At 36.8% G+C, this 144,179-nt stretch overlaps 4 protein-coding genes and 2 long non-coding RNA genes across 9 annotated transcripts; 4 read left to right on the plus strand and 2 right to left on the minus strand.

Moving 5' to 3' along the window:
* The first annotated feature begins 35,812 nt into the window (after nucleotides 1-35,812).
* LOC121984043 lies at nucleotides 35,813-46,028 on the plus strand. The gene is made up of 4 exons (XR_006112759.1): nucleotides 35,813-36,053; nucleotides 38,011-38,184; nucleotides 43,692-44,124; nucleotides 45,534-46,028. It is a non-coding gene; the product is annotated as an uncharacterized LOC121984043 (long non-coding RNA).
* A 1,148-nt stretch (nucleotides 46,029-47,176) lies between these two features.
* On the plus strand, nucleotides 47,177-81,430 carry LOC121983995 (ubiquitin C-terminal hydrolase 13-like). Of its 4 annotated transcripts, none has more exons than XM_042536734.1 (32): nucleotides 47,177-47,354; nucleotides 47,640-47,706; nucleotides 47,912-48,059; nucleotides 48,179-48,336; nucleotides 50,997-51,262; nucleotides 51,334-51,552; nucleotides 51,638-51,746; nucleotides 51,820-51,935; nucleotides 52,669-52,767; nucleotides 56,938-57,047; nucleotides 58,535-58,609; nucleotides 59,550-59,628; nucleotides 59,722-59,868; nucleotides 59,939-60,019; nucleotides 60,103-60,222; nucleotides 60,868-60,990; nucleotides 62,520-62,597; nucleotides 62,763-62,851; nucleotides 63,134-63,242; nucleotides 74,719-74,787; nucleotides 74,867-74,977; nucleotides 77,373-77,428; nucleotides 77,514-77,694; nucleotides 77,785-77,886; nucleotides 77,967-78,038; nucleotides 78,192-78,257; nucleotides 78,659-78,724; nucleotides 78,853-78,939; nucleotides 80,105-80,221; nucleotides 80,509-80,583; nucleotides 80,651-80,737; nucleotides 80,857-81,430. In XM_042536734.1, the coding sequence occupies exons 1-32, from the start codon at nucleotides 47,325-47,327 to the stop codon at nucleotides 80,896-80,898; spliced, it is 3,354 nt and encodes a 1,117-aa protein (XP_042392668.1). In that variant the 5' UTR covers nucleotides 47,177-47,324; the 3' UTR covers nucleotides 80,899-81,430. The 4 variants fall into 4 exon arrangements, with proteins under 4 accessions (XP_042392668.1, XP_042392669.1, XP_042392670.1 ...); XM_042536735.1 differs by having other exon boundaries at nucleotides 77,514-77,691; XM_042536736.1 differs by having other exon boundaries at nucleotides 47,643-47,706.
* Nucleotides 81,431-82,545: 1,115 nt separating this feature from the next.
* On the plus strand, nucleotides 82,546-86,800 carry LOC121984025 (probable E3 ubiquitin-protein ligase BAH1-like 1). The gene is made up of 7 exons (XM_042536780.1): nucleotides 82,546-82,785; nucleotides 83,035-83,283; nucleotides 84,301-84,545; nucleotides 84,645-84,893; nucleotides 85,412-85,549; nucleotides 85,985-86,043; nucleotides 86,371-86,800. Exons 2-7 carry the CDS (start codon nucleotides 83,067-83,069, stop codon nucleotides 86,474-86,476), a joined length of 1,014 nt encoding a protein of 337 aa, XP_042392714.1. The 5' UTR covers nucleotides 82,546-82,785; nucleotides 83,035-83,066; the 3' UTR covers nucleotides 86,477-86,800.
* An 868-nt stretch (nucleotides 86,801-87,668) lies between these two features.
* On the minus strand, nucleotides 87,669-93,093 carry LOC121986469 (protein downstream neighbor of son homolog). Its single transcript, XM_042540440.1, has 10 exons — nucleotides 92,932-93,093; nucleotides 92,208-92,231; nucleotides 91,761-91,942; nucleotides 91,547-91,642; nucleotides 89,133-89,254; nucleotides 88,838-88,939; nucleotides 88,645-88,757; nucleotides 88,461-88,548; nucleotides 88,172-88,371; nucleotides 87,669-88,078 (listed from the first exon to the last, which is right to left on the minus strand). The coding sequence occupies exons 1-10, from the start codon at nucleotides 93,090-93,092 to the stop codon at nucleotides 87,892-87,894; spliced, it is 1,275 nt and encodes a 424-aa protein (XP_042396374.1). The 5' UTR covers nucleotide 93,093; the 3' UTR covers nucleotides 87,669-87,891.
* A 129-nt stretch (nucleotides 93,094-93,222) lies between these two features.
* LOC121984046 lies at nucleotides 93,223-95,073 on the minus strand. The gene is made up of 5 exons (XR_006112762.1): nucleotides 94,857-95,073; nucleotides 93,859-93,932; nucleotides 93,671-93,786; nucleotides 93,495-93,583; nucleotides 93,223-93,382 (listed from the first exon to the last, which is right to left on the minus strand). It is a non-coding gene; the product is annotated as an uncharacterized LOC121984046 (long non-coding RNA).
* Nucleotides 95,074-99,605: 4,532 nt separating this feature from the next.
* LOC121984014 (fasciclin-like arabinogalactan protein 16) lies at nucleotides 99,606-101,821 on the plus strand. Its single transcript, XM_042536766.1, has 2 exons — nucleotides 99,606-101,053; nucleotides 101,511-101,821. The coding sequence occupies exons 1-2, from the start codon at nucleotides 99,685-99,687 to the stop codon at nucleotides 101,582-101,584; spliced, it is 1,443 nt and encodes a 480-aa protein (XP_042392700.1). The 5' UTR covers nucleotides 99,606-99,684; the 3' UTR covers nucleotides 101,585-101,821.
* Nucleotides 101,822-144,179: the final 42,358 nt, after the last annotated feature.

Consider the following 144,179-nt stretch of genomic DNA (forward strand, 5'->3'; position numbering starts at 1 on the left):
ATTGTTCAATTAATTTATATTGTAGATAACATGGTGTGTGGTGTCACACACAGAAGATCATGTTATCGGTTCCTTATAAATTATAAATAGTAGCTCACGACCAAGATGGAAAGGAACAAACCATTGGAAGGTCGTAGTGTAATTAGGTATTAGTTTATCTTAACTGTATAATTACACTAGTACACTTAGAGTGTATTGAGTATGATCATTTAAGGTCGTTTCTTTTATACTGACTTTATAAAGGAACAAAGACCTCAGTTATTATGGAAGTGTGTGCTCTTAATCCTTATATAATAACAAGCACATATATTTGATATTTATTTCTTTAATTTATCAATGGGCGAGATTTAGTTCGATAAATCAATAAGCCTAATAAGTTGGGAAATGATATCACTTATAGTATGTGTTGTTGATTATAGAAGGAAACTGTGTCCTAGTGATCTAGGTTGAGAATGTCCCCAAGAGGAACTCATAAGGATTGTCATGTTAAACCCTGCAGGTGGACTTAGTCCGACATGACGATGAAGTTGAGTGGTACTACTCTTGGAGCTAGATATTAATTAAGTGAGTTGTCAGTAACTTACTTAATTAGTGGACATTCGACATCTTAAACACAGGGAGACTAACACACTCATAATAAGAAGGAGTCCAAAATGTAATTTGGGATTGGTGCGGTAGTTCAATAATAGTTCTCTAGTGGAATAAATTATTATTGATAAAATTAAGTTGTGTGTTCGGGGCGAACACGGGATGCTTAATTTTATCGGGAGACCAAAACCAATTCCTCCTCTCGGTCCCTATCGTAGCCTCTTAGTTATAGAGTACTATACCCACCTATACCCACCTTCTTACCCATCCCATAGGGCCGGCCAAGTTAGCTTGGAGACCAAGCTAGGGCCGGCCAAAGTGTGGTTCATGGGTGCTTCAAGGTGGCCAACCCTAGCTTGGGTTCAAGCTTGGTGTGGCCGGCTCAAATTAAAATAAAAGGATTTTTATTTTAAAATTTTTCTTATGTGGATAATGTGATTTAAAAGAGAGTTTAAAAATTTAAATATTTCCTTTTATAAGATTCTACAAAAGATTAAGAGAAGAGCTAAATCTCTTTCCTTATTTGTAGATTAAAAGGTTGATTTTAATTTTGGTAAAAACTTTCCTTTTTAATCATGTTCATGATTTAAAAGAAAGTTTAAAAATTAAAAAATTCTCTTTTATTAGTTTCTACAAAAGATTAAGAAAAGATTTGATATCTTTCCTTATTTGTAGATTGAAAAGAGATTTTAATTTTTAGAGATAACTTTCCTTTTTGAAAATTATCCACATGTTTAAAAGAAAGATTTTAATTTATAAAATTTCCTTTTTATTAACCAATCATGAAGGGATAAAAATTATTGGAAAATTTTTATAAATTTCCGAAAGCAAATAAGGAAGTTTTAATTTGTGTTTAAAATTTTATTTGCTTGGAGATTTGTATATAACCGGCCATTGTAAATTGAGAAGAGAAAAATTATTTTTAATTAAATAAATTTTCCTTTTCATGGCAAAATAATTAAGGGAGTTTTTATTTAAATTTCCTTATTTGCCAAGACCAAGGATTATAAAAGAGGGGGTAGAGGTGCCTTCATGGGTGAACGACTCTATTATTTTTCTCCCTCTTTTCTTCATTGGTGTGGCCGGCCCTTCCCCTTCTCTTCTCTCCATCCTTGTGGCCGAACCTCTCTTCCTCCTTGGAGATCAAGTGGTGGCCGGATTTTAGCTTGGAGAAGAAGGAGAGAAAGCTTACATCCTTTGGAGCTTGGTTGGTGGAAAAAGATCTTCATCTTTTGGAAGCATTGTGCTTGGCTGAAACTTGAAGAAAGGAGAAGAAGGTGCTTTGGTGGTTTCTCATCTCGGAAGATCGTTGCCCACACAACGTCCGAGGTTAGAAGAGGAATACGGTAGAAGATCAAGAGGTCTTTTTAAAAGGTATAACTAGTATTTTTTCTTTCCGCATCATACTAGTTATTTTATGAAATAATACTAAATACAAGAGGCATACGATTCTAGTATTTCGAATTTATTTTCGATGTTGTGTTCTTTTTGTTTTTTCTTTTCCTTGTGATTTGATTGTTCTTTTCGGTTGACCTAAAGTTATTTAAGGAAATTAAATATTAACTTTCCTTTAAAGGCTTTGTCTAGTCGGTGGTGGTTGTTCTCATATCCAAGAAGGTCATGTGCCTCGCCACGTCAGTATTGGGAGCCAATTTTGGAAACTAATATTTAATGAAATTAATAACCTATGTAATTTGGATCAAACGTGTTAAGTTCCGCAGGAGATCCAAGTCAAAACCTAAAAGAACAAATAGATTAAACTTTGGATCAAACGTGTTAAGTTCCGCAGGCGATCCAAGTTTAATTTAAAAGAACACATGGTAGCTAGGAAAAGGTTCAGACCTTTGTACAAAATTTTTGTACAGTGGAACCATTAGGTTTTCCGAGTAGCAACCAACAGTTCTCAACTCTCCAACGTTCTCGTAGTCCGAGAGTATCCGGATATATTTCTAGAGGAGCTACCAGGTTTGCCTCTCAGAAGGCAAGTGGAGTTTGTTATTGAGTTGATTCTGGGAACCGCGTTGACATCGAAAGCTCCTTAGCGTATGGCACCAAAAGAGTTGAACGAACTGAAGGTTCAAATCTAGGAGCTTTTAGACAGGAGATTTATACGCCCTAGTGCTTCTCCGTGGGGTTCTTCGGTATTATTTGTCAAGAAAAATGATGGTAGTCTGAGGTTGTGCATAGATTATAGACAGCTGAATGCAGTGACCGTCAGAAATAAGTACTCCTTACCAAGGATCGAGGATTTGTTTGATCATCTCAAAGGTACCTCGCTGTATTCTAAGATTGATCTGCGGTCCGGATATCATCAGCTAAGAGTCAAAGAATCTGATATTTAGAAGATGGCATTCCGTACCAGATACGGCCATTATGAGTTTTAGGTAATGTCATTTGGGCTTACCAATGCTCCAGCGGTGTTTATGGATTTGATGAACCGCGTCTTCTTGGAGTATCTTGATCAGTTTGTTATCATTTTCATCGATGACATATTGGTCTACTCGCGTTCCGAGGAGGAACATGCGCAGCATCTTCGCACAGTCTTGGAGACTCTTTGATGACATCAGATGTACGCGAAGTTCAGCAAGTGTGCTTTCTGGCTATCCTCAGTTGGTTTTCTGGGGCATGTGGTATCTAGCAGAGGTATTTCAGTAGACCCTCAGAAGATCGAGGCTGTAACCAGTTGGGAGCAGTCGAAATCAGTACAGGAGATCCGCAGTTTCCTGGGACTAGCTGGATATTACAGACGGTTCGTCGAGGGTTTCTCCCAGATTGATATGCCGCTGACACGCCTGACCAGGAAAGGCATGAAGTTCACTTGGACTGAGGACTGAGACACCAGCTTTCAGGAGTTGAAGCGGAGATTAGTGTCGGCTCCAGTTTTGGTTTTACCCTCCGGAGAGGACGGATTCGTGCTCTACACCGATGCATCTCTTCAGGGTTGGGGCGTTGTTCTGATGCAACATGATAGGGTAGTCTCCTATGCTTCTCGTCAGTTGAAGGAGCATGAGAAGAACTACCCAGTTTATGATATGGAGTTAGCCGCTATTATATTTGCTATGAAGATTTGGCGACATCATCTGTACAACATTACATTTGAGATTCTTACGGATCATAAGAGTCTAAAATATATTTTCACCCAGAAAAACTTAATCTCCGACAGAAGAGATGGATGGAGTTCCTGAAGGATTATGATTGTACCATTAGCTATCACCCGGGGAAAGCTAATGTGGTTGCCAATGCACTCAGTAGGAAGTCCAGAGGGACTTTGGCTTGCCACCGAGCTTCAGTCACAAACTTGATTCAGGGTTTCTCCGAGTTAGGCCTTGAGGAGCAGGGACAGGCAGAGCAGGGTATTCTTGTTACCATGGTTGCTCAGTTGTCTATCAGGACGAGGATCTGAGAGGCCCACGCCGGTGATCAGCATTTTCAGTTCATTAGCAGCCAAATAGCTTCCGGACAGCAGACCGAGTTTACACGAGATGAGGACGGTATTATATACTTTCGAGGCAGATTATGCATACCTCAGTCTCACCTGGTCTTACAGGAGCTACTTCAGGAGGCTCATCACTCTCGATTTGCGATCCACCCAGGAGGGACCCGCATGTATCGAGATTTGAGGCATTCCTACTGATGGAACGGTATGAAGAAAGACATCGCAGAATTCGTAGCTAGATGTCTTGTCTGTCAGCAGGTGAAGGCTGAGCACTAGAGACTTGCCGGATTACTTCAGCGGATTCCTATTCCTGAGTGGAAATGGGAACACATTACCATGGACTTGGTGGTGGATTTCCCTAGGACATGTCGAGGCCATGATGCGATTTGGGTAATCATTGATCGATTAATCAAATCGGCGCACTTCTTAGCGATCCGGAAGACTGATTCCCTGGATCGATTGACAGATCTGTATTGCCAAGAGATCATCAGATTACATGGTGTTCCTTTGAGTATTATTTCGGATAGAGACCCCCGGTTCACGTCTTGATTCTGGCAGAGTCTGCAGTGGGCCTTGGGCACTCAACTCCATTTCAATACAACTTTCCATCCGCAGACAGATGGACAGTCAGAGCAGACCATTCAGACTCTAGAGAACTTGCTGAGGTCTTGCGTATTGGATTTTGGAGGCAGTTGTGAGGACCATTTGCCATTGGTAGAGTTCGCATACAACGATAGCTTTCATTCGGCTATTGAGATGGCACCGTTTGAAGCGTTGTATGGTAGGCCTTGTCGGACACCCATCCTCTAGGATGAGGTTGGGGAGGCCCAATTGTTGGGACCACATAGAGCTCATCATGAGGTCGAGTTGGTCCATACTATCAGACGGAGGATGTTAGAGGCGCAGGACCACCAGAAGAGTTATGCTGATCGGAGATGCAGACCCTTGGAGTTCTTTACAAGCGACCATTGTATTTCTGCTAGTTTCACCCACGAAAGAGGTGAAGAGATTTGACTTCAGAGGTAAGCTAGCTCCGCGCTATATTGGCCCTTTCTAGATCTTGGAGAGGATTGGAGCGGTAGCTTATCGTCTGGCACTACCATCGTCCCTGGCAAGCGTCCACGACGTATTCCACGTATCTATGCTGAGGAGATACATATCCGACCCGACACATGTGATGACAGATATCTCAGTTCCCATTCAGCCTGACGTCACTTATAAGGAAGTTCCGGTATGGATTCTGGACCGGAAGGAGCGTCAGCTGCCGAACAAGACTATTCGACTGGTTAAAGTCGGATGACAGCATCATTCGGACGAGGAGGCTACTTGGGAGCTCGAGGATACAATCCGAGCTCTATACCCCCACCTTTTCACTTGAGGTATGTGGGTTAATTTACCGTTCAGCATTTGTATTCTTTATCTGTTGTTAGTACTTGCTGATGGTAGATAACGAAATTTGGGGACCAACTTTTTATTAGTGGGGGAGAATGTAAAATACTGAAACTGGGCAGATAACTATTACGGAATTTTTTGAAATTTTTAGAAACTTTTCTGGAATTTTTTGGAGACCGTATGGACGAGTTTACGGGGATAAAATTGGGCCCCGGGAAAGCCTATTTAGGCTACCCCATTTAAGCTAGGAAATGTTTATTTTTTTAATTCCTTTTTCTTTTTTTATTTTCTTTCTTCCCTGTGCTCGTACCCTAACCTCCCCGCGTCTTCTCCTCTCACACCCTAACCGCTGCTGCCTGCGACGCTCCTCCCCTCGCGATTAAACCCCTCAGCCAAGGGTTTCTCTTCCTCTTCGTGGCCGAAACCGATCACTTTCCTCGCCTCTGTCCAATCCTCTTACTCTCTTCTCCTCTGTCCCTGCCCAAACGCCGGCGAGCGCGAGCCATCGTCGGCCGAGCCGCCCTCCCGATCCCTTCGTCTCCTCCACCTGACGGCGCCGCCCATTCCCCTAGACGAGCCCTTGCCGATCTTCCCCTCTTCCTCTGCAGAGCATTGCCGCCGCATGGGATAGCGCTGACCACTTCCACACCGTCAGCCCTACTCCCGATCCCGTAACGTTGTGCCCTAGTTCTCAATCTCGTCGGTTAGGTTCTCATCGCCTTGATTGCCCTGATCCGCTGGGTATCGCCACTCTCCATTGTTGTTGAACCATGCTGGCGATTCCTTGGATTTCCTTACCAGAGCGGTGAGTCCTTGGATTCCTGATCTCCACCACTTGATTTTCTTTTTGATCTGTTTGATTCTAGCAGTGAGATTCTGCTCTGCAGGAATCGTGTACTGTGGATCAACAATCAAGGTTGTGAGGTAGGGGTATTTTGTTGTTATGGTGCTGGAATTGTGATCGTGAGGTGAAGTAAGACTTGTTGTGGGGTTGTTCTTGGTTCTGACAGCAACAACCATCTTGTTCCAGCTTCAACAGTGGCTAGGTATTGCGGTAAGGTGTAGGGGAATTTGATACAAATAGGTTAGGTCTTGAATTAGGGTCATGTTATGTGCTGATTAGGGTTTTACCCCAATTTAGGGTTAGAGATTTTATTTAGCTATTTATAAGAATTGTAGCTAAATAAAATATATTTATATTGGTAACACAGGACTTTGACGCGAGACGAGCATCTCGACGTCGGATTTGGATCGGATTGGACCTTTCTATTGGAGGCGGGTACCTTGACTTATCTTTTGATATGGTCATTTGATATGCATAGTAGATTTTAACAAAGAGTAATAGTTATGTTTATATCTGCATCGGTATGTCATTATCTATTACCTGAGCATGCTTTGATTGTTACCTATTTAACATTCATGTTTATACCCTTCAGATTACTTATGATCATAGAGGTAATGACATACCATGTCTTCTGATATACCGGACTAGGTTTTTATCATACCTTACCTGTGTACCTTAGATCTTCGGATTTGATCCATTGATGCTAGGGTACACATTTTATATATATGGATAGGTTCAGGATATTGTCATGCTTAGTGTCATGCATCATCTCGCATGATTGCATGCTGTACGATAGTCAGCTCCATTATTGTTGAGCACATCGCCAGTTACATGGATCTGCACACACAACCACTCATGGGTTAGTGGTTCTTATCAGGCAGGGTGTGTTGTAGCAGGTTGCTCTGTCAAGGGTTCCGTTGGTCCACTCATGGGTAGTGTGATGCAGCGTTGTAGCAGGACAGGGATCCCTCCTCTGGACTTACTCAGGGAGATGAAAGCATTGAGCTCCCCCACTTATGATTTGGGGTAGGAGGATAGGTGTACTCCGACAGCATCCCATCCACTCGGTCACTCATCAGGAGCAGTGATGGTAGAGTGCACAGTTGTCACAGCCCTACCCACTCGGTCTCACCATCGTGTGTGAGACGACTGACTGGAGAGTAGGGATGTAAACGAGACGAACCGAGCCGAACAGTATTAGGCTCGAGCTCGGCTCGTTTAAGTTATATTCGGGCTCGAGCTCGGCTCGAGCTCGAATCGAGCTTTTATCACAAGGCTCGGGCTCGGCTCGTTTTAGAATTATCAAGCTCGCGAACAGTTCGAGCTCGGCTCGTTATTAGCTCGATTATCAAAGTTAACGAGCCTAACTCGTTAAGCGAGCTCGGGCTTGTTTAGAGCTCGTTTTTTGCTTTTTGGCTCATTTTAAAGCCCATTTTAAGGCTCGGTTTAGAGCTCATTTTTTTGCTCGGTTTAAGGTTGTTTTAAGGCTCATTTTTTTGGCTCGCAAACCTATAAACGAATATGTTTGCGAGCTCACGAGCTGAATATCCTTAAGCTCGAGCCCGACTCAATAAAACTGTCGAGCTCGAAATCGAGCTCGAGCTAGGCTCGATAAGATAAATGAACGAACTTGAACGAGCTTTTTACCGAATCGAGCTCCGAATGTTCACGAACAGTTTGGTTCATTTACATCCCTACTGGAGAGTAGGGGTGACCAAGACATGTCATTGGCATCATACGCATTGATGCATTTATTGCTTGTGTTTGCTGCACTTGTATGCTGCATATTGGATGGATGTATTTGTTTGACATGCATATAGGATTCTTATACCTCTCGGTTGATTATCCATACACTAGGTTCTGGTTAGTACAGTTTTCTCCTGTATATTTCAGTTGCATTTATCATTCTTATATCAAGAGACTGTACGCATGATTAGTGCTAGTTGTTATTTTCTTACTATGCATGTCAATATTACCCGCTAAGGAATTGACTCACCCCGTGGTTATTATTATATTTCAGGTTGAGGTTGTCCGGAGAATTTCAGTCGCTAGTCTCTTGCAGATCGCGAGGATGTGTTTTATCTTTTGGTTTCTTATTGTATTTTTTAGACTTGTTCTAGCTTTGACACTTGGATATTGTATTATCTTTATTGTCGATGAGTTTTATTTGGATGTGTTTTTGCTACATGCCTGCTTGGATGGCAGAAGAGGCGAGTTCGTTGTGATTTATGTTTTATGGGTATAGTGGAGTAGGATATCGGTTTTGAGCTTTATGGGTGTAGTTGAGTAGGATTTTTGACTTGATTTTCTTATCGTTGCATTTGTTTAGTTTTACTATTAAACTGCGTGGTGATTGCTTGTTTATATATATATATATTTATATAGATAGATATATATATATATATATATCTATATATATATATATATATATATATATATATATATATATATTGTTCCGGCCGTGTTGGCCGAGGTATTTGGATGGATATAAAAAGTTTCAGATTGGCACCCATATAGGGGAGATGCTGCCGAAATTTCTTCTGGCAGGGACTCCCCCAGGGCGTGACACCTGATGTCTGATCCTTCGGACTCGTCAATTCCTGCACACTCGGTAAAGCAATTATATCACAAAAATATCTAACTTAACTCACTTGTCATTCATTAAAACCTAAGTTGGACCATTAGTGCAAGCAGCGCCAATAATGGTGACAAAATGAATAATGTTCAGAATAACCAATCTGTATAAATACATTGACAAAAAAAAATCGGGGTTTCACTCTAAACCATGAGCAGGGGCGCCTCCCCACCCCGTACGCCGGCACCCCCTAGCGAACTTAGTGCAAAGTTCAATCCGCGAAAACTATGGATCTGATTAATAATTCTTTAATCAAACTATCAAAGCTATGAAGGTGAAGACACTCAGACCATGTAAAAATTAAGAAGAGAAAAAACTAGTTGTATAATTGAAGCTAAAGAATATATTAGAAATATAGAGTATAAAGTCTTCTATAGCAAAGTTAAGAAACACTAAGAAACCCTAAATATAAAGGGAAAAAAGATTAAATTTCTATAAAACCTATAAACAAATAAATATATATAATATAACATCAACAAATTCAGAAAAAATTATCATCCCTAATTATTACACCTATATAAGGACCATGAAATCATAGATCCTTGTCCCCTCGGATGTGTCTAGTAGCTAGGGCATGAGGTGTTGTCACAATGAGATCTGGAGTTCGAATCTCGGCAAAGTTGAGGTAAATACCTCCCTTATGTGCTAGTTATTATTCCAAAGGCTAGTAGCCGCCCGTGATTTACCTTTTCCGTGTTGGCCTTGGGACGGGTTGGCGGAGGCGTTGGGGGCGAACGTATTCACCTTTTACCACAATGAAATCATAGATCCTTAGGTCATTTGTTCTAATGAATTTTTGAACCATGAAATTTTTGAATTTTTTTAACCAATTTCACGGTTCTCTTTGAGAATGTGCAAATACCACAATGTGAAAAATGGAAGACGACTAGATCTTTTAAGAGGTACTAGTGTTTGTTGAGCTGATCTCTCACTGTTATTTGGAATAAGCAACCAAATTAAGTTGGCTTCAAACTTCAAATAGACTTTGCCTATAAATGGCTAAGTTAGGTACGACATAAGGCTCAACTTGTTGTGAACTTTTCTTATCTACCCATTTCAAAAGGGAGAAAAAAAAGTATTTTACTCGTAAAAAAAATTGTTCTATAAGAATTTTAGTCTTAAAGTTATTATTACTTTCTAAAAATTCAAAAACCCTAAAATTTTACTTACAACAGCGACTAAATTTTCTCTAAGTTTACTTATATTTTCAATAATTTATTGAACTACATCTTCTAAATTTACTAAATATTTAAATTACATACCCTACCTTTTCAATTACTAAATTACACGGGGTGTTTTAAGATATCATAGTATAATTTAATAATTATTAAAAAAATAAAAATATGTCATTTAAATATTTAAAAAAATGTTGGGCACTCATCGGATTGAACCATATCATGAATAAAATTAATATTGATTTTGTTGGAAAAAGAATTATGAGAGAATAGGTGCAATGGAAGAAGAACATATATTTATAGGTTTATTGAATAATCATTAAATCTTAAATACATTGAATCTAAATTATTTTATTTTTTTAATCATGAACACTTATCCTTATCAATAATTATTACCTTATATATTTTATCTCTATCCATAATATTCTATTAATAATTGTCATCTCATCTATTCTATCTTTATCCACTAACTCCATGATATTCTATCTTTATCCACGAACTCTATAATATTTTATTTTTATTAATAAAATTAAGTTTAATTTCCAAAGCTCTCTCATAAACTTATTTTGTGACTTCAAGCAAATATCGTATCTGGATGAAGTCTTCAAATTTGAGTGACTTGGTAAAAATATCAGTAACTTGATCTTGAAACTTTATGTATTCTACTTGTACCTCTTTTCTTGCACTCTTTGATATAGTGATAGCACATATCTGTAGGACCGTTGCGGCCGGCTAAAAGGGAGGGTTGAATAGCCCTGTAAAAATAAAAACAAACCAACCCTTCTCGAACTCTTAAATTAACACTTGCATAAAATAAAAGCAATAAATAAAATCAGAAAAGTAAAAGGCACACCGAGATTTACTTGGTTACAACCGGAGAGGTTGTTAATCCAAGAAAGCGTAGCACTAGTGTCTCCTTCAGGCGGAGAAGCCTTTTGCAGCAATGAAGCGCACAACAGAAGCTAAACTACAGAAACGCGTACAAGTGTAGAAAGAATGCTTGAGTTCTGAATTCATTGAAAGCTTCTGGACCAAGGATATATTTATACCCTTGGTCGGGGCGCCTGGAAGGGTTCTGGGCGCCCTGGGGAGGATAAATTTTATCCCCCAACGTTTAGATCGAGATTTGACTCGATCTGGACAAAATTCACTCTCCGGGCGCCCCGGACCCTAAGTCAACTCCGGTTGACTTTTTTCGCCTCGGTCCGGGTCTTCAACTCCGGTTCCGCTCGCTTGGGTGATCTCTGCCATCCGGAAAAGGGCTCACCCGAATCCAAGTTCCGGTCTTCTCGAGCAGACTTCCCTCCGGCTTCTCGTCCCTCAGAATCGCCGCGTGTTTCCTTCTCATCCACCAACGTACTAATTTGCAGACTTCGTCCCTTGGTCGCACCCCGTGCCGACCTTCTCGCTACCTGCGTCTCTTGCTCCTCGAGCAGTCTTCCGCTCCGGCTTCTCGTCCCTCGGAACCACCGCGCGCTTCCTTCTCGTCCGCCGGTGTACTCTTCCGCAGCGCCTCGTCCCTCGGACGCACTGCGTGCCGTCCTTCTTGTTGGCTGCGTCTTCCGCTCGACTACCTATACTCCTAAGCTCCTGCACACTTAGACACAAGGTTAGAAACAAACAAGACCTAACTTAACTTGTTGATCACACCAAAATAAGCTTGGGGTTCCAACAATCTCCCCCTTTTTGGTGTGAGCAACCCAAGTTAAGCTAGGGTAAAAATAGACATAAAATAAACTTAACTAAATTTGCATTTCAGTGCAAAAAATAAAACAAGTTAAATTTTGGTCTACCTCCCGCTAGACTTATACTAATCCTTCTCCCCCTTTGATCACAAAAAAATGGGGTTTAAAGAAAAAATCTAAGGGTTAAAGACTTAGAAAATTTTGAGATCCTTAAATATTTGCAATAATTTTCACATAAACAGTCTCTAAAAAAAAATTTTAAGTAAAATTTTAATAAAATTTTCTAAGTGAAATTATAAGAAAAAAAATTCTAACATAGACAGTTTTGTAAAAATATTTTTTAAAAAAATTCTTAAAAACTTTAAGAAGAAATTTTCTATTTCATAACAACGTTTAACTTAAACAAAATATCTCCTCAGAATTTTTCTAAGTATTAAAGAGAATTTTCTAAGAGGAAAAATACTAAAAAAGTTTTTTTTAATTAAAAAAAAATATTTTTGACAAAAGATTTCCTTAAATCTTTGAAAAAATTTCTAAGTAATTACATTTCTAAGTCAATTTCACTTAAAAGTATTTTTCTAAGTATAAAAATATTTTGAGGGAAAAAAATATTTGAAAATTTTTGAAAGCATTAATTAATTCTAATTTTAATGCTTTGACAGAAAGTTAATTCAATATTTATTTCAATATTTTGACTTCTAGGTCGTGGCGAGGAACTAGGCCTTCTTGGTTATTGGAGCAATAACCACTTCCTTAGACAAAGCCTCATAAAGAAATTCATTGTTTAATTTTCTCACTGAAAGAGCTAATTTTTATTAATATTTAGACTAAGCAAGATTTAGGAACCCAATAAAGGTTCCAGCCTACTAGATTAACTAAAAAGTTTTTAGGGACATACTTTCTTGAAATGTTCTTAATTTATCCTGGGTGATATCTAAAGTACCAATTTAAATTATTAGATCTTCTAAAATTTGTTTTAGATGAACATGCATAATTTTTCAAGTTATCTATTTGAAGTTTCAAATTTTGATTTTCTAATTTCAATTTTTCACTTTCCAATTTTGATTTGTCTAATTCTTCTAAGGGACAAGATTTAGCCAAAATTATTTTTAAATCTTTGATTTCCTGTTCTAATTTACAGTAGTTTTTATTTAATAACTTAACGAACTTAAAAAGTTTATCGGGAGGAAGAGAACGTACCTGACTTACCTTGTCGAGTTTGTCATCCGTGTCTCCCCCTGAACTGCTGCTTTCTTCTGACGAAGCTCCCCCTTCATCGATGCTCATCTCAGAAGAGCCTGAATCGCAATCGTCGTCTTGATGACTAGCCATCAGTGCGAGTCCGGAGAATGCTTCGACTTCCGATTTGGACGACGTATCGTCCCACGTCGCCTTTAGGGCCTTTGCTTTTGGATATGCTTCTTACCCTTCTCCTTGTCCTTGTTCTTTAGCTTGGGGCAGTTGTCCTTGACGTGCCCTTTTTCATCGCAGTGGTAGCAGCGGATCGTTCTTTTCTTCTTTCCCTGTGGATGATTAGTAGATCTGGATTTACAAAGTTTCTTGAATCTTCTTACCATCATTATCATTTCCTCATCGTCGAGAGAAGATTCCGACTTAGGTTCGTCTCTCGAAGCTTTGAGGGTGACATTGTTCTTGGGCTCCTTCATTCCTGCACATCTTGACTCATGCACTTCAAATGTTGAAAAGAATTCTTCTAATGAAATCTTTTCTAAATCTTTAGAAATGTAGAATGCATCTACTAATGATGCCCATTTGGTATTTCTAGGAAAGGAATTTAAAGCGTACCTGAGAGAATCTCGGTTACTTACCTTTTCTCCGAGATTTGAAAGTCCAGTAATAATTTCTTTTATTCTCGAGTGCAGATGCGCGACTGACTCGTCTTCCCCAAGTCGCAGGCTGGTGAGCTGATTATGAAGCAGATCTCTTCTGGCGAGCTTGGCTTCGGACGTCCCTTCGTGCAGCTCAAGGAACTTCTCCCAAAGTTCCTTTGCCGAGTCGTAGTGCCCGATCCTGTTGACTTCTTGAGGTGGAAGAACGCTTAGCAGATGATATTCTGCTTTGTCGTTCGCCACGAATTCAGTCTGCTCCTTTTTTGTCCATTGACATTTTTCCTTACCTTCTGGAGCTACAAAGCCAGATTCCATTGTTAAAATTAATTCAAAGTCTGTTGTAAAAAATACCTGCATCAGATTCTTCCAGGTAGCAAAGTCCCCTTCGTATTTCGGCGGGTGGATGCTTGGTCCGGTCATCTCGTTGCTTCGTTCGGCGGTTAGTCCTCCTGAAGCGCATAGGCTCTGATACCACTTGTAGGACCATTACGGCCGGCTAGAAGGGGGGCTGAATAGCCCTGTAAAAATAAAAATAAACCAACCCTTCTCGAACTCTTAAACTAACACTTGCATAAAATAAAAGCAATAAATAAAATCAGAAAAGTAAAAGGCACACCAAGATTTACTTGGTTACAACCGGAGAGGTTGTTAATCCAAGAAAGCGTAGCACTAGTGTCTCCTTCAAGAAGAGAAGCCTTTTACAGCAATGAAGCGCACAACATAAGCTAAACTACAGAAACGCGTACAAGTGTAGAAAGAATGCTTGAGTTTTGAATTCATTGAAAGCTTCTAGACCAAGGCTATATAGCCTTGGTCGGGGCGCCTGGAAGGGTTCCGGGCGCCCTGAGGAAGATAAATTTTATCCCCTAACGTTCAGATCGAGATTTGACTCGATCTGGACAAAATTCACTCTCCAAGCGGCCGGAAAGGTTCCGGGCGCCCCGGACCCTAAGTTAACTCCAGTTGACTTTTTTCGCCTCGGTCCGGGTCTTCAACTTCGGTTCTGCTCGCTTGGGTGATCTTTGCCATCCGGAAAAGGGCACACCCGAACCCAGGTTCCGGTCTTCTCGAGCAGGCTTCCCTCCGGCTTCTCGTCCCTCGGAATCGCCGCGTGTTTCCTTCTCGTCCACCAGCGTACTCATCCGTAGACTTCATCGCTCGGTCGCACCCCGTGTCAACCTTCTCGCTAGCTGCGTCTCTTGCTCCTTGAGCAGTCTTCTGCTCCGGTTTCTCGTCCCTCGGAACCATCGCACGCTTCCTTCTCGTCCACCGGTGTACTCTTCCGCAGCGCGTCGTCCCTCGGACACACCGCATGTCATCCTTCTCGCTGGCTGCGTCTTCCGCTCGACTACCTGTGCTACACTTAGACACAAGGTTAGAAACAAACAAGACCTAACTTAACTTGTTGATCACACCAAAACAACCTTGGGGTTCCAATAATATCTAAGTGCTTGCTTCTATAATGGAAAATTGTATTCTTTGCCAGTATTATTGCAGAATTGTTATTAACTTGAACTTGGTTTCCTTTTCTTGTGATAAATTTAGCTCATTTAATCAATTTCTGAGCCAAATAGCATGACAAATACATGAGGTGACAACCACATACTCTGCTTTGTTTGGACCAAGGGGAGATAAAGGGGGGTAAATAGCTCACTCGCTTCGATGAAGATAATCTTGTAGTGGAATACTTAAAGCGAACAATTCTTCAATGCTAACACAAAGGATTTACTTGGTATCCACCTTCTTGAGGTGATTAATCCAAGGATCCACATAGTGCACACATCTACACTATGAAAACACTAATTCTTGGAAATAATCTAGAGACGAAGAAGCCTCTTACAAGCTCACAATATAAAATATACTAAGAAGAGCAAGAACAAATATGATGAAATCTTACACAAGATTACAATAATGAAATTTTAACTTGCTCTCTTCTTGTTGCTCGAATCTGCCTCTTAGTGGATGGAAATGTAACATCACTAAGTTCCAAGAACTCCCATGAACTGCATTGAGTATTGTGTTAAGAGAGTTGTCAAATGGTGTTCATGTCAACCCTTTTCTAGGGCTCTTCGGGCGCCTTAATCGCTTAAGCGATTACCACGTTAGCCGATTATCCAACAACCTGTAAAACGACTCATTTTTCAAACCCTAATCAATTGGTGAACCATCCCAATCGATTCAGAAAGCCTTAATAAATTACCCAATCGATTCCACAACTCTCTGTTCACTCACAAAAAGGTCTTAATCGATTAGCCTAATTGATTCCCTCTCTCGCGGGAAAAGCATTGTCTAATTGATTGCCCCAATCGATTGACAGTGGCTGAATCAATTAGGCTAATCGATTTAGTCTTGTTTTTCATGAATTCCTCTTCATGAATCTCCTAGACCTAATTGATTGATCCAATCAATTAGGCTAGGCCCAATCGATTGACCAATCGATTCAGGCTATTTCTGTATTCTCACAAGAACCTCCTAATCGATTAGCTTATGGTCAATCGATTGTCCAACCCTAACTTGCTTAATCTAAGTCTAGGATTCCCTTGCCCAATCTTCGGTTAACCGTGACCTGCTAGGACTTCTCCACCAAGTGTCCGGTCAATCTTTTGATCCACTTGGATTTTTCTCCTCGTGCCAAATGTCTGGTCCTTCATGACCCAATTGGACTTCTAATGTCTTGCTTCGCTCACCAAGACTTTTTCACTATCCAACTTCACTCATCGAGATTTTACAATTACCTGACTTCACTCACTAGGACTTTTCAACTCTCTGGCTTCACTCACTAGGACATTCCATCTACCCGACTTCACTCACCAGGACTTTTCACACCAAGTGACTGGTTCTCCATGACCCAATTAATTTTTCTTCTTCTGCCAACCATCTCATTGGTCTTGCACTTGTCTAACCTCTAGTTAGGACTTTTCCAGTCAAGTATCCAATCAACTTTGACCTATTTGACTACTCTCTCATATTAAACTGGTCAACCTTTGACAAGTGGAGAATTACACCAAATAATCTCCCAAATGGATAATTGTACTTACAATTTTCATATATTGTCAAACATCAAAACTCAAGTTTAAGTCAAACTGATCAACTTTGACCCAAGAATAATTGCATCAACAAATTTTCCCTTTTTGATGTTTAATAATATGTTTAAGTTAGGCTAACATATATTAGCTCAACTCTGACTTCATCTCATGCTCAAAGTATGGATGTGAGTTTCTAACTTATACCTCACATTTTCTTCCCCTTTGACAAATATCAAAAACTCTTCCCCTTAAGAGTCAATTTTATCAAAGTAACTCAATGAAAGTCTCATATCCTTCATTCTATCTTATGCTCACCCTTGAGCATATATTGTATGCTCATCCTAGAGCATTCATTTATTTCAATGAAAATTTCCAATCTTCCATTAATAAACATCTAAATCATACTTTTAAGGAGAAACTCCCACTCAAAACATGTTCCAAACTTCTATCATTGCACCAACAATAATATAGAATTCCTAAACCTTTAGGAAATCCAAAATTGAAGTTTTGAAGTTTAAAATTTAACTTTGAACATAAACCTCCTCCTAAACTTCAAGTTAGTGTTCCTTAACCATTCTGTTCTTGTTTTTATCAAGAAACTTCCCTTAAATACTTGTAAATGTATTTCAGAGGGTTATGGATGGTTAACTCGACTAAACATGGCCTAATAGACTAAAATCAGACCATTTTGGCCAAAATTAACATCCTTAATCTATTGATTTTAGCTACCAATCGATTACAACCTCTCCTAATCGATTAAAGTTGGGTTTCAATCGATTACTACAGTGCTAATCGATTAGTACCTTTTAATCGATCACTTGATCGATTCTGCAAGTTGTGCTCACGAAAATTCACTCCAATCGATTGCCCTAATCGATTGGGGTGTGCTAATCGATTGACCTAATCGATTATCATAATTGAATTTCAGATTTCGATTTCAGGTCGGATTTCAGAAATACATAAATAATTCTATAAAATTTTAAAAATCATAAAATATTGTGTAGACATTACTTATGTCATAAATATCAGGGAAAAATAATTTTATAAGAAAATACATTCCTTTTCCAAAGATTGACATATAATTGGAAACTATTGAAATTTTCAGTATTTCTCTCAAATTTGTGGCTAACTATTAAATGGTGATTGCTATCAACAAATAGTCTTCACCAAAGTTTTCTAAAATATTTTTGAAATTATTTTTCAAAATCAATTTCCAACCATGATCTTTGAGCTAAATGCACATGACTTGTATACCTGCTTTCCCCATAATTGGATCACACATAATCTATATGTTTTGATGAAACTAAAACTCAAATAGATACACTAAATCAATATCTTGAGTTTTATTCATCCTCTTAACATCTCACTTGTATCTGTAAGTCTCATGCGTCCGGCAAGAGGGGAGTGAATTGCTTGCAGAAATAATACAATCCCTTTCTCATTCTTTGGGCTTTAATTAGTAAGCACAATTAATTTAAATAAAAATAAACTAAATAATAATAAAGAAAAGGAGAGGAATTACTTGGTTATAGCCTAGGTGGTTGTTAATCCAAGGATTTGAAAGTGCTCCACTAGAGAAACTCCTTTGTTGAAAGCGGAGTAGCCTCTTATAGACATTGACATCTCAGAAAAAATACTAGGAAGTGTTTATAACACTTGTAGTTCAGTTGTTGTTGAATTCCTACTTCTAGAGATTTTTTTATAGCCCCTGGAAAAACTTTGTCTCTTTTATTATCTTTATGTGCTAGTAGTAGAATGTCATCTTGTTCTTTCCTTTCTTCCATATACTTTATTCTTGGGCGATCTACATTTTTTAGCATAATGTCCAAATTTGTCACAATTGTAACACTTGACTTGAGATTTATCGTACCTCGGGTTTGTGTGCCTTGTGTTCCCTCTTCCATGTCCTCATATTAAATTTCCTTCTCTTTCATTGTTGTTGTTGAAAATTCATCTTTGCTAATAATTAGCATGGCCTTGCCCATATCCACGACCTCTTCCATGTTGACTTCTATTGATACTAAAGCTTTTATCTTTCTTTGTAGATTGAAGAGTCATTTTTAGGAGTTGTTGAGTAATTTCTTTATTTATCTAGACCATTTTATTTTTTTAATCACAAACACTTATTCTTATCAACAATTGAAACATCATCTATTCTATCTCTATCCACTAACTTCATATTATTTTATCTTTATCCATTAACCTTATAACATTTTATTTCTATTAGTAAAATTAAGTTTAATTTCCAACACTTCCTCTTAAACTTGATTTTGCGACTCTAAGCAAATATCACATCTTGATTAAGTTTTCAAATTTGAGTGGTTTGATAAAATATCAACAACTTGATCTTGATATTTTATGTATTCCACTTGCACCTTTTTTTCTTGTAATACACGCTTTGATATCACTTTGTTGAAAAACAAGTATGGGAGAAGAATGTACTCTAAGTGAAAGAGGAGAATAAAAAATGTGAACTCAACTTACTTTCATTCATTAAAAAGTTACATATTTATTGACTTATTGGATAACCACTAAATTTCAAATACATTGAATCTAGATTATTTTATTTTTTTAATCACAAATACTCATTCTTATCAACAATTGGTACCTCATCTATTATATCTCTATCCATAATATTCTATCAATAATTATCACCTCATCTATTCTATCTCTATCTACTAACTTATATTCTATCTTTATCTATTAACTCTATAATATTTTATCTCTATCAATAAAATTAAGTTTAATTTCAAATATATTTATCAATTAGTAAATATATATATAAAGAATAAATAATTCATATAAAATATATATTTTTGAATATTTTTATTTAAATATATAAAAAAAATGACAATTTAATTTATTGAAAGTAAAAAAAAAACTAATATTAGGTATAACTTAAATTATGATAATAAGAATAATATTAGTTGAGTGTTTAGTTTGATAAAACACTTATAATCAGACTGAAGGTAAAAACATAAGTTTAGGTAACTTTGAGTTCAGTTAAAATATAGACTGTTGGATCGAGAAGCGTTAGAGGAGGAGGAGGAGGAGGAGTGAAGGGGGGGGGGGGGGGGGGGGGAATAGCGCTCGTGATTTTCACTTTGTATTCAGAAAACGTTCGAGTAATGCAGCGGAAATTTAAACAAAATACAGCAAAGACACCAAGATTTACTTGGTTCGGAACCTAGGGCGACTCCTATTCCAAGGCTCACACTCATTGAGTGTTTACTTTGGATAACAACTATAATCGCGCAAGTTTACAAATATGTAATACAAGTAAAGCAATAATTAACTTTATACCGACAACATAAATGAGAATTTTGAAGCTCCTGGTCGTCGGGGTGTTGCTACAGCAGTTTTGGATCGTCTCTTGAGCAGCGTGTTGAAAAAGGATTACTTTTGAAGTGTTGTTTCGAGCTACTGTCGAGTGCTTCTTAAAAGGGTTGTTGGAGGCGCCTCAAACCCCCTTGAGGGCGCCTCCAACCACCGAGTCAGCTGCGCGTGGATAAGCTGAGAAGAAGTCTTCGCCTATCCTCTTGAAGGCGCCTCCATAAGCCTTGAAGGCGCCTCCAATGCTGTCGGAGGCGCCTCAAGCCACCGTGAGAGTGCCTCCCGCTCCGCTGCGCGCAAACTATTCTCCTTTGCACGCGAGGCGCCTCAAGCTCCATGAGGGCGCCTTGGGTACTGTTCATCCGAGGCTAATCTCACTCATTTATCCTTGCAAAACATGTTAGTCCACAAACCAACCACATATCCTATAAAACAAACTTAGCACACACAATAAACATAATAATATGAAAGTTTGACAGTCATAGACTGTCCGGTTCTGATTTCGGATTTTTGACCGGAAACCCTAGGCCGAACCGACGCCTACTGTTCCCTACGCGGGGAACGCGTCCTCACTTACTCCACTCAGGAGAAGTTACCTTTTGCCAGTTCGGTCCTCCATACCGACTGGGTTTTTGCTCGGCCCTCAATGTTTTTGATCTTCATGCTAGACGTTCGGTTCACGACCTGTCTAGACTTTCCTGGTTCGCGACACTAGGATTTCAACCTAGGATTACCGCCCCTAGGATTTTTGCCCGAAGCTCCGACCCGACAAGACTTTCCGCCTAGGGTTACCACCCCCTAGGACCTAGGGTTATCACCCCCTAGGATTTTCAACTTTCCTAACCGCAGCTAGGACTTTTGCCTAAGAGACCTTAGGTCTTTCCTGCAAAGCTCATTCAATATATCAGATAACAAAACACCTTAACTTTGAACCCTTTTACATAATCAAAACATAGGTTCGATCGTCGGATGCTTCCTGCACCAACAATCTCCCCCTTTTTTATTATGGCAACATGGTTCAAAGTTAAGTAAAAATATGACAGTAAATGTAGAAATTTAAACATCGGCATAAATAAAATAATTTGAATTGAAAACCAAAATCTTATGCTCCCCCTAAATGAAATAATTTGAATTGAAAACCAAAACTTTATGCTCCCCCTTTCATTATGTTTAAATTCTTAATTCTAATTCTTAGCTTAACTTTGACTATTCTCTCCCCCTTTGACATAACTCGAAAAGAATAAGTAGAGTGAAAAAATAGAAAAATATTTTATTTAAATCTAAGCTCCCCCTGAAGGGTAGCACTTAGCTAAGTTTTTAGGTTTGAAAATAATTGTTTTTGAGAAAACTTAGTGAAGTACTTAGCTTAGTGAGGTTTTTCATAAAAGCATAGTTAAGTACTTATCTAAAAAATATTTGGCCGGAATAACACAACATTTTCAAAAAGTATTTTAACTTGATTTTTCAATGAAACTTAGCTAAAATTTTGAAGATAATCATTTTGTTAAGTATATAGCCTTAAAAAGACTTAGCTTTAAAAAGTCTTAGCTTTAAAATGTAAAACACTTAACTTCAAGTAAAGGTTTTGAAAAATACTCAACTTAAAACAGATTTTTTAAAATATTTCTAAAATAACTTTTAAAAGAATTTTTAAATGTTTTTTTAAAAAATATTTTAAAAATGATTTTTAAATACTTTTTTAAAAGAATTTTTAAATATTTTTTAAAATAATTTTAAATGATTTTTAAAAGATTTTTTTTAATGAAAAAGAATTTTAAAATTATTTTTAAAATAATTTATAAAAGATTTTTAAATAATTTTTTTTAAAAAAATTAAATGATTTTTAAAAGAATTTTTAAATGTTTTTTAAAAGAATTTTAAATTATTTTTAAAAGAATTTTTTTAAATGAAAAATAATCTTTAAATGATTTTAAAAATATTTTTAAAAATATTTTTAAATGATTTTTAAAATGATTTTTTAAAATGATTTTTAAAAGAATTTTTAAATGAATTTTTTAAAATATTTTTTAAAAGGATTTTTAAAATTATTTTTAAAAGAATTTTTAAATAATTTTTAAAAGATTTTTAATAGTTTTTTTAAAAAAGATTTTAAAAGATTTTTAAAAGGATTTTAAAAATAATTTTAAAAATATTTTTAAAAGGATTTTAAAAGATATTTAAAAGAATTTTTAAATGATTTTTTAAAATGTTTTTTTAAATATTTTTAAAAGAATTTTTTAATTTGTTTTTAAAAGATTTTTAAATGATTTTTAAAAGAAATTTTTAAATGCTTTTTTAAAAGAATTTTTTAAATGTTTTTTTTTCAAAATATTTTTAAATGTTTTTTAAAATAATTTTTAACAGAATTTCTAAATAGTTTTTAAAAGGATTTTAAAAGATTTTTAAGAGAATATTTAAATAAATTTTAAAAGAATTTTTAAATAGTTTTTTAAAAGGGATTTAAAAAGATTTTTAAGAGAATTTTTAAATATTTTTTTTAAGGATTTTAAAACTCAAATATTTTTAAAAGAATTTTTAAATATATTTTTTTAAAAAATAAAAGGTTATTCTAGATCTATCTTACCCAATTCTAGGTTATCAATCAGGGAATCTTATATAGTTTTGTGAGATGGTTATCTTTAAGTAAGATTATTTCTAAGGATTAATTTACATTTGAGTTAGACTTAGGTGTTCCAATTAGTCAATTAAATACACATTTCAAAAATTGGCTCCCAGACTGTGGCGAGGCACTTGACCTTCTTGGGTATGAGATCATCCACCACTTCTAGACAGAGTCTTTCAAAAAAATTATATATTTAATTTTCTTTTTGAAACCCCTAGGTTTAACTAAGCAAGTGTAAATTATGCCTAGGTCTTTACTTTATCCTAGTCTAAGCATGCATGATATAAAGAGAAAAGAAAGCACTCATCAAACAATTCTAGAGATAGTTTTTTTATTGACTCTCCCTGGATCATAGCCTCGATATGGTCTATCAAGGTAATGAACTTGATCCTTGGGGACCCAATAGTGTCCAAGTCCGACTTGATTAGTCAGGTTTGACTTGAGGACCCATGATTGGACTATTTTTCTATTATTTCTATTAAATAGGGATAAATATGATTTGTACTTTCTTTTAGTTTTAAATCCATGTCCGGATTTGTTGTAAACGGCTCGCTGCTTTCCAAGAATCAGATCAAGATTCTTGGAACTCAGGATGAATCGTTCCAACGTGTTCTTGAGTTCTTTAACTTGAGTTTTCAAATTAGAATTTTCTTCCTCAAATTGTTGGACTTGAGTTGAACTTCCAATTTGAATCGGCTCAGTCAAAGAACTCGAGTCAGTCGCTTCCTTAAGGGTTGTTACCTCCTTTTGGAGTGACTTGACTCGGACGTTGGATTTAGCCAGTTTCTTTAACAAATAAGGAACTAAGTTTTGTAAATTGTCTAATTGAGTCTCGACGAATAGAGAACTTATAGTGAGGTTAGGTCATTCGGAAATGGATACGGATCCATGGCTTCGTTCGGACTTAGTTTCTGCTTCGCTCTCAGATTCTGTATCAGACTCGATTTCGGCAACATATGCTTGCACTGGTAAAGCGAGGAAGCTTGTCGGTTCTTCTTCGTCGGACTCAGATTCATCTGATGACTCGGACCAAGTTGCCTTCAACACTTTCTTTCTTCGTTGCTTCTTATTTGGACAATCCGGCTTGTAGTGCCCCTTCTGGTTATAGTCATAGCAGGTGACTCCAGTCATGACTTTGGTGTTCGTTTGAGTCGTCTTTTCATTTTGTATATCTTTCGTACAAGCCTTACTAGTTCGGAAATCACCTCGTCGTCGTCTTCTGATTCTGATTTGTCTTTGGATTCGAGTTTGGTTTTGTGCCTTATTTTAGCTTCCCGAGTTCTACTTGTACCTGCAATCAAGACAATACCCTTCTCGGCTGGAGGTGCATTAGTCTGTTCATGCAATTCGAACTCAGAAAAAAGTTCATCTAGTTTAATTAAAGGTAAATCCTTGGAAACTTTGTAAGCATCAACCATGGATACCCACAAAGTGTTCCTTGGAAAAGCGTTAAGCGCGTACCTTATTACGTCGCGGTTTTTTATTCTCTGGCCGATTGTGTGAAGACCGTTTAGCAGGTCTTGGATGTGCGCATGAAGTTGGCTCGTAGTCTCTCCTTCCTGCATTTTTAAATTATACAATTTATTAAATAATAAATCATGCTTGCTTACCTTTGTGTCGGGAGTGTCCTCGTGCAGCTCGATTAATTTTTTACATAGTTGTTTCGCGCTTGAGAAGGGTCCAACTCTATTCAGTTCTTCTTTTGTTAACCCGCATTGTAGCATACAGGTTGCTTTGGCATCAGCTTCAACTTTCTTCATAATGCTAGCATCCTAGTTAATGCATGAGACTAGTTCTCCAGTGTCGTCACGTGGAAGCTCAAGACCGGTCTGAATAATGATCCACATCTTGACTTGCGTCTTGAGGTTATATTCCATCCAGTTCTTCTAATAGCCAAAGTCCTCGCCAGAAAAGAGTGATGGGCGGACAGTACTAAATCCTTCTTAAAGAGCCATAAAATCGACAACAAAAGAAAAAACAAGTTCCAGGACTTAATCCTGGATTAGCAGTGTGGTATAAAGATAAATTATGATCTCGAGTGGTGTTGCACCAACTTCGAGACAAATCCGACTACAAAAGAAAAGTAGATCAGAAGACGGTAAGAATACTGATTCCGATTGACTCCGAAAATTGAAAATCACCACGAAAGAATGCTTGACTGGTGGTTGCACCAAATCGAAGCTACCCCGCTCTGATACCAATTGTTGGATCGAGAAGTGCTAGAGGAGGGGGGTGAATAGCGCTCGTGGCTTTTACTTTTCGTATTCTGAAAACGTTCGAGTAATGCAACGAAAATTTAAACAAAACACAGCAAAGACACCAAGATTTACTTGGTTCGGAGCCTAGGGCGACTCCTACTCCAAGGCCCACGCTCGATGAGCGTTTACTTTGGGTAACAACTATAATCGCGCAAGTTTATAAATATGTAATACAAATAAAGCAATAATTAACTTTATACCGACAACAAAAATGAGAATTTTGAAGCTCCTGGTCGTCGAGGGGTTGCTACAGAAGTTTTGGATCGTCACTTGAGCATCATGCTGAAGAATGATTGCTTTTGAAGTGTTGTTTCGAGGTGCTGGTCAAGTGCTTCTTAAAAGGGTTATTGGAGGTGCCTCAAACCCCCTTGAGGGCGCCTCCAACCGCTGAGTCAGCCGCGCATGGATAAGCTGAGAAGAAGTCTTCGTCTATCCTCTTGAAGGTGCCTCCATAAGCCTTGAAGGTACCTCCAATGCTGTCTGAGGCGCCTCTGTTAGAACCCCAAGGTGTTTTGATGTGATCAAACAAGTTAAGTTAGGTCCTGCGTTTGTTTAACCCTTGTGTCTAAGTGTGCAGGAGCTTAGGAACACAGGAAGTCGAGCGGAAGATGCGGCTAACGAGAAAGATGGCACGGGGAGAGAGCCGATATGATCGTTGGGGGATAAAATTTTATCACCCCCAGGGCGCTCGGAACCCCTTCGGGGCGCCCCGACCAGTGCTATAAATATAGCACTGGTTTGCACAGATCATTCAACTCACTTGTAATTCATTTTTATCTGTGCTTTAGTTTCTTTTGTACTGTCAACGCTGTAAGAGGCTACTCCGCCTAGAGGAGAATCAGATAGAGCACCATCTTTGCCTTGGATTAGCAATCCTCTGATTGCAAACCAAGTAAACCCTCTGCGTCTGTTTTAGATTCTGTTTATTTAGTCTCTGTTTCTTTTTAATTACAAGTTCCTTAAATTAGTTGAATATCCGAGAAAGGTTTTGTGTTTATTTTTGTAGGGAAATTCACCCCTCCCCTTTTGCCGGCCTCCAAAGGGACCTACAAGTGGTATCAGAGCAAGGTGCTTCAGGAGGACTAATCGCCGGTCGAAGCAACAAGAATGGCCGGACCAAGCATCGTTGCACCAAAATTCGAGGGAGACTTCGCAGACTGGAAGCGACGAATGGAGGTATTCCTAAGAACTGATTTTGAAATTCGTTCTATTATGAAGTATGGTTTTGTAGCTCCGATAAATCAAGACGGAGAAGAAAAAGAAGAGAGCCACTGGACAAAGAAGGAGCAGAATGAGTCTGTAGCGAATAGTCGTGCGGAATATCACCTACTGAGCGTGTTGCCGCCTCAAGAAGTCAACCGCATCGGAAGCTATTCATCTGCTAAAGAACTCTGGGAGAAGTTCCTGGAACTCCACGAAGGCACGTCCGAAGTAAAGCTCGCTAGAAGAGACATCCTTCGGAATAAGCTGATGAACGTCCGTCTTGAAAAAGGTGAGAAGGTAGCCAATATACACGCAAAGGTAAAAGAACTTATTACTGGTCTTGAGAACCTCGGAGAAACAGTAATAAATCGGGACACCATACGCTACACACTCAACGCATTTCCTCGAACTCCGGAGTGGACATCAATCGTCGACGCCTACTATATTTCAAAAGACCTGGAGGTAAGTACTTTAGAAGAGTTGTTTTCTACTCTTGAGTTACATGAAACTAGGTGTGCAGCTACAACAAAAGACTCAAGTCAAATAATGGCGCTGAACGCAACCAAGAAGGATGAACCTGAGTCAGATTCAGAAGACGATCAGGAAGCGTACATGGTAAGAAATTTTAAAAAGTTTTTTAAATCTAATAAATTCAAAGAAATGCAGAGTAAAAAGAATCCAAGAACTAGAAGAAGAATGTGTTGCTACCAGTGTCAAAAGGAAGGACACCTAAAAGAAGATTTCCCAGAACTAAAGAAGGACAAAGTCAAGATTCCTAAGAAGCACAAGAACCTAAAAGCTACTTGGGACGACACTTCTTCATCTGAGTCCGAGATTCAAGAATATGTCGAGATAGCACTGATGGCAAGCTACGAAGGACAAAGTACATCAAAACCCAGCATCGATGAAGGGGGAGCGACCTCATATGGAAGTAGCGAAGCAAGGGGAGATTCAGGCTTCAAGTCTGATATGGTAAGTGAGGTATGCCTCTTACCCCCTGATGAACTTTACTTTGGTATTAAGGCAATGGCAAAATCCATGTATAAATTAGAAAATAAAAATACCAAATTAGAAAATGAAATTTTAGAAACAAAAATAATTTTGGCAAAATCATGTCTTTTAGAGGATTTTGAAAAATTGAAAATTGAAAATGAAAAACTAAAAGAAGAAATAGAAAGACTGAAAAAATCTAATGGTTCAAATATTTCTACTTTTAGAAATTATAGAGGTTTAAATTGGTATTATAGATTTCATCAAAGTCAAATTAGAAATATATCGAAAGTCTATGTACCTAGGAAATACTTGGTAAATCCTGTAGGCAGGAATCTCTATTGGGTTCCAAAAACATGTTTAATTTAAAATTAAAATTAGACTTAGCATTTTCAGCAAGGAAATTAAACAACTAATTTCTTTATGAGGTTTTATCTAAGGAAGTGATTGTTGCTCCAATAACCAAGAAGGTCTAGTGCCTCGCCACGACCTGGAACCCAAGTATCGAAATGAAAAGTTTAATTCACTAACTGAAAAAGCATTAATTTAAATTACTTAATGCTTTAAAAGAGTTATTCAATTTTGTGTTAGAAAATATTTAAATTTTTTTCCTTAGAAATTGTTTATGAAAATTGACTTAGAAATTTTTTCTTTATGAAAGTTAACTTAGAATTTTCTTTGCCTTAAGATTTAAAGGAGAAATTTTTTTTTTTGATAATATTGCCTTAGAATTTTTTTTATTGACTTAGAATTTATTTTAAAAAAAATTGACTTAAAATTATTTCTTATGAAAATTAACTTAGAAATTTTTTTCTGAAAATTAGAAAATTTTTTTGGAAATATTGAAATAAGTTTCAAACTTAAAATTTTAGAATTTTTTTTTTAAAACACTTATGACTGTTTTTTTTAAATGTTTTACTTAAAGTTTTTTTTAGAATTTATCTTAGACTTGGTTATAACCCCAATTTTTATGTGATCAAAAGGGGAGAAGTATGTTAAGTCTAGGGGGAGGTAATATAATTTTTCAATTGAAAAATATTTGGACTTATTTGAATATAAATTATTTTTATTGCATATATTTATCCTAACTTAACTTGTGTTGCTCACATCAAAAAGGCGGAGATTGTTGGAACCCCAAGGTGTTTTGATGTGATTAAACAAGTTAAGTTATGTCCTGCGTTTGTTTAACCCTTGTGTCTAAGTGTGCAGGAGCTTAGGAACACAGGAAGTCAAGCGGAATACGCGGCTAACGAGAAGGACGGCACGAGGATAGAGCCGACGGGCTTGGTGCGTCCGAGGGACAAGGTGACCGCGGAAGAGTACACCGGTGGACGAGAAGAACGTGCGCGGCGTTCGAGGGATGAGAAACCGGGAAGGAAGGCTGCTCGAGGAAAAGGCCGGAACTTGGGTTCGGGTGAGCCCTATTCCGGATGGCCGAGATCACCCAAGCTAGCGGAGCCGAAGCGAACAAGACCCGGACCGAGACGAGCTGAACTGGAGACGAAAAAGTCAATGCTGTTGACTTTGGGCTCCGGGGCGCCCGGAGCAGTCCGGAGCGCCCGGAGCAGTCCGGGACGCCCGGAGCCCTCCGGGGCGCCCGGAACCCTTCCGGGCGCCCGGACCTGGATTTTGACCAGGATCGCGTCAAACGCGATCTGATCATTGGGGGATAAAATTTTATCACCCTCAGGGCGCCCGGAACCCCTTTAGGGCGCCCCGACCAGTGCTATAAATATAGCATTGGTTTGCACAGATCATTCAACTCACTTGTAATTCATTTTTATCTGTGCTTTAGTTTCTTTTGTACTGTCAACGTTGTAAGAGGCTACTCCGCCTAGAGGAGAATCAGATAGAGCGTCATCTTTGCCTTGGATTAGCAATCCTCTGATTGCAAACCAAGTAAACCCTCTGCGTCTGTTTTAGATTCTGTTTATTTAGTCTCTATTTCTTTTTAATTACAAGTTCCTTAAATTAATTGAATATCCGAGAAATGTTTTGTGTTTATTTTTGTAGAGCAATTCACCCCTCCCCTCTTGCCGGCCTCCAAAGGGACCTACAACCTCAAGCCACCATGAGAGCGCCTTCAGCTCCGTTGCGCGCAAACTCTTCTCCTTTGCACCCGAGGCACCTCAAGCTCTATGAGGGCGCCTCGGGTACTATTCATCAGAGGCTAATCTTGCTCCTTTGTCCTTGCAAAATATGTTACTCCCCAAACTAACCACATATCTTGTAAAATAAAGTTAGCACTCACAATAAATATAATAATATGAAAGTTTGACAGTCACGGACTGTCCGGTTCTGACTTCGGATTTTCGACCAGAAACCCTAGGTCGAACTGACGCCTACTGTTTCCTACGCGGGGAACGCATCCTCACCTACTCCACTCAGGAGAAGTTACCTTTTGCTAGTTCGGTCCTCCAAATCGACTGGGCTTTTGCTCGGCGCTCAATGCTTTCGGTCTTCATGCTGGACATCCGGTCCACGATCCGTCCAGACTTCCACCTGGATTTCAACCTAAGGTTACCGCCCCCTAGGATTTTTGCCCGAAGCTTCGACCCGCCAAGACTTTCCGCCTAGGGTTACCACCCCCTAAACCTAGGGTTGTCGTCCCCTAGGGTTTTCAACGTGCCTAACCGCAACTAGGACTTTTGCCTAAGAGACCTTAGTCTTTCCTGCAAAACTCATTTAATATATCAGATAACAAAACACCTTAACTTTGAACCCTTTGACATAATCAAAATATAGGTTTAATCGTCGGATGCTTCCTGCACCAACATAAACAAATCGAAATTGTATAAAAACTTTATTAAAACTTTTATATGAATGGAATTGACAAATAAATATTAATATTATCTATTGAACAATATTCTTATTACTGACTAGGTTGAGACATAGAGTAGAAAAAATATTAAAAATTTTAATTTATTGCACATATCATGTTGATATATATTGATATTAACAATATATTAAAAATTTTGATATAGGGGTGGATAAAATATATTTTTTATATATATACTATACATACCATAGCAAGAACGTATAAATATCAATGTTATATAAAAAATTTTAGTATGATATTATATCATATTAAATTTTATATATATATATATATATATATATATATATATATAACTAATTCTCTTATAAATTATTTATTTTTCTAATTAGGGTACGAAACAATTAAATCAACTAGGCTAAGTGCCCATCAAGAAAATCATGCATCTTTATTGTAACTTATCTTCATTCTTATTTCTATTCACTTTTGCTATATCAATTTTTTTTATATGAATGATATGAAATTTATGTCATATCAAAAACGTGGTATACCGAAGTGTTGGTATACCAAACTTTTAATACGATATTGGTATATATTTTTTTATACCAAAATTTTTGATATGATATATAGTTTCATAAGAAAAAATTAATATACTTAACAAACCAGCCCTAGTTTAATGTTAGAGTCCATAATTAATTTTACAAGGTTATGATTATTTTTAATGGTTTTGTGTTTAAATTGACCATTGTTTTCATTTTTCCATAATGATTTAAAATATTTTCAAGCATAATTTTAGTTTTCTTGCGTAGTATCTTTTAGAGTAAACTTATCTTTGGTCACTTTTATCTAATTTAACTAATTCTATTATGTGAGATCTTATGTTGTACATAACTTATAGTGAAATTTGGATGTATCATTATACTACCAAAATGATGTCTTGAGACATATATGTTACATATGTAACTTGTTACTATTTTTAAAATAATTATTGTGATTTGAAATTTAAATTTTAAAAGTCTTTCTTTTGTACTTATTATATATTGTATTTTCTGAGCAATGGATTACATGATATATCAAATTTTTCATATGAAAATATATCAAAAATTTTAATATAAAGAAAATATAAATAGATATTCTATCAAAATTTTGATGTACCAAACTAATTTAACTGATTCTTTCCTCTAATCCGATGTTATGAATGACATAACTTTAAATGTATAATGGATTAAATTTAGATATATCCTTAACTGATTATACTGTCAAAATGATGTCTTGAGACATGTATGTTGCATATGTAACTTGTTATTTTAGAAAGTCTTTCTTTTGTGCTTATTATATATTGTACTTTCTGAGCAATGTATCACATGACTGAGTTTGCCTTCTTTCCTCAATTATGCCATTGAAAATTGAGTAAAGGTTGATTCAGTAAGTTATATTATATTTTTTAAAAGAAATTGTATCGAAAATTTTGATATAAAGAAAACATATATACATACCCTATCAAAATTTTAGTATACCAAACTAATTTAAGTGGTTCTATTCTCTTGTGGTCCTATGTTATGAAGGGCATACTTTAAATGTATAATGAAATTTAAATGTATCCTTAACTTATTATAACTTCAAAATGATGACTTGAGGCATGTAAGTTACATATTTAATTTGTTTCTTTTAAAAATAATTATTGTGATTTGAAATTTAAATTTAAGAAAGTCATGCTTATATATATTATGCTTTCTAAGCAATATATCCAATGACTAAGTTTGTAGTTTTTCCTCAATTATGACTATTGTTTTTCATATGAAATTATATATCCTATTAAAAATTTTGATATAAAAAATATATATATCGACATCCTATTAAAATTTTAATATACCTAATTTTTTATATGATATATACATTTCATATCATCATAAAAAAAAAATCAATATACCGAAATTTTGGAATAATATCGATTTGATATCGAAAGTTCAAGTTAGGCCAAACACACAAAGAGAGATAAGAATGAAGAGTTGTCATGATACAAATGTTTTTTTTAATGGTTAGATCGGTTGATTTAATTATTTAAAAATAAAGTTCAATACATGACTTTCAAACACCAATTAGAAAAATGGATAATTTTTAAGAAAATGTGTTTAGTATTTTGATATATATCAAAAGATAAAAAAAATATTAAATTCATATCGATATCAAAGAAAAATTTGATATAATATCATATTAAAATTTTTAATATACAGTTAATATTAATATACTTGACATATATATATATATATATATATATATATATATATATATATATATATATATATATATATATACTATATTCATTATTTGCCTACCGACAAGATGACTATGCTCGCTCATGCAGATTGTCGTTGATAATGTCATGAGTCAAAATTGGACCATGAGATTATATATCGGCTTACATTTATTGGTCAAAAAGTTATTGAACTAAATGCATGACATTGGTCGATCACAAAGATGAAGAGGTTCTTTCTACCAAAACTTATGTTCTCATAAGAGTTTTTAGTGAAAATGAAATTAATTTAATATATTTCGTTCAATGACTATATCTAACTGTGTTAGAATGTTGTAAATAATTATAATGTTAAATATCTCTTTCTTATATTATATTTTATAAGGTGTAAATTTGGTGAACCTTTGAGTCATGGATTCAAAAGCTTTTAAATGTTATAACTCTTAACTCAAGTTGAATCTTGGGATATAATATATCAAATTAAAATTTATTTAAAAATTTATACATGTGTTACCTGATAAAATCCGTAATGATCAGTCTTAGATAAAAAAAAACATTCTTCCATATGTTCCAAAATGTTTTAATTATTTTATTATTTTTTTAGGATTTATGATTAAAGTTATTTTTATCAGAGTTAAATTTTTGAGCTATTTGATTAGTTAATGTTAGATTAGTTTTTTTATTAATAATCGTCTTGCCTTTCTTTTATAAGATGATGAGTTTTTTCTATTTATATTATCTTTAAAAGATTTTTTTTACATTCATATTTAAATTAATAAAATCAATCATTTTCGTTACGTCAACTATCCAGTGTCAAAGAAAGGGATAGTATTTGAGTTTTAATCTATCTAATAAGAGAATAAATTTTTATAAATTATCCTTAAATTTCTATTAGGGATACTTGATCCTAGCGAGGAACAAACAAATTCATTGTACTATCTTTTCCCACTAGATGTAGATGGGATCGGCATTTAGAATTATACAAATCAATATAAATTTTATAAATGCCTAAAGCCAATTTAAACGAGAATTTTGAAACTCACAACATATCTCTTAGCAATGTCAAGTGTAGTTTCTTTAGAGTTAAATCAATATCACCATGCTATTTATAATATTCACGTGCCTCATTTACCATTGAGGCTTAGCAATAAATTGAAAATCAAATCTTCTTAATCCAAATCAAATAAATTTAAAAACAAATAAACTAACTAAATTGATCAAAATTTTAAAATAATAAAAAATTAAACTAATAAAATATCAGTTAATTTAATTTGCTGTCGGATTAGAACTTTCAAACAATTATACATTTTTATTAAATTAATTTAACCTTCTATTCGATTAATTTATAATTAGAAATTTATGATTTTCCAATTTAGAAATTTAAGGTCTGATTTACTCAATTTAACCAAATTAGAAATTTTAAAATCGAAATCGAATCGAAAAAAATATAAATAGTCGATAATTTTTTTTTAAAAAAAAAAAATTCTAAAATAATTAAATTGTTTTTTTTTATTTAATCGGTCCAGTCAGTTAATTCAATTTAACCAAACTTATACCAACCTATAATTGGAGGTTATTTGAACAGTGTCAAGGAAGAGGAAATAACATTATAGCATTATCAAATTTCTCTTAAAAAACTTGTTTGTATAATACAAATACAATGAAATTAAAGTTTAAGGATATGTCACTCACTAGACAAAGTATCAAGTTAGCAGCATTAGAATAATTTTCTAATACAAAATTATTAATTAAACTTTTATATTAAAACTTGAATAAATTTTTTCTTCTAATTAATAAAATTATTAAATTATTTCATCTTGAGTTATTGTTGATTGAACTGTAAATAAGATTTTATTAAATTTTTTTTTTAATGAATAGGTTAAAATTATACTAATAGATATAGTCAATAATTTTCTATAAGTTATTGAATATGAAAAGAATTTATTTTTTTATAAGGTTTAGTAAATTTGTTTTTAGTTTTGGATTACGAGAGAGAAAAACGGATATGAAGATCATCAACGACTATAACAGCTCATTTTCTAGATATAAAAAGAAAGAAACGATTAGATTTTAAAAAATAAGATATATGGTTAAAAAATCACAATAAATAAAATTAAAATAATATAAAATTTAAAATAAATGTATTCTTTTAAGAATATAAAATTAGAATTGAATATATTTTTTAATTGAATATAAAAGTATATTAAAATATAAAAAATTGAGGTTATGCCTTGTATGAAAGAAATTGACAAATAAATATTAATACAATTTATTACATAGTAAACATGGGTCATTAAGGATGTTAAAGTTTAATTAAACTGAATTAATTGACTGAATTTGAAAATCCAATTTTTTTATAAAAAAATATGGTTATTTTGATAAATCAGTTAGGTTTAAGTTCAATTTTAAAAATCCTAATTCCATTAAATCAAATAAATCAATATTTATAGTCAAACGGGTTAAATGTACCTGAGAACTTCTCCGTTAAATCTTTAACACGAGATACGACCTTGCCATGGCATGGTTAGGCCTTGTTTCTCACTGGACCTTTGAAAAATATATTATTATTGAAAATTTCTTAATTTAAATTTTATTAAATTAATCAATATTTTATCTTCAATTTTTATAGAAATATTTTATCGGTTCAATTAGTTAAAAAAATTAATTGGTTTAATTTTGAATAAATCTATTCGATCAGTTTAAGTTTAAACCAATTGATCATTAGGGTGAGGCATGTGGGTCCACGTCTTTTTTTTTTGGATAAGATGCATTCTGTGTAGTTGTTTAATTGCTTCGGTTTACCTTTTATGGTTTGTTTAGAGGGTAAAGTATCCTAAAATCCTCTTGCAAAGTTTTAACTTTACCGTCATTCTCTATATTAGAGAATATTTATTTTAATTTTTTAATCCATATCAATTCACCTAATACACTAGTTGTGCATAAATTTTGAGAAACTATTATAAAATATAGGTAAAAAAATTCAAAAGGAGATATCATTCATCCAAATTGAGGTATAATTCATCCTAAATTCAATATTATTTAAATTCAAATTTAGTACACTATTTATACACACAATTTTTAAGTTTATGGTAAAATATAAGTATAAAAAGTTTATAATGAAGTATAATTCCTTCTAATTTTTGCATAATTCTCGTGCACACATTTTTTAGGAACTTAAAATATAAGTACAAAAAATTCATAATGAGGAATAAATTAAGAAGGATGATTTTTAAAAATTTCAAAGTTTAGTATAGATCAATTTTCACAATCTAAAATCTAAATTTTAAATTCTTTGCACCCTCTCCTCGTAATGTGGCTACGCCATTGGTCATCATTGACCTGCATTCGGTATAATATCAAAATCTTATACCATATATAATACTCAAAACTTTAGTATAAAAAAAATCATACTGATAATTTAACAAATTCCCTATTAAAAAACAAGATTTAAGAGATATATTTTTAAAATGAAATTCCAAACTGTTTTAAATTTTAGTAAGTATAGATTGCAACCGAATTACTAATTGCATAAATAAAATAAAATATACAATAAATATTTTTTATAAAAAATAAATACGGAATAAAAATAGAATCTAATATTTGTAAAACAAACTGTTTAATTTTTTTAAAAAACATATAAAATGTCGTTTTAAATTTTAAAAAATTAGAAAGAAATTTATTAGGTAATTATAAATTTATTTTATTTTAATAAAATAAAAACTCTATTCTCCTAAATACCTAATCTTCTTCTCTTCGTCGTGCGACACCCGCCGCGTCCACATGGCTCTGGTCCGGCGTTACTTATTCGTGGTCTTCCGCCATGGACGACGACGCCTAATACCAGTCAATCCAAGACTACGCCCGCCCAACCGATCTTCCATGCAGGGCACAACCTCCTGGGATTAATCACATTGCGTCTCAAGTGACGGCGGCGAGGACATTTGGCACGCTCGATTGCGCTGCTGTGGCGATCCGACACCCGCGGGTATACTTATTTTCCTAATCGCCCAAATTTCTTCTATTTATTTCTTCCTCTTTTCTTTTGTGCTGCTTTTCCCCAGGCATTTCAAACATTTTGTAGGAAATATTCACGTGCCTCTTCTTTATGGCTCATATTATATTTGTTTAGGTTTTTAGATTTGATAAATTTTAGCACTAATTAGGATGTCTTCCTTAACAAAAATAAATTTGTTCATTTTATTCTTTGTGTTCCAAAATTTGATTAAACTTTTGCTAATCTTGTCATTTGTTTCATATATTACATAATGTTATGAGATGTTATTTCCCCATAGAAATATCAGGTTTCAGTTTGTTTGATTCAGTAATTTTCCTTTTATTTTGTTTCATGAAACATGTTGACAAAGTGCGTATATGAATAACCAGAGCATATGTAAATCTCAATCACCAAAATTTTTTTATGTTTAAAATTAAGTAATGAACTAATTATTTTATTGGATATCTTATTTTTAAGATTTTGTTTTCTATTTATTATATCATCATTCTCCTAGAAGAACTTAACACATCAAGTGAGGAAACTAAAATATCATGATCAGGTTTTGTATATCTAGTACATGATTTAAGATCTTGTGTTAGCTGGTGATAGTAGAAATTTACCACTTAAGTAAATTTTGTAAATTTGATATAGATGGACACTAGTAATATATCATATGATATCTGATATGATCATTCCCATGAGTTTTATAGTGTGTTGACATTTAGACATGCTTTGTCATGCTTCAACAAATTGAATACTAGTAATCTTTATTTTTTTTAATCTTATTTTTTATAATTGCTATTGCTTTATTTGTAAATGGAAATAAATTAAGTAGAAGAAGATTATATTAGTAAAAATTTGGATGAATTCATTCATCTTGACATGCATTGAAGTAAAAAATAAGTAAAAATCAATTTTATTTTATCCTTTTTAATTTAACTATCTAATCGAAATAATCTTTTTAAATGTAAAAATTGAAATGAAAAAAATATTAAATCACTAAAATTCAGTTGAATTTATCTTAGCTCGTTTTAATTAATAAAAGGTTTGGTTTGATATTGTACTAAAATTTTAATTTAAAGGACTATCTTATTGCTATATTCTTACTAAGGAATGTAATCAGGTGTAGTTCTTAACTTAGGATGCCTCCTTTTGCTACATGGTGCATTGCCAGTAATTTCGAACTATTGAAAGAGGTTGGATGCCAAAGACAAGGTCATTAGTTATACTTTCCTTTATTTATTGATAGTTGATAGAAACATTCTATGCTTTTGGAACTTCGTTTGAGATAATATATGTAATATGTCTTGAAAGTCTTACTAAGAGCTAGCAAAAGGTATACAAAAATATGAAATTTGTGTTTCTTGAGTGGGCTTGTATTCAAGCCAATTCTTGATCTTAATTTTTCTAAAGTCTATGAAAATACCTTTATTAGACATAGACATAACCATGAGGAAGGATATATGGGGTTGTGAAAAAATAATACTCTTGAGATTGCTAGGCACTTTTGAGTTTGAAGGACTAATTATAATTGCTTCAAATAAGGTATATCTTATTATCAAAGGAGACTACCAAGAACTATGAAGGGTCACATGACTTGATTTATCACACTCATGAATGTTATTTGAAAGGTTGAAGAGTATGACCAATCTTTTGTTCAACTAATCATATGTTGTAAAAGTAATCTTTCATTCATCACCAATTCTTCCATTCATTATCTTGCATTCAACTAATCCAGCTATCATGATTGTCATTTTCACAACCCATCCTATCTTGTACAAATTATCTTCCATTCATGTACTTGCTAAGTCATAGATTTTAGCACTAACATGACACAATAACTCATACTTTACCTAAAAACGTTTTTTTTGTTTCAAAACTCATACATAGTCCAATTTGTATCTTATTTGTTTTATTTTATATTGACATATGCTCTATATGGTTGTAGAAAAAAGATTTGGAACGAGAAGTGGTTGAATTTGATGTTTTTGAATGAATGCACAAAAGAAAGCAAGATAGTGAGTTTGTTGAACAAATCGGTGTCCGTGAAGAAAAGCTTATCGAGAAAGGTAGGAAAACCGAAGAAAATCTCAAGAAGATGGTTCGCAGGATAATTTAAGAGGTGAGATATATAGATCATTTATATACAGGAGGATCTAGTCCCCGAGAGTGTCGTGATACATGAAATATAAATTAAAGTAGTTGGATTTAAAAATTTATTAGTTTCTTACAATTTGATTAATAGTGAAATTTATTTGGATGATGTGAATATTTATTTATCTCAATATTAATTGTATGATATTTTTGGATTAGAAATTAGTTATTTTAAATATTTTTAATTTATTTGAAATGCGTTAGTGTTTCTTGTAAAGTAATATGTAAATAAGAATATATAAATAGAATATAATAAAAAATTAGCTATTGATTTATAAATAGAATTATAAATAGATTAAAATTATATTTGATATATTATTTGAGATAGATTAATGACATATTTAAAATAAAATTTGGACGTGAAATTTGTATTTGAAACTAATTTCTTTAGGTCAATTTAAAAATAGATTTATAAACGACTTTCTAATCTGTTTCTATATTAGAGACGAAATATGACTTTCAATAATGGATTTTAGAGACGGAATATTCCATCTCAAACTTTCTTTGGAGACAGAAAAATCACTTTCCGCATACGGAATACCAAACTATTCGTCTCTAAAACTCTATTTTCTTGTAGTGATGTCGATATACTGATTTTCATTATGGTATAAATTATATACAATTTACATTCAAATTCCAGTATCAGTATGGTACACGGAATACCAAACTATTAAATTACATACCGATATCATACCGAATTTTTTTGATATTTTTCCCACCTCTATTCGGAAGTCGGAACTAAGCTATCTAGCTTTCTACAAGAATATCAGTTCATGAATCTAACTTAAAAACAGTTTGGTTTACGTATCTTTGAGATCGCAACTAAGAAACTAAATGCATGCAAAGTTCTGATGCAACTAAGAAACAGTTTGCTATCTAGTTTTTGTTAGGGTCGATTTGTAGCGCGGGGGGGGGTGAATAGCTCGTCGCACTTCGTTTGCTTGATTCGGTGTTGTTGATATGCAGCGGAAAGACTTGAAACAAGACTCACAACGCTAACACGAGGATTTACTTGGTATCCACCTCAAGAAGAGGTGATTAATCCAAGGATCCGACCCTCACTCACTCATCCACTATGAAAACACTCATTTTCGATAACTACTGAAGGCAGAGAAGCCTTGTACAACACTCACAATACAACAAGAAGAAAAAGGGAAGCAAATACAAGTAAAATCTTACAAGATTTATAACATGAAACCGAAACCCTAGCTTCTTCTTCTTGCTTGAATACACCTCTTGACTTGCTTGGAAGTGTACCAACACTCCACTGTAAGCCTCCAAGATCTGGCGTGTGTCGGTGAGCTTGGTGGAGAAAGTTGCGTGAGGTTTTGGGATGAAGCTCGTGAAGAATTGATGAAGAAATCACTCGCCAACGACTTTAACCTGCGCAACCGTCACTTCCCAATCGATTGACCAATCGATTGGGGAGGCTTGAATCCATCGGTCTATCGATTCAGAGTACCTCTGTGCTCTACTTGAAAAAAGCCTGAATCGATTGCCCGATCGATTCAGCCTTTATCGCGTCGCGCGCAATTTCCAGCCGCCAATTGATCGACCGATCGTTTGCGGTGCCCAATCGATCGGCTGATCGATTGGCGGTGCCTAATCGATCAACTGATCGATTGGGAAGGCTTCTGTGCGCGCGATATAAGCTCCCAATCGATTAACCGATCGATTGGGCTGTTGTTTATCGCACTACTCTCCCAATCGATCGGCTGATCGATTGAGCTTCGGTTCAATCGATCGGTTGATCGATTTACCACCCTTGACTTGCTTAACTTAAGCTCAAGGGCCCCTAATTCCAACATCCGGTCAACCGTGACATGTTGAAATTCCTTATGCCTAGCATCTGGTCAACCTTGACCAGGACTTCTTCACCAAGTGTCCGGTCAATCCTTTACCCACTTGGACTTTTCTCCTCGTGCCAAGTGTCCGGTCAACCTTGACCCACTTGGACTTATCGTCTTGTGCCAAGTATCCGGTCCTCCATGACCCACTTGGATTTCCTTCCACCAGATGTCTGGTCACCCTTGACCCATTTGGATTTCCTTGTGCCAAGTATCCGGTCACTTCTTTGACCTACTTGGACTTCTCAACACCAGGTGTCTGGTCAACCTTGACCCACCTGGATTTCCACGTGCCTGACTTCACTCACCAGGTCTTTGCATCTACCTTGCTTCACTCACTAGGACTTTTCATCTGTCTGGCTTCACTCACCGGGACTTTCCATCTGCTTGGCTTCACTCACTAGGATTTTCCCACTGTCCGGCTTCACTCACCGGGACTTTCACCTGCCTAACTTCACTCACTAGGTCTTTCACCTGGCTTCACTCATCAGGATTTCCCAACTGCATACTTTCACTCACTAGGTCTTCACCTAGCTTCACTCACCAGGATTTCCAAATGCCGAGTTTCACTCACCGAGACTTCCCCTTGCCTAACCTCCAGATAGGACTTTCCCAGTCAAGTATCCGGTAACCCTTTGACTTACTTAACTCTTTTTCACATCTAACTGATTAGTCCTTGACCAAAGAGGAATTGTATCAACAATCTCCCCAATCAGATGATTGCATTTGCAATCTCCATGTATTATCAAACATCGAAACCCAAACATCAAGACTCAAGTTTAAGTCAACTCAAGCTTAGTCAACCAGGTCAACCTTGACCTACAGATATTGCACCAACAGTTTTGGTTGTGGATGAAAAATAAGCTAGTTTTACTAAAAAGTTCTAATTTAGGTATTTGGGTAGTGAGCTAATAATTGTGGTAAATTATCCTGTTCTTATCAATTCTTTATTTTGAAAGCCATAAAAAAATTTTAAAAAATGCCTTCGGGGCTACGATGCAGCGGAAGGCCACCAAGTTATCGTCTAGATACCCGCGGTTTGATCTCAACTATGACGCATTTACAAGGATTTTTTCTCTAAATGGGGTGCGTAACCACGAGATGCTGAGCTTTTGGGCTGCTCGTCAAAAGCGCTTCTCGATTTACCCTAGCGGCCAATGGAAAATTTTCGTGGGGCCGGGCCAGTCGTCCCAGGTTCGGTGTTATTTGGTTTATATATTTTTTTTATTTTAAAAAAATAGAAAAATTAAAATAACTTCTGTATATCAATGTCAAGGAGAAAGGAAAATATTTTTATTTCATTTCCTGACATGTACAGAGAAAATAGTATCACATATTATTGGATACCCTCACATGGGGCCCAAGAGAGAACTTAAATTTGCATTGAAATCCTTTTGAATGGAAACAACAATTTTGATGACTTGCAAAATAAGAGTGGGCAAAATTTCATTTAAATCGACTTAATCGATCGAATTGATCAAATTTAAAAGTTTAATTCGGTTATTTCAGGAATTTATTTTTAAAAATATCGATTATTTTAGATAATTCAAGTTTGATTTCAGTTTTTAAACTTCTATTCGGTTAAATTGAATAAACTGATATCCTCTTTTACAATCATCACTGATCCGGTGGTAAGGACGGGGCACCCACGTCAGTGGCGGTCAACGACACGTGGAAGTCAAAGGTCAATAGGGGCGGCCCCAAGGTCCTACCAAACAGACAGAACATCTGACCGGTCGGCCGGATGTCCTCCAGGCCAATCGGAATATAGCTCGACCACATGTCGAGCTTCCGACGCTTAGGGTAAAGGAGCTTATGGGCCGAGCGGACAGGCCGCTTGGTCGAAGCACAGATCACTGAGGTGCGATCCCATCTGAGCACAGGACCGAGGATCTTCCCGCTCGGTCCAATACATACACGTACCCGAGTGCTAGGAGCGCCGAGCGGCAAGACCGCCTGCCCTGGAACAGACAAGAGACGCAAAAGGACGAAAGGAATAGCTGGTAAACATCATCCTCGAGACGCTTGCCGCTGACAAGCAGCATGGTCGGCGGTCGGACCGGACAGAGTATCGTACGGTGGAAGTTTCCACCATCACGTCAGGGATATGCTCGGACGATTGCGGAAGGGTTTCAGACATGCTTTTCTGACACACTCATTTGGAGGTATGTTTGGGGAAACGTGCACGCATCGAGAAGCGTGCTCGCGCCTCCCCGGGGTCCTATATAAGGACCCCAAATTTCGACGGAGGTATGCAGAATTCTCATCACTGTAGCCATAGTTACTTTGCCTCCTTTCTTCTTCGTTGCCTGACTTGAGCGTCGGAGGGTCGTCGCCGGGAACCCCTTCCAGGCTCGGCTTCTTTGCAAGTTCGCCAGAGATCGACATCATCAGTCGAAGACAGCGGAGAGCGCCACGTCCCCAGTATCCGTCGACTCAACGCTCGAACAGGATCAATCACAATTGTTAGAGATTTGGATGAGTGATGATATCCAACTTGTGATTTTACACGATCTCCAATTGGTACCATATTCTCAAAGTTGTCACTAGAAATGATAAACAAACACACGTGTTCTCAAAATCATCTATTTAAAAGTTAAAATCAGATAGAAATATATTATTATTGAAAAGTTCGGTTAATTCAGTTGAAAACCAAATTATTTGATATTTTATTTGTTTGGTTTATTCGATTTTTATTGAAAAGTTTTGTCTTTTCGGTTAGTTTGAAATTTTTTTAATTTATTCAATTTCAATTAAATCAATTCAGTTTTGAATTGATTACTCAGCCTTACTCAGGGTTGTTTCTTTTCAAGATCTTGTTGGTTGGTGCCCTGCTAGTTCTTGAGGGTTTGATTTGTTAATCATTTGATTTGTTAATCGTGATGCAAATATAAGGATATTTAACTTGCTTGTAGGGGTCAAAAGTCTTTCTTGCTTAATTTTCTCTTATTTTCTTAGTTGATTATTCTTTCTTTTCTTTTCTTTTTTAAATTACTGTCAAAATTCATTTTGATGGATCCGAATGAAATTGTGCATGTCTTGTTCTTTATTACTGTGTACTTATGGGATGTTTTGTGAAATTTAAATTTGATTTATCTTTGAATCTAATATGAGATCCTATAATTCTACGAGGTTGAATTATTTTCAGTGATTTGATGTTTAAATTGACCATTGTTTTCATTTTGCCTTAATAATTTAAAATATTTTTAAACATAATTTATTTTTCCTTGTCGAGCATCTTTTTTTAGAGTTGACAAATTTTTGATCTATTTAATTTAATTGGTCGATTTGGTAGATTAATTTGGTTTAATTTAAACTTTTGTTCACCCCTACTTGAGACATGTACACTGCATCCGTAATTTGTTGTTATTTTCGAATAATTGTTGTGATTGGAGATTTATCTGAACAATGTATCCCATGATTAAGTTTGTTGTCTTTCCTGAATTATGCAATTGGGAATTGAGACAATCTCTTGTCTTGTGACTTAATTGTTGCTCTCACTTCTGGAAAGCATTGCCTGTTTATAAGTAAGGATCCAAAATCAATCTCCAATACATTTAGATCACCTTTGATACTTTTTCCTGGAGTTGTGTACAGATTTGTGTACTTAAAATATCACAAACAACAGGGAAGTTATTATGGAGTTGAAGGCTGCTGGTGCTTCATGGATTCAATTTGAAGAGCCAACCCTTGTTCTGGATCTTCAGTCCTATCAGTTAGAGGCATTCACAAAGGCTTACTCCGAACTATAATCATCTCTGTCAGGCTTGAGTGTGCTCATCGAGACTTTACTGATGTCCCTGCAGAAGCATATAAGTTAGTTTGTTCATATTGGTCGACACCACATTGCAACTTTCAGATTATTTTAAAATTTCCAGGATTGTCACTGCTTTGAAGGGTGTCTCGGGTTTTGGTTTTGACCTTGGACTTGATCAAGACTACAAGCTTCCCTGCTGGCAAATATCTTTTTCCAGGAGTTGTTGATGGAAGGAACATTTCGGCAAATGATCTTGCATCCTCTCTCAGCATATTTGAGACTTTTGAGGCCATTGTTGGCAAAGGTAATCATCCCTTGTGTTTTTTCCTGTATTATCATCTTTCTTTTTAATATGCAGATGATGGTATTTGATATTTGCTTACATACAAGCTTGTTGTCTCTACATCTTGCTCACTCATGCACACTGACCTTGTCAATGAGTCACAATTGGACAATGAGATTAAATCATAACTTGCATTTGTTGCTCAAAAAGTGACCGAAGTAAATGCATTGCCTATAAGTATTGGCCGGTCAGAAGGATGAGGCTCAAAAAGTGATTGAAGTAAATGCATTACCTAAAGTATTGACTTGTCAAAATGATGAGGTAGTTCTTTCTATCAAACTGATGTTAGCCTTTTGGAGAAAATGAAATTGATTCAATATATTTCGTTCAATAGCTATCCAAAGTTCTCCTATTTAGTTGTGTTAGAAAGTAGTAAATAAACATAATGCTAAGTACTTTTTTGTATTCTGGTTTCATAAGATGCCAATTTGGTGAGCTTTTGAGTCATTGGTATATACGGAAGTTTTGAGAGGTTATAATTCTTGACTTACATTGAATTGCGGAGCCTATAATTTATCTAATTGAAGCTCGTCCAAAGATTTATATTTGTTATCAGGTGAAATTCATAACGGCTCAGTCTTGGTCCCAAAAATGTCGTTTAAAGTTTTTTCAAAGGTTCTGAAAATTTTTAGTCCTTTTATTATCTTTTAGAGTTTATGATTAAGGTTGTTTTCATAAGACTGTTTTCAATGTTCATGTTCGAATCAACAGAATCAATAGTTTCCACTATGTCAGCCATCAGTCTCACAAAAATGTTTTGGTACCTGATTTTAGTGATGCATTCCACTAATTTCTAGTGCAATATGCTTGCCGTGTAACTTGTTCTCTTCCAGTTGCACTGGTATGTATGCACAATTTTTTTTTTTTTTGGGTGCGATCAGGCTTTCTTTTCAGCTAATGCCGCTGCAGTCTTCAAGGAAGTCATCTCCTAGGGTGACCAATGAAGAAGCTTAAAAAGCTGTGGGTAGCTTAAGCTATGGTTGATTTGTGGTTTGTCATACCTTAAGCATTCAGTGCAATGACTGTTTTGTGGTCTAAGATGCCGGATATTGAAGGGTATGTAGACAAAGCCCAGTCACAATTCTCAACTGGTGCTTTGTTTGGAATTCAATCGGGTATTCGAATTAGATGAGTAAGATTCTATTAGACCCACTTTGATACCCATGTTCAAAAATCTCTATACCCGATTATTAAATGGGATTCAAAAGAACTCGTCAATATTCTCTTCTATTCAGATTGGGTATTAGATCGTCATCTAATTTGAAGGAAATTATCATCTATAATTATTACACCTACACATTTATAAGGATCATTGAATCATGGATGCTGAGGTCATTTGTTTTAATGAATTTTTGAACTTGTGCCAACAGATCGACGCCCACATGTGCTACTCTAACTTAAACGACATCATTCACTCCATCATCGACATGGATGCCGATGTGATCATGATTGAGAACTCTCAGTCCGACGAGCAACTCCTATCAGTGTTCCGAGAGGGAGTCAAGTATGGAGCTGATACAGCTCAATTTTCTCCTGATAACATTGTTCTTGTTCTTGGTTAGAATTTTCTCCTAATAACGTTGTTATTGTCGATGAGCTTGTCTTAGAATTCTTTTTACTCTTTTTCTTGTGATTCCTGGTGGTGTATCGTGGGCTTTTCCTAGGCTGAGAGAACCCCAAACATAGTAGCTCAACCTATGATGCCGGCTTGATTCTTGTTTTTGAGCTCAAGTTTAGTTGCCTTTTTTGTTTTGACCAATTTCATGGTACCCTTTGAGAATATGCAAATACCACAATGTGAAAATAAAAGACAACTAAATCTTGTAAGAGGTACACTCGTCCTTGTTGAGCTGATCTCTCTCGGATGATATAAATTTCACTGTTATTTGAGCATATTTCTTGAAAGGGGTACTCAAACAAGTTATTATTCTCCTCGTGCCTTCGATTTTGTGTGAAAGTTATTTTAGTCTATACGACTTTTAGTTTTAAAGTTATTATTACTTTCTAATAATTAAAAAAAAAAAAAAACCCTCCTCTGTCCAACTGGTGGGCCCTGTGATAGAGAGCGAGAGGTAAGGTTAACGGAGAAAGACTGACAGGTATAACTAATTGGGTGTTTTAATATCAGTGTATAATTTAATAATTTTAAAAATAAAATATGTAATTTAAATATTAAAAACAAAAGTTAGATGTGAGGTTCCTCAATTGTGTTACAGTTTTACACTTCAAGTCGCGCAAATGCTATGTTTATTTGGAGGTATGAATTGGAAGAAAAAGGAGTCACCCTGTAAATATTTCTTTAGGAAAAGTGAATGGAAAAAAAAATAGAGTAAACTCGAAACAAGGTTGCTGTGCGTTGCTTAGCAGTGACTTCGCTCGCGACTAGGTCGCCTTGCCGAGTGCAGCTCGCTACCTCATGGCTAGGTAGTGACGTGCCGTGAGGTCACTCCGCACTCGTGAACTAAATGCAGCAAGGTCACGCCTTGCCCCCAAACTAGCGATGGCAAGGTCACGCCTCGCCTATAAACTCACAGCGGACAAGCCTATGGTCAGTTTACGGCTCTATTATTAAGGTAGTAAAAGATGAATACATTTATCTTTAGTGTTTTCATCAATTCGTCTAGATTAACACGAGAAAAATAAATTATGGATGACTATTAATCTTTGGAATAATAACTAACATATAAAAGAATCATTTATCTTAAATTTATCGAGTTATGGCTCCATTATCAAGATATTGCGAGATGAAGATGGAGATTTGATAACAAATGAAAAGTTAGTTTTGTTCGATTTGAATGGATAAGTAAACGAGTTAAATTTGATCGTGGATAAATTTATAAATTATTTATATATTTTTTTTTCAAAAGTAAACAGAGGAAAATACGTGTAATCCATCCTTATGTCATCCGCTCTTCGAAGTAAACCGGCATAAGGCTCATACAGACACGAGGGTCTTAGGCCCCACGTACATACTCGCGATCGCATTGACGTGTGATAAAAAAACCCTTAGCCCGTCACCGGTACCCACTTCCTGTTTTGGCCTCGTCGCTTGATCCCGGGGAAGGGCTCTCTTCTATCTCCTCCGATCAACTCCCTTCCTCCGACGGCGATCCTCCGCCTAGGATCAGATCCTCCCGTGCCACTTCAGTGACCACCCACCCATGACTATGATGACGCCGCCCCCTCTTGAAGTACGGTTCTCCCAACGCGCGTTCTGTCTTCATTCGTCACCCTAGTTATTGGTTAGTTAGCTCGAGATGGCGTGTGTAGTTTGGCCTCTCTGTGTCGCTTGTTCCTGTGCAATTCTCGTCGTTTCTAGGGTTTAGAGTGGACCGCTGCCTGCCCGTCAATCTGTTAGAATTTGAATCTCCATCGAACCCTTAATGAGTCTGCTAAGGCCTTTTTTTTGGATCGAAGCACGGTGATCGTTGGTGGATCTGAGCTCTAATTTGTGTGTTCATTTCTTGTTTTTCCAGCAGCAGGAGGACGAGGAGATACTGGTGCCACATCAGGAGTTGACGGAGGGACCCCAGCCGATGGAAGGTAACTGTTATTGATTTTTAGTCGAGGCTCTTGATTGTGAGGCATTCTATCTTTGGTTGCTGGAAATTAGTAATTTTGCGTGCTTCTGCTGATTTGAAGATAAAATTGCTTTCGGCGATGCTTCTTATTGTGTCTGGCTTACTGTTGGTTCACAATTTTGAAGTTTAATGCATTCTTATTTTTTATGTTTCCTTTTTGGTGCCAGTTTTATCAGCTGAGACAGCGAATGCTCTGGAAAGCCAACAGGTGGAGGATCCTCCCACGTTCAAATATAGGTGGACAATTGAAAACTTTTCCAGGTTGAATGCCAAGAAACTTTATTCTGACATTTTCTATGTCGGAGGGTATAAATGGTAAGCTTAACATTTAATGCCTTTCATGTCTGTCTATTCTAGATGCAAGATTTGACTTACTCAGTTAGGATACAGCAATTCAATGGCATTGAGTAGTTTTTCTTGATTTGATTGTGCAGGCGGGTGCTAATTTTTCCCAAGGGAAATAATGTAGACCACTTGTCTATGTACCTTGATGTTGCTGATTCAGCTACTTTGCCATATGGTTGGAGTAGATATGCACAGTTCGCACTTGCAATTGTCAATCAAGTTCATGGAAAGTACACAATAAGAAAAGGTATCTCATCTCTTGTGAATTTCCACTTTTGATCATTTCCATACATAGCTTTGCTGAAAAGTAGTCATATGAGAATCTGATATGTGAATCCAATTTCCAACAACTTCACTTTATCTGGATCCATGGGAGAAGCCAGTTATAGCTCAGTATGACTACTTACTCCGGTGGAATACTAGCCACAAAAGGAGCTTGAGTACTTTGGAGTGTCATTTATTCTGAAATGAGTAGACAAGTTGCGGGAAGCTGAGGTTTGACAGTTCGGAACAACTATTGAATGGCACCAATGGAAACCACCTCCAATTTAGTTGATAGTTACAGACACAAATTCTTACTTGATCTCTGGGGGAGTGGGGTTAGCTTTATTAGGATTGGAACACAATTATATATGCGGAAAGAATAACTTGATGCCAACTTAATCAAACTTTGTCTCATTTAATTTCCAAAACACAGGAATGATAAGCTCTTACTAGCCCTCTTCAATAACAGCTGTCTCACATTCAGGACATACTTCTTTTGTCACGCCACAACACACTAATTTCACAACCTATGGATTCCACGATAGCTCTTACTTTTAATCACAATATAACTCTCAAAATACAATTGTCTCAAACTCAATGCCAGAAACAGCATCTACAAAAGTGACCCAAGCATAGTGCCTCACCCACCAATAATCCATCTCCATGGCTAACATGCCCTATAATTGAAGATAGAGACATGTTTATTTTGTGAGCCTGGTTAGGAGTATCATCTCATAAGTTATAAAAATGTATCTCTACTTATGATCTGAATTTTTTATGGTCCTGGAAGCAGGGGGGAGCTCAATCCATCTCAAAATGACCAATCCCAAGTGGAAGATGCCACCATGTATTATAAATAGACAAATCTATGGACATACTCATATGAGACTAATTCTGATATGGTACCTCGCAGGCCATCATACATAATGATGATTTTTGTCCTTAAAATTTCCTTGTACAGTTTAAAGGATAACTAAGCCTGGGTGTCAAGGAAGTATACGACTATACAAAGAAAAAAGGAGCTGCAAAACAACTATTGACAATAACATGATGCAGAGACCACATTATTATGAGAATTTAATATATCATAACTTAGTTAATTTGTAGAACTAAGATCACGTATGACCAAACCAATTATATCGGCATTTAGAAACATTTTACTCCTTTGTAATATTAGTTCAACAATCTTCAAATTTTGCTGACATGAATTCTAGTATGGATGGCCAACAGAGATGTATTTTGTCTTTATATTTATGAGCAAGTGATTTGAGTTTGGCATCACTAGAATGCCATATGCTATTGTTTGTTAAAAAATTGCCTGAAGGCTAGTAATCAAGGTGTCTTGTGAAGTTATTTGGGATGATGTTTTATCACTATGAAATGGTTTATATCCCCTAATTAAACAAAATGAAACCATTAGAGAATGTTGGAAAAAGCATATTATTTACTTTTTAAGGAAAGATTGTTAATGGTTAATGGTTAATGTTTTAGACATCATCATCATCAAGCCATAATAGTTTCAACTATTGAGGGATGGCTACTTGGATGTTATTCCTCAATTGAACTCTTGCAAGACTATGTCACTAGAAATTTTTAAATATCCTAGACCACTTTCAATTACATAAACTAGAATTATCTTTCATATCAGTTACCCCTTCACACCTTTCATATACTTATCAAACTTTTCTAACTATTTGACCTTTTGGTCATCTTTAAACATTCATATCATCTTAACCCCTTTTCTTTTATTTTCTCACTTAGGAGCTGCACTTAATTTTTCAGGGGAGAAGTTTTTCTTTTTCTTTTATATTTTCTAGTAACACAACACATCCATCTTAGTATTTTCATCTCTTCAACGTTTATTTATTTATTTCTTTTTGTGCTTGTTTCTTAATGGCCCATCATTTAATCTAGGAAATATTGAGGGTCTTACAACGGTCTTATAATTTATTTTTTTTAAAAAAAATCTTTTAGTCTAAAACTCTTTTTACATAATCCGTGTCCAGTTTTTGCTTCTTTTTTTTTCCTTGGAAGAACATTCCAACTACTAAAATTAAACTTTGCCTATGAAATAAATTATTCCTATAATAAGTTAAGAACATCAAATAACTTTTTAAATGATCCCCTTACTATAAATCTACAACTGGGCAATGATCCCTTAACTTTTTTTTTTTGTTTGCGGAGGTGCCCAGTTGGCTAGAGAGTGACAAATTTGCTACAATGGGGCAGGAATTGAGCATGACCTGGGGAAAAACTCCTCTCACCCTCTAGCCACTTGGCGGTCGGCTATAAGTTGATCCCGTGATTTACTTCCCTTACCATAACCTGGGGACGGGCTCTGAGAGACACCTGGAGTGAGTGTAATCACCTTTGCTACAACAAACATTTTTTTTATTGATAAGCAGTATTAGTATGACTAACATCCTTGTGAAGGTTTCAAAGTGGTTGTTGTTCCCAAGTTTGGGAATTGCTACTTGTTACATGCATATGCAGTACTATATTTCTGGGAGAGAAAATGTCTTTGAGTTTCTGCATAAAAATATGGTTGAGAATCTGTTTTCTGTTATAAACATTGCTTTTTTAAAAATTAAAAACTTGAGTTTTTTTAGCATTGCTCTTGTCCTTTACCTTTCCTGATTACAGATACACAGCACCAATTTAATGGGCGAGAAAGTGATTGGGGTTTCACTTCGTTTATGTCTCTAAGTGAACTCTATGATCCAAGTAGAGGATATCTAGTCAATGATACATGTGTAATTGATGCTGAAGTTACTGTCCGTAAAGTCATAGATTACTGGAGTTATGATTCAAAAAAGGAAACAGGCTATGTTGGCCTTAAAAACCAAGGAGCTACTTGTTACATGAACTCTCTTCTGCAAACTCTGTATCATATTCCATACTTCAGAAAGGTAGGAGTGACAATTCATTTAGTTGCACGATCATTTTGTTCAGTGAATGATCCCATAAATCTCATTTTCAGGCTGTTTATCATATGCCAACAACAGAGAATGATATGCCATCAGGGAGCATTCCCTTGGCACTGCAGAGTCTGTTCTATAAGCTTCAGTACAGTGACAACAGTGTTGCTACAAAGGAATTGACAAAATCGTTTGGTTGGGACACATATGATTCCTTTATGCAACATGACGTGCAAGAACTTAATAGGGTTCTTTGTGAAAAATTAGAAGACAAAATGAAGGTTTGAAATTTGTGCTGAAATGATCTATGTTGTGTTGACATTGGTTTTCCCATTCATTAAATTGTTGTATTTGAAATTGACACAGGGAACTGTCGTTGAGGGCACAATCCAGCATTTGTTTGAAGGACATCACATGAACTATATTGAATGCATTAATGTGGATTACAAATCCACTAGAAAAGAATCATTTTATGGTATGGAACTGCTATGACTTTGCAGTTTTTGATATGTTTTGCAAGTAATGCTGCTTGGTTGTATTGTGTATAGATTTGCAGCTGGATGTAAAGGGTTGTCGGGATGTTTATTCTTCATTTGATAAATATGTCGAAGTAGAGCGGCTTGAAGGGGATAATAAATATCAAGCAGAAAACCATGGGTTACAGGTAGTTTTATTATATCTCTTCATTTATTCAAAGATTATTTAATTAGTTACTACATAATTTCTGATCCTCAATTAAATTCGCAAGCATATTTTGTAAGTTGAGTAAAATTTCTTTCGATAAGACTATTGAATTTGTTTTTTGGTCTTTTTGTGCTCTGTCATGATAATGACACAGAAGTTATTCTCTTTCATTATTAATTTTCTATAGAATTTCGAATTTTGAGATTATTTGATTTATTTTAAGAAAATACATACAGGGGATTGTTCCTGGAGATCTGAGTTCCCAGTCATTTTTTCAAATATCATCTTGTTATCTTGCTTTATGATCTTGTAGATGGCTAAATTATTTGACATTTCTTTCTTTATTTTTAGTTTTGTGTTTAATTAATCATAATATTGGATTTTGTTTCATGTAATGCATATTTATGAAAATGTTTATGACAAATGGATAATATCTGTGCTGCACAATTTTTAACTAGACTTGTATTTTGTAATGCAGACTACTCAATTCTGCTTTTACTGTCATTACCTTCATTTTTACCTTGCTGATAAGTATATAATGTATCAATTCTGTAAGATACGAGTGTTTGTTTTTTTTTAAATACACAATTTAAGGGGTTCCCATAAAGACAACCAATTAATTCATGTATACTATTTTCTTGTAATTTAAATATATATCTTCGTGGTGCTATTATGGTTGAGAATTTCCTTTCACCTCTAAAATTTTCTTGCAGGATGCTAAGAAAGGTGTTCTTTTCATTGACTTCCCCCCTGTTTTGCAACTCCAGCTTAAACGTTTTGAATATGATTTTATGCGAGATACAATGGTGAAGGTCAGTGAGGCTTTGACACTTTTTTATACATCACTTGTTATTGTTCATTTGTATATTTTGTTCCTAGAGCTGGTTTTTTTTTTTGCTTGTCTAGTTTTCCTTGAGCTCCTGAAATATTTGTTAATCAAATATGGTCAAACGTTTTCTGCATTTCCAAAGTCATATCTTTTCATTTCAAATTATATTTTGTTGTTATGAATATGGTTTAAAATTTTGTACCGTATAGTGTGGTACAGAAATTTATCATTTTGGTATTAGTAAATTTCCCAAATCCAATATTGTTCGACGTGCATAATCTCTCATGTTCTGATTGAGACGATGAGCATTATGTCGTGCCAACACTCGATATGCTACGATATGCACCAAATGAGTTCAAATAATATTTTTTTATGCCTTTTTTATTGTAAAAATCTTATTCACATGATTATCTGAATTCTTATTCACTTGAGTATCTAATTCTTATAGTGTTATTTTTATAAGTAAATAAGTTAGCAGAAAAAAATTACAAGAAGAAAACCTATATGAACATATCGATGCATATTATAGTAAATGAATAAAATTATTTATAATTCAATTACAAATTGATAATAATATTATTAAATGTGGAAAAACCAAGAAAAAGAAGACTATATTAAACCCACAATATGAATTCGTGGTATGTTTTAATGCATACTTATATATGTCGAGAATGGGTATTGTATAATATGAGAAAATTTAATTCATTCAAATAAAAGTCATTTAAATTTATCATGGCATGCCAAAGCATATCGAGTGTCAGCAAAGCATAGTGTCAAAATTGATCATTCCTGTTCGGGGTAGACTCTCCTACAAGAATGACACTTAACTTAACCCTCGGGTATGTAGTTGTCTTCTTTTCTTTTTTCTTTCATCTTGTTCATCTCCTTCCTTCCTACACCTCTAATTTGGCATTGATACCATTCATTGAGACTTCGACAATACCCAAATTGAGTTGTTCTGCTCAAATACTCAAACTGTGACAAAGTTTGATATCTAGAATGTACTGTTTGTGATTTTTTTTTTTTTTTGCATTTTAACACATGGTACAACAATCTATGATAGATTTCCTATCACCAATTGAAATGGTACATGTTTGGTGTTGTGCTGTAGGGAAATTCGTAAAACATGCCTTGATCAGCTCAAATGAGATTTAATCCTATAATAAAAAAATGATAAAACCAGTTAGCCTTATTGACTATCCCTGGTGACCGACCCGGTCTCACGGAATTTTTCCACCGGCCACAGGGTAAATTGGGAAGTGCTCACGGCGGGCTTCTATCCTTTGGTTGCACACCCCATTTGAAGAAAAAAATTTCTGCAAATACGCCATAGCTGGGGATTGAACCGTGGTTACCTGAGTGACAATTTGGATGCCCTACCGCAACACCATAGCCCTGGGGCAAGATTTCATAATGGTGGCAAAAAGGCGAATACGCTCGCCCCTGGCGCTCCCGCCAACCCGTTCCAGGGCCAACACGGAGGAGGTAAATCACATGCGGCTACTAGCCTTTGGAATAGTGACTAGCACATAAGGGAGGTATTTACCTCGGCGTTGCCAAGATTCGAACCCCAGACCTCATGGTGGCAACACCTCATGTGCTAGTCACTAAACCGTCCTGAGGAGACAGATTAAAAAATAATAATACTATAATGCTCTTACATTTAGTTGCTAAATGATATCTCTAATTATATACCTATAGCGATTAAAAAAAATAATTATACTAAAATTTTTGTGTAACAAATTATAAAAATACACAAAGTTTAGGAGGCTGGCTAATGTGGAAGTCAAAGTCAAAGGGCGGTCGACGTCATGGGGAACAAGAGAAGGTTCGACCAGACCTCTAGGCCGGCTGGACCGTGAGTCATAGTTCTATGCACAGATGGAGTGTTAAGCTAGAGGCTCGCTCGATCGGGCCTTTGGTCGGTCTGGCCTCGAAGATTGATCTCACAATCAACGATAAAGTACAATGAAATATGAAGCCAAGTATCAACTATCATGATCGAGTGCTCCAGCCGATTGGATGTATGGTCCAATTGGACATACTAGACACCTGGTTGTGTACTTTTCAAATAAAGAAGTTGAGCGAAAGTCGAGTCGCTGATTGCACTCATAAACATTGACCGAGTACTCTTCGGAAGTCGGTCGAACTATACCAGTAATTTAATCAGCTGGTCAAAGTAGTCTATTGTGAGCCCCGTAGCCAACAAACTATTACGCTTTTTTAGCCTTTTGTGCGCACTTTCGAAGCTTCCAGTCTGTCAACTTAGAGATTTGCGAGCTCATTTTTGGAAAGGTGTTTATGACCTGTCGTTTTTTTGGAAGTGCTTCATAATTTGTGCATAGACACAACAGTGACATTATAAAAGGGGGTCTTCATCCATAGGCGAAGGTACGCGATGCTACGTATTTTTACACGCTCATTGCTATAGTTTTTTCACTATTCCTCTCCAAGAATCGATCACTGACTTGAGCGTCAGAGGACCAACACCGGAATCCCTTCCCTGGCTCGGCACTAACGCTCTTTGTGACACAGGATAGCGAGAAGTTTCATGCAGTCAACATCGGAACCGAGTTTCCAGCTAGCCATCTTCCCAGCTTTCGGATAGGATCATTGTACTTGGATTTGGATTGACACTTAGAATTGAGAAGAACTTGGACTGACACATCTAGAATTGAGAACAAAGAAGTTAAAAGATATGGTTACATCTTGGTTTTTTCGATTTGGCATCAATTCTTTGCTGCCGGTGGTGCTCTTGTTGTTGCTTCATTCTCCCCCTCTCTTTTGATAATGTTTGATCTCTTCCTTGCAACCGATAGATGAAATTGATGGATGTTATGAGAAGAGAATCCTCCTATCTGGTCATGATCACCAAAACTGTGTCATCATTGGCAGCAAAATGTTTTTTGCTCGTGCCAACATATTGTTGGAACAATTGAAGACCCAAACCATATGTTTTGGCTGTGTTGATGGATACTGATCTTCATTTAATACTAGAAAACAATGTCAAATGTTGGAAATTTTTGACAGCAAATGAAGGTTTGGGTTCGTTCTGGCCAATGCATAGATGAATGTTTTGCTTAAAAATTTAATGTGAGAGGATGCCCTGCTGATGCTGTCATTAGACAATGTTTTTCTTTTATAGACCTTATTATTAGGCTTCATCTTCTCTATACATCTTTGATTTTTTTTCTCCATTATTTCGACTGTTTGCATTCTATTTGTTTTCCCCAAATATTTCAGTTACCTTTTGGCATTCACTTGCTTAATCAGCATTCCCTGCTGAGATAAACAAGTGTGCCGAGCTTTGCCTTTAATTGGCGGCAAAGGTGAAACCGTTACCTCGGCACCCTGAACTTTCAGGGGAGGTAAATTATGGGAGTTTCACCCAGCAATAATAGCACATGCAAGAAGGGGTTGAGGCAATCAACGGGGCATTCCACACCCACTAGGAATCAACCCCAGACCTACTAGCAGCAACACTCTTGTATGAACCAATTGCGTCAGCCTATGGGGGGCCGAGCTGTCTTTAATGATAGCATATTTCATGGAGTTTAGGACAGGAAGCCTGATATTTTAAATGGCTGAGAAACCAATTCCTCCCATGCAGTCAATGTATTGTTCTTTGGGTCACATAGGAAGGGCACTGGCATTATGAGAGCATAGAGGATAGGATCCTATCATCTAAAATTATGTGACTTGGGGTAATAAACTTATGTATTTGATTTTGCATGATTAGTGAAATAGAGGTGAAGTTATGTTCCCATATAGAATCTTATTTGATGTATTCTAGAAATTATCCTGCGTTTTGGTACTTGAACCAAAAAGATCCACCTATCAGTATTGTTGCACTTTTACTGGTTCTTTCAAGCCATAATCCTGCCGTTCACATTCTCTTCAGCTTCTCATGGCTCTTTGACCCTTGTTGACTAGAAGATTCATTCTACATGGAATAAAATTGATCACTCTCATGTGGTGAAACCTTGTTACTTTAATTGAGATCATGAAGAAAATTTCATATTTTGGTTCAACTTACAACTTAGAACATTATATAAATGCCTATTTGCCAAATTATATTTTTCTGATAGCTTTATATATATATATATATATATATATTATTCTCATTTGTAACCTATTGGTCCCTGGTATGCAGATAAATGATCGTTATGAGTTTCCACTTCAGTTGGACCTTGATAGAGATAATGGTAAATATCTTTCTCCGGATGCAGACAGGAGGGTTCGAAACCTGTATACTCTTCACAGGTGAGCTCTCTTTTAAATAAAGAAAACTAGATATGAAGGAAACTGAGTGCAGATTCAAGACCCAAATTATATTACTAAATTACTCAATACTGCATTTAAATAATTGGTATTTGGTAGAAGATCCTACAATTTCCACCAAGGAGTATCCACAAATTGAAACCTTTGAATCTTCAACTAATTTCCATACTATCAAATCTGTCTTTCACCATTTCATACACAATCACTATCAATAAAATATTATTCTGTTTGACAATGTTTTTTTTCAGATATTCATTATCAAAAAAGCAAGTGAAATATTGAGCAATTCTTTAAGTGTTAGCTTCATAATTGATTACAATGCCTTTTTGGCTTTTACAAACTAGCTTGCAAGATGTCAATTCCTTTTATCACAGCAAATCTATTAATTACATGCATGTGAGCTATGCAAGTTCAACTCCCAAGTTAATTATTAAGAATGCAACCTCAATGAATCTTCTCTTTACTAAAACATTAGAAAAAACACAAGCCTGACTATGGAATTTACCGTAGAATGCAACTTGATATTTATTTGCTCATTAAATTGCTTGTCAAACTCTGAATGTGTTTATCTATAATAATATATAATCCTACTTCCTGCTGACTAAATTAAGAAAATTTCAGTTGATACTTTTGGAGTTGACGATATTTCCTTATGAATTGGGAATATTATGCATTCATGCAATTTCTTGAATGATTTGGAAAAATGTATCAGACATTTAATTAGATCATGTGTGTTTCATTTGAAAAGAATAGTGCATATTTTAATTAAGTTCAATTACTAATTGTAAGAAATTGAGTAATCATAGTTGTCAATAAGGTATTGACCATTTTAAAATCTTAAGTATCTGTTGTATTGATTGGAGTCGGTAAGAATTTTACAAAAAATATATGGAAGAATAAAATAAATTGCTTAGTCTATGAGATAACTGTATATATACATGCACACATGTACATCTAATATAATACTATATGTATGTGTGTGTATATAACTTTTATTTAATTTGATATTATCATCAGATAATAATAATGATAAATAACAAATATTATCAAAATCTATATTAATGGATCAAATTCTAATTGATTTGTTATTATTATTGGAAAAATATATTACATATTATGGTTTCTATTATTGTATTATTTTATTATTGATATTTTTTATTTTGAGATAACTATAAAATATTTCATTTCATCAGATGTTCATATTAAACATATCTATATTATTCCTGTTATTGTTATATTATTCAAATCATTTCAGTGTAATAATAGTAATTAGTAAGTTTAGTTAATTTCTATTTTATTTCCAAGTTGACCAACCTAAAGAAACAAAGGATGACACATTTGTGATAGCGAAGCATTTGTGGTCTTTGCTACAATCTTGTAAAATAAAATATAAAGATTCAAATTTAGAGGTGGAAATAATTTAAGCTAAGTTGTATCGACATTTATATTGTTTTTTTCCTTGCATCCAGTGTTCTCGTTCACAGTGGTGGGGTGCATGGGGGACATTATTATGCTTTCATCCGACCAACTCTATCAGATCAGTGGTATTGAACCTTTAACCTGTATCTTCTACCGATTCTCTTCTGTTGTGTGTTTTAAAAAAAAATATAGTGAAAGATTGCTTATGAGTTTGTTGCTTAATTTACTTGTCTGAGTTAATATTTCTGATCAAAGATTCCTTGCTATTTGCTCTGGTTACTTATGGAAAGATTTTTTTATTCAATATTGTCAAATCTCAAGTTGTTTACAAAGCTGCCAACTTTATGTTTTTAAATAGCCTAAATTCCTTTCTCAATGTTGGTTTCCACTTTCTGTTGCCAACAAGCAGAAAGGTTTTTTTGTCATGATTAACATTCTACTCTTAACTGATTCTTACAATTAATACTATATTAATACAATGATGTTCACTCAATTCTATAAGCAAACTGTTTGATGTGATGGGCACAAATCCAATCGATTTTCTTTAACACAATTAAAAGTGATTTAAATGATTTGAATTTTACATGTATAGCCTTTTTTCAGAGTTTACACAACTCGTATCAATTAGTGTTAAAGACTTTGAGGATTAGTGGGAGATTAAATAAAACTCTATTTTACTTAATTAGAAGGAATTTAAAACATTTTGAATCCTACTATTATATTACTTTGTATAGAATCTAATGGTATATTCCATGTACCCAACTCCATATGGTTGGGACTCATGGCTTGCTTTGTTTATGTATCAATACTATATAATGAGCTCATGTGTGGTTTAATTGCAAAAACTAAACAGCTATTTTTTTATAATATATATAAATAAAATTGACTAGTTTTAGTTTTCAGAATAAATTGGATTTACCCCTGACTTGAACAGGAGTTGCATCTTTTACTCAATGCTTAATGATTGAGTTCATGTGTTCCTGCCCAACTTATTAAGCGTGAACTACATTGTAATAGTAGTTTTTTTAAATAAAATATATGTAGTTAAGAAAAGTTTCATCACAGGTTTAAGTTTGATGATGAGCGAGTAACAAAGGAAGATGCTAAAAAGGCACTAGAGGAGCAGTATGGTGGTGAAGAGGAGGTTCAAACATTAACCACTATCTTGTTCTGATGCTAATATCTTTCTATACTGGTGTATATGCTACATTTAGCTTTGACCATTTGGGTCTTGCAGTTACCTCAGACAAATCCAGGCTTCAACAATAGTCCTTTTAAATTTACTAAATATTCCAATGCTTATATGCTTGTATACATTCGTGAAAGTGACAAAGAGAAAATTATGTGTGATGTTGATGAGAAAGACATTGCGGAACACCTCAGAGTATGTTGATGAGATCATTATCTGTATGATGGTCGTATATCTTTCAGATATTCACAATCTATATCTACAGATTAGGTTGAAGAAGGAGCAAGAAGAGAAGGAGCACAAGAAGAAAGAGAAAGCTGAGGCTCATCTGTATACTATCATAAAGGTTGCTGTTGGGTTCCAGTGTCCTGAGAAACTTTTTTCCCTCTGCTTTCATTTCAATAAAATTATTTTTTCCCTATCCATCAGGTAGCTCGGAATGAGGATTTGATAGAGCAGATTGGAAAGGAAATGTTTTTTGATCTTGTAGACCATGACAAAGTTCGAGCCTTTCGCATCCAAAAGCAACTGCCATTCAATCATTTTAAGGTGAAATCATAAAAGTGGTTAAGCTACCTTAACAGATGAAAGTGTCTGATATGATCATTAAAGATGCCCTTATGTGCATAAATATATGTTATATTGACAGGACTTTATTTTATTAGTTTACTTTTAATGTGGTTTTGTATGGGACTTTGAAGCTGTGTCATAGCAATATGAAGTTATCAGTTGGTTCTATCCTATGAATAATCAAGGAAAGACATTTATATGAAATTATAATTCTGTTTGTAAAAAGTTATAAAAGTTTGGAGAATGCAAAATACAAAGCATTTCACTTTTTCTGCTATATACAGAGGGAAGCAGAGATGCGGATTTATTTATTTAATCTACAGTATTCAGAGCATCACCTTAATGGGCATTGTAGATGTGCACTTTATGCAGGAAACTCACGTTTTGGATCTTCTGAACTCTTTGTTTCAATGTAGAGTGTGTATGTGATTGCATTGCTCAACTATGTCACGGTTGTCTTAGAATCTGGAGTCTTTCTCACTCTCAGAGTATATTTGAGCCTCAAGTTCTGCAGTACTTGAGTGATTATTCATTGAAATTTGTCATTACTGAATCCATGTTGCTTCATTGCCCTCTTAAAATTTTCCTAATGTGAATACCCTACATAAATAATCTAATTGGCAGGAGGATGTGTTCAAAGAATTTGGTATTCCAGTTCAGTTTCAGCGGTTCTGGTTGTGGGCCAAGCGGCAAAACCATACATATCGGCCAAATCGGCCTTTGACACCACAGGAGGAAGCACAGTCTGTAAGTATTGTCGCTTCTCTTTGTACTTCTGTTTCCTAAATACTTTCAGCATTATATTTGATTTCTGATAATTGTCTATTTTTGTTGCAAGCCGACCCCACCTAGTGGGATAAGGCTTGGTTGTTCTTGTCGTCATCGTTGTCTATTTTTGCTGCAATTTTTGTGCGTAGAGGATTATCAACCTATTGTACATATGCAAGGCTTTGTTTTACAGTTCCTCAACCATGAGAATATGGAAAAGAATGTATTTATTTTCTGGTACTTGTGTTGTGATTTTCTCAAACTAAAGAAGACCGTAAGGGAACTTGGATTGGAGGTTATGCTTGAGTTTGTTGATTTGAGTTCCTAAATTTCAACTTTGTTTCTAATACATTTGGAAAGTAATAGTTAGTATTGTTATTTGAGTAGCTAAATTATCCATGAATTTCCAGAATTCAGTAGTCTCATCCAGATTTGAAGTGTGGGTCCAAGACGAGTAAAATTATTTTTTGGAGTGATTATCGCCATCATTTTTTTTTTTGAAATGTGATATAAAGTTTCCCTTTAAAAAAATCATAAAGATTGCATGACCAAGAGATCTAAGTATAATCTTCAAATTAGGCAAAGAGAAAGATATAAAACTTCATGCGATACAACTTATCTGCTTGGGTCTTTTCTGAATTTGTACCTTTTCTTTCTCATTAATTTAGATACTAAGAGTGAGTACCATGGTTTGAGTTAGACAAATCATCCATGAATTTCCAGTAGTTGATTAGTCTCATTCAGACCACAAGGGTGGTCCAACATCAATGAAGTTTTCCAGAGTGCTTATGGTCATCTAATCTTTTTCAAAAATATTGTATTTTTTTTGCTTTATGTAAAACTTGTTATAAATATTATGGGACCAAGAGATTGAGATACAGACTTTAAATAAGACTGATAAATATATAAAACTCACAAACTGCAACTTATTGGTTCATTCATTTTGCCATCGAGCTTCTTAAATGACCTCTGTATTGTTTCGGCGTGTTTATTAACTTGTATCTGTTTGTAATGACATCTAGTTATGTTAGGTCCTGATGAGACAGTTTCTTTGTTCATGCTTGGAAGGTTTGCTAACTAAGGTTTCCACTTTTTTTAGTTCATATTGGCGGGCTACACTTTATTTCTACAACTTATTTTATATAATTCTCATGTTGTAGTTTTTTACTTATTTTAATGTAGAAATTTCCATTTCAGTAAAAAGTCTTTTAAGGTGATTAAACTTTCAACCTGCAGTTTTCTTTTATACATTTTACCAACTCTGGTTTGTATAAAATCCTTTGTGATAGATTTTGTGAATCCTCATGGCCTGTTCCTTTTTTGAAAAACTTTTTATTCATCTAAATTTGATCAATCATTTCCTCCATTTCTTCTAGAATACAAGTTATTTTCAATAACACTTCTTTCTATTTATGCATGTTTCATGAATTTTTGTTGTCATTACAGTATAATTCATTTAGTACCATTTGGTCCATGAAAATAGTTGTTTTATGTGTGCACTTGTATAGGTTGGACAGCTTAGGGAGGTTTCAAATAAGACACATAATGCTGAACTGAAGCTGTTGTTGGAAGTAGAGATTGGGCCTGTAAGTTTCTATTTCACATCTTTGAGCAACTTGCATATAAATGGGTCTTTTCTTTTGAGATCCTTCATTTAATCATTGTTTAAGTGAAGAGATTTCACATTAAAAGCTTCAAGTGCTTGTCATACTCGCTAATGCATTTTTTTATTGACAATTGTCACAACCTAGGATCTTCACTTTCTTCCCCCACCAGCAAAAACAAAGGAGGACATACTACTTTTCTTCAAGGTATATGACCCTGAAAAAGAAAATCTGAGGTATGTCTTATAACTTTTTTTGCTAATTTCCCTATGATTTTTCTTAATCTCATTTGTGAGAGTAGCAGCTTAGAGGCACAAAATTTCCCTAGTGTGGTATTTATGCTGGTCACTGTTTGCATATGTAGCTAAGCCTTTCTATAGTAGTGGCTAATTTCTGAATGAAAATCCTAACCAGTCATGTAAAGGAAAAAAGCAATCTTATTATGAGGGGCAACTTGCTCATTGTTTTGGCAAGCCTTGTTCTTATTGTGTTGGTTTGTTTTGCTTTTGTTATTGTAGATTTGTAGGAAGGCTATTTGTGAAGGCTCTAGGAAAACCAACTGAAATACTCTCAAAATTGAATGAACTGGCTGAATTCCCTCCAAATGAAGAAATTGATCTTTATGAGGTTTGTTTTCCATTCAAAGCAGTGCAGTCAATAGTTTCAATCAACTCTTTATCTTGTTATCTGCATTTAAATATGAATTCTTGGTCTAAAGAGAATGAATGCATAGAAAATGCATAAACCACCATACTCTGAACACTAAAATATTAAGCTGGAATTTGTGAAACCTTGGAAGTCATATTCTTGTTTTTAGTTGGTACCATTATTAAAAATAATGTAAATTAGCAGCTTAACCGCATTTTTAATTTTCATCAAAATTGCTAATTTGAAGCGATGACTATGCTGGAGTAAAAAAAATGACATGGCAAATCCTTGCACTAGTCGTGAACAAAGATTCTTAGAATTTCTTGTCATCCCCTGTATTTTGGTTCCTTTTCATGTTAAAATTGTGCTGATAGAAGGTACAAATGGGCTAACCCAATTGTTTGTAATGGGAAGACTTACTGTATTAGTTGTTTGTAAAATTTTAACACGGCAAACATATGGTTAACACAAAGTTCTTTTGGTTTTATGCAATTCAAGATCAGAATGCAGGCTTCTAGGATTCCAATTAAAATTAACTCAGAAGTAGCTGAGTTGAAAACCTGTTTGATTTGGTTTTGGTTTTTAAGAAAATGCGTTTTACCTTGCAATAACCCTAAAACTGGCAGTTTTTAGAAAATTTTCTCCAATGAATTTCTAATAGTATCCGTTTGAAAAGTAGTTTCTGGGTTTTAGGAACACATTGAAGTGACAGTAACTATAAATTGAAATGTCTAAAGCAATTTGGAGGATCTGGACATTTTATAATATTTCTTTCTTTTTTCTTCTATCAGTTTTTGGATTATTAGGCACTAGGAACTAAGGTTGTTAGGGTTGAGATCCTACCTTGGATAAGAGGAGTATAGGTTTGGATTGTAGGATCAAAGTATAGGATAATAAAATTCTACAGGATGCTAAGAATGTTTTAGAAGTATATTTGATATTATAATTTATTTTAATATATTGTATTATATTGACTTCAACACTATCATTCTAATATTATAAAGTACAAATAAAGTTAATTTAGTAAATATATTTAAAATACAATAAATTATATTTTAAATATATTTACTAAATTAAAACTATGGTACATATTCAATGAATAAATCTATTAAATTATTGTGTTAATGTTAGGTCCTTCCCTGGAAGGAACGCGTTGCAGGGTCCGACTGTAACGTCTTGACAAGGACCACTACATCTCCAAAACTTGAGTGCAGGGTTAAATATGTAAGAGTTCACGTTGCAGGGTCCGATTGTAACGTATCGGCAAGGACCGCTACATCTTCATGAGAACTTGAGTGTGGTGTTAATAGACAAGAGTTCTCACACCATAAGTTGGATAAGAACAAATATGATAGGAAGATAATAATCTAATATTTGGAATATGGAACATAGGAACCCTTACTTATAAATCAATGGAGGTAGTAGATACGATGATTAGGAGAAAAATTAGTATTTTGTGTTCAAGAGATAAAATGGGTAGGCGAGAAGGCAAAACTGATAGAGAACTTGAATTTTAAGTTATGGTACACAGGAAAGGAAAGAGTAAAATAAGAAATGGAGTGGGTATTGTTGTAGATAGTTCGTTAAAGGATGAAGTTGTAGTATAGCCCTTAAGATAATAGTGGCCAAAGAAACTATAAACATAATTAGCATATATGCACCGTAAGTAGGATTAGATGAAGCTATTAGATCAAGGTTTTGGGATGACTTAGATGCAAGGTTCTAAAATTCGCTAGGCGCTAGTCGGGCGGCAGACCAGTGCCTAGCGCCTAGGCCTAGGCGGGGACTAGGCGCCGCTAGGCGGATTCCTCGGTATCCCTTGTTTCATGTGGACTGTGGACAATGTTATATGTAAATCTAAATATTGTCTTAAACAATTTCATAGCAATGAAGATCTAACTATGTATGCTGAAATAAATACATACTTTCCGATACCAAAAAATGAACATGCAGTAAGTTATCATAATCATATACTAAACAGTAGAACATTGGAAAATAGTAGCAATAGTTCAATTCAAGATTACAATGCATTGTGAACTAGTAACCACTAAGCAAAATATAATTGTTAAATAACATAAATCATGTCTTAACAAAATGAGTTCAAAATTGGGAAAACTAATAATATCTCTACTCATATTTATTCTGCTTCTTCTTCTCCATAATTTTCAATAACTTGTTCTTCATCGGACACAAACTCAATATCATTATTGTGATCCTCGTCTTCTTCTTCGGATTCAAAATCATCTTCATGGAGTTCTCTCACTCTGGAGCTTCTTCGGGGTTGTAGATTTTCATCTGCTCCACTTGCTTCATCAACCATTTGCCAAGTGAGCCCGGAACCTAGTTCAACTTCATCATCTTCCCCACCATCCACAATCCAACCTTGTGCATTTGAAGCATCTTTTGCAAGAAGGACATCAACATTTCTTTCTTTTTCTCTTTTTTGTTTGTTCAACAATCTAGCATTAAATTGGACAAATACTAGATTGTTCAACCTGTTGGCATCCAACCTATTTCTTTTCTTTGTGTGAATCTAAAAAAAACAGAGAAAGTAAATACTATAGTCAGTACCTGAATATAAAGTATAGACGTTAAAAATTATAACTAATTTAATTAAAGAGTAGACTGAAAGTTTAAAACTTACTCCTTCAAATGTACTCCAATTTCTTTCACACCCCGATGAACTTGTAGTTAATGAAAGTATCCTCAATGCCACCCTTAGCAAGTTAGGTGTGTGAGCACCGTATGTACTCCACCATGCACATGGATCAAATGTATCATCATTTTTTTCACATACTTTTGCTGCCAACGTTTTTCCAAATAACCCAGTCTTATTTCTATACTTTGGAAATTCCTTGTTAATAATTGTATCTTGTAAATCTAACTCATTGGCATGCAAAGTTTCCATGCATTCAAAAATCCCCATCGCGACCTCCTCATAAAGAGCAATCGAACTATCTTTGTAGTAAAAATAAGGATTCAACAAAAATGTAGTGGTATGCAATGATGTATCAAGTCTATCCTTCATTTTTGACTCAATAATGACTATGATAGGCTGATAATTTGATTCCACGTTATTCAGAGCTACCTTGATATCTTCTTTAGCTTGAAGAAGCTCCCCATATAGAAACCCCATCGATGGCTTTCTATCTCCATCTACCAATCGAAGAACTCTTACCAAAGGAGCAAATATTTTCAAACAAAGTGTTACACCATTCCAAAAACTCATGCTCATCACTGTAGAGTAAGCCATTTTTCCTTTGTTTGATTTTGACCATTTACATTTCTCCCACATATCACTTGTAAACATGGCCCTTAAACTAGCTTTTTTTTCAATCAAACTTTGCAATGTGAGGAAATTTGATGCAAACCTAGTAACTCCTGGTCGAACTATGTCTCTCTTCTTCGTGAAACTTCTCATCAATGATAAAGTCTTATGGTGAGCATAGATGAAAATGGTAAAAGCCTTGGACTGCTCAATCACCTTTTTATATCGTGGAAGTTTGCCAATACTTTCAAGCATGAGATTAATAGTGTGAGTTGCACATGAACTCCAAAAGATCCCGGGTCGTTTTTCTCTCATCAATTTAGCTGCAGCCATATTGTTGGTGACATTGTCTGTAACAATCTGAACAATATTCTGAGCTCCTACTTGTTCAACACACTTGTCAACATACTCAAAAATAAGTTTAGCTGTATGTGCCTCCTCTGAAGACTCCTTAGACTCTAAAAATGTAGTACCCTTCTTGCAATTAACACACAAATTTAAGATGCTTCTTCTTTTTCTATCACTCCATGCATCTGTCATGATCGAGCATCCATTCTTTGCCCATTCTTCTTCATGTTTCTTCAGCAATTGTTTTGTTCTTTCAACTTCGGCTTTCAATAGTGGCTCCCTAAGTTGATATTGAGTTGGAGGCTTGAATCCTGGTCCAAATTGACCCACTGCCTCCATTAGTTACTTGAAGCTATCATTATCAACAGCATTGAATGAGATTTCATTTTCATAAACTCATCTCCCAACATATTGTTGAACTTGTTGAGTTCTCTCTTTGAAAAGAGCCTCATTTATATTTTTTTGCCGAAGTACTTTACTTCCACTGGAGTCTGCATTTTCTGGAGCAATTGCTGATGCATATCTATCCATGGGGCCAAGTGGAAGAGGTTTTTTAACTCCATCCATCCCTTCAATTTCAAGACCTTCTTCTTCATCTACGGAAATAGCTACCTCTGCTCTACAACTTTGTTCTTCCATTATTTTGTTCTTCTTTCTGTTCCTCCCTTCTAAAATAGCCTGTTTGCACTTATTTTTGTCTTCTTGAGATGCTTTTCGACAACCAGATACATTTCCAGGTATATTTCCAATGTGCTCCTTTATCCTATACACTCCTCCTGACATTGCTTTTCCACATAACTTACATTTAATTTTGTCGAGGTTCTTAGGATCAATCAATATCCCAAACTCCCATCCGATGTCATTTGACTTTCTTCTAAGAATCCCAGATTCGGGTTGAGTGACAGATGCTGTCGAAGATGGATTGTTTGCCATTGATAACAGTCTAACAGATAATCTGAAAAAATAATATATAATAAGACATAATCACATAACATATTAAGTTATTAACATGATAATAAAATTTAATTATACCATACAGACATACAATACAAAATATTTCAATAACATTAAGTCATTAACAAGTCTGAGAATATTTTTTTATATATCTTAATCTAATTAATAAAATTTATTCGATATTTGTTTAAATAAATTAAATTTTAAATATATTTTTTATATTTTTAAATCTGTTTTATACTTTTATAAATTAATAATATTTATTGGAATCTTTTAAATTTCAATTTATTTTTCATATTTTTAAAACTGATTTATATAAATTAATAATATTTATTAGAATTTTTAAAATTTTAATGTATTTTTCATATTTTTAAAACTGATTTATAATTTATATAAATTATTAAATTAATAATATTTATTAGAATTTTTAAAATTTTAATATAATTTTAATATTTATAAATCCGATTAATATAAATTAATAATATATAAAATTTATAAATATGATTTATATAAAACATAAATTAATAATATGTATTATATTTATTAAATTTAAAATATTTTTTATATTTTTTATTTTTTAAATCTGATAAATGATAATATTTATTATAATTTTTAAATCTGTTAATATATAAATTAATATTTAATATTATTTATTTAAAAAAATTAAGTATATTATTTATATATTTAAATCTGATTATATAAGTTATAAAATTAATAATGGAATCTTAATTATATATATAATTTTATATATTCAAAATTCTTTTATAAAAATTAATACAATTTATTATAAAAAAAATAAATTTAAAATATATTTAATTGGGATGATATTTTTATTAGGTTTTACGAACCAACCTATTATTGAATTTGAAATTATCTCGTTAGGAATTGTTTTAATTTAATAAATCTAAAAAAAAGAAAAAACAAAAACAAAAAACGCCGTCCCCCTCTCGCGACTCGCACGACGGCGCGGACGCCACCGGCGCCTCGCGGGAGACCTCCGACGCCGCCGGAAGCTCCGCCGGACGTGTCCGGCGCGTCCGGCGAAGTCCGACATTGCTTCCAACGGCGCCGGAAGCGTCGCGGAAAGCTTCCAGTGCCGCTGGAAGCTTCACGAGATGCTGCCGGACGCGTCCTACGACGCTTCCGGCGGCTGCGGACGCGTCCGGCGTCGCCGGAGACTGCGCGACGACGGTTAACAACTTAACGAAAAAACTTACCGGAGCCCGGAGCGACGAAGCCTTGGAAGCGGCGCACCGCGAAACAGCGACGATGACGACGCAGCGATGATGAGGACGAAACAGCAAATTTGGAAGACGAAGCGGCGCACGACGAAGATGTAAACAACAAATTTGGAACAAAATATTAAACGTTTAAAACCTAAATAACTCGGTCGAGGCCCGCCGAGGCCCGATGAGTTCCGCCGAGGCCCGCCACGGGCCGCCCATAATTAGCCTATATGCACCACAAGTAGGATTAGATGAAGCTACCAAATCAAGATTTCAACTTAGATGAAATATTTCAAATTATTCCGTCAAATGAAATGATTTTAATAGGAGGTGATCTAAACAATTAGAAAATTATTAAAAACTAATAAAGATTCATTCATGAAATATTTGCCATAGTTTGATGTTGGCTGGCAACCTAACGCAACCCTCCTCCTTTATCCGGGCTTGGGACCGGCCATGACCGGTCATCATGGGCGGAGTTAATAAAAAGAAAGAATAGATAACATAATTTATGAATTACTATTTACCCTTTCATATTGGCTCTAATTTCTTTCACATCCTGATGAACTACTTGTCAAAAGAGAAATCTCATTGTTATTTTTTGTAAGTTTAGAGTGTCACCACTATAATTGGACCACCATCCAATTTAAACAAGTAAAGAGACAAAAAAAAAATAGTAAATCTAAAATTAGGTAAAAGAGGCATGCATGTTAACGAAATAGAAATAAAAGAAAGACCAAAGAGATGTACTCGGATCAAAGTCATGGTACACATCCACCTTCTCATATGCTGCGACCGTCATTTTTCTTCCAAAGTTTCCAAATTTATTCTTATACTTCAACAATTCATCATTAGAAATAGTGAATTGTATGTCCTCATCAGTAGGAAAAATTCTCTCAACACAATTCAAGAACTCATTGATAACATTGATGTCATTTTGTATGCTTGGATCTTTGACGTAAAAAATCGGATTCAACAAGTAAGTGGCATAATGCAAAGGACTATCAAGTCTACCCTTAACTTTTCATCAATAATCTTCAAAATAGGGATGACATTTTTTTTTTTTTAAAGTCTTTCTAATCTCTTCCTTGGCTTGTTTAAGTGCACCAAATAAAAAGGCCATTGAGGGCTTTTTTGTCACCATCAACAAGGCGTAAAATTGTCACTAAAGGGGTGAAAACATTCAAAGTCAAAGAAACACCATTCCAAAAAGAGATACTTGTTACCGTCGCCTCCACTGCTTTCCCCTTCACACTACTCCTTAATTTTGTGTTGCTCCACTCCTCGGATGTAAACATAAGCCTCAATTCATCTTTCCGATCTTTGAGACTTTCCAAGTTCAAAAATGAAATAGCAAATCTACTCACCCTGAGCCTCACAATATCCCTCTTCTTTGTATATTTCCTCATAATAGCCAAAGTTCTATAATATGCATAGATAAATAGTGTTAGGGCCTTTGCTTTCTCAACTATTCCTTTAAACTTGAGTAGCTTTCCAATTGATTCAAGCATAAGGTTGATTGTATGAGTCGCACAAGAGGTCTAGAAAATTTGAGGTTGTGTAACCTTCAACAACTCCATCGCTGCCATATTATTTGTCGCATTGTCCATCACTACTTGAACAATATGTTGAGGCTAATTTTATTGATGTATTTTCCCACAAACTCAAAGATGTAAGTCCCGGTATGTGCCTCCATGGATTCTTCTATAGAACCAAGAAATGAAGTGTCTAGTTTGCAATTAACACATAAATTCATAATGCTTCTCCTCTTGCAATCCGTCCATACATCGCCCATAATTGAACATCCGTTTTTCATCCACTTTTCTTCATGTATTTTCAAAGATAATTTGGTTCTCTCAACTTCTTGTTTCAAAAGTATCTCTCTTAGAAGATATTGACTTGGACGTTTGTAGCCCGGACCAAATTGACCAACTGCCTCTACAAATTGTCTAAAACTTTGATTGTCAATTGCATGAAAAGGAATTCCTGCCTCGTAAACCCATCTTGCAACGTACTCATGCACATCATTTGTAAACTTTAACTTCAATGCATCATTAATGTTTTGTTGTCTTGCCTTTGTTGGATCGATTGCGGATGTCCACTTATCAATAGGCCTGAGGTGCTTTGACTTCTTTTTAGAAGAATCTCCCTCCACTTGACAATTTTCATCCTCCAAATCAACACCTATATTTTCTTCCACCCTTTCTTCTTTTAGTTCTTCCAGCCTTTCGCGCTTCTTATTCTTGCTATTTTTAAGATAAGCTCTAACTCTTTTTGTCTTCATCGGATGCTTTAGTGCATGTCTCAACTTACCCTACAATACCCATAATATGAAGCTTCATCCGATATAGTCCTTCCTTAATAAGCCTCTTACACAGTTTGCATGTAATTCAAACTCTTTTTTCTTTGCAATACAATACTCCATAATCTCAAACAATATCACTAAACTTCCGCTTCAATTCCACCTCCGGTTATTTCTCATTTTCCCCCTTTACCCTTTAATATAATAAATCAATAATTAAATAAAAGATAAAAAAAATTTAAAAAAAAACACTTACTGAAAATTTGATTTAAAATTAAAACCTGATTTAAAATTGTATTTGTAACATATAAAATATATTAACAAAATATATATATATATATATATATAAAGCTGATTTAACTTTTAAAAAGTTGATTCCTCCACAAAAGTTGATCCCATTTAAAATTTATTAATTTAATTTAACATTTAAAAATATATATATTAAATTAATGGGATAAATTTATTAGGCTTTAATAAGGCCTAATAAATGTATCACAATCTTAGCTAGGAGTTGATTAATTTTATTAATATAAAGTCCTAAGTTAAAAAAAAAGTCATGCTTCGTTGACATTGACATGCGTCAAAGGCATCGCACGCGCATCGGAGGCGTCGATGTCCCACAACGCGTCGGAGGCTTCGCGCAACGCTTCGAAGGGCTCAGGCGTCCTAGGCGTCGGTGTCGCACAACATGTCGAAGGCTTCGCGCAACACGTTCGAGGTAGTTGCAATTCGCAAGGCGATGCTTCCAGGTCCGTTCTCGAGCTCGGGCGACACGTCCGAGCCTGCGCAACGGATCTGGACTTGTCGCCTGTCCAGACTAGTCGCCAAGCCCAGATGACGGCTTCAGAGGCATCGCAGCACGCTGACGCCTTGCGTATATTGTGCCGAAACGATTGTGGCTAGCGATATTCTAATCCGAAATATTTAAAAGTCTAACCTAAATGATGGCGGCGGTGACGACAGCAGCGGGCGACGATGATGGCAACAACAGGCATTAGCGGCGGCGGTTAGTGGTTCGAGGCAAAAGGAGACTAGTGCTTTGAAATGAAAGTGAATGATTTTTTAACCCTAAAACGCCGTTAATTTTGCCATTTGCTTGCCTTTGACAAAAGCGGGGCTGAACTAACGCCTAGGCGGCGCCCATGTGGCCGCCACATCTGTCTTTTAGAACACTAGTAAGGAATCTTAGTGGTGGAATGAGAAAGTAGAAGAGAAAGTGAAGAAAAAACGAATAGTTTATAAAAAATTATGTATTTGTAAGCATGAGGAAAACTTAAAAAAAAATACAATAGCCAAGAAAGAAGCTAAGAGAGTAGTGAATGAAGCAAAGAATAAAACTTTTGAACGATTATATAAAAATTGGATAAAAAGAATAGGAAAGAGACATTTATAGAATAACTAAAATGAGAGAAAAAAAGACAAGGGATCTTATTTAAATAAAATGTATTAAAGATGAATGTAATAGGATATTAGTAAACGATAGAGAAATAAACAAGCGGTGGAAGAGGTATTTTCATTAATTTTTTAATAAAAGTTTTGGCGACCAACTTAATTTAGGTAATTTAAATAGGTCAAATGAGTAGAAATTTAAATTTTTATCGTATAATTCAAATTTCAGAAGTACAACAAGCTTTAAATGTGATGTACAATGGAAAAGCTATTAGACCAGATGATATTCCAATAGAGGTATGGAAGTGTCTAAAGAAACAATGTATTGAATGACTTATAAAATTATTTAACATGATATTGAAAAAAAAATGCATGATCAATATAGAATAAATACTCTAGTTCTCTTATATAAGAACAAGGGAGACGTATAAAATTGTACAAACTATAAGGATATTAAACTAATGAGTCATATCATGAAACTTTAGGAAAAAGTAATAAAAAATGGATTAAGGAAGGAGACCGCGGTGAGCGAAAATCAATTTGAGTTCATGTCTAAAAGGCCAACAATAGAAGCTTTTACATCTTTTTGGACAATTAATTGAAAAATATCAAGAGCAAAAACAAGATCTACATATGGTATTCATTGACTTAGAAAAAACTTATAATAGAGTCTTGAGAAATTAGTATCTTGGGAAGGGAAGGGAAAAGAAAAAACAGACAAGGGAAGAGGAAAGAATCATTAGGGAAAGAAAAAGAATCCAGGGGGGGCAGAGAGAGAAATTGGTGGCGCACAGAATGGACAACATGAAGGCGGCCGTGACAGCAAGGAAGACGAAGAAGAAGGGAAGACCCTCCCTCTTGAACCTCTAGCATCGCCTCTGCCTCCGGCTGCAGCAACACTAACATTGCAATCTTAGCTCCGCTAACGATCCCCACCGAGCTGCCGATGAGTCTGACCAGGGGAAGCGGGAGAAGAATCTCCACCTCGCTAGCGGACCCTCCCTCTTGGACCTCCAGCGTCGTAGCCTCCGCCTTCAGCAGCAGCACTGCGATCTAAGTCTCTATGATGATCCCCGTCGAGTTGTGGACGAGTCCGAATAGGATAGGTAGGAGAAGAAGCTTTGCCTCTCGAGCAGATGTGTCGGGGACACTCACCGCTCTGCTCGAGAGTGGCCTTGTGGGGATGCCTGCGCGAGCGACCGTGCTAGGCAAGTTGCGTAGGGTTGTCTGTGCTCGCATCGTTGAGGGCAAGAACGTGATAGACGAGAAGGAAAGGCGTTCCGTCCGATTTTGGGTGATAAAAATTTGTTAACAAATGAATCCCCGTTAAGGATTTGTAAATCCAGCCTTCTATTATTTCCTAACAGGTAAACAATGGGAAGGATAAATAATCAATCCTTCCTTACAAAATAAACAATTGAAAGTTTTCTGTGCGAAAAACTTTTCTCAATTTTTGAATCCATCCTTCCATGTAAACTGAGCATTAGTGATTAATTGTTCATCTTTATATTCTTTTGAAAATCTTTCTACGAAATAGGAGCAACAATAAAAGAATTATTAATCATGTAATAATCAGACCAAATAATTTTTCCTTTTTTCCATTAGATTGGCTATTGAAATGTCAATTTTCTTTCTAGACAAATAATATCGCATAAATTCCACTCTACACCAATGTTTTGTTTTGTATACCAAACATGTTTCAAATTTTTAAGATTTTTAGGAAAATTGAAATCCACTTTTATTTCTCAATTTTCTCCATCAATATATAAAAGTATAACGTTTTCTGCCCAAAAAATGGGCATACAACTCTCCTTTTATTTATGTGATAGACTTTTCATACACATGGTTATTATTAGACGAATACACCTCAATAACAAAATATTGTTCTTTATAGTTTTGTTTTCATGTTCTATATTATATGTTAGTCCAAGATAAGGATATATAATTGCCCTATGCTTCGATATTTAGGAAATAAAGTTTGAACCGAATGTCATGTGTGAGCATATTGACATGCGGATGTCTTTCAAGTCAAGCCAGGTAAATATGATGAACAATTTCCTTTTTAACTTTTTACCTGCTATCCTATTCATCAGTTTGTATGTATCTCTGAATGTAGCTTGAAGACGGAGATATCATTTGCTATCAAAAATCTTTAACATCAGCAAATAGGAGCCAGTTTCGATATCCTGATGTTCCTTCTTTCTTGGAGTATGTTCGTAACCGCCAGGTATGTCTTTCTGATCTATAATGAATTTCATTCCTATCATCTTTCTGCATCCAAGTTAGAGTTATGGAGTCTTTCCTGAAGAAAGCAATCAGTAAAAACCTAGAGAAGGAAACAAATTGATTGGAAAATGTCCAATCTCTTAATCATGATGGGATCTTAGACGTTCAGCAGATGTTGATGTCAAACAAAAATGTTTTATAGATATTCCATCAAAAAATTACTATGACAAAAAGCACAGTTGAGAAGTGAAATGCATAACTTGGTTTCCACAGTTATGAGACTAAAATTGTATTCTTGGTTGAATTGAATCTGTTATTCCGAATTGGGTTCTAACCCATCTTATATTTGTAAGGATTTTAAATCTATCACAATCTTCTAAACTTACCAAATCTATCATATGGTTTAGACTTGTGGAACAAATTTATTGCCTGTTTAAAAATCATCCCTGCTGTTAACTTGTTGATGGAATGCCAATTCAGCCATGTGGGCTACTTCACTTGCCAACTCAATGACTATTACTTAATTTAATACAGTTGATCCCTTCCTCAATTGCCCTTCAAAGTGAGTGCTTGCGTCGTTGGCAACAAAAGCCTGCTGCCCCAACTTCCGTCTCAATGAGCTTGACTTAGACTTCATCCTCCCGGCTGGATCCATCATCAACTTCATTCTAATGCACTTCTTGCCCATGCCTCCACCTCTACTGCTGCTTTCTTTGCCTCCACGGAGTGTTCGCTTCTTGCCCGCTAGCCACATCTTTGAACCAAAGGGTCTACTCCCCTTTTTTTTTTGGGATAATTCAGGTATCTGAGCCTCTGAGCCTTGGACTCAACTAATCCTAGAGGCGGACAGCCTTCCCCCGGTTTGCCCACCGGGTAAATTCGGAATCATAGCGGCTTCTTGCCCAGCCGCCAACATCCCAGATTTTTAATCCCACTTAAGGAAAATGACAATCACTGCGCCGTAGTTGGGATACGATCAAAGGGCCTACTCCTTGTTATCATGTCTGAACACATTGTTTATAAAGGCGTGACCTATGCAGTTATTAAGTTTATTATTGGGCTCATAGGGACCACAATCTCTAATGAAACTTTATAAAGAGGATGGATTCAGTGTTTTAGGTTCCTAACAAGCCCCAGAACTTATTTGAGCTTGGCCTACCAAGAGACAAGGTTCGCTTGGCGTGTATGGACTATAATAATGCCAAAGGAAAATATAACAAAAATTAAACTAAATGCATACCTCAAATGAAATATCATCAAAATGGAAGGGCATTAGAGATCTTCCTTCAAGGCCATGAGCAGTCCACCACTGGAGGGGGTGCAGACTGCAGAGACCCCAGCAACATTTAGATTGCCACAAGGGCAAGTGGCTAGGGCAATCAAGGTGTGGGTGGGTGCTGAATCTAGGTTTTTTAGTTTTTTATTTTTATTTTTTAATAGTTGTTGAGTTGGTAGGTGATATAGATAACTTAGCTGAGTAGGCATTCCACTGCATCAATGCTTTGCCAGCAAGTTGACAGCGGATGGAATGAAGTTTGATGGGTGATAGATTCTTGCTGAAACCTATTTCATATGATATATTTGAAAAGCTTCAAAGGTTGTGACAGATTTGACATTCTGTAAACTGTACACAATTGATGTAGTAATTAAATTTCAACCAAAAAAAAGATTTAGTAATTAACTCTTTCAAAAAAAATCAAAAAGATGTGCTTGTATTTGACTGCTTGAGTTTAATGTTCTAGAATAATTCTAGTGCGACATATGGACGCTAAGCAGAGTCTAAATTGTATGTCACACCATTGTGATATTATACTATACTGTATACAATTTCAATTGGAAGTTTTCTCTACCTTTTTCTTTTCTCCTCAGAATCCATGCCGTACATTTAAACCCATCAAAATCCAGTCTATGGATGATCAAATTTGCAGAATTTTTAAAGGAACATAGGATAGCAAGAATTTGTAGGATACATGAGTGAGGTTTAATCTGAGAGAGTTGAAAAAATAAATGGGGTTAGAAATAGGTGTTAGAGGGTCTTATATAAGCTTAAACCAGACACCCAGTAGACAAACAAAAGACTAAAATAGCTACCTGGTTTGATCTGAGAGAACTAAAATTAATGGGGTCAGCAATAGATGTTAGAGGGCCTTATATAAGCTTAAATCAGACACAGTAGATAAACAAAAGACATAAGTAAGCTACCTACCATTTTCTCCTCCATACATTTCTAAAATGGAATTATAGATAATACAAGAGATCAGTATTGAGTGTTTGGCATTTGGTAATTATTGGTTTATTATCTTGTTTGCTTTAATTATCTTCTATATTAGTAACTACTCTGCCCTACCATGGGTTGTGAGACCTATACTCAAGGTTTGTATGATATGATGTTATAGGTTGTTCATTTTCGATCTTTGGAGAAGCCAAAGGAGGAGGATTTTTCCTTGGAATTGTAAGTATTTGAGAATATAATTTGTATAATTGTACCTAGCTATGTCATCTTTCTAACCTTGTACTCTGATATGATATCTATTCAGATCCAAACTTTTCACATATGATGATGTTGTTGAAAGGGTTGCGCGTCAACTTGGTGTAGATGATTCATCTAAAATTCGCCTTACATCTCATAACTGTTATTCTCAGCAGCCTAAACCACAACCCATCAAATACCGGGGTGTAGACCACCTGTTAGACATGCTGGTTCATTATAACCAAGTTGTTCAACTTTTTTACAATATTTATTCATCCAAACTAATTGTTTACAGTAAAAATTAGTTCAATTAAGTCATTCTGATTTAACTGCTGCAGACTTCTGATATTTTGTATTATGAGATATTGGATATTCCTCTCCCCGAATTGCAAGGTTTAAAAACTCTGAAAGTAGCTTTCCATCATGCCACAAAAGAAGAGGTGGTTCAAACCTTCACTTCTTCTGTAGCTATATTTTGTTTTTATGAAGCTTTCTTAAACCTAAACTTTTTCAACTTCAGGTAGCAATTCACACCATTAGACTTCCTAAGAATAGTACTGTAGCCGATGTAATCAATGACCTCAAGACCAAGGTAATTACATGTATGTGATGTGGTTATTTTCTTCTTGAATATGCAGTTTGTGATGGAAGAAAGAGAGTTCATTTGTTGTTGCATTCATCTTATTGTTTTAATGTTACTTTATTTATGGCTTACAGTTTTTTATGCTTCTTTTTTCTCATTTAGGTTGAACTCTCTCGTCCAGATGCTGAAGTCAGGCTGCTTGAGGTTTTCTATCACAAAATCTACAAGGTACCTTTTTGTTATTGATGTTCTTAGAGGAAATTCAAAAGCTCACATAAGCAGGGTTATAATTAAAATTTTGCCTACTCCTAAATGGGATTGGTCCATAAAGTTAACTCTCTGCTCAACTACATTGTTAGGTATAGAGGTTGAGCTCTACCTTGTCCAATTTCTGACTTTTTAGTTGATATTTGTGTCATACTTTAAATGTGAGAATGTGCTTACATGTGAATGCTTTTTTCTAGTGCATACTGGTTATTGACGGGTATTTTAAAGTTAAATTCTATCCTATTGGAGATTTAGTATCTTTTGCCAATTAGTTTCCATACACCCCTACACATGGAATTTCTTTCTTGTCAAAGCTGTTTTTGAGGTATTCTTGCCTCCATCTTGACTTTTTGTTCATGCAGATATTTCCACCAGGTGAAAAAATTGAGAACATTAATGATCAGTATTGGACTTTGCGTGCAGAGGAGGTGAGTTTTCATTTTTAATATTCAACTGGGATGCTTTTAGTGTATTTGTTGTTTTTTGTTGATGTTTGTTATTATGCTGTCTTATGCGCTAGTAACCTATCAAGTCTAATGAAGTATCATCCTTCCAGATTCCAGAGGAAGAGAAAAGCCTGGGGCTTCATGATCGCATGATTCATGTTTATCACTTTACTAGAGATTCTAATCAGAACCAAATGGTAATTTTAGTGTGTTTGAGTTGTCATTTTTCTTTTCTAATAATTAAAATCTGGTATAGTTTATGTTCACCAACAAAATTCCTATTTGTTTTCTTTTACCTGTATCATAATATTTTTCTCAACATGGTTTCTGAGCTTTGCGCCAAGAAATTTTTTCTCAACAAGGTTTCAGTCTATGATTGCAACTTAACAGATAGGTCAGTCTTTGTCTCCCTTCTGCTGGTCTCTTTCTCTCATGAAGATGCCAAGATTTTACAGTTTTCTTTTGACATATTATCATCTTTTCAGAGTAAAACTATACTTTACTCAGTCTCTCTATATTAAGTCTCCTATATAAAATACTAATCTATCTCCTTTTCTCTGTAATCCTCGACAAGTCATTTCATCTTAGCAGACATTGCCATTGTGACATCTTCCCCTTTTTATGCTCTAGAAGATTTTACTGATTTGAAAATCAGATATATCTTCTTAAAGTCTGACTGACAACCCTTTTGAAGATTATCCAAAGGATCAGTTGTTAAGTCTCCCAACTAGTACAAATGTCATGTCTTCGTCATATTTTTCTATTTATGAGATTTTTCTACTTTTATGTGAACTGGAGTTCTAAGTCGAGTCAATTTTTATTTTGTGGTTATGGGTTTAATTCCATATAGGTTATTTATCTATTGTAATGTTATGTAACTATTTTTATCCATGAAGTCTGCAATTTTTTTCCTGTTTGAGTTTTCTTCAAATCTAATAAAGATGGAGAAATTGAAGACATTATTTATTTTAAACCTGTGGTATCTTATATCCTGTTTGGCTATTTGCACGTTCGATGCCATTTTCCCTTTGCAAGTGAGATCTCACAGGTGCTGTTTGGGATTCTCAGCTTGAATTATGTTGTGGTTGTCAATACTCCCTACATTCCATGATTAATTGAGTTAATTTCTTGAAACAGATGCTTTTTTATCCATGAAACCTTCCTTCTTTCCCCCCGCTCTGTTTGTCTTAGAGATGCCTATTTAATGATAAAAATCATCCCATTTTCTTAATTATTTTTCTTTATTTTCAACTCCATGTTTTCTTATGTCATGTTTAAGGGCTAATAATTAGTTTTTTATTTATCTTATTTGCGTTATTTTGTTTCCAAAAAGAACATTTAATCATTTTATGCTTCTTGCAGCAAGTACAGAACTTTGGAGAGCCTTTCTTCCTTGTAATTAAGGAAGGTGAGACTTTAGCCGATATCAAGATACGCATTCAGACAAAACTACAAGTTCCTGATGATGAATTTTCAAAGGTATTTTACTATTTTTGTTCTTACTTCTTTGATCAAGTGTTCATTTGCATTAACATCTTCCATTATTTTAGAGGTCTTTATAAGTCTCTATCATGTTTTTTGTAATGCACATGTCAGTTACTTAATGGTCAGCTTCCTATGCTACATGTGTGCATTTACTTGTTCAGTTTCTAAACTGATTTTTTTTTTAAGTTTGTTCAAATTACATTTATATCTCACCCTTTTATATCTGACATCTTGATATCCAACTTATCGATAGATCTAATAGAATTCTTTTGTTCAAATAGTGGAAGTTTGCTTTTATATCACTTGGACGTCCTGAATATCTCCAGGATTCAGACATTGTATCCAATAGATTTCAGGTATGTTTATTTTGGTGTTTCTTTCTCTGTTTTTCTCCCTATGAAGTTGATTACATTGGTGGTGCAGAGAAGAGATATTTATGGAGCCTGGGAGCAGTACCTTGGTTTAGAACATTCCGACACTGCTCCAAAAAAAGCTTACACAACTAATCAGGTATAACTTCCTTTCAGATTGTTCCTGGTTCCGTTTAAACGCGCTATCAACCCTTCAGATTTTTGTGGATTTACCTACATCAATTGCGCAAAGATCAATAGTCCTATGTTTTCCTGCAGAATCGTCACACGTTTGAGAAGCCAGTAAAAATTTATAATTGAAAGTTGGCTAGATCCCTTCCCATAACACCTCATGCTGTCACCTCACAAGCACATGGATTCAGGAGAATGACGTAGATTCTAGAAATGAGTTCAACAAAGCGATGTGGAATGAAGGGGGATTTCATCACCAAAATTGTTCCGGTATTAGTTGGGATGGTGTGCACGGAGAATCGACTATTTATCTTGAGCTCTTGTAATGATTTGTGCACGTTCTTTATATCACTTTTCTTGGTGGCTTTTGATCCATCGAGCCCTCTATTAGGTTTCTGCATGGTTGGTGCCGTATAACTTAGTACATGAGGCTTTGAATTAGAGGGGCGTTTATAGGGGGTATAGCCGAGTGTCTCTTCTGCCCTTTTCCTTTTTCTTTTGGTGTGTGTATCACTCTTTCCAGCTTTTGTTATACTTTCACACCTTTCTTCTTGGGTTGTAAAATGGGATGATTCAATGTAACTGCTTGTCCTTGTCTTCCAAACCATGTAAAAGAATGAGGCATTGAAGAACTCCACTCCGTGTATCATTCGGACTTGCATACAATTTTTTTCTGCAATGAGAATACCGAGTGCAACTATCTTAATCTCAGGTGCTGGTACTACTGCCCAACTACACCATGCCACCACTACATTTGGCACCTTGTCCCTTGTTTATTAGTTGCTGCCTGTGTCTGGTTCTCGACGATTCATTAACATTCCTGTCGATTTGGATCGGCGAAAGATTTTCAGGTGAGCTCCATGTTGCTTAGGTTCATTGCTTTTAAAACTTGGGCAGGCATGTTGAAACGGTCAATCTTTGGGTTGTGATTTTTTCAACTGAACTGACTAATTGTTTTATAAACTGAAACGAAGTGCTGTACCGTTTCCAGCATAACCAGTTCGGTTAATTCATGCAGTACTTGATATCAAACATGTCGAACAAATATCTGTTTTGTTCACTTTGTATTGATTGAGAATGATTAAATTTACTTCTAAAAGTTTCTAAATTAAATCGCCTAGCCTGGCCAATTTCGTTGGCTCACTCAAGCCTACTAGCCTGTTGGACTTTAAGTTCAGCCTCTTTGGGAACTTTCATAGCGAAGCTACGAGCTAGAGTTTGCAGTATTTGCAGAACGTTTGTTCGGTACTTCTCCTTTCTTTCTCTTCTTTCCTTTTACATTTCTTTTATAATTTTTTTTCGCTGTTGTTGAGTGTTGACTACTTTCCCTTGTCCACCTTCAGAGTAAAGAGTGCACCAATTTAAAATCTTTATCAATATTTAAAATATAAAATAGTTAATGGTTAAAGAATCCCTTTTTGAGTATTCTAATTAAAAAAAAAAAGGTGCCTCTCAATTTATAAAAATTAAAAGCTACCTTTTGCGTTCTGCGAGTGCTTCCAACGCCTAAATTTGGACCAGCCACGTGTTCGGGCGGTATTTCATTACACCGTTCACACGACGAAATGGGGCCCGTACTGGGCCCAGTTCGCCTCCAACCTGAACTGAACCATCTCACCCACATTTGTTTCACTCTCATAGTTTTTACCCGATCAACGACCCAACACACAAGCACGGAGCCCAACCCAAGAAGCGGTCTCCTCGGGGCCCAGCCTTTCTTCCAATAACTACACGGGTCTTCAGGAGAGGTAAAGCCGAAAACGAATCAATAAATTATGGAAGATTGAGGAGCGAAGCCAGGTGATTTGGGAAAAGCTTTATAGAACACGTAGACGTAGTTCGGGAGGAGAAGAGAGCGGTTACGCTTCTGTTTTCGTTGCTTCGCTTAATCCTCTCGAGGTTTATCCACTCGCGAAACCTTGACGTTTCGACTTTCCGCATCGTCCTTATTGCCATTGATTAGGTCTTCAGATCTCGCCGAGCTCTCCGGGAGAGACTCCTGATCCAATCCAAACGGTAAAGTTTTTCTGCCTTTTTCCGTCGTCCTCGCGATCAACTTTCGATTTCGGGACTTTTCGTTTCATTATAGATGATGAATCGCTCTTTTCTTGTCCGGCGGTGCAAGAAAGTGTTGTTTATCTCGATTCTTTGTATGCTTGTGAGTTGCGACGATCTTTCGTCTTCTGAGTTTGATTTCGTTGAATCATAATATGATTTTCCATTCCAGTATTTGCGGGTTGATGGTCGGAGTTGTGCATTTTTCAGCTTTGGCGCATGCAAGTTTTGGGGGTTCGGCGATGAAGTTTGGGCAAACATTCACGGAGTATCTGCATGGAGAACAAAAGGCGTTTTTGAACAAATGCTCACATGTCGAGTATAAGCGTCTCAAGAAGGTGTTGAAGAGCTGCCGGATCTGCCGCTCTCTGAGCGATGATGGTGGTGCCATTAATGTCAGTAAACAACGCGAGGACAACGAGCTGCCGACGGAGGATGACCAATGTGATTCTTGTGCATGTATGTCCTCTTTCCCAACGAGTCGAGTTTACTTTAGATTGGTAACCGACGATTGCAAATTCATATGAATTGAAATATTATATTATTTTTCGGACAATCTCAATTAAATCTGAAGGTTTGTGTCATAAGTATTGCACTGCCACTAATGTAGTTCTTTTAATACCACTCGTTGCAGTCGCTAAAGAAGTTGAAGGAACTACTTTATTTATCAATAGTGATCATACCTTGGCCTTTTGATACCAATAATGAAAGTCTTGGTTTAATTTTTATAGGAGATATGAAAGAGTAGTATTATCGTAGCTGTTTTCTTTAGTTCACAGTTTGCGTGCATTTTGTTACAGCTTGCTAGGTGAAGTGAAATTCACCTGGCTTCTGCATTTTCTTTTCTTCATTTTTTTCATCAGTACTTCGGTAGATTTTGTTTCCTCTGCTGCAATCTCTTTCACAGTTGTTTATGATAAGAAATATAGAGAAGTTTGTATTGTATAAACTCTTCTTTCTAGAATAATATCGAGTGAACTTTTGTTGTTCACTCTTATTGCTTCTACTTCCCTATTTTTATCTGACCTTGTTGCTTTCCTAAACATTTAGATGTGTATATACAAACTAGAATCTATCTTAGGAAACTATAATTAGGCTAATTGACAAATTTGCCTAATTGACCTATATATATATTACCTAATATATAGATATAATATGGTAACAAATAATATATACAAATATGGTAACTATTATATATAATAGATGTCAAATGAACACCATCCATTTATATTTATGGCAATGTGAGATTGATGAGGACCTCCCCCTCTAACATTTCAAAAATAAATCACATTTTGTAATCACTAAAATACCTAGGGTTTGATTTAACACAAGGTAATAAAACCTTCAGCCGACAAGAATCCAACACCTAGAGTGCACATATAAATTTTGAAAAAAAAAATACTAAAACTTGATACTTGTCATTCTATCAAGATTTGATATGCTAATAATGTTGCTAACTTGTTTTTATCACTTTAGCATGCAATCAAAGGTTCTTTACTGAGCTTACTAAGGAAGCTTCAGAGATAGCTGTATGCTTTAGCTCAAGAGTCAGACGCCTCCTCAACCTTCATATTTCTTCTGGATTGTATAGATGCGTGTGGCGTTTGCGGCACTGTTTTGCTGATGATCAACAAGTTATGATACAAGAAGGAAGAATGTTACTCGATTATGTCACTATGAATGCTATTGCTATAAACAAAATACTTAAAAAGTATGACAAAGTAAGTTGCAAGCTTGCCAATATCACTTGGTTTCCTGTTTTCAAATACAATCTGTATTTTTCCTTGTTCTTTGTCATGCTTTCTCTTTGTGTTTCATAGGTACATGGTTCTGTTGATGGAAGAAACTTCAAGACTATGATGCGGGCCAAACAAATAGAGCTTTTGCAGTCACCATGGCTAATAGAACTGGGTGCATTTTATTTAAATTTCAGAGGGTCAGACATGGGTGAACCTGGAGAGTTTTTCAACAAGGTTTCTTGTGATCTATCAGATACACAACCTGTAATGACCATGACCCTTTTAAATTCAAAGAAGTACGAATACAGCCTGATCTGCCCCATTTGCTTGGTAAGATTTCTTTACCCTTCTTTGGGACCCTATTTTTGAGTATTTTTTTCTTGTTAAGGACTAGGACTTTGTTTCGCTTATATGCATCTCATTTTGGGGATGCCTAAGTTTACAAGTTAATGATGATTCTCAGAAATGACTAAAGAGAACAAGCATAGTTGTAGTATTATGACCCTGCGAGTTCAGTTTGAACTTGAAATTTTGTTTCAGATTGCTGGTGCAGACCTGGGTTTGCATTCAGATTTTGGGTCTCAAATTTTGTCGACATTGATATGGGCATGTTCGAATAATTTTTTCATTTTGTTGGTCTTGATTTCTTAAGCTCTTGCAAAAAATATTTTATCATCCGTATGCCCTACCTGGTTTTCTAACTGATTACCTTTTTTTAGTCAATTTGCTTTGTTACTTTTCTGCTCTATTTTTTCTGGCTCAATATCTATTTAGCATTAGGTATGATGATTTTTTTTTTTTGATACTTGTTTGTTTAACCAATTCTGTTGTTTTTGTTGGTTTTCTAGGACATTGTATTCAATCCGTATGCATTAGGTTGTGGTCATCTTTTTTGTAAAGGTTGTGCTTGTTCAGCTGCTTCTGTGCTGCTCTTCCAAGGCCTCAAGGAAGCTCCTAAATCAGCCAAATGTCCTGTTTGTAGAGCGGTAATTGTAACTTGATTACATTTCTCTCTGCCTTTCATTTGCTGCATTATTTCAATGGTTTATGATAGTGTTATTTAACCATTATGATCAATGAAGATCCCCCTCTCATGAAGAGTGCTTCATGGGATTACATCTCATGTAATCAGTCTTTGTATTTTGATTCATGAGAAGAAAATGAAATGCTAAGCCAGAATGGCATCATCTATTTTTATGCATTCTATGTATGTTCAATGGGTTTCAAGGCCATGCTTGTAAGCCACTTGTAGATTTAGTTTTACATCCTCCATGTCAATCAAATTGGATCAAACTCGAGCCACTAACTGAATGTTTTTTTCTTCAGCTTTCTTAATGTTTTTTTCAGTAGATTCTTGTTTGCTCTAAGTAGTATAAAGTACCAATTATAGAATTTGCTTCTAACAAGGTAACATTGTGCAGGTGGGTATGTACAAGGATGCAGTGCATATGACAGAACTGGACCTCCTGTTCAAGAACAGGTGATTACTGTTAATGAACTTATCGAATGTATAATATCAACTTAAAGTATGTCATTTGGATCAAACTCGAGCCACTAACTGAATGTTTTTTTCTTCAGCTTTCTTAATGTTTTTTTCAGTAGATTCTTGTTTGCTCTAAGTAGTATAAAGTACCAATTATAGAATTTGCTTCTAACAAGGTAACATTGTGCAGGTGGGTATGTACAAGGATGCAGTGCATATGACAGAACTGGACCTCCTGTTCAAGAACAGGTGATTACTGTTAATGAACTTATCGAATGTATAATATCAACTTAAAGTATGTCATCTGGTTCAACTGATTGTCAGATGCAAAAAGTACTGGAAGGAAAGGTTGCGGAGTGAGCGTTCTGAGATGGTGAAGCAAGCAAAGGAGTATTGGGAACGGCAGGCTATTTCCGCGGTTGGGATTTAAAGTGCTAATAAGCGGTAAAGCAGTTGCATTATCTCTGATTAAATGATCAAGTTGATCAATTGGTTCTTCGGTTGTTCGCTGACCTCGCTAGAATTGACGTTCTTTTTGTTGCCGTTATCAGAATACACACACAAAGATCGCTTGCACCTTAGTTTCTCAAGTTAACGAACTAAGCTGGAGGTGACTTTGATGATTCATTTATTCATTCCATCTTTCAGTTATTGTGTCAATAGTTACTTCTTTTACAATTACTGTGTTTATTTATTTATTGCATATGGTAAGAATCTGCGATCTTTTCTTCTGCTTAGTAATAACAACTTTCAATAAAATCTGGGTCATACATTCGTGCCCTTTGTAGTTTCAGAAGTTTAAACACCCAACTTGGATTTGTTATCGCTTTTTTGCATATTTCAAAATAAGCTCCCTCTTAGCATCGAAGACTGTGCTAATCCAAGCCTAGATTAGAATGGTTAAGTGCTTGAATCATGGAATAACAAATGTCAGTCGAGATGTGTTCTCTGAGACAGAGTTCTGTTGCATTTTTACAAATATTAATTTTTTCATTAGTTGACATTTTGTGCAATTAAGAATATATGTTCATCTTTTAATAAGCTAAAGGCTGGGAGGTAGAATCTTTTCCATTTGTGAGCAACAGCGTTGTATTGTTTTCATCTATGTGAGTAATACCAAGATGAGTCCTTCCCTCAATCACAAATGGAGCAATCTCATGTCTAGTACGTGAGCTTGAGAATAAGGTGAAGCCGTCACTTTAACCGCCCCTCCAGGGTAGCCCCATACTCTCTAGAAGCCCCAACTGCCCTAACCTGTAGGGGCTTAGTACGTGAGCTTCATTGTTTCTAAAAGAGCTGTTTTATCTTCCCATCTGCATGCATCATCAAAGAGCCATTCAGGTGGATTTGCAGTGCGTCAGTCACTGGGGTGGATGATCTCACTTGTTTCCAATTAGTTTGGAGTTTTAACCCTATCAATATGTTAGTCGGTTGCACCTTGGATGTGATTTCTCATTAAGGTTGAGATATATGATTAAGTACATAGTCATTACTAAAAGTTAGATATTTTACAATCTAAGAGTTGGGAACATTTTCAAGGGCTTTAGAATTACAACTTTAGTACCACAAGTAAAGGAATGTATAATCTGCAAACCGGAGCTAGAAATGCCTTCAATCTATAAGCAATCTTAATTCGCATGATAGAGAATTGTAAAATAAGATACAAGTAATCAAATACATAATTTGCAACATGAAAAAGCTTTTTCATTCTACTCCAGGTTAGACAGGTCAAACACCAGCGACCCAATTCCGACTTGAGCATCTCTGGAATAAGATCATATTCAAGGGAATAAACACTTGTAGGAAGAGAGATTTTTTTCATTACGGGGCATGGTTTTTTAATCATCAAAGAATGGGTGTAATGTTAGCAGTATATACACCATCAGAAAATTTGAGCTGTTGTAGAGCCGCACCGCTCAGAGAAGGGTTCATAATCGCAGCAGGAAGGCCAGAGGCACCACCATCTTGCACTTCAGAGCAGACAGATTTAAGGGCAACATTTAAGCCAAGTGACAAAGGATCAGTCCTCAAACTGTGGCACGGAATACATAATAAATAAATCCCTTATAAACAAACATGAAATTTATGCAAAATGCAGAAACTTATTTGTGGATTCTTATCGTACAGAGACTGGAAACTAGTCCCCCCGGCGCTCATCGCTGACCAAACACCATAGACGACCCATGGTGGAATAATTGTATCCTTTAGTTCAACGCTAAAACAAAGTCCACCAAAACCTGGTGGTATCATTATTGCATCACTAGTGTTTGAGCCACTAGATGATGTAAAGATCATATCAGCTTTCCTTGTCTCCTTACATGTCATCTAGAATTCAATACAAGCATTTAGTGAGCTTACTAGTAGACAAATCATTACTGCAACAGTTATGGTAAAATGTTTGAATGCACTTTTACCTCTGGAACATGTAAGGTTGCATTCTGGAATGGGACAGGTGCAAACAAGACAGGAACATCTGAACCAGTAAAGGAATGCAAGGTTTTCCTGAAGAACACACAGCAAGTGAAAATACAACAGGCAAGAGTTTCTTTTGACCCTGCATTTCACTACTAGAAACTGAAGAGACCCTTAGTTGCATACCTGTAGTTTATGAGTATATCATATAGAGATTGGACCTCCTCATGTCCACTAAATGAAAGGAGGGATCGAGAAGTGTTATCCACGTTCTCCATCGAAGAGCTCAGATGGAAAATCTACATAACAATTAAACAGTATGATCGTACTCGAGTGAAATAATAAAGAATAACAGAGCCCAAAAAGATATTCGTGCTACCTGGCCCAATTTTCGCTTCTCAATTTCCATAAGTTCAACCAAGTCGTCATCAATTGAGTGCTCCACTTCAACACCACCGAGTGGCATGGTAAAATTTATTTTCTAAATATTATTTTAGAATACAGTGTTATCAGAATACTAATACTAGTTATTTACTACACTTTTCAAGAGAAACTCAAAAATATTTAATGCAATTTAAATGATTCAAGTAGAAGGTAAAGGCAAGATAAAATTAGTTACTCAGAGAATGATAACAAATGCTGTTTAAGCCAAAGAGTAAAATAGATGAGCATACATTTTTTCTTAGCAAGGATCGTAGACCACGTGTAGATTGTGATACGTAAGCAATACATGAGCGCTTCTTTTTCCCCAATAAGTTGCCACCAATGAATAAAGCCACAAACTGCACAGTATAAACTGCAATTTTCACAAGAATCAAATGCAACATAGGAGAATGCAATTCTGAATCTAATAAGATTGGAAAAGACAGAAATGTGTTGCCCAAGTAACTTTCAGCCAATAACTTTGAAGCACTTGCTAGTGAAACTAATCTCAATGGTGCTTGCAAGTTGCAACTCAGCTGTAGGTTCTACTTCCAGATTTATTCAGTGGCTCTCAATTTACATTTGTGAAGAATCAAAACACAAAAGTTTGTTTCATTCAAGTGCACCTTAGAGATTATTAATTGGTGTCGGAAGAGACAGGAAGATTCAGTGATCATCAAACTAAAGTATGAGAAGATCTTTGACAACATGTTCTCTCACTTGGAGGCTTTTCAACATGCTAGATTTCTTGGGTAATGGACATACTCTAGTGCATGGGGAAATGACAGTCAATAACAAGCTTCACTCCTAAGTTCACTGTAGAAGGAGCCTTTGGCAAGATAACCGTCTTTCTTCATACCTTTTTATTCTTTTGATTGATGTCTTCCATCGAGTACTTTTTAAGGACAAGGAGGCTAGAGGGTCAAACTTGATACAGCTGCATTTTTTAAGCATTCGGTGGTAAAGTATTTGCAAATTCTAGTCATGGCATTCACTTTCTTCAGTGCCTTGAAGACTAACATCAGCAAATTCTCCATCTGCATGGGTCAGGAAATGAACATTCATGATAATTTAGTTGAATCTTTAGATGTCTATTGCAACACTTTCCTTTGACATACCTTAGCCTTCAGCTAGGTTTAAACAAACCAGCAAGGAATCATGGGATAAATTTATTGCCAGAGTAGAGAGGAGACTACAACCTTGCCAGAAGTCCTTTCTCTCCACAGGTTGCAGACTCGCACTTGTTAATAGAATCCTAATTTCACTTGTTTTCTACCCACTTCGGTGAAGGATCATTTAGACACTATTTGAAGAAACTCTTTTTAGCATCATCGTCCCAAGTCATAACCCGTCAGATTCCTTTCCTAGTGGAGCAAATTTCTGCTCCTGTGTACTTTGGCAACCTTGATGCTATCAGCTTGAAGGACTTTAATTAGTTTAGTTATGTAAATGGTGATGACTTTTCTCTGCGAACTTTGGCTTATCTTGGAAATTTGTGGTACAGCGTGACTTTGTGACATAGAAGTTGGGAATTAGACATTCTGGACTGGCATGGTCATTCATCTAGAGAAATATTTGGGTGGATAGAGACTTTTGTCAGTTAAGCTTTGGATTTGAAATTTCAAATCATCTTGCTTAACACAGCCATCTATTGGATGCCTCAATGCTCGGAAATGATTTTCCTACACTCTTTTCTGTTTGCTTGGACCCAGTTATCAAATTTCAATAGCTTAATCCTTCCAATCCAACTTTGGGGCTTTTCATTCTGTCATCCAATAATCTATGAGGAATTCACTGAGCTTAGTCACATGATTAACCTATTTCCAGAGTCCTCTGATGGATCTGGCATTGCTTGGATATGCATGAGCAGGCTTCATTCTCAGTAGATTTTATTTATATCATGTTAATCAAAGATGGCAGGCTGCTCAGATGGGCGAGATAGGTGTGAAAAAACATTCTCCTATATCTGGCTGACCCCACCTAATGAAATAAGACTTTGTTGTTGTTGTTATTATTGTAGGAGTACTTGTGCTAATAAGCACATTGATCTATCGGATTAGACTTGTGTTATTTGCTTAGGAGATTGGACAAAACAAGTCATCATATCTTCTTCAAATACCTAACTGTTGCATTTGGATGCAGCATCCGTTTCTCCTTATGTCATCCATAGATCATATATCTTTGGAGAGTTAGAGTACCAGCTAAAAATAGGCATCTCTATTTGATGGGCCAATGGACTCAGTTGGCTGTCAAATGTAAGCTTCTGTAGTGTTCTAATCTAGATGACTGATGTTCGTAGTTAGACCTCTTCTCATGTAACTCTTGGTTATCATAACAATGCAGTGACCTCGGATCAGTCAAATCAAATAATGGTCATTGCATAAAAAAATAGTTCTTCAGAATCACAGTAATGTAGGAACAACAAAGAGAGATGTATTTGGACTAACAAAACCATGTAAACTTCTATTTTCTTTACTTGAGTTAGGAACATCAGTGCCACCAGAAGAAGTAAAATGCAAATGCATTATATATTCCTCAAGCAGTAAGCCTGTAATTTAACTGATTCATTGAAAAAAAAAATCAAATGCAAGAAATTTCCCAGAATGATATAACAAGTAGGTTAAAGATAACGGAAAATCAATATGATTAAAGTTTAGCAATATACCATAAAACATGTTACAAATGTTCTTTCTTAGCATGTAGTATAGGCTTCGAAGTGAGTCTTCCCAATCCTGCTGCCTTTTCAGCCAAAAGTGCGCTTCTAGAAAATTATGAATATAAATGACAGAATAATACCAAAAGAAGCCAGTGGTCTAACTGTCTAAGAAATAATAATAATAATATATCAAAAAAATAAGAGAAATGGTTCATGAACTGACCTTCCTTTCCAGCAGATGAAGCTAAAACTGACACAACTGAAGCAGGTAGAGAAGACTGGGGATATACCCATGAGTGAAGTGATTTATAGAACTTCACCTGGGCAGTAGCACCATCTATAGACGACAAGCTGTACAGATTACAGCTTGCATCAATTGGGGGGGTTGCAAACGACCTATGGCACCTGCATGGGAAAGCAACCATTTTTCACCAAAAATGATACGACATGAAAAGAGAAAGAATCAAAACTCAACACTAATGCATACAGAAAATAATTATGGTATTTGAGAACTATCCAGCAGTTATAAAACCAAAGTAGAAAAACTGGTTCGACCAAAAAAAAAAACTCTAAGCGATCAGAGTTCCATTTGCTTCTATGCTCAGAACTACCAAAAACACAAGTTCGCCCAACCAACCTGAGTGATCAGGCCAAGTTGGAATGAGTTTACCTGACATTGGAACAATTCGTGTATCTAATCACAGATATACATATTCATCAAAAGAATCAAACGATAAACTGTGAGCATAAAACAAGTTCATGCAAAATATTGCAGATAGATTATTATATTAAAAAGCTATCTGGGAATCTCTTTAAGGGGCATAATTAGGGTAGTAATTGTCAACGTACCTGCATCATCAAAATAGTGAGGAGAGAGGCATCGAATATAAGCTTCCACATCAGGTATTCAGTAGATAATATATACAAGTAAATACCTAAGATAGGTATATTTTTCCCATTACATTAAGACAGTGATACCTTATTTTCACATCACACTAATTCATTTACAGAATTAGTTTAACTAGAGCAAAGAAGTATTATTTTAAGCGCCATATATGTTAAAATATGCTAGACACTTATATGAATAACAAGTGTAAAGAATGAACCTGCATCTCAATATTTCAAAAAAAAATAAAATCAGCTACAAAAAAAGACATGCTCAACAGACAGCTAAATTAGGATATCGATATTGTGCCATTTGCTTATAAACTAGAATCATAGTTAGGAAACTGAAAAGAATAAATAATTGTGTCCAAGTAACTGGCCATACAAAGGATCGCTATCCTATTGGCTGTACGCTCAGCATGTTTACAGCTACTGCATATTACAAAGAATATATATCTAAGAAATCCAACTATAGCACCCACCATTTAACAGATGATGAAGAGACCAACCGCACACTGGTTTTCAGGGTAAAATCAAAAGGGATTCTAGGACCTGACATCTCAAATTCAGAAGTGGTCCTACGACCTGACATCTCAAATTCAGAACCAAAAGCACTTGAATTTGAAGGATGATTATCCATTTTTCCAGGACCAAGTCCAACAGGCACCATAGTTAAGCTGGCAGGAATATGATGAACATCCAACCCCCTAAGTGCTTTTTCCTATGAAATACATCAAGTCAACAAGGCTTTGGAGCATAAACTAGAAAAGGTAGAAAATTTGAAGATGTACCATATCAATTTTGGCAGAAGTTGCAAGGGTCTCATCTCCCAGATGAAGCTCAACAACATTACGCAGCATATTTTGGCTACATCTATCGATCTTCCGGAAACCTTGAAAACTCTTATCTGTGCATGATTGATCAGCACCTTCAAGTTCATTTAACCCAGTCACATTTTCACTGTAATTAAAGAAGGAACTTGTCTTCAATTAATTCAATTAATAAATTCTTTAAATTGATAGGGGCAACCAACTAAATATAGATAATTAAGCGACAAGAAGAACAACAATACCACAAAATTGATGTTTTGCCCTCGACTTGTAAAGAAGGACCAGAAGGGTTAAGAACAACATTAGGAAATCCACTAACACTCGAAAGATCCTGTTTTAGAGGGAAAAAGAAAGTAGTAATCTCATTAGAATAGCTTTTAGAGCTGATTACTTACTGCAAATGCATGATAATTCAAACCTTGGCCATTGCATCTTCATATAAAACTCTACATCTTTCACTTGACTTCTTAATAGGGGTAGACATCATTGACACGAATATTAAAATATTTTTGAATCTTCAACTGTTCACTTTTCCTGATCTCAATATTAATCCAAGCAGTCAGCTAAGCAATATTAAAATGTATGAAATTTTGCTTGTTACCTTACCTTTCTGAAGCAAGACGAGTAGGCACAATTTTTTCTTCAATTATCTGACGATTTCTTTGCTTCAACTGTTCACTCTGTCATGTTGGTAAAACTCATCAACATCTGCTTCTCTAACAATAAGATCATATATAACCTCACATTTTCTACAATAGACATCAAAATCTCATTATGTATATATCCATGTCAAGTCCTCTCTATGTGATTCAAATGGAATATGGCTCTATAGGCATCCTCTCTATCTGCTACTGAAAGTACAAAATACTAGACATACAAGCAATCTATGTCCACTCCGTGATTTATAGAAGCATAAATGTCTGAAATGAGCATTAACCGAACAGATCCTGAATGAAAGTTATTATGTTAATAAATCTATCACATTGAGAAACAATTGTCTTAAATCTCATTACTTTGCTAGAAGCACAATTAGAATCACACTCAAATTTCCACAAGGGAGAGCTTAATCACCCATCAAACGTGGACTGGGTTAAAATGGAAATATAGCAGGCCGCATAAAATCACTAATCAGATCCACATAATACCAGAACAACTAGAATAAGCAACTACTGCTATGTTTGTACTTATGAGGTACAGAAAACGCAAGATGAAAAGAAAGTGATTTGATACTATTGAAGGAAACTACTAATTTAAAAAGTTATAGACATGTCTGCAAAGACAAATGATTCCTACTTTCTTATGTCAGACTCCTACAGATCTATGGTTGGATCTAGGAATGAATGAATTAAGAAAAATAAAATAGGTATAAAATGATCAGCGACAAAGATAAGTTTTAGAGCAGAAAGTATGAGATCCCAAAAAGAGAAAAATCGATGATTGACCATTACATTGTTGACAGGATAGCATTGAGCAGAAATTCCAGTAAATAAAACTTCAGGAACCAATAAAAAAACGACAAGGAGCTATGTCCTTTAGTAACGGAACACCGATCGAGTTTACTGGTACAGCAGAATAGCAAAAGATGGGTCTTGGCCAAACTGTACCCTAAGTTCCAATGGCGTCTTCCGCTTCATGGCTCCAACAGCCTCCGTTGCCTTCCGCAAGGCGACTGGCGAAGATAATCGGCAGCGTCGGTGCTGCGAGTGAAGGCAAGCGGCGACGAAGAAGTGGCGATAGAGGGCGACGAGATCGTCGCAGGGAGGCAAAGCGGGGGATTTGAAAAAACGGGCGAAGCGGGGGATGTGGAAGTTTCGGAAAAATGGGCACAATTTTGGGATCGAAACGTGAGGTTTTATACCAGTCTCCTCGGGCGCAGCTAAAACTCATGTTTTGAAACGAATCGATTTAAAAGTGGAACCCACCACTGACATCGAATAAAAGAGAGGGTACGTTGGGCGGATCACAATTAAGCTTCACTCAGCTTGTTACCCACTATTGAATTGTTGGTATTCGACTTGGTAACAAAAGTTTTGTTTCAGTTTGTTGAATACACTATAATGTAAGCTTAAATAACTGGTTAAATTAAATAAATAAATATAAATAGTTTATTAGAGCATTCACATTGAAATAATTAATAGGGTATTATAATATTCAGTGGGTGTTAAAATTAATGGGTGAAAATATTTGAACGAGACTGCCATCCAAAGCTCTGAATATTTAGGGGTGTGTATTGGATTAATTTAGTAGATAAATTAATCTAATAACTAAAATCTGATTTAATATTAAGTAACTGAATTAATTAAAATTTTATTAAAATTAAATTAACTAAATCAAATTAAAAATTAGATATTTCCGTTAATACTAAATTAATCAAATTTATTTAAAAAATAATTAAAAAAAAATTATACAAAATTAATATTACATTAACCGAATGATCAACCTTAAATGCGTTCATTGATTTTTTTTTGTATCCGTACATGAGTCTCATATCTCCTGCTCAATAATGTCCATGTGACTCATCAACGTAACCACAGGTCCCACATCTCATGCTTTTACCTTTTTTTCTTTTTTATTAATATATATGTTCTTTCTATTATAATTATTAAAAATTTTAAATTAAAATAAAAAAAGTTTTCTTATTTTAAATAATAATCATTTCAATTGGATAAATAAAATTAAAATAGTATTTATTTAATGTATAATAAAAATAAAGATGAATAAAAAGATAGCGGAATCCACCAATAATGAGTGTTAATGTTAAAATAAATATAACATAATAAAAGTATTAATATAATATGTATATGGCATGTGAGTCATATGCTTTTTGTTAAGGTGGTAGCTAGGTGTTATAACACCTATCAATATGAATGCTCTTGATGTTCAGTAGACAATGTTCATAAATTATTTATTAATAAAAGTTTTTTGAACATGCTATATAAACAAAGAAAATTTTAAAATGTACAAATAAATTTGAATTATCAAACTCAATGACTAATTAAATAAGTACAAATTTCAAACAATCAAATAAATTTGAATTAAGACTTAATAACATCCAAACAAATTAAACTCAAGCCAAACTTAACCAAATTTAAGCTCATAAAAAAAAAATCAAATTAAACTTGAATAATTATTTCAATAACTTAATTTTAGACTTTGACTTACTTAACTTATCTTAATTATTTTATTAAAATAAATTTGAACACTTCAAAGCTGGTACCGACTTTGCTTTTTACCATCCTAGTTGTTAGAGCTATTAGCCAGCCCGGTTCATGTTTGGTGAGTCAAAAAATATTTAGGGGGTGTTTAGTTTGTATTTTTCATGTTGTTCTCTATTTCATTTTATGAGAAAATGGAAAACGTGTTTGGTTTATATTTTACATATTCATTTTTTTTAAAAAAAAGAGAGAATATTTTCTAAGAAAACAGAAAACGAAAAAATCATTTTCAAAAAAATGAAAAAAAATACAATTTTCTAAATAAATGGAATAAAAATATGCAAACAAACCAAACACATTATTTTCCTATAATAACAATGCGTACCTAGATTTTTCAAATTAAAAGAAAACTTGAATATTATTTATACTCTAATAATAATAAAAAATCTTATTTTTCAAAATAGCTTCAATTAATAAGTGGCAAGTGATCAAGTGCACTTTTAAAATGATGAAATTTCTAAAAAGACGTATCTAATTTTAAGATTTCGTAAAGAATATATTTTAAAAATTAGCATCATTTAGATATTACATAAACTCTTTTAAAAACCAACACCATCCTATTTATCAAGACAGAAAAAAAAAACAGAGGAACATGAATTTTATTCTTGAAAAACTAGCAACGCAATAATCCTCGATTTCAAAAATCAATACTTCCGATGCGTCGGAAAAAAAAAAACAGAATTTAATCGGCTGTCGTTGGGTAAAATAAAAAATAAATGCTCAAAAAATGTGAAAGTTAGGTGCAGCTTTGGATAATTTCACAATTGTAATCAGTCAATTGCTAATTAAAAAACGGACGAAAACCGCGAATTAACGAGACGAGCCCCGTATGTTCCACGTGCCTCAAATTTCTTGACTCATTTGCCCCTACGGCAACCGTGTACCCTCGCCGTCTTTTTCCACACCCACGAGGCTAACTTAGTCAAATCACAACAAGTCAATCCGGTCAACATTATCTATTCCACAAAGCAAAGGAACTCCTCCCGCGAAGTCAACCAAGCCTCTCCCTTTTCAGTCACCGAAGTCCTCAAAAACAATTCGATAAATTCGTATCCATACTTAGCCATCTTTGATCCTTTGCTATATATTTATCCTCCTCTGTATTCTCTTCCCCTCCTCCAAATTCCATAGCCAAATCTAAATCTGCCTTTTTCTCTCTCTCTCTATATATATATAAAAGGTCCAAGGAGATAATTAATTAAAGAATTGAAGGCAGTAGCCGCGCGCAGCAGCAGCAGCTCCGAAGAAATTAAAGGAAGGAGATGGATGGCTCCAATTGCATGGGACTCATGGCGGTCGTCGCCGTCTCCGGCAGCGTCGCCCTCGTCTCTCTCCAGCTCCACAAACGTCTCGCCTCCGACATCATCAAGAAACTCGAGTCGGAAATCGGTACGTACGGTCTTTCCCTCGATTAAATTCATGAGAAAAAACTCTCTGATCGTCGAACTTTTGTCTGCAGGCTGTGTACGCAGTAGGGTGAGCAGCGAGGAGCAGCGGAGGAGGAAGAAGAGGGTGAGGTTTGCCTCCGACGTGGTCGAGCCGTCGTCGAACAACGAAGAGTATCGACAGCGAAGAACAGCATTGATGCTCTCGTTATGAAGTCCTTAACTAGTTTTGCTCTCCTTCAGCAATTAATCAATATCGTTGCTGATGATCTTTGTGTTATTTCTGTATGGTTGGATTTAGTTTGTCTTCTTTTCCCATTGGAAGAGCAAAAACATTAAAGCGTTTAACAACCTACTAAAGTTTACTTACTTCTCCAAGAAAAGGCAGTAGTTGATTGATTCTTCCAAGCAGTTGAAAGTGGAGACGTATTAATTAACTTTAAAGCTATGTATTGTTGAATCTTCCACGTAAATCTCTCCGTGAGGTCAAAGCTCTATTAATTAGTTAGTTATTGCAAGGTAAGAGAGTTTCAGAAGTTTCAGTTATAGTTGAACACTTTAATAATTGACTCATTGTGGTAAAAGATGAATACGTTCGTTCTCAACGTTCTCGTCAAAGGATACTCTAATAATGACTCATGAACTATTGACTTCTGCCCCCACTAATAATATCTCATATCTTAATTATCACATCGAGTTTTGATTTTATGAACTATTGACTTCTAGTTCGTGTTTATTTATTTATTTTAGAAGTTTAATATTTTTAATAAGTAAATAAATGGCAAGGCAGTGTAGCAGTTGACAAGGTCGGTGGACTAAATACTACGACATTTAACGTATTTATGGAAGAATTTATTATTTCATCATTTATATTTTTGGTATATATAAAACAAAATCAAACACGCGCTACGGCCCACACACGCAGCAGTCCACAACGACGGTAGAGAAGCGAGTATCTGTTAAGGGAGTAAGTTAATATTTAGGCGGAAGGAATCCGGCCGAGAAATAAATAGGGAAAACAAATCCCACCCAAAAGTCGCCCCCGCTCCCCAAGTCCACCTCCGGTTTCGGTCGCGGGCCCCACGGAGACGTCGAGGACACGTCCGCTTGGCGGGCAGTGCGTCGCGCTCACTTCTACCCGTTCCGTTTGTTGTACCCTTCTCGAGTGGCGAACATTTATTTTTCACCCACTTATTTTAATAATCTAATCGATGCCCACCCGTCCTTGTCCGGCATTATTTAACTTAATTCTCCCAAAAATAAAATATTTAAAATAAAAAATAAATAGAATGGCCACTAATTCCACAAAGGAAACTTATGATTTGATTTGCATTATAAAGGATTAAAAAATGATTTTTTATATCTGTGAGAAAAATAATAAATAAACAGATACTTCGCACTAAAACCAAGCAAAGCCGGAGGAGGAAGGTGAAGTTACCGCTTGCAGCAACACCGACACCTCATCTTGCCTTCCCTGCATGCAGCTCACAGGTGATGTTACCGCAATTATTAGTTTTACTATTGTGCCCATAATGTATATTGATATGGTCTTTAAATGAGAGGGTGTTTTTGTCTTTTGAGTACTTTAGGCGCCGGAGGTTTTTGCTCCTGCGGACGAGTTAAGGTCACGGGACCTACTCACCAGCTGTGGGCCGCTTTCGTAACCAGGCAACAGCCTGGCGGTGTGTGTCTCCTTACACCACGTGGATTGGTGTGCTTACTGCCCAACGTCGCACCACGTCATCTTGATTCCCCGCGTTCTATCTAATTCTTTCTCGTTCTCCACCAGGAAAAGAAGAGGGAAAGGGGTTTCCGCCACCGCCCGCGTCGCCATGGATCTTCCTTCCCTGGGCGGCGCTACTGATCTCCTCCTCGTTTTTGTATTCTCCGCCGTCGCTTTCTCCGTTTCTGTCTCTGCATCAACTTCCTCCTCTTCATCACTGGCAATGCCTGGATCAGACTCTTCTGCGACCGCATTGGCCACCGCGGCGACTTCCGCTGGGCAGATTAACTCCAACTCGGTCCTCGTCGCCCTCCTCGACTCTCACTACACCGAGCTGGCAGAACTGGTGGAGAAGGCCCTCCTTCTCCCGTCCCTGGAGGCCGCCGTCGGTCGACACAACCTCACCATCTTCGCCCCCCGCAACGAGGCGCTCGAGCGCGACCTTGATCCCGAGTTCAAGCGCTTCCTCCTGGAGCCACGGAACCTCCGCTCTCTTCAGACTCTGCTCCTCTACCACGTCGTCCCCGCTCGAATCGGTTCCGGCGGCTGGCCTCAGGCGCGCCACCCCACTCTTGCCGGCGATCACCTCCATCTGGAGGATAACAAGGTTGGCCTCGCTGCCGTGGTGCATCCGGACGCTGTGATCCGTCCCGATGGTGTGATTCACGGCATCGAGCGGCTGCTGGTGCCTAGATCTGTGCAGGAGGACTTCAATCGCCGACGCAGCCTTGCGGCCATTTCAGCCGTGCTTCCCAGGGGCGCGCCTGAGGTGGATCCCCGCACTCATCGCCTGAAGAAGCCGGCGCCTCCCGTCCCCCCGGGCGCCCCGCCTGTGCTCCCAATCTACGATGCCTTGGCCCCAGGACCATCGCTAGCGCCCGCCCCCGCGCCGGGTCCTGGCTCTGGCAAGCATTGGTTCGACGGGGAAAGCCAAGTAAAGGACTTCATCCAGACTCTTCTCCTTTACGGAGGCTACAACGAGTTCGCTGACATACTGGTTAATCTTACGTCGCTCGCGACGGAGATGGGTCGGCTGGTGTCAGAGGGCTACGTGCTGACGGTGCTGGCGCCCAATGACGACGCCATGGGGCGGCTGACGGCGGATCAACTCAGCGAGCCAGGGGCTCCGGAAGCCATCATGTACTACCACCTTATCCCGGAGTACCAAACGGAGGAGAGCATGTACAACGCCGTTCGACGGTTCGGCAAGGTGCGTTACGACACGTTGCGGTTGCCGCACAAGGTGGTGGCACGGGAGGCCGACGGCTCCGTCAAATTTGGCGCCGGTGAGGGATCCGCCTATCTATTCGACCCAGATATCTACACCGACGGCCGTATCTCCGTCCAGGGCATCGACGCCGTCCTCTTCCCACCCGACGAGGAAGCGCCGCCCGCCACTTCCCTCTCCCCGTCCGCCCGCAAGGCTGAGATCGCTCAGGTCAAGTCCAAGTCAAAGCTCAAAGCCAAGCTCAGAAGAGGTAACCACCATTCTCTTCTTCAAACCCTTCATCGGATTACGATATCTCTCGTTGGCACATTCCGGCAAGATTCCTTTTTTTTACATCGTTTGTCATCATACGAACTCACCAACTATACTTAGTCAATAACTTGCACATTAGCTCATCATGTGAACGAACTGTCGGTAGGGATTTATGCTTTTTTGTGAACGATTACTATTTGTCTTTCTTGCGTGCCTCTCCGATCTATCTTCTATTCCTCCCTTTTATTAGATGCAAAAGTAGAGATTTTCATCTCTAATTCTCGACCATTTCAATTGTTCAGCATATGCATTTGTATTCTTCTGGTTGCAATAGAAAACACCTCTGTGATTCATTTTTTCCTTTACAACATGGTTTTAGCCGAGTTGGTGGATGAATTTTTCTGTTTATTTTACATAACGTGCACCATTAAGTTGTTTGCATTGAGTCAATGCAGGGAAATTATTGGAAGTTGGATGCAATTTGCTTGGGGCTTTGGGTCAACGTTCTCGCTTTGCCACATGCCAATAAAGGAGGGGGGAAAATCTAAACGGAGAATCTATAGACCCCATCCATTCAACAGTCAATAAACATGTTCTTGGTGAGGTGATGAAGTTGAGTGTTTGTAATGTTCATACTAGTGAAAATAGTGATGCCTGAGATTCAAGAACATGTAAAGGAAGCCATTTTTTGTTTTGTTTTGTTTTGCTTCTGTTGTCATCCATATTTGTTTTACTACAAAGTCAATTCCACATAATTCCTTTTAAATTTCATTTTCTTATTTATTTGTGTTGGTTTAGGTATGAAATGTGAAACTCGTTCTTGTTATTTTACTCTCTAGGATGAATATTCCAGTGGATGTATAAAAATATTATAATTTAATAAATTAAAATATATAATATAAAAGTTTAAGTGTAATAAGTAATGACTTAATAGATAATTCATAAATAGTAGATGATGAATTATATATAATTAAGAGCTTTAAATATCGAGAAGTTTATTGAGATGTTTTAAGTATTATTGAAATGAAGAGAAGTTTATTGAGATGTTTTAAGTATTATTGAAATGAAGAATACTGGAAGTGGAATTTTGGATTAGATAATAAATGAGAATATTATAAAGAAAGTTAGAGTTATGATTATTGAAAAAAATCTACTAAAATATATCAATAAAAGTATTTCAATTAGGTAATGAAAATAAGACCATGATAAATATACACTGGAATATATTGGGATTAGTACTCCTATTAGATTGGGGCTCATCAAATATATATATTGAATTTGGATATTAAATATTTAAAATTATGACTAAAATAAATTTTATTTGAGTTTTATTTTCATCTAATTCAATTTTTTACTAGGTAAATTATATTTGGTTTATAATTTTTATTTTTTATATTTGACTAATAATTTTTAATTTTTTATAGATTAAAGTTAAATTTGATCATTTTTTATTTTTTTACTATATTTAATTGATAATTTTAATTTTTTACTGTATTTTTTTGGTAATTTATTTTTATTTTTTTATTAAAATTTAATGGATAAGTTTTAATTTTTATTGATAAAAATTTAATTTATCTACGAAAATTAAATTTGATTAATAAATTTAGAATATTTATTTGATTAAACTTATTAGTAATTGAATTTTTTTATAAAAATATTTTTAAAAGTCAAAAACATATTTAATATTACGCTAGTATTTCTCTTTAAATTTATTTTTTTCATTTTTTTTTTCATCTTCTTCATTATCTGATTTATATTCTTATTATCGTGTCTTTGCTGCAAATTATTATGTACGTTTTTTAATAAATGTTTAATAGTTAAATATTTTTAGATAAATAAATTTAATTAATAATTTATCAAAATTAAAATTTATAAAAATGCCAGTGACTATATCTGCTACTCGAATCTGTACCTCTAGATCATATAATAATAATTTTATCATTGCATCCAATGGCATAGCCAGGGTCTTCAAATGCCTTGGATTAAATTACGACAATAATAAAGCATACATGTATACTGAATATTTAACAAACATATAACATTTATATACCAATATCCTTTTATATAGTTCAAATTTCATACAAAATACTTCAACATCTACCTAAGCTGTGTTTGATGAGATTTTAGAGTATAAAACTCATCTATTACTGATTCCAAGTCTATTTTCTCAAACAATTATCATTCTATATAGAGAATCATGTAATCGGAAAGTAAATCATCATCCATCTTGTTGCGACATGTCGTTTTGAGAAATTTCATAGATGAAAAGGCTCTCTCTGTCGTTGCAGTTGATACATGAAAAGTCAATACAAAATGAATCGATCTCTAAATCATAACATAACTTTCAGCCTTTTGGGTCACAAGCATTTATCTATATAATGCAAAGAGAGTAGAAATTTATTGAAACTCACGATCACAAACTATGTCAAGTTGATAGTGTTCCAATTCAGCTCTCAAAACATGAATTTTTTGTTGAATAAAATCAGCCGGATAAAATTTTGATGCAAGCTTGCAAATGTCACCAACATTAAATTTTGTAAATGAATCAGTAGGATCCAAAGCTGAACAAAGAGTGAGAAGTTCCATTGTTGCCTCACTAAACCTACAATTTAGTTCTATCACTTGAAAATCTATTGCAGCATTAAAAATATCATAGTGATAATGATGCTCAACCGTGACATGATCCCATTGTTGACAATAACAATTAACTTTATAACCACAGTTCATATCAGGCATCTCGATATTATGTCGTTCACAAAAAGTCTTTACATTCTCAAAAAATTTATCCCAACCATCTTCTCTAAATTTTAGAAGGATGACTTTTGTGGTTGAGATAAATTTTAAAGCATTCACAATGTCTTGTGATTTATTTTATAGAGATTGACAAAGAATGTCAGTGATTTCTAAGATATTGTCTATAAAAAATAACACAAATACAAATTCAAAACTCATAATTATGTTGCATAAACCACAAGCTTCCCCACGTATTGTACCATTTGGCCTATTTTTACTGAGATTTTTAAGGATCTTACAAGTTGTTGCATACATGTCTATCAAGTTTCTAACAGAATCATAATGAGAGCTCCAACGAGTAGCACCGAGTCTATGTAATGTACCAATTTGATTAGCTCCTGTGCCAAACTCACACTCACCAATAGCCAACATATATGCAATCTCTTCTTGTTGAGCAAATTGTAAATCACTAAGATGTTTAGGAGATGAGGTGACAAAGTTTACAATGGAAGTCAAATAATAAAAGAATTGTCAAATAGAAGGCACATCCTTAGCAATTGCAACCAATGTTAAGTGTAAACGATGAGCAAAACAATGTACATAATAGACATATGGACAATCTCTAAGAAATAGCGCTTGAAGCCAATTTCATTCACCATGCATATTACTTGCACCATCATACTCTTGTCCCCTCATGTTGTGGATTTGAATATTGTGTTGAACAAAGATGTCAGAAATTGATTTACTAAGGTTTGCCGATGTTGTGCCCTCAACACTCAAAATCTCAAAGAAATGTTCCACCAAAAAACCAGAATTATTAACAAATATGAAAATAAGAGCCATTTGCTTTTTTTTTTTAGATTCATTTTGAGCTTCATCAACAAGAATACAAAACTTGGCATCCCCCAATTCATCTCAAATCATTGTTCTCACTTATTAGCAAGAATATGCAATATTTCCTATTGAATTTGCGGAGAAGTGTATTTAGCATTTTGAGGGGCATTATGTAACACAACTTTTACAATTTCATCATTTAAATATGCTTGAAATTTCAACAATTCAATAAATTTTTCACGATTTAAGGAACTCTCTGATTCATCATGACCTCTAAAAGAGCATCCTTGAGTTGCAAGCATAATAAACCTTCAATTGTTGCCTTTAGATGCAACCTATTCTTTATAATTTCTTCCATAGATTGAGCATTTATCACTTTGTCAATATTTTGCTTTGGTTTCATTAAATCCTGAACACATTTCACACATCTATTATGTGATGAAGACAATGGACCAACATGAATAAGAAATGCACATTTTTCTCCATCATTAACTCTCTTCCAACTGTTAAACCCTTCAGAAACAAGTGCAGCACGAGTCATTGGATTACTTGTATTCTCAAAAAGAAAACATGGAAATTTGTCCTTTTAAGGTGAATATTTTAGCCAAGGAAATTGTTTAAACCAAATATATTGAAATCGACGTTTTGCTTTCCAATTTTTGTTCTTGGATACTTAACAAGTTTGGGTTGATAATGTTGGAACCCCAAGGTTGTTTTGGTGTAATCAACAAGTTAAGTTAGGTTCTGTGTGTGTTTAACCTTGTGTCTAAGTGTGTAGGAGCTTAGGAGCACAGGTAGTCGAGCGGAAGACACAGCTAGCAAGAAGGATGGCACGCGGTGCATCCGAGGGACAAGGCGCTACGGAAGTGTACATCGACGGACGAGAAGGAAGCGTGCGGTGGTTCCGAGGGACGAGAAGTCGGAGCGTAAGACTGCTCGGGGAGCAAGAGAAGCAGCTAGCGAGAAATTCGGCACGGGGTGCGGCCGAGGGACGAAGACTGCGACTGAGTATGCTGGTGGATGAGAAGGAAGCACACGATGATTCCGAGGGGCGAGAAGCTGGAGCGGAAGCCTGCTCGAGAAGACCGGAAGTTGGGTTCGGGTGAGCCCTATTCTGGATGGCAGAGATCACCTAAGCAAGCGGAGCCGGAGCAGAAGACCCGGACCGAGGCGAGCAGCACCGGAGCAGAAGGCCCGGACCGTCCGGGTGCCCGGAACCATTCCGGGCGCCCGGAGGTTGATTTTTGACCGGATCGTGTCAAGCGCGATCCGTTGCATTGGGGATAAAGTTTTATCCCCCCAGGGCGCCGAAATCCCTTCGGGGCACCCCGACCAAGGCTATAAATACAGCCTTAGTCCAGAAGCTTTTTAAAAATAACTCAAGAAATTCATTTCCAACACTTGTAAGCTTTCATTTAGAGTTTAGCTTCTTTCTTTATGCGTTTCATTGCTGTAAGAGACTTTTCCGCCTGAAGGAGATAGTTAGTGCGACACTTTCCTTGGATTAACAACCTCCCCGGTTGTAACCAAGTAAATCCCTGTGTGCCTATTTCTTTTCTGTTTTATTTGTTCAATTATTTTATGCAAGTGTTATTCTGTTGAAAAGTCGAGAAGGATTATCTTTTTAATTTTGCAAGCTATTCAACCCCCTTTTAGCCGACCCAACGGTCTAACATGTGGTATCAGAGTCAGGACGCCTCAGGAGGACTAACCGCTGACTGAAACAACGAGATGGTCGGAATGAACATCTACCCACCAACGTTCTGTTGGGACCAATTATATAGCTAGAGGGGGGTGAATAGCTCGGCGCGCTCCTCTTGGTTGTCGTTGCTTGTTTCTTCAAAGATATGCAGCAGAAATACAAGAAACAACACATACAACGCTAACAAAAGGATTTACTTGGTATCCACCTCAAGATGAGGTGACTAATCCAAGGATCCACACACACGAGCACTCTCCACTATGAATACACTCCTTTACGGTAACTACCGAAGGCGGAGAAGCCTTTACAAACTCACACAACAAACAAGAAGAGAAGAAGAAGCAAATACAAGTAAATCTTACAAGATCGTGTACGATACACCCTAGCTAGCTTCTTCCTCTTGCTTGGGATGCCTCTTGACCTTGGAAACACTTCTCCAAGAAGCTTCAAGAACTGGCGGTGAGCTCTGGAGAAAAACCCTCTAAGATCATTGTGTAGATCGGGAGTGAACAGTTTAAGAGGTGTCGAAGGAATCGCACGCCAACGGCTTTATGCTGCGCCAACGGTCAAATCCCGATCGATTGAATTGCTCCCAATCGATCGGATTGCTCCCAATCGATCGGGGAGACTTTGGATCGATTGGTCGATCGATCCAGAGCGCCTCTGTACTCTCGGGAATTGCCTGGATCGATCGGCTGATCGATCCAGGGCTTATTGTGCGAATCGCACCTCCTAATCGATCGGCTGATCGATTGAAGGCTCCCAATCGATCGACTGATCGATTGGGAGGTTTTCTGTTCGCGCGACACTTCTCCCCAATCGATCCACTGATCAATTGGGAGAAGACTTATCGCGGGGACTCTCCCAATCGATCGACCGATCGATTGGGCATGAGCCAATCGATCGGTTGATCGATCCAGCCCATGTAAGACTTGCCAAATCAAGTCCAAACGTCCCTCAAACCAACATCCGGTCAACCATGACCTGTTGGTACATCATGCCTAGCATCTGGTCACCCTTGACCTGTTAGGACTCCCATACCAAGCGTCCGGTCAATCCCTTTGACCCACTTGGATTTCCACCAGATGTCTGGTCAACCTTGACCCATCTGGATTTCCTTGTGCCAAGTATCCGGTCAATCCCTTTGACCTACTTGGACTTCCCAACACCAGATGTCCGATCATCCTTGATCCATCTGGATTTTCCTTGCCTGGCTTCACTCACCAGGACTTCCTTTCTGCCTAGCTTCACTCACTAGGACTTTCACCTGGCTTCACTCACCAGGATTTCCCTTCTGCCTAGTTTTACTCACTAGGTCTTTCACCTGGCTTCACTTACCAGGATTTCTCTTCTGCCTAACTTCACTCACTAGGACTTTCACCTGGCTTCACTCACCATGATTTCTCTTCTGCCTAGCTTCACTCACTAGGACTTTCACCTGGCTTCACTCACCAGGATTTCCCTTCTGCCTAGCTTCACTCACTAGGTTTTTCACCTGGCTTCACTCACCAGGATTTCTCTTCTGCCTAGCTTCACTCACTAGGACTTTCACCTGGCTTCACTCACCAGGATTTTCCAGTCAAGTATCCAGTCACCCTTGACCTACTTGACTTTCCTTCACAATCTTCCCACGTGAACAATTGCACCTGCAATCTCCATGTCTTGTCTTCATGTATTGTCAAACATTAAAACTCAAACATCAAGACTTGAGCTTGGACCAATTCAAGCTCAGGCAACTAGGTCAACCTTGACCTAGGGAATATTGCACCAACACGTTCGAGGGGGAGTTTGCCTTTTGGAAGCGACGGATGGAGGTTTATTTTAAAACTAATTTTAATTTGTTATTAATAATGACCTATGGCTTTGATATGCCCAAAAGCAAAGAAGGAGAAGAACTTGAGGAGCATCAATGGACTGACGAGCAGCGTGACGAATTCATAACAAACGGTAAGGCTGAGTCTTGCCTTTTGAGCGTACTACCTGCCCAGGATCTCGATAGAGTCGGAAAATATAAAAGTGCAAAAGAACTTTGAAAAAAGTTCTTGAAGCTCTATGAAGAGCCACTTGAAGTCGAATCCAACTCCACGATGGATACCAAACCATCGTCGGAAGAATCCGAGATAAAGGAAATTGTCGGAACATCACTCACCGCCGAGTATCTACTAGAAGATGCAATCAGCTCTTCCTCAAAAAGCATCGAGAGCATCGATGAAGGGGGAGCAACGTTGGGAGAAAGCAGCCCAACAGGGGGAGAATCAACAACCGAAAAGTAAGTCAGGTATGGTCTTCACCTCTTGACCAATTGCTTAATTTGATCAATAAATTATCAAAAGTTTTTTGCAAATCAGAAATTATTTTATCAAAAGGATTTTGCGAATTAAAAATCAAAAAATTATTAAAGAATAGTGGGTTAAAGGAAACTCATGCAACAGCTTGTCGATCAAAGAATTTCGACAAACTAACAATAGAAAATAACATGATAAAGGAAATGATACAATTTTCTGCATACTCAATATTTTTTAATTTGAAAAATTATGATTTGAGAAATTATGATAAACTAAAATGAAATTTTAAATATCATAATATTAGAGAATTTGATCAAAATTACAAACTTAGACTTAGCATTTTTAGTAAGAAAATTAAATAATCAGTTTCTTTATGAGACTTTGTCTAAGGAAGTGGTTGTTGCTCCAATAACTAAAAAGAACTAGTGTCTCGCCATGACCTGGAAGCCAAAATATTGAAATAAAATGTTTAATTAACTTTTTGATAAAACATTAAGATTGAAATTTAATAATGCTTTAAAAAGTCTTTTAAATATTTTTTTTAGAAATTTTTTTGCGTAAAACTTTTACTTAGAAAAATAAGTTAAAAGTTCTTCTGAAATTAGAAATTTCTGCTTAAACTTTTACTTAGAAAATTTTCAAAATTTTTGCAAAATTTCCTAAGTCAGAATTTTTTTCTAAATTCTCTTACTTAAAGCTTTACCTAGAGAATTTTCTTACATAAAGTTTTACTTAGAAATCTTTTAACTTAGAACATTTTTTCGTTGAAAATTATTGCAAAATTTTTTCAAAGTTACAAATTTTTCCCTTAGAGTTTTTTTTCTTTGAACCCCATTTTTTTTTGTGAACAAAGAGGAAGAAGGAAAAGTATAAGTCTAGGGGGAGGTAAACCACCAAAATTTAAATTTTCTATCTTTTTGCACTTAATTGTAAAATTAGTTAGTTTATCTTTATGTCTATTTACCCTAGCTTAACTTGGGTTGCTCACATCAAAAAGGGGGAGATTGTTGAAACCCAAGGTTATTTTGGTATGATCAACAAGTTAAGTTAGGTCATGTGTGATCAAAGAGGGAGGGTGAATAACATTTCATCACGCTTGCGTCGGTTTGCTTCGTCTTGTTGTTGTGCAGCGGAATACTCAAAGACAAACACTCACAATGCTAACACCTAGGATTTACTTGGTATCCACCTCAAGAAGAGGTGACTAATCCATGGATCCACACACGATACGTTATCTCCACTAATGAAAACCTCCTTCTCGGTCGCAGCCGGAGGCGGAGAAGCCTCATACAAACTCACACACAACACAAACACAAATACAAGAAACTCTAAGAATACAAGTGAATACACCTTTCTTCTTACTACTTATTGTTGCCTCTTGAACCTTGAAGATGCTCCTCAAGTGCTTTCAAGAACTGGTGTGAGTGCTGGAGAAATCGCTGTGAAGATCGTTGTAAGCTCGCAGGAGAAGATTGCATAGATCTGGCGAAGAAAACGCTCCGCCCAAGCTATATACAGTGCCTCCAATCGATTGAAATCAACCTCAATCGATTGCCACGTCAGCACCGCTCCATCGCAGCCATCCATCGTGATGGTCACTTCCCAATCGATCGACCGATTGATTGGGACTGCCTGAATCGATCGCTCGATCGATTCAGCGCCTTTCTGTGCTCTCGCGTCCGCGTGAGAGCTTTTGCTACTCAATCAATCGACCGATCGATTAGCAGCTCCCAACAGATCACTCGATCGATTAGGAAAGTCTCTGTGTTTGCGATCTCATATCCCAATCGATCGACCGATCGATTAGGCCTTCCCACAATCACAACACAGTCCAAATCGATCGACCGATCGATTTGGACCCTGTTCAATCGATCGCCCGATCGATTGAACACTCTGAACTTGACTCAAACTCAAGTCCAAAGTCCCAAACCCAACTTCCGGTCAACCATGACCTGTTGAGTCTCCATGCCTAGCATTTGGCCACACCCGACCAACCTCGAACTAGCCTTCTAGCCTCCTCCATTAGCCTTGCGTCCCTTGGATATCTCCCCATCCTTCACGCCTTGCCTTCAGGAGCTTCCTTCGGGCTCATCCTAGTTGTCGGGTATTCCTTGCCAAGTCATACCAGGACTTACCTGTTGGTGCAACCTTAGGTCAAGGTTGACCTGGTTGACCCGACTCGAGTTGACCTGACTCGAGGTGTATTTTAATGTTTGACGAGAATAGAAAAGTTGTATCTTGATGTTTGACAAGAATACAAACTTGGGAGATTGTGGGTGCAACCTTTGGTCAAGGTTGACCTGGTTGACCCGACTTGAGTTGACTTGATTCGGTAAAGTCCAAGTATGGAGACTTGGCACGGAAAAGTCCAAGCAGGGAGCTTGGCACGGGAAAAGTCCAAGTATGGAAACTTGGCACGGAAAAGTCCAAGCAGGGAGCTTGGCACGGGAAAAGTCCAAAGTATGGAAGCTTGGCATGGGAAGTCGGAGAGGGCTCGGCAGCTCGTTCTCCGGTCCAGGTCAGAGAGGGCTCGGGAGCTCGTTCTCTGGACCAGACGAAGTCGGAGAGGGCTCGGCAGCTCGTTCTCCGAACTAGGTCAGAGAGGGCTCGGGAGCTCGTTCTTTGGACCAGATGAGGAAGTCGGAGAGGGATCGGTAGCTCGTTCTCCGGACTAGGTCAGAGAGGGCTCGGGAGCTCGTTCTCTAGACCGGACGTGGAAGTCGGAGAGGGCTCGGTAGCTCGTTCTCCGGACTAGGTCAGAGAGGGCTCGGGAGCTCATTCTCTGGATCGGATGAAGTCGGAGAGGGCTCGGTATCTTGTTCTCCGGACTAAGTCAGAGAGGGCTCGGTAGCTCGTTCTCTGGACCGAACGTGGAAGTCGGAGAGGGCTCGGTAGCTCGTTCTCCGGACTAGGTCAGAGAGGGCTCGGTAGCCCGTTCTCTATGTTGGAGTGTATACTGAGAGCCTAAGCTTTGTAAACATTCATTATGAATAAAGAATCACATTTGGTCTAATTATATACATTTGTTTGTAGTTGTTCATTTAATTTATATTGTAGATAACATAGTATGTGGTGTCACATACAGAAGATGATGTTATCGGTACCTTATAAATTATAAACAGTAGCTCACGACCAGAATGGAAAGGAACAAACCATTAGAAAGTCGTAGTGTAATTAGGTATTAGTTTATCTTGACTATATAATTACACTAATACACTCAGAGTGTATTGAGTAGGATCATTTGAGGTCGTTCCTTTTATACTGACTTTATAAAGGAACAAAGACCTTAGTCATTATGGAAGTGTGTGCTCTTAATCCTAATATAATAACAAGCACATATGTTTGATATTTATTTCTTTAATTTATCAATGGGTGAGATTTAGTTCGATGAATCAATAAACCCGATAAATTGGGAAATGGTATCACTCATAGTGTGTGTTGTTGATTATAGAAGGAAACTGTGTCCTAGTGATACTAGGTTGATAATGTCCTCAAGAGGAGCTCATAAAGATTGTCATGTTAAACCCTGCAGGTGGACTTAGTCCGACATGATAATAAGGTTGAGTGGTACTACTCTTGGACTTAGATATTAATTAAATGAGTTGTCAGTAACTCACTTAATTAGTGGACATTCGATATCTTAAACACGGAGACTAACACACTCATAATAAGAAGGAGCCCAAAATGTAATTTGGGATTGGTGCGGTAGTTCAATGATAGTTCTCTAGTGGAATGAATTATCATTGATAAAATTAAGTTGTGTGTTGGGCGAACACGGGATGTAATTTTATCGGGAGACCAAAACCAATTCCTCCTCTGGTCCCTATCGTAGCCTCTTATTTATAGAGTACTATACCCACCTATACCCACCTTCTACACCCACCCAAGGGGGCCGGCCAAGCTAGCTTGGGAATCAAGCTAGGGCCGGCCTAGGTATGATTTTGGGTGGCCGGCCCTAGCTTGAACCCAAGCTAGTAGGGCCGGCCAAATAAAATTAAAAAAGAAATTTAATTTTAATTTTTATTATTATGTGGAAGATATATTTTAAAGAGAATTAAAATTAAAATATCTCTCTTATAAAAATCTACAAAAGATTAAAGAAAGAGATTAGATCTCTTTCCTTATTTGTAGATTGGAGAGATGTTTTATTTTCTCTTTAAAATTATTCACATGTTAATAAAATTAAAATTATAGATATTTCCTTTTATTAACCATGAAGAGATTTTAAAGAGAAATTTTATTTTTTAAAATTTCCGGAAACAAATTAGGAAGTTTTAATTGTTGATTGAAACTTGTCCTATTTGCCTTCCAATGATGTGGCCGGCCATCACAAATTAATTGGGGAAATTTTATTTTATTTCTCTCAATTAAATCATGTCAAGGAAATTAAGGAAAATTTATTTCCTAATTTGCCTAGGCCAAGGAATATAAAAGAAGGGTGAGGTGCCTTCACAAGACACAACCTCTATTGTTTTCTCCCTCTTTCCTTGGTGTTGTGGCGGCCATTACCCTCTCCTCTCTTCCTCTTGTGGTGGCGAACCTCTCCTCTCCCTTGGAGTTCTTGTGGTGGCGGATACTACTCGGAGAAGAAGAAGAAGAAGGAGAAAGCTAGCATCTCTTGGAGCTTGGTTAGTATTTTGTTTTCCTCCTTGGTGAAGTTTCCTTTTGTGGCCGAACCTTGCTTGGAGGAGAAGAAGGTGGTTGGTGGTTTCTCATCTTGGAAGACCGTTGCCCACACAACGTCCGAGGTTAGAAGAGGAATACGGTAGAAGATCAAGAGGTTTTTTCTACAAGGTATAACTAGTAATTTCTATTTCCGCATCATGCTAGTTATTTATGGAAATAATACCAAATACAAGAGGCTTACGTTCTAGTGTTTGGAATATGTTTTTTCGAAGTTGTGTTCTTTTGTTTCTTTCTTTTCCTTGTGATTTGATTGTTCTCTTTGGTTAACCTAAAGTTATTTTAGGAAATTAAATATTAGCTTTCTATTAAAGGTTTTGTCTAGTCGGTGGTGGTTGCTCCCATATCCAAGAAGGCCATGTGCCTCGCCACGTCAGTACTGGGAACCTTTTATGGAAATTAATATTTAATGGAATTAATAACTTAAGGAGACTTGGGTCGAACGTGTTAAGTTCCGCAGGAGATCCAAGTCAAAACCTAAAAGAACAAATAGATTAAGTTTTGGATCAAACGTGTTAAGTTCCGCAGGAGATCCAAAATTTAATTTAAAAGAACACATGGTAGCTAGGAAAAGGTTCAGATCTTTGTACAAAATTTTTGTACAGTGGAACCTATAGGCTTTCCGAGTAGCAACCAACAATTGGTATCAGAGCTAGGGTTTTGCCTCTGTGTATTTGGTATTTAGTTTAATTATGCACATGTCATACATAATTTAGGCAGGATAATAGTAGGATGTGCTAACTTTGTGGATGTAGGATCCAACTATTATGGCTTTTAGTTAATTATGTGTGTGATTGGACCCTTGGACATGTCAAGGGCAATTTATATGTGTGTGCATGATTGTATTAAATACAACAGGAGCTGTATTTAGTTTTATTAGGATTTTATTTTGATCTAGATACATGTACATTCCTTTTATGGAATATAGGATCAAAATGTAAAATTCTATTTATGTCGCGGATCGAATCTTGCAAAGCGTGGAACCTTCTAAGGACCAGAGGCGCAGCGGAACTCGGAGCAAGATGGATGCGACAGATAGACCCGGTGGCGGTGGCCAAATATGGCAGCAGCTTCGGATGACAACACACGGAGGACAATTAAAGATAAAAGCCATAATAGTTGAAAATTAGATTTTCTATTTATTGCTTTTATATTGTGCTGTGTGTGCATGTTAGTTTACAAGTTTAGTAGGCTAGCATAGTTAAAATTCCTCATTTATAAATAACTAAGTGGGAGAGGGATTTTTAAGTAAATCCCATGGTCTCCATTACTGGTTTGTAAGTGATGCAAACAAGCTTGCGCGTTGGCTCTGAGTGCCTTCCTCCATAACGGATGAGCTTGTTTGCAGATCACTAGAACAGACTTCCATTTTTGGATGACTATAGGAAGTTAATTAAGAGCGTGTGATCTTCCCCAACGGAAGGGGCATAATCTTATTAATGGACTTAGTGTCAAGTAATGGTGTACACTTAGACACATCTAATAGTATCCTCCCAAACGGAGTCACTGCTATTATTTGTGTGACCAAATAATACCAACTATTAATTTTATTTGTCAAAAGTTAGGTTGACAAGATAATAAAATTAATGGGTTAAAACCCTCCTTTTACGAATGTTGAATTTGTATCGTCCACACTAACGTGGCATACAAAATTCACGGTGTTTTAAGGTGTTGGTTAATTTAAAATAGTATTGTTTGAGGAATCAATATTATTCTAAATTTAGAGTTCGACCAAAGTTATTTGTGATTCTTAGGATGACTTTCAACCCCGTCCATCATACTTCAACAAAATAGACTTCTGGACCAAATTACATAGATTGGAAAAGAAACACGGACATTGTTCTTACTGTTGAAAGCTATAAATTTATCTTGATGAGCATTGCCTAATGCACCCATGGTGAATCTACCCAAGAGGAGATTGAATATCATAGGAAATGGGTAAAAGCGGATGAGATGGCGCGGTGTTACATTTGGCTTCAATGTCAAATGTATTGCAACATCAACATAAAGATTTACCAACTTATGATATTATGAACAATCTCAAGGAACTCTTTGGTCATCGGATAGGGCTTCTAGACAAGAAGCTATGAGAAAGATAATGCGACCACCATGCAAGAGGGTACTCTGTAGGATCATATCCTAAACATGATGGCTTATCCGAACGAAATCTGATCCTTGGAGGAGAAATTGATGGGAAACCCGGATCGATATGATCCTCCAAACCCTACCTAGAAGTTTTGAGCGGTTCACTGAACTATAATATGAATAAAAGGATTTATTCATTAGGGAAACTACTGACAGCAGCAGAAGGGTTATTTAGTCACAATGCTCAAATTCACTATGTTGAAAATGGTTCTACTTCTAAACCGAAAGGTAAGAAGAAGAAGAAACAAAATGGTTCAGCAAAGAAAGTGAATAAATCTCAGAGTACGGGATTTAAAGTTGGAAGAAGCCGAAGGGCAAGTGCTTCATCTGCAAGCAGGCAGGACATTGGAAGGCGGATGTCCTCGTAAGAACCAAAACAAAGGTATATCTCATACTCTAGTTGTTGAAACATGTTTAGCGGTGTTATCTACCAAAACCTGGTGTGTAGATACGGGAGCCATCGATCATGTCTGCAATTCCTTGCGGGGTTCCAGAAACCCGACGACTATCTCAAGGGGAGATTACATCTACACGGGCAATGCTACTAAGGTGGCATCTGTGTGGGAGGCGTCTACTTATCTTTTAGTAGAAATAGAAATTTAGTTTTAAGAAATTGTCTTTATGTACCCAGTTTTAGAAAGAATTTAATTTCGGTTTCCAAACTGTTTTTAGATGGATATTCGGTTTCTTTCATGTAACGATGTAGTTATTAAAAGAAATAAAGTGATTATCTATTCCGGTGCATTAGTTGGCAATTTGTATATTTTAAATCCAAATTCTTCCACAAAGCAAAACATGAAAATTTATAATTCATCTTCTAATTCTAATAAGAGAAAAGAACCTTCGGAAATGAACCAAGCATATCTTTGGCATCTAAGGCTTGGTCATATTAACTTAAGTAGGATTCAGAGGCTTATAGCCGATGGACTTTTAAGTTCATTAGAGTTGGAAAATTTTCCAACTTGTGAATCTTGCTTAGAAGGTAAAATGACCAAGAGGCCGTTCAAGGCCAAGGGGTATAGAGCCAAAGAAGTGTTAGAGTTGGTTCACTCTGATTTGTGTGGTCCTATGTCTGTCCAGGCAAGAGGAGGTTTTGAATATTTTGTCTCTTTCATAGACGATTATTCAAGATATGGATACATTTACCTAATGCGCCACAAGTCCGAGTGCTTTGATAAGTTCAAAGAATACAAGGCTGATGTGGAGAAACGACTAGGTAAAAGTATCAAGACACTACGGTCAGATCGTGGTGGCGAATACCTCTTAGGAGAGTTTAGGAATTACTTATCAGAGGCCAGGATTCAATCCCAATTGTCTGCACCTGGAACACCCCAACAGAATGGTGTAGCAGAACGAAGGAATAGGACTCTTATGGAGATGGTTAGATCAATGATGAGTTATTCAGAATTACCAAATTCGTTTTGGGGATATGCTCTGGAAACAGCAGTATACGTTCTGAACTTAGTACCTTCTAAATCAGTTTCTTCTACTCCCATAGAATTGTGGAATGGGCGAAAACCCAGTCTAAGACATATTCGGATATGGGGTAGTCCAGCACATGTGCTGAAACCAGATGCTGATAAGTTAGAATCTCGTACAGAAGTTCGCGTGTTTGTAGGATATCCCAAAGGAACGAAAGGTGGTTTATTTTATAGTCCTAAAGACCAGAAGGTCATTGTTAGCACCAATGCCCAGTTTTTAGAAGAGGACTATATAATGGATCACAAGCCCAGTAGTAAAATTGTTTTAGAAGAACTTAGAGAGGACATGTCTACTTCAGTACCAACAGTACAAGATGAAGTACCACAAGAGACTGCAACACGTGTCACACATGATACACAATCACAGACAGTGCCTCGTCGTAGTGGGAGGGTTGCAATGCAGCCTGAAAGATTCATGTTTTTGGGAGAGTCTTCGGACTTGATCCCGGGTAAACATGAACCTGATCCCCGGTCATATGACGAAGCACTCCAAGATATAGATGCAGCATCTTGGCAAAAGGCAATGAATTCTGAAATAGAGTCCATGTACTCTAATAAGGTCTGGGAGCTTGTAGAACCACCTGATGGTGTAAAAGCCGTTGGATGCAAGTGGATCTACAAAAGGAAAAGAGGGATGACGGAAGGTAGAAACCTTCAAAGCTAGGCTTGTTGCGAAAGGGTACACTCGGAAAGAGGGAATCGATTATGATGAAACCTTTTCACCAAGTAGCCATGCTTAAGTCTATCCGGATACTCTTATCCATTCTTTGCTCATATGGATTATGAGATTTGGCAAATGGATGTCAAGACGGCTTTCCTTAATGGAAGTCTTGAAGAGAACATCCATATGAAGCAACCAGAAGGATTTATTGAAAAAGGCAAAGAGCATCTAGTATGCAAGCTCAATCGGTCCATTTATGGACTAAAGCAAGCTTCAAGGTCTTGGAACATCCGGTTTAATGAAGTAATCCAGTCATATGGATTTATTCAAAGTCCGGATGAGTCTTGTGTATATAAGAAGTGTAACGGAAACGTGGTGGTATTTCTTGTACTATACGTAGATGATATTTTGTTAGTTGGCAACAATGTCAAGGTATTATCAGACGTAAGGGTATGGTTGTCCAAACAATTTGATATGAAGGACTTAGGAGAATGTGCACACATTCTTGGGATCAAAGTTATAAGGGATCGCAAGAAAAGAATGTTGTGTCTGTCCCAAGCTTCATATATAGATACAATCCTTGCTCGTTTTAGCATGCAAGACTCCAAGAAAGGTTTCTTACCTTTTAGACATGGAGTAGCTCTATCTAAAGAGATGTCTCCAAAGACATCAAAAGAGATAGAGGACATGAAAGCAGTTCCTTATGCTGTTGGAAGCCTAATGTATGCAATGCTATGTACGAGACACGATATCTGTTTGTCGTGGGCATGGTCAGCAGATATCGAGTGACAGATTCGTTATCAGTAAAGCATATATTAAAGTACCAGAGAGGACTAGGATTATATGCTAGTTTACCAAGCGGATGATTTGGGTTACATGGATTTTGATTTCCAATCGGATAGGGATAACGATAAGTCTACATCAGGCTATGTGTTTACTTTGGGAGGTGGAGCCATTTCATGGAGGAGTGAGCAATGCGTTTCGGACTCAACCATGGAAGTCGAGTATGTAGCACCTCGAGGCGCTAAAGAAGCGGTATGGCTCGGGAACTTTCTAATGGACTTAGATGTGATTCTGGTTTGCCCAAGATCATCACAATTTATTGTGATAATAGTCGTGAATTGCAAACTCGAAGGAACCACGAGCTCATAAGGCGAGTAAACATATAGAGCGCAAGTACCACGTGATACGAGATATCGTGAGCGAGGAGAAGTTGTCATCGCCAAGATTGCATCACGGATAACCCGGATCCTTTCACTAAGGCCCTTCCGAAAGCTTTCGATCGGCATGTGGAGGAATGGGAATCAGATGTATGAAGATATGATGACTTAGTCATTAGTATAAGTGGGAGATTGTTGGAGTGTATCGAGAGCCTAAGCTTTGTAAACATTCATTATGAATAAAGAATCACATTTGGTCTAATTATATACATTTGTTTGTAGTTGTTCATTTAATTTATATTGTAGATAACATAGTATGTGGTGTCACATACGGAAGATGATGTTATCGGTACCTTATAAATTATAAGCAGAGCTCACGACCGGAATGGAAAGGAACAAACCATTAGAAAGTCGAGTGTAATTAGGTATTAGTTTATCTTGACTATATAATTACACTAGTACACTCGAGTGTATTGAGTAGGACCATTTGAGGTCGTTCCTTTTATCTTGACTTTATAAAGGAACAAATACCTTAGTCATTATGGAAGTGTGCTCTTAATCCTAATATAATAACAAGCACATATGTTTGATATTTATTTCTTTAATTTATCAATGGGTGAGATTTAGTTCGATGAATCAATAAACCCGATAAATTGGGAAATGGTATCACTCATAGTGTGTGTTGTTGATTATAGAAGGAAACTGTGTCCTAGTGATACTAGGTTGATAATGTCCTCAAGAGGAGCTCATAAAGATTGTCATGTTAAACCCTGCAGGTGGACTTAGTCCGACATGATAATAAGGTTGAGTGGTACTACTCTTGGACTTAGATATTAATTAAATGAGTTGTCGGTAACTCACTTAATTAGTGGACATTCGATATCTTAAACACAGGAGACTAACACACTCATAATAAGAAGGAGCCCAAAATGTAATTTGGGATTGGTGCGGTAGTTCAATGATAGTTCTCTAGTGGAATGAATTATCATTGATAAAATTAAGTTGTGTGTTCGGGGCGAACACGGGATGCTTAATTTTATCGGGAGACCAAAACCAATTCCTCCTCTCGGTCCCTATCGTAGCCTCTTATTTATAGAGTACTATACCCACCTATACCCACCTTCTACACCCACCCAAAGGGGGCCGGCCAAGCTAGCTTGGGAATCAAGCTAGGGCCGGCCTAGGTATGATTTAGGTGGCGGCCCTAGCTTGAACCCAAGCTAGTAGGGCCGGCCAAATAAAATTAAAAAGAAATTTAATTTTAATTTTTATTATTATGTGGAAGATATATTTTAAAGAGAATTAAAATTAAAATATCTCTCTTATAAAAGATCTACAAAAGATTAAAGAAAGAGATTAGATCTCTTTCCTTATTTGTAGATTGGAGAGATGTTTTATTTTCTCTTTAAAATTATTCACATGTTAATAAAATTAAAATTATAGATATTTCCTTTTATTAACCATGAAGAGATTTTAAAGAGAAATTTTATTTTTTAAAATTTCCGGAAACAAATTAGGAAGTTTTAATTGTTGATTGAAACTTGTCCTATTTGCCTTCCAATGATGTGGCCATCACAAATTAATTGGGAAATTTTATTTTATTTCTCTCAATTAAATCATGTCAAGGAAATTAAGGAAAATTTATTTCCTAATTTGCCTAGGCCAAGGAATATAAAAGAAGGGTGAGGGTGCCTTCACAAGACACAACCTCTATTGTTTCTCTCCCTCTTTCCTTGGTGTTGTGGCGGCCATCCTCTCCCTCTCTTCCTCTTGTGGTGGCGAACCCTCCTCTCTCCCTTGGAGTTCTTGTGGTGGCCGGATACTACTCGGAGAAGAAGAAGAAGAAGGAGAAAGCTAGCATCTCTTGGAGCTTGGTTAGTATTTTGTTTTTCCTCCTTGGTGAAGTTTCCTTTTTGGCGAACCTTGCTTGGAGGAGAAGAAGGTGGTTGGTGGTTTCTCATCTTGGAAGATCGTTGCCCACACAACGTCCGAGGTTAGAAGAGGAATACGGGAGAAGATCAAGAGGTTTTTCTACAAGGTATAACTAGTAAGTTCTATGTCCGCATCATGCTATTTATTTATGGAAATAATACCAAATACAAGAGGCTTACGTTCTAGTATTTGAATATGGTTTTCGAAGTTGTGTTCTTTGTTTCTTTCTTTTCCTTGTGATTTGATTGTTCTCTTTGGTTAACCTAAAGTTATTTTAGGAAATTAAATATTAGCTTTCTATTAAAGGTTTTGTCTAGTCGGTGGTGGTTGCTCCCATATCCAAGAAGGCCATGTGCCTCGCCACGTCAGTACTGGGAACCTTTTATGGAAATTGATATTTAATGGAATTAATAACTTAAGGAGACTTGGGTCGAACGTGTTAAGTTCCGCAGGAGATCCAAGTCAAAACCTAAAAGAACAAATAGATTAAGTTTTGGATCAAACGTGTTAAGTTCCGCAGGAGATCCAAAATTTAATTTAAAAGAACACATGGTAGCTAGGAAAAGGTTCAGACCTTTGTACAAAATTTTTGTACAGTGGAACCTATAGGCTTTCCGAGTAGCAACCAACACTCTAGACAGGGAAGGCTTTAGGGTTTAGGGCTGGGAAGCTCTAAGGCATTGGATCGGTCTGGTGACCGATCCAGTGATACTCTGATTGTCTGGATCGGTCTGGTGACCGATCAGTAACCAAACAGAATGTTTCTGTGGGTTAGCCGATCGGGAAGCGATGAGAGGAAGCGAGGGGAAAAGGTAGGGGATCGGTTTGTGGACCGATCCACCTATAGCCTGATCGGTCCATAGACCGATCAGGCTTCAAGCCAACTCTCACGAGAGTTGGTTGATCGATCTGGGGACCGATCGCCTAGGGCCTGATCGACCGATCAGGGTCCTCCTGGACCGATCAGGATGGAGCCTGATCGGTCCAGGCTTAGCCGTTGTGACTCAACGGCTAGATTTCTGGACTCTTCTTTGTCTTCTTCGCAGGTGCAGGATATAAGGCCGCTACAGTAGAAGAAGGAGAGACAACGCTTGCTGACTACGGTTCTTGCTCCTGCGATATGAGCTTTGTTGAGCTCTCCACTGCTGAAGCTTCGTGTGAGCTTCCATCGGCTGGTTTTCTAGCTGCTGTTGTTGGATCCGTGAAGTTGCTGCTTCATCAACGGACTCCAGTAAACAACGAGAAGACAAGCAAACTTGGTAGGGTGTTTTTACAGTCATATTGTCCATTGTTTTCTTGCTCTATCTTGTACTCCTTTATTGCTGTTGCAAAAGAGTTTGTGGCGAGGTTTCTCCACCCAGAAGGAGTTGTTGTTAGCCGGTTTTTCGGGGTCTCATCCACCGACGGATTGATAGACTTCGTCCATCTTACGGACACGCCGAGGAGTAGGAGTATCATCTCCGAACCTCGTTACATCATCGTGTTTGAGGTTTGATCTTCTCCACTTTTGTTTCTACATTGTATTTCCGCTGCGCTAACCTAAATTGTAGGAAGAAACGATAATTTGAGGTCGGCTATTCACACCCCCCCTCTCTAGCCGCTATCCGAAGGTCCTAACATTACCTTGCCAAGACCACATGCTTGGACTTTCCAATTGTCTGGCTCCTCACCAGGGCTTTCTTCTTTGCCAAGATCACACTTGGACTTTCCAACTGCTTGGCTCATCACCAGGACTTTCTCCTGCTTAGCTCCTCACTAGGACTTTCCCGTTGTCTGGCTCCTCACCAGAACTTTCTCCTTTGCCAAGATCACACTTGGACTTTCCAACTTCCAAGCTCCTCACCAGGACTTTCTCCTGCCTAGCTCCTCACTAGCACTTTTCTAATGACCAATATCCAGTTAGGACTTTCCCAGTCAAGTCTCCTGTCAACCTTGACCTACTTGACTTGTATTCTCATCAACCTGGTCAACCCTTTGACCATCTCCATAATCGGATGATTGCTTCAGTAATCTCCTTATATTGTCAAACATCACAATTCAAATCCTGACTCAAACTTGACTCAACTCAAGCTTAGTCAAACTGGTCAAACTTGACCTAGGAAAATTACCCAACAATCTCCCCCTTTTTGATGTTTGACAATACCTCTAAGTTAGGCTAAATCTCATAGACTTAATCTCTTCTTTATCACAAGGCTAAATCTCATAGCCTTAATCGCTTCTTTACACCAAGACTAAATTTCATAGCCTTAACCTCTTCTTTATCACAAGGCTAAATCTCATAGCCTTAACTCCATGATAAAGCATAAATGTAGGTTTCCTTCATTCTCTCCCTTTCCTAGAGAGCAAACTCCCCCTTCTTGGGATGATGATCTAACTTAACCTCCAATTCTCCCCCTTTGTCACACATCAAAAACTGAAAACAAACTCTTCTCCATAAGAGTTAACTCTACGTTGTTTACAACCTCATATGTTGTTAACAACCCCACAATGAAGATCTCATATTCTTCATTGTTGCCTAAGCTCCCCCTTGAGCTCTACTTCACTTCACAATGCTCATCCTAGAGCATGCATCAACTTCCCAATGAAACTCCCATTCATTGTATTCAATGCTCCCCCTTGAGCAGTAATCTTCTTCACAATGCTCATCTGAGAGCATTTTCCACTTTACCAATGAAGGTCTGGTCCCCTTCATTAATCCAATGCTCCCCCTTGAGCAGTAACATACTTCACAAAGCTCATCCGATAGCATTTATCATCCTAGCAATAAAGATAATCAATCTTCCATTGTTCTCAATACTCGACCCTGAGTATTATCCATCACGAAGGTTTAACCCCCTTCCAAGGTCCTTGAAAGTAAATTTTCATGCATTCAAGGAGTAACTCCCCCTAAAAACATGGTCAAACTTCTGTCATTGCACCAACAATAACTTGGAGTTCCTAAATAGTTAGGAAAATCAAAACTTGAAGTTTTGAGGTTCAAAATTCAATAATGAAACTAAACTCCAACTTAAACTTCACCTAAGTCTACCTTAACCAATCCATACTTGCTTTCATCATGAGAACTCCCCCTAAATATATACAAATGTATTCCAAGGGATTTGGAATGGTTATTGGAACTTGAAGTGACTTAATATGCTAAAATCAGGCTTTTCCAGCCATAATCAGACTTCCCAATCAATTGAAGTTGAGACTCAATCGATTGAAGCTATTTCAATCAATCCATTGATCGATTTCGTAAGCTTCTGCTTGCAGAAATTCCCTCTGAATCGATCGACTGATCGATCCAGCCTGGGTCAATCGATCGGCTGATCGATCCACTGACCCTCTGTTCACGGGAATTTGCTTCCCAATCGATCAATTGATCAATTAAAACCATCCCAATCGATCGGCTGATCGATTGGGTTTTTGATTTTTTGAAATTTAGTTTCAGCGAAATTTAGAAACTCTCCAAAAATTATACAAAATTACAAAAATCGTGAAAATTCATGTAGATACTCTTTAGGGTATACTCTATCAAGAAAAAAAATAGTTTTCTATGAAAATACTTCTTATTTTCAAAGAGTGACACAAATTTGAAAACTCTTGAAAACTTCAATGTTTTCTCCTAGTTTGTGTCTAACTTTTCAATGATGAATACTATCAAAAGATAGTCTTCACCAAGATTTTCAAAAGAATTTTAAAAACATTTTAAAACCCAGTATCCAACCATGTTCTTTGGGCTCAATGCATATGACTTGTACATTAGCTTTCCCAATGATTGAAAAATACATAACAATGTGTTTTGATGAACCTAAAAGTTCACAAGATGCACTAAATCAACATCTTGAGTTTTGTTCACCATCCTAATATTTCACTTGTATCTAATGTATGCTAAAACACATACAAGTCGCCTTATGGTTCTTTGTGAGATGTATATTTGGTTTTGCCCTAAACTAAGGGATCATGCATAACTATCTAGGCATTATGAAACTTATGATCATCCACCTAGGATGTCACTTGGTGTCATCCCATTTGTTGAGATATTTACCATTCATGATAAATGCATTTTGTCCTTAATTACAAGGAAATTAATATAATGCATGATGTTACATGGCATACATCAAAATGAGCAATTTTCAAAAGGAAAAAAATGCTATAGCTACATGATGTATGTATAACATGATATGGTATTTTTGTATTTTTCGTACTAAAAATAAATGCAACACATGATGTCATAACATGTGATAAGCAATCAATCATGTCACTTTAGCATATATAAAATATACCTAGATAGACTATCTAAGTATCCTTAATCCCTTAGCTAAGCCTTTAAATTTTAATCCTAGATTGCCTATTGAAGAAATGCCACAACCCAACTTGGCATGTCTTTTACCCTTTCTTATTTATGCCAATTGAAAGTAAAAATTAAATCCTCAAATTTTATTTGGCACATTTTACTCTTTCTAAGAGTGACAATTTAGATTAAGGTTTATATTTCCCTTAATTTCATAAGAAAATGCCAAATTCTCAATTTGGCATTTCTTTTGCTTCTCTCAAGTGTGTCAATTTAAATTAGATTCAACTCCTCAAATTTTGACACATTTTACTCTTTCAAAGAGTAACACTAATAATCCTTCTCATTTTCAAAGGTTAGTAAAACCTTGAAAATGCTCTCCAAGTGCCAATTTCATCAAGGTTGGGTTGACTACTCTTCCAATTAGAGCTGACACTCTCTAAACCCATATAGGGTGTAGAGAATATGCTCTTAGGAACCCAAAACCTATTGGTACTCCTTGGATGCTCTAGGTACTCACTAGGGATGACTTCCCTAGATACCTTCCTAAGGACCTTTCTGTTAGGATCTCTTCGTACGGCTAGAGAGGGGGGTGTGAATAGCCGACCCCAAATCACTCGTTTCTTCCTACAATTCGTTAGCGCAGCGGAAAAATAAACTAGAAACGAAAGGAAGAATATCAAACCTTAACACAGCGATGTACGAGGTTCGGAGATGATGCTCCTACTCCTCGGCGTGTCCGTAAGGTGGACGAACCCAATCAATGAGTCCCCGGAAAACCGGCTAATAAAAACTCTCCTTCCGGGTGAAGAAACCCCCCCACAGAAAATTCTTGCAACAGCAAGAAACGAGGGCAAGCAAAACAAGAAATAAAGTACAATACAAACGTAAACTTTCTTGCCTTCTCTACTTCAAACGACGCCTACAACAGCAAGAACCCAGCAGGAAGCTCACGCTAAGCTTCAGCAAACAAGCTCAACAAAGCTCAGCAAACACCAAGAACAGGAAGAAGGAAGAAGAAGGAAGAAGAGGCTCGTAGCAGCCCTCCTTTTATAACTGCGAAAGCGAAGAAACACGGAAGAAATCTGGCCGTTGCGTCGCAAGTACTGATCGATCTGTGGACCGATCAGGCTCCATGTGGATCGGTCCACGGACCGATCCATTCCTCCTCCTTTGCTTGCCCCGATCGGTCCATGGACCGATCAGGAACCTCCTGATCGGTCCGGACCGATCAGCTTTGTCTTGATCGGTCCCGCCGATCAGCCCTTCTGCGCCTTGCCCTGCTCGCTTCGATCGACTCGATCGGTCACCGATCGATCAGTTAACACACGATGCTATCGATGTGTTCGATCGGATCACCGACCGATCGAATATTCTCAGATCACCGGATCGATCACCAGATCGATCCAGCTCATGGTTTTCGCCCAAACCAAGTCCAAACCAACATCCGGTCAATCTTGACCTGTTGGTACATTGCGCCTAGCATCCAGTCACTCCCTTGACCTGCTAGGACTCCCCGCTAAGTGTCCGGTCAATCCCTTTGACCCACTTAGACTTTTCTCTCCGTACCAAGTATCCGGTCACTCCTATGACCTACTTGGACTTCCCATCACCAGATGTCCGATCACCCTTGATCCATCTGGATTTTCCCTTGCCCGGCATCACTCACCAGGACTTTCACCTAGCTTCACTCACTAGGGTTTTCACCTGGCTTCACTCACCAGGAATTCCACAACTGCCTGGCTTCACTCACCAGGACTTTCCAACTGCCTAACATCCCAGTTAGGACTTTCTCATTCACCTAGCTTCACTCACTAGGATTTTCACCTGGCTTCACTCACCAGGATTTCCCGACTGCCTGGCTTCACTCACTAGGACTTTTCCCCGTGCCAAACTCCCTGTTTGGACTTTCCCCGTGCCAAGTCTCCGTACCTGGACTTTTCCAGTGCCAAGCTCCCTGCTTGGACTTTTCCGTTGTCAAGTCTCCATACTTGGACTTTTTCCCGAATCAGGTCAACCAGGTCAACCTTGACCTACGGTTGCACCAATAATCTCCCAAACATCTATTCTTGTCCCATATCAAAATACAACTCTTCCACGAGTGTCAAACATCAAAATACAACTCAACTAGGTCAACCTTGACCTAAGGTTGCACTAACAATCTTCCTAAGTCAAACATCAAAATACAACTCGAGTCAAGTCACCTCGAGTCGGGTCAACCAGGTCAACCTTGACCTAAGGTTGCACCAACAATCTCCCCCTTTTTGATGTTTGACAAAACCCATAATCAAGTTAGGTTAACCCGATAACCTAACTTAGGTTTTCCAATCATCTTCCAATGTCCAATGTTCTTTCCTTGAACATTATCTGGACATTCTCCCCTTAGGTTAACCCGATAACCTAACTTGGGTTCTCCAATAATTCTCCCCCTTTTTGACACACATCAAAAAGAATTCCAATGTTCTTCCTCGAACATTCCTTGACATTCTTCCCCTAGCTTAGGTTAACCCGATAACCTAACTTGGGTTTCTCCAATAATTCTCCAATGAACACTCTCCCCTTTTTGACACACATCAAAAAGGAAAAAGGAGGGTATCAAGGTCAAGAGTTTCTTCCTAATGAAAGTCCCATACCTTTCATTGAAACTCTTAATTTCCCCCTAGATACTAAACTCAACAATCAACTTAGTGATAATCTCATATCACTAATCCTCAAAAGTCTTAAGGAGTAAAAACTCCCCCTAAAAGTCAACTCCCCCTTGACCATTAGGTAAAACTCCCCCTAAAGGTTAACTCTCCCTTGACCATTGCACCAACAATGTCTTTGTGAGTTCCAAACCTTTAGAAATCCAAAAACACCATTTTCATAACTGAAATTTCAGACAACAGCTGAAAAATCAGAAATTCGGCACGCCCTGATCGGTCCCCAGACCGATCAGCCCTTCACTAGATCGCACTCGTGCTACTGGAACTCACTGGATCGGTCTGCAGACCGATCCACAATACTCTGGATCGGTCCGCAGACCGATCAGATCTTCCCTGGATCGGTCCCCGGACCGATCCAGCCACTGAAATCAGAACTTCTGATTTTCTCCCCAGGAGAAGTTCAGAAACTCACAGAAAATTACAGAAAATTTGAAAAATTGTGAAATTTTGAGGATACATTCCTCATAACATATACTATCATGGAAAAATAGTTTTCTATGAAAATAACTTCCATTTTTCAATCTTGATACAAAGTTCAAAAACTTTGAAATCGTTCAAGTTTAACTCAACTTTGTATCACAATGTTCAATGATGAATGCTATCACTAGGAAAACTTCATCAAGGTTTTTCAAATCAATTTTAAAATACTTTTAAAACCATTTGAATTTAGGACCATAATCTTAGGGCTAGATGTACATGACTTGTACACAAGCTTTCCCTATGATCCTTAATTTCTTGAATTAGGGTCATCTAGGTACAAGGACAATGCACCTTGATCCTAACTCATGATCCTAATATCTCACACACATCTAAGGTGTATCAAACCACATTCAAGTCAATTTGATGTGAGATATGGGTTAAGGTCAACTTAGGCTAAGTTCTCATACATTTTCTAAACACCAATTTGATCTCAATATCAAATTATATGTTTGTCCTTAAATCAATTTCATTGATTATAATGCAAGAGATGATGACATGGCATATAATGATATCATAAGTAAAAATATGTGCCAATGTCATGATGTCATGGCATAAAGTTTGAAAACTTAGATAAAGCATGACATATAAACTAGCCTAAGCATTATCATGACATTTCAAATGATAATAGAACTAAACATGATGTCATGACATGTGAGGGCAAACAATCATGGCAAGATTTAGCATAAATAAATATACCTAGATTACCTATCTAAGTATCCTTAACCACTTTGCTAACCTAAAATTTAACCCTTGATTGCCCTAAAATGCCAAAATCCTAATTTTGACACTTCTTGAACTCTAGATTAATTCATGCCACTTAAAGATCAAGTTTATCCTCAAAACTTGGCATATTTCATTTTTCCTCGAGAGTTCTCTAGATTTTCCCAAATTGTGCCAATTGAGATTAAAAATGAAATTTCCAATCTTTTAGGCACATTTAACTCTTCAAAGGAGTAAATGTTAATTCCATTTCATTTTCAAAAGTTCTCAAAACCTTGAAAATGCTCCTTGAGTGTCAATTTCCTCAAAGTTGGGTTAACTACCCTTCTAATCGGAGTTGACACTCTCTAACCCATCTATGGGGTAGAGAAGATGCTCCTAGGAACCCAATACCTATTAGAGCTCATTGGGTTCACTAAATATTTACTAGGGATAACTTCCCTAGCAACCCTCCTAATGACCCTCTTAGGCTTTAAAGCCTTGGTCATTTGGGACTCATCAAGATCAACTCTAGGGGTGACTCCCCTTGTGACCTTGGTGGTGGTCTTCCTAGCCCTAGATTTTGTTCCATAATCGAATGGAACACTATGATAAGTGGGCTTGACCACTTGGGACTTAGGTTTGTGACCCAAACCTTTCTTGTCCTTGGACTTGGGTTTTTGACCCTTAAACCCTAGAGATGACTTCTCCAAGTTCTTAAGAGCCTTTTCCAAAGTATCAAGTCTTGATCTCAAGACTTGATTCTCCTTTTCTAATACCTCAAGTTTTAATTTGTCATTGTTCCTTGAGGTACTCCTAGGCATATGTCGAGTAGTTTTGGGATTTCTACCTAGATTTTCCTTAGCCTTAGATGAGTTGATCCTAGGGTTAGCATTTCTAGAATTATCCTTATCTAGACTCACATGTTTAGCTCCTAAACACATGTATTGATTCCTAAGGTTATCATGCTTGTTATTATCGACAAGTGCAATAAAATTCCTAGCATGCATTTTATTAGAATTGCAAAAATGAACCTTAGAGGTTACCTTAGGGTTTGCCTTAGCTCCCCCTATCGATGTGCCCGGTCTCTTGCCCTTGTGAGGTTGCCTCCCCCTCGGACAATGGCTCCTATAGTGTCCCCTTTGCTTACATTGGAAGCACATGATGTGCTCCTTGCCCTTGCGTTTCGGGACTCCGGCTTCCTTGACCTTTGGCGCCGGTGGAGTCTTTCTTACCCTCTTTGGACATTTACTCTTGTAATGTCCATACTCCCTACACTCAAAGCACATTATGTGTAATTTATTTGAGATTGAAATGCTTGAGTTACCTAGGGTTGAGGTGGGATGTATGCTTTCTTCTTCATCCCTTCCGGAGATAGAAGCTTCTTCCTCTTGCTCCATTCTTGAAGAAGAACTCTCCTCCTCTTCTTCCTTAGATGTTGAGTAGCCCTCAACTTCTAATTCCTCTTCTCCATGATGTGAGCTACTTGGCTCACTTGACTCCTCTTCATGGCTTGAAGTGGAGTTCCCCTCATGGAACTTAGCCAAGTTATTCCACAACTCCTTGGCATTGTTGTATCCATCTATCCTACATAATATATCGTTAGGTAATGAGAATTCAAATATTTTCATTACCTCGTCGTTGATTGTGGATTGGTGGATTTGCTCCTTCGTCCACTTCTTCTTCTCAAGAGGTTTTCCTTCTTTATCCATCGGAAGAGTGAAACCTAATTGTACACAAGTCCAATTTTCAATGTTAGTCATAAGGAAATACTTCATCCTTACCTTCCAATACGCGAAGTCGTCGCGATCGTAGAAGGGTGGAATGGTGATGTCTTCTCCGAGTTGATCCATCTCTAGCCCGTGCTCCCCCAGGTGTTGATCCGTCGAAGAGCGACCTTGCTCTGATACCACTTGTTAGGATCTCTTCGTACGGCTAGAGAGGGGGGTGTGAATAGCCGACCCCAAATCACTCGTTTCTTCCTACAATTCGTTAGCGCAGCGGAAAAATAAACTAGAAACGAAAGGAAGAATATCAAACCTTAACACAGCGATGTACGAGGTTCGGAGATGATGCTCCTACTCCTCGGCGTGTCCGTAAGGTGGACGAACCCAATCAATCCGTCGGTGGATGAGTCCCCGGAAAACCGGCTAATAAAAACTCTCCTTCTGGGTGGAGAAACCTCGCCACAGAAACTTCTTGCAACAGCAAGAAAAGAGTACAAGGAAAACAAGAAATAAAGTACAATACAAACGTAAACTTTCTTGCCTTCTCTTCGACTGGAAGAAGCAGCCGCTCCCAAGCGCCTACAGCTTGAATTGAAAGCTCGATAAGTTCTAAGCTAACCGTTCAAACAAAGCTCAAGCAAAGCTTGAAGAGGAAGAAGAAGAAGGAAGAAGAAGGAAGAAGAGGCTCGTGAAGCAGCCCTCCTTTTATAACTGCGAAGAAAACGAAGAAACACGAAGAAATCTAGCCGCTTGTCGCAGGCTAGTGCCTGATCGATGCGTGGACCGATCAGTTTCCATGTGGATCGGTCCACGCACCGATCCATTCCCTCCTCCTTTGCTTCTGTTCCCCGATCGGTCCATGGACCGATCAGGAACCTCCTGATCGGTCCGGGACCGATCAGCTTTGTGCTGATCGGTCCCGCCGATCACCCCTTCTGCGCCTTGCTCTGTTCGGCTCGATCGACTCGATCGGTCACCGATCGATCAGTTAACACACAAGATGCTATCGATGTTCGATCGGTCACCGCATCGATCGAATATTCAGATCACCGGATCGATCACCGGATCGATCCAACTCATGGTTTTCGCCCAAACCAAGTCCAAACCAACATCCGTCAATCTTGACTGTTGGTACATCATGCCTAGCATCCAACCCTTGACTGCTAGGACTCCCTCAGTGTCCGTCAATCCCTTTGACCCACTTAGACTTTTCTCTCCGTACCAAGTATCCGGTCACTCCTATGACCTACTTGGACTTCCCATCACCAGATGTCCGATTACCCTTGATCCATCTGGATTTTCCCTTGCCCGGCATCACTCACCAGGACTTTCACCTAGCTTCACTCACTAGGGTTTTCACCTGGCTTCACTCACCAGGAATTCCACAACTGCCTGGCTTCACTCACCAGGACTTTCCAACTGCCTAACATCCCAGTTAGGACTTTCTCATTCACCTAGCTTCACTCACTAGGATTTTCACCTGGCTTCACTCACCAGGATTTCCCGACTGCCTGGCTTCACTCACTAGGACTTTTCCCCGTGCCAAACTCCCTGTTTGGACTTTCCCCGTGCCAAGTCTCCGTACCTGGACTTTTCCAGTGCCAAGCTCCCTGCTTGGACTTTTCCGTTGCCAAGTCTCCATACTTGGACTTTTTCCCGAATCAGGTCAACCAGGTCAACCTTGACCTACGGTTGCACCAATAATCTCCCAAACATCTATTCTTGTCCCATATCAAGAATACAACTCTTCCACGAGTGTCAAACATCAAGATACAACTCAACTAGGTCAACCTTGACCTAAGGTTGCACTAACAATCTTCCTAAGTCAAACATCAAAATACAACTCGAGTCAAGTCACCTCGAGTCGGGTCAACCAGGTCAACCTTGACCTAAGGTTGCACCAACACTTTCTAGGCTTCTTAGAAGCGTTGGTCACCTCTACTAGGTCACTTATAGGAATAACATCCCTTGTAATCTTCTTTGTAACTTTATTAGGGCTTTTTGGAGCCTTAGTCACCTTTACTAGATCAACTTTAGGGATGGCCTCCCTTGCGACCTTCTTTGTGACTTTGTTAGATTTCTTAGAAGTCGTAGTCACATTGATTTTGTCAAAAGTACTCTTAGGGATTCCTTCCCTAGTATCTTTGACTTGACCTCTACACCTAGGGTTGACCCCATAGCTATATGGAACCCTATGAAAGGAAGTCACATCGTTCTTGACTTTAGGTTTGTATCCTAAACTTCTATAGTCATTGGATGACTCTTGTCTAGCTTTTCTTAAGTTTTGCTCATTTTGACCCCTAAGCATGTTTTCCATTCTTGCTAAGGTCCTTTCTAAATTATCAAGTATTGTCCTCAAGACTTGATTTTCACTCCATAAATCCCTAGATTTTGGTTTTTCATTGAATCCTTGAGCATGTCTATTTTTAGGCATATATCTAAAGTCCTTGGTGTTATTGCCTAAGTTATTATTTACCTTTCTAACCTTAGGTGTAGTAGATCTAGCATGAGAAGGAATATATTTATCCTTAAGGCTATCATGCCTCCTGATCCTGTCCGAACCAGAAGTCAAAGGACGCTGGGGACGTGGCGCTCCCTGCTGGATCCTCGAGTGCTCCGGCGAACCTGCAACAAAACCGAGCCGGGAGGGGTGTCCCGGCGACGGCCCTCCGACGCTCAAGTCAGGCGAGGAATAACAAAGAGGTGGCTTCAGAGATTCAAAACCAGCGTACCTCCGGTGAAGAAATGGAGACCTTATATAGACCTCTCGAAGGAGCCTGGGTGCGCCAATCAAAGCAATCACCTGCTTTCGACCATGCCCAGGTATGAGTTTGTCAGAAGGGCATCCACAAGGCCATACCGCTACTGTATCAACCTTTCCATGATGTGACGGCGAGATCCTCCATCGTGCAATCTTGTGTACAGCATAATCATCAGACATGCCTTTGCTGACATCCCATATCCCGAGCCGAACGAATAGGCCGCTCGGCTAACCTTTGTATCCTCGCCCTTATCCTGGCCGGGCAGACACCCGCTCGGCCATTCAGTCCTCCCGCCTTGGCGTCGGAAACCCAAGCCCATGGCTGGGTTATCTCTGGCTCCGCTAGGACCTGCTCAACTGCTCGACGCGGCCATTACCCGCTTAGTCAGCCCTCCATCCGTCCTCAGGCTGGGACCCTTCAGGAAGTGGGTCCCCCATTCTTACCGCCGGATCACCTCCTATTCTCATGATAAATAGAATTAAGATGATAAGAATTATTTCTAGCATGTTTTTTATCATGTGTCAAAGGAATGGATTCATTAAATGATACCTTGATTTTTACCTTGGAAGCTCCCCCTAGACTTGTGCTTTCTCCTTTGACTTTGGTTGTTTTCTTCCCCTTTAGACATTAGCTTCTATAATGTCCATTTTAGTTGCACAAGAAACACACAATGTGTTCCTTGCTCTTCTTTGTTGTGGGGATTGTCTCCTTGGGCTTCTCCTTGCCCTTGGGTACTACTTGGCCCTTATTCTTGGTCAATTTTGGACACTTGCTCTTATAATACCCATGTTCCCTACACTCAAAGTAAATGATATGATTTTTATTATTTACAATCGAAATTTCTATACCTTTGCTTGTAGGGGTGACACTTGATCCTCCATTTGATTTATCTTGCATTGTGGAGGTTGCATCATCTTCTTCTTCTTCTCCTCTTGAGGGTGTGGGTGCTTCCACCTCTTCAACTCTTGAGGATGTGGATACTTCCATCCCTTCCTCTCTTGAAGATGTAGAAGATCTCTTATCTTCTTCCTTCTCCTCCTCTTCCTTCTTCTCCTCGAATGTTGACCTTATATCAACATCGGATTGGTCCTTCTTTTCTTGGACCAATGAGTCCTTCTCCTTAGGCTCATCCACTCCTTGAAATTGAGTGGGGTTCTCATGATAGGCAATGACCTTTTTCCAAAGATCACTTGCACTCGTGCATTCACCTACACTCAAAATTATGTTAGAGGGTAATAGATTTAACAAAGTTTTTGTTACCTCCTTATCCACCTCCACTTGCTCCCTTTGTTCCTCGGTCCAATGTCGAGGTTGTTGGTTGCTACTCGGAAAGCCTAGAGATTCCACTGTACAAAAATTTTGTACAAAGGTCTGAACCTTTTCCTAGCTACCATGTGTTCTTTTAAATTAAATTTTGAATCGCCTGCGGAACTTAACACGTTTGATCCAAAACTTAATCTATTCGTTCTTTTAGGTTTTGACTTGGGTCTCCTGCGGAACTTAACACGTTCGACCCAAATCACCTTAAGTTATTAATTCCATTAAATATTAATTTCCATAATTGGTTCCCAGTACTGACGTGGCGAGGCACATGGCCTTCTTGGATATGGGAGCAACCACCACCGACTAGACAAAACCTTTTATGGAAAGCTAATATTTAATTTCCTAAAATAACTTTAGGTTAACCGAAAAGAACAATCAAATCACAAGGAAAAAGAAAACAAAAGAACACAACATCAAAAAACATATTCGAAATACTAGAATCGCATGCCTCTTGTATTTGGTATTATTTCCAAAAATAACTAGTATGATGCGGAAAGAAAAATTACTAGTTATACCTTTTAGAAAGACCTCTTGATCTTCTACCGTATTCCTCTTCTAACCTCGGACGTTGTGTGGGCAACGATCTTCCGAGATGAGAAACCACCAAAGCACCTTCTTCTCCTTTCTTCAAGTTTCGGCCAAGCACTATGCTTCCAAGAGATGAAGATCTTTTTCCACCAATCAAGCTCCAAGGGATGTAAGCTTTCTCTCCTTCTTCTCCAAGCTAAAATCCGGCCACCACTTGATCTTCAAGGAGGAAGAGAGGTCCGGCCACAAGATGGAGAGAAGAGAAAGGAAGGAGGCCGGCCACACCAAGGAAGAAAAGAGGGAGAAAATAATAGAGGTTGTTCACCCATGAAGGCTCCTCTACCTCCTCTTTTATAATCCTTGGTCTTGGCAAATAAGGAAATTTTAATAAAAACTTCCTTAATTCTTTTGCCATGAAAAGGAAAAATTTATTTTAATTAAAATAATTTTTCTTCTCACTAAAACATGGTCGGCCACTTATTTCCTCAAATCAAGGAGAGTTTTAATTAAACAAGAATTAAAACTTCCTAATTTGTTTCCGGAAATTTATAAAAATTTCTCCAATAATTTTATCCCTTCATGATTGGTTTATAAAAAGGAAATTTAATAAATTAAAATCTTTCTTTTAAACATGTGGATAAAAAAAAAAGTTATCTCTAAAAATTAAAATCTCTTTCAATCTACAAATAAGGAAAGATATCAAATCTTTTCTTAATCTTTTGTAGAAACTTATAAAAGAGAATATTTAATTTTTAAACTCTCTTTAAATCATGAACATGTTTAAAAGGAAAGTTTTCTTAAAATTTAAAATCCTCCTTTAATCAACAAATAAGGAAAGATTTCAAATTTTAAACTCTCTTTAATCATGTAGATGATTTACAAATAAGGAAAGTTTTACCAAAAATTAAAACCATCCTTTTAAACTACAAATAAGGAAAGAGATTAATCTCTTCTCTTAATCTTTGTAGAAAGTTATAAAAGGAAATTTTAATTTTTAAACTCTCTTTTAAAATCATGATATCCACATAAGAAATAATTTTAATAAAAATCCTTTTAATATTCTAGTGGCCGACCACCTAAGCTTGGGACCCAAGCTTTTGGCCGACCACCTTCATGGCTCATCCACTTGGTCTTGGCGGCCTAGCTTGGGTTCCAAGCTAGCTTGGCCGCCCCATTGGATGGGTAAGAAGGTGGGTATATGGTGGGTATAAATCTCTATATACTAGAGGCTACGATAGGGACCGAGAGGAGGAATTGGTTTTGGTCTCCCGATAAAATTAAGCATCCCGTGTTCGCCCCGAACACACAACTTAATTTTATCAATAATAATTCATTCCACTAGAGAACTATTATTGAACTACCGCACCAATCCCAAATTACATTTTGGGCTCCTTCTTATCATGAGTATGTTAGTCTCCCTGTGTTTAAGATAACAAATGTCCACTAATTAAGTAAGTTACTGACAACTCACTTAATTAATATCTAGCTCCAAAAGTAGTACCACTCAACTTCATCGTCATGTCGGACTAAGTCCACCTGCAGGGTTTAACATGACAATCCTTATGAGCTCCTCTTGGGGACATTCTCAACCTAGATCACTAGGACACAGTTTCCTTCTATAATCAACAACACACACTATAAGTGATATCATTTCCCAACTTATCGGGCTTATTGATTCATCGAACTAAATCTCACCCATTGATAAATTAAAGAAATAAATATCAAATATATGTGCTTGTTATTATATTAGGATTAAGAGCACACACTTCCATAATAACTGAGGTCTTTGTTTCTTTATAAAGTCAGTATAAAAGAAACAACCTCTAATGGTCCTACTCAATACACTCTAAGTGTACTAGTGTAATTATATAGTTAAGATAAACTAATACCTAATTACACTACGACCTTTCAATGGTTTGTTCCTTTCCATTATGGTCGTGAGCTACTGTTTATAATTTATAAGGTACTGATAACATGATCCTCTGTGTGTGACACCACACACCATATTATCTACAATATAAATTAATTGAACAACTACATTTATCATAAATGTAGACATTTGACCAATGTGATTCTTATTTCTAGATAAATATTTATACCAAAAGCTAGGCTTTTAGTATACACTCTAACAATCTCCCACTTATACTAAAAGACTAAGCTGCCATATCTGCTGCCATTCATCTGATTCCCAACCCTTCAACATGTCCATCAAAAGCTCTCGCCTTAAGGACCTTAGTGAAAAGATCTATAGATCATCATCTGATGCATTCTAGGCAGCAACAACTTCTCCTCGTTTATACTATTTCTCGTATTGGGTGGTACTTGCGCTCTATTGTGTTTACTTGCCTTTATAGACTTATGATTTCTTCGAGTTTGCTACTGCACCAATATTATTACAATAAATTGTAATAATCTTTGGACAAACCAGAAATCATATCTAAGTCTATCTTGAGGTTATTGAGTCATTCAGCTTTTATGACTACCTCAGAGGCTTGCCATATACTAAACTTCTATGGTGGAGTCCAGAAAAACACCTATGCTTATCACTCTTCCATAGTTATGACTTTACCTCCTAAAGTAAACACAAAACCCCGATGTTGACTTATTATTGTCCCTATCCGATTGGAAGTCAAAATCCATGCAACCCACAAGGACCAAATTAACTGCCTTGTAAGCTAGCATATATTCTCTAGTGCCTCTAAGGTACTTCAATATATGCTTTACTGCAATCCACTGTCCTTGTCCAGGGTTATTTTGATATCTGCTAACTATGCCCTTGGCAAAACAGATTTCTGATCTCGTGCATAGCATACATTAGGCTTCCGACAGTCGAAGCATAAAGAACTGCCTTTATTTCCTTTATCTCCTTTGATGTCTAAAGTTACTCCATCCTGAAAAGTTAAGAAACCTTTCTTGGAGTTTTGCATGCTTAAAACGAGCAAGGATTTTTCTGATATATGAAGCTTGGGATAAGTAAAATATTCTTTTCTTGCGATCACTTATTACTTTGATCTCAAGAATATATACATTCTCCCAAGTCCTTTATATCGAATTATTTGGACAACCATACCCTTACTTCTGACAACATTTTGATATTGTTTCCAACTACCAAAAATGTTATCTACGTATAGTACAAGAAATACCACCACGCTTCTATCACACCTTTTGTATACACAAGACTTATCCGGTTACTAAATCCATAGAATTTGATAAACCGGATGTTCTAAGGCCTTGAAGCTTTGCCTCAGTCCATAGACTGATTGAGCTTGCACACAAGATGCTCTTAGCCCTTTGCAATGAACCCTTCTGGTTGCTTTATATGGATGCTTTCTTCAAGACTTCCATTAAGGAATGCTGTCTTGACATCCACTTGCCAAATAGATAAAAGAATCCGGATAGACTTAAGCATGGCCACCAGCGAAAATGTTTCCTTTTTCTTCAAGCCTTGCTTTGAAAGTTACTATCTTCCTGTCTATCCCTCTTTCCCTATTATAGACCTTTTTACACCCAACGACTTTTACACCATTTGGTGATTCTACAAGCTTCCAGATTTTATTAGAATACAAATATTCTAATTCTGTTATTCATTACTCTTTGCCAAGATGCTGCATCTTTATCTTCGAGTGCTTCATTATATGACCGGAGATCAAGTTCATGTCCTCCAGGGGTCGAGTCCAAAAACTCTCCCAAAACATGAACCTATTTAGGTTGCCTAACAACCCTCCCACTACAACAAGGCACTTTCTGTAATTGTGTATCATTTGTGATACGTGTTGCAGTTTCCTTGTGGTATCTCATCTTGTACAGTTGGTACTAGATTAGACATGTCTTTTATTATTTCCTTAAGAACAAATTTTCTTATGGGCACATGGTTTATTACATAGTCCTTTTCTAAAAATCGATCATTGATGCTAACAATGACCTTCTGATTTTTAAGACTATAAATATACTTTCATTTCACTAGGATAACCCACAAACAAGTGAATTCCTGTCCAACTTATCATTGTCTCTCTTCTGCATATGTGCTGGACTACCCGAATCCGAATATGCTTCGAAATAGGCTTACGCCTATTCAGCAATTCTATATGAGTAGAGAGTTCTGACTTTGGAAGGTACTATATTCACTTCCGTTTCCAGAGTATATCCTTAAAATGATTTTGGTAATATTCTAAATAACTCATCAATCTACTTATTTCCATAAGAGTCCTATACCTTCCTTTTTCTACACCATTCTGTTGGGGTGTACCAGGTGTAGTTAGTTGGGATTGAATCCCTACTTCTGATAAATGACTCCTAAATTCTCCCAAGAGGTATTTGCTACTACAATCTCACCGTAGTGTCTTGATACTTTTACTTTTGATGTTTCTCCACATCAGCCTCGTACTCTTTGAACTAATCAAAGCACTTAGACTTGCGGCACATCAAGTAAATATATCCGTATCTCAAATAGTTGTCTATAAAATAGACGAAATACTTGAAACAACCTCTTGCCTGGATGCTTATAGGATCACACAAATCAGAATGAACCAATTCCAATATATCTTTGATTCCATACCCCTTAGACTTAAAAGCTTCTTGGTTATTTTTCCTTCCAAGTAAGACTCGTAGGTTGGAAAGATTTCCACTACTAATGAACCCAAAAGTTCATCAGCTACCAATGAATCCTACTTAAGTTAATATAACCTAGCTTTAGATGCCAAAGATATAATTGGTTCAATTCCGAAGGTTGCTTTCTCTTAAAATTAGAAGATGTGTTACTAATTTCCATTTGTTGCATCGTGGGAGTTATTGGATTATAAATTGTCAACCATCAGAATAGATAACTTCCCTATTTTCTTGATAACAACTTTGTTATCAAAATAGTCACAATATCTATTCTATAATAGTTTAGAAACTGAAATCAGGTTCTTTCTAAACTTGGTACGTAAAGACAATTACTTATAATCCATATTTTATTCTTATCAAAGGATAAACATCTCCCACTGCAACAACTACCACTTTTACAGTAGTGCCCATGTGGACGGTGATTTACCTTTCATTTAGTTGTCGGATTTCCTGGAACCCTGCAATGAATTGCGGACATGATTAATGGCATCTGTATCTACATTCCAGGTTCTGGTAGATAACACCACTAAACATGTTTCAACTAATGAATTAAATACACCTATGTTGTTCTTAGTTCTAAGAAGACAGTCTACCTTAATGTCCAAGTCCTATTTCCAATCATTACAATTGGGACTACTAAGTCTTTTCTATAGTATAACAACTAGGGGATTGACAAACATTTTAAATCCTAAGAATCACAAAAATATTTGGTCAAGATCAATTCTTTAAAATCCCCATAAATTTTGTATGCCACGATAGTGTGGACGTATACAAAATCAAAGAGGAGATTTTATCCATTAATTTTATTATCTCGTCAACTTTACTTTATGACGAATAAAATTAATAGTTGATCTGTCTTTGATCAAATATTTGGTCAAAACTTTTTGAATTTAAAATAAAATATTGATTCCTCAAACAATATTATTTAAATTCACCAACACCTCAAACACCGTGAATTTTGCATGCCACGTTAGTGTGGACGTATACAAATTCAACATTTGTAAAAGGAGGGTTTTACCCATTAACTATCTTGTCAACGTATCTTTATGACAAATAAAATTATCTCAAACACCGTTAATTTTGTATGCCACGTTAGTGTGGACGTATACAAAATCAATCATTTGTAAGAGGGTTTTAACCCTTTAATTTTATTATCTTGTCAACCTAGTTTTATGACAAATTAATAGTTGGTTTCATTTGGTCACACAAATAATAGCAATGACTCCGATGGGGGAGGATACTATTAGATGTGTCTAAGTGTATACCATTACTTGACACTAAGTCCATTAATAAGATTATGCCCTTCCGTTGGGGAAGATCACACGCCTTAATTAACTTCCTATAGTCATCCATAAATGGAAGTCTGCTCTAGTGATCCACAAACAAGCTCATCCGCTATGGAGGAAGGTACTCTGAGCCAACGCAAGCTTGTTTGCATCACTTACAAACCAAGAATGGAGACCATGGGATTTATTTAAAATCCTCTCCCACTTAGTTATTTATAAATAAGGAATTTTAACTATGCTAGCCTACTAGTCATGTATACTAACATGCACACACAGACAATATAAAAGCAATAAATAGAAAATCTAATTTTCAACTATTATGGCTTTTATCTCTAGTTGTCCTCCGTGTTGTCATCCCAAGCTGCTGCCATATTTGGCCACCGCCACCGGGTCTCCTGTCGTATCTATCTTGCTCCTAGTGCCTCTGGTCCTTAGAAAGTTCCACGCTTTGCAAGATTCGATCCGAACATAAATAGAATTTTACATTTTGATCCTATATTCCATAAAAGGAATGTACATGTATCTAGATCAAAATAAAATCCTAATAAAACTAAATACAGCTCCTGCTATTTTAATACAATCATGCACACACGATAAATGCCCTTGACATGTCCAAGGGTCCAATCACACACATAATAACTAAAAGCCATAATAGTTGGACCCAGATCCACAAAGTTAGCACATCCTACTATTAACCCGCCTAAATTATGTATGACATGTGCATAATTAAACTAATACCAAATACAAAGAGGCAAAACCCTAGCTCGATACCAATTGTTGGTTGCTACTCGGAAAGCCTAGAGGTTCCATGCATAAAAATTTTGTACAAAGGTCCGAACCTTTTCCTAGCTACCATGTGTTCTTTTAAATTAAATTTTGGATCGCTGCGAACTTAACACGTTTGATCCAAAACTTAATCTATTCGTTCTTTAAGGTTTTGACTTGGGTCTCCTGCAGAACTTAACACGTTCGACCCAAATCACCTTAAGTTATTAATTCCATTAAATATTAATTTCCATAATTGGTTCCCAGTACTGACGTGGCGAGGCACATGGCCTTCTTGGATATGGGAGCAACCACCACCGACTAGACAAAACCTTTTATGGAAAGCTAATATTTAATTTCCTAAAATAACTTTAGGTTAACCGAAAAGAACAATCAAATCACAAGAAAAAAAAATAAAAGAACACAACATCGAAAAACATATTTGAAATACTAGAATCGCATGCCTCTTGTATTTGGTATTATTTCCAAAAATAACTAGTATGATGCGGAAAGAAAAATTACTAGTTATACCTTTTAGAAAAACCTCTTGATCTTCTACCGTATTCCTCTTCTAATCTCGGACGTTGTGTGGGCAACGATCTTCCGAGATGAGAAACCACCAAAGCACCTTTTTTTCCTTTCTTCAAATTTCGGCCAAGCACAAAGCTTCCAAAAGATGAAGATCTTTTCCACCAACCAAGCTCCAAGGGATGTAAGCTTTCTCTCCTTCTTCCTCAAGCTAGATCTGGCCACCACTTGATCTTCAAGGAGGAAGAGAGGTCCGCCACAAGATGGAGAGAAGAGAAAGGAAGGAGGCCGGCCACACCAAGGAAGAAAAGAGGGAGAAAATAATAGAGGTTGTTCACCCATGAAGGCTCCTCTACCTCCTCTTTTATAATCCTTGGTCTTGGCAAATAAGGAAATTTTAATAAAAACTTCCTTAATTCTTTTGCCATGAAAAGAAAAATTTATTTTAATTAAAATAATTTTCTTCTCTCTAAAACATGGTCGCCACTTATTTCCTCAAATCAAGGAGAGTTTAATTAACACAAGAATTAAAACTTCCTAATTTGTTTCCGGAAATTTTATAAAAAATTTCTCCAATAATTTTTCCCTTCATGATTGGTTATAAAAAGGAAATTTAATAAATTAAAACTTTCTTTTAAACATGTGGATAAAAATAAAATTAAAATCTCTTTCAATCTACAAATAAGGAAAGCTATCAAATCTTTTCTTAATCTTTTGTAGAAACTTATAAAAGAGAATATTTAATTTTTAAACTCTCTTTTAAATCATGAACATGTTTAAAAGGAAAGTTTTCTTAAAATTTAAAATCCTCCTTTAATCAACAAATAAGGAAAGATTTCAAATTTTAAACTCTCTTTAATCATGTAGATGATTTACAAATAAGGAAAGTTTTTACCAAAAATTAAAACCATCCTTTTAAACTACAAATAAGGAAAGAGATTAATCTCTTCTCTTAATCTTTGTAGAAAGTTATAAAAGGAAATTTTAATTTTTAACTCTCTTTAAAATCATGATATCCACATAAGAAATAATTTTAATAAAATCCTTTTTAATATTCTAGTGGCCGACCACCCAAGCTTGGGACCCAAGCTTTGGCCGGCCACCTTCTTGGCTCATCCACTTGGTCTTGGCGGCCCTAGCTTGGGTTCCAAGCTAGCTTGGCCGGCCCCATTGGATGGGTAAGAAGGTGGGTATGCGGTGGGTATAAATCTCTATATACTAGAGGCTACGATAGGGACCGAGAGGAGGAATTGGTTTTGGTCTCCCGATAAAATTAAGCATCCCGTGTTCGCCCCGAACACACAACTTAATTTTATCAATAATAATTCATTCCACTAGAGAACTATTATTGAACTACCGCACCAATCCCAAATTACATTTTGGGCTCCTTCTCATTATGAGTGTGTTAGTCTCCCTGTGTTTAAGATAACAAATGTCCACTAATTAAGTAAGTTACTGACAACTCACTTAATTAATATCTAGCTCCAAGAGTAGTACCACTCAACTTCATTGTCATGTCGGACTAAGTCCACCTGCAGGGTTTAACATGACAATCCTTATGAGCTCCTCTTGGGGACATTCTCAACCTAGATCACTAGGACACAGTTTCCTTCTATAATCAACAACACACACTATAAGTGATATCATTTCCCAACTTATCGGGCTTATTGATTCATCGAACTAAATCTCACCCATTGATAAATTAAAGAAATAAATATCAAATATATGTGCTTGTTATTATATTAGGATTAAGAGCACACACTTCCATAATAACTGAGGTCTTTGTTTCTTTATAAAGTCAGTATAAAAGAAACAACCTCTAATGGT

This window comes from Zingiber officinale, chromosome 5B (assembly GCF_018446385.1).
Source record: "Zingiber officinale cultivar Zhangliang chromosome 5B, Zo_v1.1, whole genome shotgun sequence".
NCBI lineage: Eukaryota > Viridiplantae > Streptophyta > Magnoliopsida > Zingiberales > Zingiberaceae > Zingiber > Zingiber officinale.

Excerpts from the sequence above, each read along its gene's own strand:
- LOC121983995 (XM_042536734.1), top strand. The coding sequence starts at position 47,325 with ATGACTATGATGACGCCGCCCCCTCTTGAA. Across the intron at positions 77,695-77,784 it reads TGGTTCATTATAACCAAGTT|ACTTCTGATATTTTGTATTA; the intron begins GTTCAACTTTTT and ends TAACTGCTGCAG. Across the intron at positions 80,222-80,508 it reads CTGATGATGAATTTTCAAAG|TGGAAGTTTGCTTTTATATC; the intron begins GTATTTTACTAT and ends TTGTTCAAATAG.
- LOC121984014 (XM_042536766.1), top strand. The coding sequence starts at position 99,685 with ATGGATCTTCCTTCCCTGGGCGGCGCTACTGATCTCCTCCTCGTTTTT. Across the intron at positions 101,054-101,510 it reads CAAAGCCAAGCTCAGAAGAG|GGAAATTATTGGAAGTTGGA; the intron begins GTAACCACCATT and ends GAGTCAATGCAG.
- LOC121984025 (XM_042536780.1), top strand. The coding sequence starts at position 83,067 with ATGAAGTTTGGGCAAACATTCACGGAGTATCTGCATGGAGAACAAAAG. Across the intron at positions 83,284-84,300 it reads CCAATGTGATTCTTGTGCAT|CATGCAATCAAAGGTTCTTT; the intron begins GTATGTCCTCTT and ends TTATCACTTTAG. Across the intron at positions 84,546-84,644 it reads TACTTAAAAAGTATGACAAA|GTACATGGTTCTGTTGATGG; the intron begins GTAAGTTGCAAG and ends TGTGTTTCATAG.
- LOC121986469 (XM_042540440.1), bottom strand. The coding sequence starts at position 93,092 with ATGGTGCCTGTTGGACTTGGTCCTGGAAAAATGGATAATCATCCTTCA. Across the intron at positions 91,943-92,207 it reads ACGAATTGTTCCAATGTCAG|GTGCCATAGGTCGTTTGCAA; the intron begins GTAAACTCATTC and ends TTTCCCATGCAG. Across the intron at positions 88,372-88,460 it reads CAACCTTACATGTTCCAGAG|ATGACATGTAAGGAGACAAG; the intron begins GTAAAAGTGCAT and ends ATTGAATTCTAG.